Source organism: Mya arenaria, chromosome 15 (assembly GCF_026914265.1).
Source record: "Mya arenaria isolate MELC-2E11 chromosome 15, ASM2691426v1".
In the NCBI taxonomy this organism is placed as follows: domain Eukaryota; kingdom Metazoa; phylum Mollusca; class Bivalvia; order Myida; family Myidae; genus Mya; species Mya arenaria.
In genome coordinates this window covers 35,272,550-35,400,631 of record NC_069136.1, presented here as the reverse complement: position 1 = coordinate 35,400,631, position 128,082 = coordinate 35,272,550, and the positions used below count along the sequence as shown (strand labels likewise).

General features: G+C 33.2%; 2 protein-coding genes across 6 annotated transcripts; both read left to right on the top strand.

Moving 5' to 3' along the window:
* Positions 1-6,399: 6,399 nt before the first annotated feature.
* LOC128219829 (titin-like) lies at positions 6,400-32,887 on the top strand. Of its 4 annotated transcripts, none has more exons than XM_052927896.1 (17): positions 6,400-6,495; positions 10,236-10,692; positions 11,406-11,513; positions 12,477-12,503; positions 12,933-13,100; positions 13,877-14,017; positions 15,404-15,457; positions 16,228-16,281; positions 18,240-18,494; positions 20,613-20,891; positions 23,615-23,869; positions 25,716-25,877; positions 27,698-27,778; positions 28,316-28,396; positions 28,811-28,873; positions 29,358-29,417; positions 29,929-32,887. In XM_052927896.1, exons 2-17 carry the CDS (start codon positions 10,263-10,265, stop codon positions 30,273-30,275), a joined length of 2,565 nt encoding a protein of 854 aa, XP_052783856.1. In that variant the 5' UTR covers positions 6,400-6,495; positions 10,236-10,262; the 3' UTR covers positions 30,276-32,887. The 4 variants fall into 4 exon arrangements, with proteins under 4 accessions (XP_052783856.1, XP_052783855.1, XP_052783859.1 ...); XM_052927895.1 differs by having other exon boundaries at positions 29,355-29,417; XM_052927899.1 differs by lacking the exon at positions 29,929-32,887 and adding an exon at positions 29,659-29,886 and having other exon boundaries at positions 29,355-29,417.
* A 3,985-nt stretch (positions 32,888-36,872) lies between these two features.
* Positions 36,873-59,644, top strand: LOC128219830 (uncharacterized). 2 transcript variants are annotated; one of them, XM_052927900.1, is made up of 13 exons: positions 36,873-37,036; positions 44,831-45,289; positions 45,559-45,666; positions 47,253-47,279; positions 48,149-48,316; positions 49,126-49,269; positions 51,361-51,414; positions 52,221-52,274; positions 53,155-53,409; positions 56,836-57,091; positions 57,717-57,879; positions 58,559-58,642; positions 59,600-59,644. In XM_052927900.1, exons 2-10 carry the CDS (start codon positions 44,857-44,859, stop codon positions 56,937-56,939), a joined length of 1,347 nt encoding a protein of 448 aa, XP_052783860.1. In that variant the 5' UTR covers positions 36,873-37,036; positions 44,831-44,856; the 3' UTR covers positions 56,940-57,091; positions 57,717-57,879; positions 58,559-58,642; positions 59,600-59,644. The 2 variants fall into 2 exon arrangements, with proteins under 2 accessions (XP_052783860.1, XP_052783861.1); XM_052927901.1 differs by lacking the exons at positions 57,717-57,879; positions 59,600-59,644 and having other exon boundaries at positions 58,559-58,604.
* Positions 59,645-128,082: the final 68,438 nt, after the last annotated feature.

Here is a 128,082-nt window from a genome sequence, read left to right as displayed (position 1 = left end):
TGTGTGCCCGAGCCTTACTATGGGTACTTTGTTATGGTCACTCAAAATAGGCACACGTTCTGGTTTCTACCTACCAAAAAAACCAGGACTCGAGCGTGGTTTTATAAGCTATCAGCGTTCGTAGAAAATGAGCTTAAATGGATTAGACACCAGATGGTCCCAAAATCGACAGAAACGGTATTTCCTTAAACCAAGTCCACAATTGTGAATATGAGGTAGCATGAGGCTGGTAATAATCACTTTACATGATAAAACATGTTCTGTCGCTTTCTCAGGTGTGTTTATTAGTTTAAAAATAGCGCAAAATGGTTTCCCAGTTTTTATTTAGTATGCGAAGGTAACGTGATCAGTACAGAAAATAAACCGAAGCTAGTTTTAATTTTACTGATATCTACGTGGTAAAAAACCGCAGTAAATTACGAATTGGAAAAATATACGCAAAAAAACTGCGATAAGTGTACGTGGCGTTGCGCCTCGTGAAATCCGAATCTGCAAAATTCCACTCAAGTCGAATACAACCTCCCGAATCAAAACGCACTACTAATAACCATATTTTATTAACAATCACCATGTGAATTCAGCAGTCTAAATTCATATTCGCCCGAATATAAAACAACATCAACACATTGACCATTATTGTAGTGTCCGATAACCTCACATTGAACTTGGTTGAAATGCCGATAATCAATCACAAGTCGACCGGGTTTTTTCTTTATGAAAATTGATTACTTTTGTCGCTGATTATGAACGATCAGGCCGATGTTTTTGACTGTCACCAGAATACAGATTAATGCCAGGGTGAGTTATAGTTCTAACAACTTAATATCTGTTTAACTAGCAATAAATTCACCAAATAGTCAGTTTTGAAATATGACTTTCATATTTCAAAACTGACTATTCGGTGAATTTATTGCTAGTAATCAGACTATGACACTTTCGTCAGTCCCTGCTATCGATAATAAAATATTAGACAAGTGCATCAGGTTTAGACGTTATAATGCCTCTCAGTATAAGATACTCAGTTGCTGCCTCAAGATACTAAGTTGTTGCCTCAAGATATTAAGTCGTGGCCACAATTTACTAAGTTGCTGCCTCAAGATACTAAGTTGTTGCCTCAAGATATTAAGTCGTGGCCACAATTTACTAAGTTGTTGCCTCAAGATACTAAGTTGTTGCCTCAAGATATTAAGTCGTGGCCACAATTTACTAAGTTGTTGCCTCAATATACGAAGTTGTTGCCTCAAGATACTGAAAAGATTTGAAAGCCAGTGATCGACTCAAACCACCAACACTCACACATCTTTTACTTTGCCTCTCCTTCAGTTCTTCTTCGTTCTTTCTCATACTATATTTTTTTCTACCTCAATACAGTTGATTAATTTAGAATAAACTTGTTTTTTTTCTACAATTAATGTTTTTGCATTTAACGTCTATCATTCAATTGCCTAAATTTTAAACATTATTTAAAATGAGCTTGTATATTTATATGATTATAACTCAATCACTAGTATCCGCCTCAAATGCTAATTGTAATTTATCATAACAGGGAAAGGAACTCTATTAGTTTATTTCTACCGTTCCAATCCTGAAATTTGATTATGTATTTGTATTGAAATGATGATAAATTTTGCTATAAGTTGTTGCCTCATGATACTAAGTCGTGGCCACAATTTACTAAGTTGTTGCCTCATGATACTAAGTCGTGGCCACAATTTACTAAGTTGTTGCCTCATGATACTAAGTTGTTGCCTCATGATACTAAGTTGTGGCCACAATTTACTAAGTTGTTGCCTCATGATACTAAGTTGTTGCCTCATGATACTAAGTTGTGGCCACAATTTACTAAGTTGTTGCCTCATGATACTAAGTCGTGGCCACAATTTACTAAGTTGTTGCCTCATGATACTAAGTTGTGGCCACAATTTACTAAGCTGTTGCCTCATGATACTAAGTTGTTGCTTCATGATACTAAGTTGTGGCCACAATTTACTATGTTGTTGCCTAATGATACTAAGTTGTGGCCACAATTTACTAAGTTGTTGCCTCATGATACTAAGTTGTTGCCTCATGATACTAAGTTGTGGCCACAATTTACTAAGTTGTTGCCTCATGATACTAAGTTGTGGCCACAATTTACTAAGTTGTTGCCTCATGATACTAAGTCGTGGCCACAATTTACTAAGTTGTTGCCTCATGATACTAAGTTGTTGCCTCATGATACTAAGTTGTGGCCACAATTTACTAAGCTGTTGCCTCATGATACTAAGTTGTTGCCTCATGATACTAAGTTGTGGCCACAATTTACTAAGTTGTTGCCTCATGATACTAAGTTGTTGCCTCATGATACTAAGTTGTGGCCACAATTTACTAAGTTGTTGCCTCATGATACTAAGTTGTGGCCACAATTTACTAAGTTGTTGCCTCATGATACTAAGTTGTGGCCACAATTTACTAAGTTGTTGCCTCATGATACTAAGTTGTGGCCACAATTTACTAAGTTGTTGCCTCATGATACTAAGTTGTTGCCTCATGATACTAAGTTGTTGCCTCATGATACTAAATTGTTGCCTCAAGATACTGAGTCGTTGCCACAATTTACTAAGTTGTTACCTCAAGTTATTAAGTTGTGGCCATAATATAAATTAAGTGTTGTGGATGTCACCTCTGTGCCACCGTAACATTGTATAGGAAAACCATAGTGTTTTTATTTGAAATTCGATAAAAAAAGATACAAGATTTCACATTTACTTCAGTATATCTTTCTCAATAAGTCTTTCTAGAGAGAAAGTTCTAGGGAGAAAGTAAAAACGATATTTATTGTTGTATCGGCGCAAAACTTTTTAGGTTTTACTTTTAAAAGTACAGTACAAAATGAAAAAAATCCCAGATTTGCCATTTTCTTTTGTGCATCTCTTTGAATAAGTCCGTCTGGAGAGAAAAAATCCACAGACGAAGTGGTTGTTACATCGGCGTTTCTTTTTTACAATTAAAAAGAGGTTCCACCTGTTTAGATAATGTACAAATTAAAAACACACACGACATTTTAGCAAAGAAATAATGCGTTTTTCTTTTGACATTTTCTAATAAATATTTCATTCTTAATTGATTTCTAAGGTTACGTCACTAACAAAACCACTTTGCACTGCGTGAACCAAAAACAGGAAGCTGGCTATCAAAAAAGGGGGACAACTTCAGTCACTGTGACATTCCATGCTTCAAATCATAAAAAAAGAAATAGCCTAGGTAAAATCTTAAGCAGGAACGGATCCACTATTCCACGTTAGAGGGGGCGTAACAATTTCTAATCCGAAATGGGCATTGTTGGCGTATTTTATTACTTTTCTTCTACTATATTGAAAAATAAAGTAAACTTGGGCGAGTTTAGTGAGGGGGGGGGGGGGGTTGACGGGTGCGCCCACCCCCGAATCCGCTAGTGTTAAGTACTTAAATGATAAGGAATCCCCATTCTATATGCAGATAGAAAAATCAAAGATATGATGTACGTATTGTTTGAAACAATAAAAAAAACACGACCTAAGTAAATAAAAGGTTTAAAATTTTGCAATCATGGAGTTCGATAGAAAACATTGCACTAACACTGGAATTAAACGATGAAAATATTATTAAAAATAAAATTACAGTATATATTTGCTTATTTCTTCTTCAAATGCCAAACCCATAGTAAAATATTGGAATGATGTGACGTCATACGCTAAAACATTCCTTATCCTTATAAAGTTATCTGTTTACTGTCAGCCGTTAAAACCCGCTATACTTTTTAGAGCTTCTTTTGCCATTTGTTTACAAAATTCGTTTTTACCAAAAGTCGGTTTTCCAAAAAAACAACAACACGGTTTCTTAAATATGTAATAAAAACTATTCTATGGTGCTCACGAGTATAGATCTCCCATTTTTTTACATCCATGGACTTGTTTTTCCCATTTAATCAAAGGGAGATCACTTAAGGTAATTTAATCTACTTTCCTTTGAGAGTTACTTGACAAAAATCAGCTTGCTATTTAACGCAAAGCTACACTAATAAGCAAAGGGACATAATTAAGGATAATTGTTTTATTTTCTTTGAGAGTTACTAATCTATTTTGTTTCTTTTTTTCAAATAGTTATACGACATAATCACAAACACGGAAATGTTTAACCTTTAGAAGTTTTTGAAATGATATTCAATAGATTTAATTTCGATTCAAACATCAACTAAAATCGAGTTGAACAGATTGGTGGGATACCTGCAATGCTTCGGGAATATTACACCAATATCAATTGTCAATTGGTTTGATAACAGTGTTGCTTTTTATAGCTGCACTCTCACAGATTGAACGTTTTGACAACTTTTTTTTATTTTATTTTGTCTTGGAACGAGCCATTTTATTCGAAAATGCATGTAAACTATTCAGATGAGACAGCTGACACAATATTAGTCACATATATTTCTATTTTAGTTTTTTGCAAACCAGTTATCTAAGACTGCTGAACAAAATTAGATCGCAGATTTTTATATTTAAGTTCAAAATTGTAGTTTTATGCATTTTTGTCAGTAATCTTATACCATTGGCTTGCAGATATTTACGCAAAGATTGCTCTTTCCAAGACAAAACATAAAAAAGTTGTAAATATGGTATTTGTGTGAGAGTGCAGCTTTAAGCGGCATATAGAGACATATTAAAATTAAATGCACTATAATGAAACACAAGAATGTATTTAGTTATATATTTTAATATCCATGAGTGGACAACACATTTATGTATGCTTATTTGTATTATGTGTACATGTTATACCCTTCGCTGAATAAGTTATGACATTGTGGACTGTTTTTCATTGTATCATTCAAATTCAACTGGCATAATCTGTCATTAACCGGCACTATAATGACCATGTCTTTCCCAGTTTTAAAACAGGCTCTGCATATGAAAAAATAAATGCAGTTGACTTCTAAATCATAAAACATCGAAACCTTGTTTATACATTTAATACCTGGGTAAAATCATCTATTCACGAATACACAGAGGACACACAGATAAGATAAGCTGTATGATAAAAACTCTGAGAAAATGTACCTGTTCCTGACCGACTGACATATTTCCATTTCATATGCATGTTTACCTAAACTCTGGGTTACAAACAAGATAACGTGATATTGATATAATTTCAATGCAACTCTAGGACTACATACTTTATTTTTAACCTACAACGGACCATATTACTTTTTATACGTTTACTTAAATGAATACATATATGCATGGCTTGCATAAATTGCTTACCTGATATTAGTTCTGGACCTTTTCCAGATGAAGTTAAACCTCGGCGTTGTGTCCTCCACTTTAATTTAGTGATGTTCCGATGATCGATTATAATCGAAAATCGATTGGTTGGGTATAGTGTAACGCTCAAGTGGATGTTTAGTGCAGTATTTAGTCTTGTGAGTCGAAGTATTGAAACCATTTTAAATACAGTATTGACTTTTAGTAAGGTCCGCACGTCAATAACTATAAAAATTAACCTCTATTTAGTTTAGTTTAAACATATTTATTTTACAACGATTGTGAAACAAGTTATTACAACATTATATTAATCACTCTCGTTGGCACGATTTTACGCGAGAGTGTGGTCTTGTGTTGTGGGGGAAACCGGAGAACCCGGAGAAAACCCACTTGCCCGGCTTGGTTACCACAAACAAAACTCACAAAGTTGTTGTTAACGCTTATGAAAATTGTGGTCTTATGAAGACAGGCAAATGTTGATATTCGCCCATTGAGGTATTCTTTTGACGCGTTTATTTGGTAAGTGAGAACATTAGATATTTTAAATAACGTTGAAAAGAACATTAGACATTCGATAAGGCAGTACGATATCAATTTCTGGTTTTCCTTATTCAGTTACCTGTATTATGTTCAGGATAATAAGGAAAACAATGTATGTCTTTCAAAATAAATTATTATACTGTCAGAAATCATTCAAACTGCACTTATTGAAGTTTTCCTTCTTTCTTAAAGCTGCACTCACAAATATTGAACGTTTTAACAAATTATTTTATTTTTTTGTCTTGCGAAAACTTGTGGAAACCAGTTAAAGAATTAGATCGCAGATTTTTATATTTAAGAACAAAAAATGATGTTAAATGTATTTTTCTTAGACCGTTAGTAACGGTTTAAGCCATAAAACATTAATTTTCGAACAGAAATATGAAAATCTGCGATCTGATCTTTTGTCAGCAATCTTTTATCATTGCTTTGCAGATATTTACGCAAAAATTTGCTCTTTCCAAGACAAAAAATAAAAAAAAACTTGCAAAAACGGTATATGTGTGAGAGTGCAGCTTTAAAAGATGTATCTTAACTTCATAACTTCCTTATTCAAATTCTGAAATAGGAGTGCGGGAGCTTTTGAAAGTGTATCATTTCAGTTTGCTAGCGTTTATAAAGCCGCGTATTACTAAATTATCCTTATTTATAAATGTTGCGGTGCTTTCATGTTCTGGATGTAGGTGTTTCCTTTGATTATTTCTGTGTTAATTGTTTTATTATTATGTATATATCAATAGTGCTTGTGTTGTATTTGTGTTCTGAGTTTAAGGTAAGCCATCAATCATTATTACGAAAAAGTGCTACTACCAGAACAGGTAAAGTTTCATATTGGAATTACAAAATGTAAAGTTTGAATACTTTAAAGATGCACTCTTACTCCCAAACAAGATTTACCGCAATTAATACAGTTGTTTAAATATACCAAAAAGGATGAAAAATGTTTCTCATGAAGGATACCGAGTATAACTTGAAAGAATTGTGCAGAAAACATGGTATTTCTACCTTATGAAATGATAGTAGATCGCAGAAAATCTTCTAACATTCACCAATAATTTAATATATTTGCGTTTTCAGCTCTAAAATACACGGTTAAAATCTTGTTATCAGTAATTAATATTTTCCATAAATGCATTATTTAGTAAGTTGTTTAAGGTTTATCAGTCAAAATTGATGTTTGTTCTACATGTGTATGTATTGATTTTGAATAAGAGTGTCGCTTTAATGTTTTCACCCAGAGCTTTTGTGATATCTATAGGCGTTATGTATTGAAGTCAACTGACTCTGTTTTCCTGGAGAAACATTCAAAATTAAACAGGACAATTAAACATTTGAAGAAATATAGATAAATAAATATATATAAACGACGTAAGCGGCTCATACTAGGGTTGTGTTTTTTATGTCTCGATAGAAATAACCAGTTTAATTTAAACGAAGACAGTTGCAAAACAGCTTGGTATATAGTCATTTAAAAGGGTTTATCCTATTGGTATTAACATTTTGCAGCAAGCAAAAAATAGCGAATATAATTGAAAATGTCTGAAACAAGCAATGAATGGGAAAGCGGCCCTGATCAAAATGGCGTCCCGTTAGTATTTATATTTGGAAATTTGAACTGTTTGGTCACTGGTTATTTCTATCGAGACATAAAAAAAACACAGTTAATTTTAGGTCTAATTCAGAAAGTCACGTGATATGCAAATATCCGAAATGACGCTTATTTTAGATCATTCTTTCGGTTTTGTTGCATTTTGTAATTGCAGTTAATGCATTTTTTTTATTATTCTGGGGGTCAAAAATGTAAAAAACGGTTAAGAGAAGTCATCTGGATAGAAAAAAAATCAGTTAACTTTCCGTAAAAAAACTGACAACAAACTAATTATGAAATTGTTATAGGCTTGTGTTCATTAAGTCATCTTCTCTTGAAGAGCTTCTTCCCTCAACACCGCCAATTTACCACCAATGTCAAACAAAGAATGGTACTCAGAAAGATATGAAATGTAGCAAATGCTTTTGAACGGGACACAAACATTTTCAATGTCCCAGTGATTAGGGATGCAAACAAATCAGGACACAAACAGGCAGATTGTCATTTCTCCGATATGGACCCGGAGTCTGACGTCGGTGATACTGATTCGTCGGGAAATTAGACGTATATAATGAAGCCGCACAGGCTACTACAGAGACACCCGTACAACCTACAAGCGATGCATACAGGAGACCAGCCTTTCTCGTGATACCTCAAGAACAAGACCAACAAACAATGACAATATTCGAAGCAATTGTTTCCGCGGGAAACACTTCTTTTGAGACCCCAAATTAAGGAAGAGAAGGCTGTTCACCAGAGTGATCTCCACGAACTAAAGTGGATGTGATCAATGACAAGGCCACAACCAAAGAAAAAAAATAACGGAAAGACAAAAAGTAGAATACAATATACTGTGCTTCTTGGATGTTTTCTGGACATGATATATTTTGATAGTGATATGGACTACGTCTATTAATAATGCTTTGATTCAAATGCTTTGATTCAATAGCGCATATAGCTATTTATGTAACTAGAAACATATCAAATTGTCAATTTATTTGCATCTATATACTTCTAAAGAAGTTGAAGTACATATGCATATAATAGCTTCGTAAACTAAATATGACAACTTTTTCACAGTGTTTCATATTACACTGTATGATAAGTTTAACTACGGGATACTATGTTTGGCATACATAATTTATTTTGTTTGCGCAAGCACGTAGGTGCTCAAACAAACGTCAATATTAAGATGTCAATTTATTGACATTCATATCTAAAAACATTATAAATGAGTATGTAAACATGTGTGTAAACAAAGTTTTTTCATTGCACTTGATTTAATATATAGATAAATGTTGTGACCTTAAGCTAATTAAACGTTTCAAAGTGCATTTTAAAACTGTTTTTTTAATATTGCACGGTGTAACAATGTATTTCTATATATTTCTAAATCTTGAAAATTCACGCCAAAGTAAGGAAGTCATTAAGTCTATATCGAAAAACGGATCTAGAAGTATTCAAACTCAAGATATAATTAATGATAAAGATATGTACGCATCGAATTTTTACGTGATGGGCTAAATAAATGACCAATATGTATCTAATGTTGACTTAGAATTTACTTTAGATTCAAAATAAGCTCACAATTGCAAGGGTGAAATTATGTATTAATAAGCTATACAAGCACTTTATGAGATGAAACCAAGTAAAAGTCTTGGATGAGACGGTCTTACACTAGAGTTTTACCAAATTGTTCGGCATACAAATGGAAAGCTTGTTGGCTAAGGATTAAATCACGGCTATGTAAAAGGTGAACTTTCTTTACACCAAAACAAAGCGTCTTGTTCTTATTAGTTAAAAGGGGATTGAGAAAATCTAGAAAACTTGCGACCAATATCTCTGTTAAATATTGATTATAAACTAGCGGCAAATATGTTAGCAAAGTGTCTACAAGTTTTTTTCCATGCATTATAAATCAAGATCAACAAGAATACATTAAAAATAGAAATATATACAGTATTAACATCAGACAATTAGACGATTTAATTGATTTCACTGATTAATACGATGTGGAAGGTGTAATATTCTATTTTTAGATTTTAAAAAAGCCTTTGGTACTGTTAAGTGGCCTTTCCTGTTCGATTTGTTTAATAAACATGTATTCAAACCTTCATTTCTTAATGAATCAAGACTATTTACTGTAACATTTCGTCAAACATTGCAAAGAATGGACGGATTTCCTCATTGTGGTATATATCAGGCTGTCCTCTTTATACATTGCTTTTTATCAAATTTGCCAAAGTATTGTGAAATCATCTAAGAAAAATAAGGAAATGTTGATGGTATAAACATCCAAGGGAACATCTTTATGTTACTCTGCTCGCGGATGACACAACTGTTTTTTTAAAACTATAAGTAAAATCCCCAATTGTTCTTGGTATTATTGAAGAATTGGGAAAATATTCAGGACTGATATTTAATTAGGCAAACACTAAAGGTCGCTGGATTGGCAAATCCAAAAGAAATGAAAAATATTTTAAATGGTCTTAAAGTTCTCATTAAAATAAATCAGATTTTTTTTCAACGTTTTCTGAGTGATTTGTTAAACATGATAAAGTATAGGGTAATACTAAACCTTACAAAGTATCTCTACTTACTATATGACACATGCTTTTGTTGAAGCCATTAATATGCTTGATGTTTTATGAGATTGTAAACGGATTGTCATAGAATGGTAATTCCAAAAAGAAAAATAGACAAATATATGATTGAGGCAACAATGTTAATTAAATAACATTCCGGTATATTTTTTAATCCAGTATTAATGTATCTAGTAACAAAGCATGAAGAAAAAATAACATTAATGAATACTTTTTTCCTGGTTTTAGGTTAACCATTAACAAGTAGTTTTGAAGATGAATTACGATCTTAGTTCCGGCAAAGGCTATGCTGTGCTGCTGGTGTATGAGAAGTTTAAACATGCCAACAACAGGAAAGGAGCTGATATAGATTTAAAAAACATGCAAGATATAACAAAAGCTCTGGGGCTGGAGCAGATCAACCAAGATAATGACAAAAACCTTACAAGAGTCGACACCCTGAAAGTACTGAAAGATGCTTACAGTTTAATAACAGAAAATGACTGCCAGATGTTCGTTTTCATGATCAGCACTCATGGCAAAGAATTACCAAACCCGGCTGCTAGTGGTCAGAAGGACCATGCTTTGTCCTGTTCTGATGATGAAATGATTTTTCTGAGCACAGATGTTGTAAAGATGTTTAGTGAGCACAATTGTCCAATATTGAAGGGCAAACCAAAACTGTTCTTCATTCAGGCATGTAGATGTAAGTAACGATGTCGTGAAATACAACTGGCGTGAGACCACAGTTAATTTTACAATATGTTTCATATAGACACTTACCTGTTTTTTCACTTTAAAACAGTCCCAATTGAAAAACAAGTAACTGGCTGCTGTAGAACAATCCAACGCACAAAATTTAATCACAAGAAAACATACGGTTGACCAATGCGTTGTCTCACAAAATTGAGTAGTAATACATGACCCTGAGGTCAAGACGGAATAAGGCTACACACAACCAATTTACATAGTTCCACAGGCAATAATTTTTCCAATTTGTACACTGAAAACTATCAGTTTTTGCAATACAGTGTCAAATTATGTTAAGCTCTATGCAAAAATATCCACCTGTTTCTTCTTTTTCATTCAACTTTAATAAAATATTGATACTTGAACACAAGCACTCTTTTTTCTGTATTCATATCCGGATCTTGGTCAACGGGTGGCTGATAACTGTGGTCTTGAGCCAACTGGTAACCAACATGACACTTAACGTTATCAGCAACAGTTGATTGTATGACAGGTTATATCGTACAATACATTCTGGTTAAATTCCATACTTTTTAAGTATTGAGAATCATGCCTTTTCCTCATTTTAGACTAAGTGTTGCTATATGCATACAAAATTCAGACCATGATATTTTACACAATACAGGGATGACCATTGACATTGTAATATTGTAAATGTTTACTCTACAGCTATTGACCCCACATGGTATATGGTGAAGGGAACAGAAATGATGTATCCTGATTGTCGAATGCACATTACCGAAGATAAAACAAAGGTTTCTGTTGTGAGAAAGAAAGGTATGGAAATTCTGTATTACCTGTGTACTGTATGTGATTGCCAATGTCATATAGGGTGTTTGAGTGCATTGTTTAAAACTTAATTAGTTTTCAAAAGGCCGGTTTAAATTATTTGATCGTCACTTGCACTTATAGATTATAACCAACCATTTTTGATCAAGTTTTAAACTAAAGAATGAGTCAGTTTTATGTTAAACTTACATACATATTAAACTTTGTATTTAGCTGAAGCAGGTGATAATCCAAGACTGCCATTTGGTCTAAAGTAATTACCGGAATTGTTATATATGATTAGTGGTAATATTTAAGTTTATTATTGGGTGTGTAGGCTTGGCGGGTGTGTGTCAACAATTTGCGCCCGGTATGTAAAGGTGTTGCTCATTGTTGGATTTTAGAATAATAATGCCGGCAGTAGTGTTAATAAAAGTTCTGGGTTTTTATTTTGCTTGTCTTGACTTTAATACGGGGATTAACAAATTACTTGTGACAAATGTTCACCATGATATGTTTACCAATTACGTTTGAATTCAAAGAAGAAAGCAATTTAAAAATATATATCTATTCATGAAAACACATTAATCTTTAATGTAACAACCTTTCAAAGACATTTTTCACAAGTTCTATTTACTAGTGTGATAGACAGGATTGATTGTTTTTTGCCGATTAATCTCTGATCTTAAAAAAAGGCAAATAGAGCATTACAGAGTTAACCATGTAAAATTGTAAATCTCTATGCGCATCCATCAGTCACTCAATTTGCCCGAACTAAGTGCGCATATTAAAAACCTGGTTCACATCCCACTGCGGTGTCTAGAACGATTTAATTCGCCTTTGAACCTTTTCTTGTCAGAATTGTGGCACTTTAGTTGGTCTTGCTACTATACAACAGATATGTTACATAATGATATTACCTTGTATTACACAATTTGATTTTTGTTTTCATAAATGATATATACATTTCAGATACCACCTCCAAGACAGAGCAGTTCAGTAAGATTTTCATTCTTCCAAATTTTTGTTTTGCATGCGTTCACTGTCTAATCTTGTTAGAGATATAAAGTAAACATGGTTAGAGAAGAAAAAATGCTAGATAAAAGGATCCAGATTTACACAAATGATTTGTCATTTAGGAGCTTTTTTGTTGCATAAGGATAGCATTCTGAATGAAAAAATAAACACTTATTTTTCGAATTAAATATATTTACATTTTGTTATTTGTTTCCAAATTCAGCTTCTGGCTGGGAATGTACTCGGTTTGTCATTGTCAAATCGAGTGCAAGTGGTAGTTTAAACCCTTTATCGTATCCAGTATGTCGAGGAGTGAATGTGAAAAGGTTCTAAATAACATTAAATAAAGAAGAAGATTTTCGCTTTCACCCCTCAATGTGTTTTACTTGATTCTCTAAATATAATTTACAGTTGATGTACAGGACATAGCCCAAATCAACACTTCAAAAAATTCGGACAACATAAAAGAACCAAGGGAATTCCATTTGGTTTTAAAGGGTGGGAAAGGGAAAGAAGAATTCATTGCAAGTACTCAGGACCATGCAGACGCCTGGGTTATTGGTCTTTGTGATCTTATGAGTAAGTGAGGCTGTTATATTTCGTCTAAGTTAATATAATGTGCAACATGCAAGCAAACATTCTAAAATCATTGGCGTATGGTGATGTGTCCCGGTGTTTTAGCTTTGAAAATATGTCGACTATTGAAAGTAAATGACAGAGAGTTGTAACGTTAGTCCTATTGTTTGTCCGCGATGGGGTAACTCAATTAAAATGAAAGTACGATTTAACTTTGTAGAATTACCCCAGCCGGAATAAATTCAACGTTAAGTTCGATTGAATCTTATTATTAGTTTTAATATATTGTATAACAGAACGATTTCATTTTGTTTCATCATGTTTTAACCTTTAAATACGAGGATATGGTTTTAGTTCTGTCTGTTTTTTTCATAATGTTTCACTCTGACAGCCGTTTTGGTCCATTTGTTTTTTTCAATTACCGCACATCGTTTATACCAAGGCTGCTACGTACGCGAAGTACGTTTACGTTAATAGCAAATTCACGGAAGGATATTTTGTATGTTCAATTATGATACTTTCAGACGTTCAACTTATTCAACTTGATCGTGAGTTACGTCAATTTTGATGATAAACACTAGCAATGGACTCAAGAGCTATACCCCCCTTTTCTAAACCATTTTATATGAGTGCAAATCTGAATACTCTATTTTCTTTCCAAATCGTTGTTACGCATGTTCATACGTCAATATTTCTAGCCATGTCCGTTGTAGTGATCACTTCAATGTAGCATGATTTAAGCAGTCAAAACGTAACACATATCACTCTGTCTTTTTTAGTACCTGACGATAGTATTTCAAGAGTTTCTGCACGGCGGATAAAGAAGGATGGCAACGAAGAAGATGGACTGTTGATGCTTAAGAAGCGCTGGGAACACATTTTGTGGAAATGCTCGAGTCACGTGACTGGGGTTGATGGTGGTATGATTTAGCAATGTGTATTTGATAAGTTTAAAGTTAAAACTTTTACAATTTCAACACTTGTAAATATGTGATGATAAAGAAATAGGACGAATCACTGGTCCAATATATTAAAAACATTCATTAACATAAACGTGAATCCAAAAGTGAACAGAGTTGTATTTCATAGAGGAAAAGCATCAAATAAAAAGAAGAAAAAATTGTTACAGTGTTAGATATGCAAAATAGGTTTACCGAGTAAGTAATTTAAACTCTTGTGTGGTTTAGGCTGGCCAGCTTTTGAAATCAAAATAGTCGAAGTATTGTCATAGATTTGAGGTTTTGAATAATTTGTCCAAAAACCTGATTTTTGGCCATATAACCTGAAGAACAGTAACATAGTCACTAAAAATGTGCATCATTAGCAGGTCTAGTTACTCTAGCTAAATGATTATCCCGTTTTATCAACTTAGGAAAACTGACGTCTGAACATCTATTTTACGGGTCATATTTTCGCCAAAGACTGAAACGATAACTTTCAATATTGAATTTGCAGTAATTTTTCGTCGAAAGATACTCCTTACACCTTCCAAAAACGTAATTCCGGCCCGAAATAGTATATGCTTTGTTATCAACAATCGGATCACGCTTGGCTATTCTGCGCAACTACACATTTGTCTTCAAAGCTTGCCGAAAGCATAGCAACTCGGCCATCTCCGGCAAGCTTCGGAATATAGCTCATAATAGGCTTGAAGCTATATGAAATCTGTTAAGGCCACCGGCGATTAGCTCAATTATCGTAAAAGCTATCTTAACTCATTTGATAACGTAAACAATGTACTGAAAGGAATGTGTACAATCCTTCAGGACTTACATAATATCTCTACTTCTTCCTAAACCAAAAGGGAAACATTTCCCATGACGACTAAATTATAACACGTTGAATTATTGCCGCCGCTAAAATCGACAATATAAGACCTGTAGTATTTCTGAGGTCATCTCTGTTGGATAATGGCCGAGGTGTTCCGATTTTGCCATTTTATTAGTTTCATTCATTTATTTCGCGATATAGATATTCTAGGTCAGATTGTTATATATATATATATACCACCATTTTATACCACCAAATTGGAGAGTAAATACGTATATACACGTACAAAAGAGGAATAAGAGTGATCGTTTGGATAATTGCAATAAATAAGTATATAAATTTGAAGTATGGTTGTTTGTTCTTGGGCACTTGTTTGGACAGGTATAGAGTTGAAGGCTTTCAAAAAATTCATTTCAATTCAATTTTGCCATCATTTGTATGGCCATGAAAGCAATGAAATATTAAGGGATATGTATTAGCTTTGTCGACTGCTTAGGTTTATATATTGTAATGAACTGGAAGCGTTTAAACTGCAGGAACAGGAAACCAGACAATTGCAGATTCACTGGCCATTGCAACAGCTAATAAAGGTGAGGATTATCAGAGTTGCTACTATTTCTCTACACAGTAGTTTGTATATGAGTGTCAATCGCTTCCCCCTTCTCTTAAACATTAGCATATTAACCACTGTTATTTCGTCCCTTGCCAAGATTTTTTTCTTTTATCCTTTTTGGTGAAATACCATGTAAGTTTGACCATGTTATTTTTCCTGCTCGTATAAGTTACGTAACAACTTAACCAAGTTGATAAGTTTTGAAATGTCGTCACCAAAATGACATAAAAATTAAATTTATATTATCTAGCATTAGTAAATCAAATATTCAACTTATTTTCTGTATATTTACTCTGTCTGCTCTTGTCTGTAAACTCCTTCGCCAATATCTCAGTTTGACAAACATGAATTTGGCGGATAAATGTTGAAATTTGAATGTATCACAAGTTGTTATTTTCATTCAAGAAATTGAATCGGCCGTCTCATTCCAAATCTAAAATTATTTTTTCTCCAGCTTTGTCAATGTTAATTATCATATTAGCGTGTTATCATGTAAACTAATTACAGGAAAGATAGCTGTTGAAAGAGCTCACAGGTAGATAAACGATCTCATCACGCAATTACATTTGTGTTCTATCAGTAAAATGTTATGATGTCTATAAATGCCAGGAAAGATTGATGCCGAAGGAGCTCTTACTCACATATAGCAATGATAACAAGGTAAAAATAAAAACATAATACAATAATTGTATATTGTGTAACATTTGATACTAAAAATCACAATATGCATGTATTCTTCATATCCAGATGAGACCGAGGTAGATGCTAAGGGCAGGAACGAAAGTGCAAGCAAAGTTTTAGGTAATATAACCTTTGCTTTTTTGGTCAAAGCATATCTCGTTTCAAACAGCAAATCAATTTTTGGTTTAGCTGAAAGGTTTTGAAAAACTCATGGAGGTCTAAAAAATCATTCATTTCCCTCCGTACATCCAGACAGTGTTTTGATCCATATAGGCTGATAGGCCAAATATCTAAAAAAAATCAGGATATTAAGGTTAAAAGTAGAACGAATTTAGAAAACCAGTGTTCTACAGTTTGTGAACACACGATTCAAGTCTGTAATCAAATCTGAATGGACTTGAATAAGGGTACATTATGTAATCTCAATGATGAATAACAGTTAACCTTAGCTCCACTCGAGAGCACAAACAAGAAGGTAAATCAAATATATATTAAGACAATCGATAGAAAGCCACAAGAATATTTCTCTACGTTTTCTGAGTGATTTTGTAAAATATATTAAACTAAATGGTCACACTTAACAGTTCAAAGTAAATCTTCTTACTATTTAGCACATTTGTTTTAACTTTTTCTTCAAACTGTTTGTGTATTTTGATGTTTTTTTATGAACAAAATAAACGGTAGTCGTAAAATATAAATTTCAAATAGAAAAGAAAAATCCCCAGCTCTCTTAATATAAGGTGAGTTTAGCCAAATATGATAGTTAATGGTCTATCAATACGCAATTGATTTCATTGGAGTGTGACTTGCTTCCCGCTACTTCAGAAAAATGTCCTATTGACCTTTATGTTATTGTTGATTTTAGGCAAAAAAACAACAACAAAACGATTTGATATTACGGAACTGCAATCTGTGAATTTGTGTCTTGTAAGTCCAGAGAAATTGATCCTTTAATCCTTTCAGTAAAATATTATAACATGGTCATAGAAAAACAATATTTCTACTCGTGGCTTAGCCAATAGTGAAAATATATTTTCTATGACCGCTCGTGAAATAAAAAACGATTTTACCCTGTAATCAACACATATCCTATATTTTTGTAATGCTTTTCGGTGAAATAATGTTAGTTTCACTATGTTATTTTCCAAGCTATTAGAAGTTACGAAGCGACTAAATCCATGATGATAGTTTTTGAAATGACGTCACTTAAGACATTAATATATTATTATTACTGTGTGGTTCACACCGAAATTTAACTAATATTCTCTATCACTTCTCCGCCTGTACATGTCTATAAACTCCCAACCAATATTTTTCTTTGACGATACATGACTTTGGCGAAATTTGCATATGTCACATGCTATTTTTAAACAATAAATTAAATCCGCCCGCTAACTCCATTTTTTGTCTACATTTTTATTCCTAACATTGTCAAGTTCAATCATATTAAAATAATGGCTGCTGAAAAATCCAAACTCACAGATATATTAGCAAAATTAAAATGAAAGCCTAAAACAATGTTTTATAGATTGTGTGACAAATAAAGAAAACATGACTTTTGTTTGAATCTTATATATCCATATGAGACCGAGGCAGATTCAAAAAGCCGCTATAAAAAATAAAACCAAGGTTTTGGATGATACAATTATTTTTATTTACGTGTTATGAATTATGACTGAAATATGTCAAACCTGATCAGTTTAGGTTTAATTTAAATCAAAGGATTTGAATATTTTCATAAGAGTCTGTTTTTAAAGAGTTCTTACGGTACCTCCAGACTGCATATTGAATTGAAGAAATAAAAATTGAAAACAAATATCCATATAAATGTTTTAAACACAGAATGGTATGGTGATAGGACATGTACATGATTTTTTTAAAGAAATCCAAAATATCAAATATCTTATTGAAAGTATTAATTCAAGACAAAAAGAAAACAGTTTTACAAATGGTCATCATGTATTTGAGCACACATTTATATTTGTTTTTTTCTGAGAAGTCAAATTTGGTCCCTTTATTGTCGGAATCAAAACTGATTATTAATTTGAAGTTGTTCTTATGATGTTGTTTATGTTTAGGATTTACAAGCCCCTTATCGGACAATTACAAACACACAGGAACCAAGAACGTCGTATTGTCTTGTGAGACATTTAGTCAGGAAGTGAAATGGGAAAAAGATGGTAAACTCATACATTCAACAACTAGAGTCAAGATTGAGGATAAAGAAAAGGTACATCAGCTGACATTCGCCGAGCTGGAGTATGGTGATTCTGGGATCTATATTTGCAGCAACACAGATGAGAAGTTAACAAGGATATCACTCATCGTAGGAGGTAATTAACAAGGATATCACTCATCATAGGAGGTAATTAACAAGGATATCACTCATCGTAGGAGGAAATTTAACAAGTACATTTTATCTTAGTACCTGGATTTTCGGAATGAAAACCTAGGTCATTAGATTTGGGGATGTTGCTTTTGGTGGTTGTTTGACATGTTGGTTTGGCGTCTACTATTTGTGTGGAATTGTAACATGGCCATGCATGAGGGATATTGAATAACCTGGCAAAAACACGTGCAAGACGCATTTCTGGAAACCAAACGTCAAGGTCACACCTCAGGTCATTAAATGTATTTGTAGAAATTACTTGTAATTTATCTTGTCTGAGTTATAGATTTACCATGTATTTGTGGATTTTAATAAAAAAAAAAATTAAACCGATAATAATTTGGCGTGTCTAGACTAATACCCGAAATCATTAGATGAAAGACCAAAGAACCACTAAAGGGTGATTGGTCAAAATCTTCATGTCAAGGCTTGTTCTGCCGTTACTTGGCAATGGATTGTATGATTTTCCAATAACTTGACACAATTGTTCAACAAGAGAGGCTAGCGTCTCACAAACAAAGCTCATATTAGTAGTTCAGAGGTCAAAGTTACCCGAAAACCGCAGCCCTTTTTCTGTTAAAAACATAAATTGGACGAATGCGTTAACTGGTCAATTACCACATCACAACTTGATATTCCTTTTCATCTGACGTACCTTCTATGTTGCAATGTACTAAGCTTTCGAAGAAAGTGGAAAAAGACTGTTTTGTTTTTTGATCAAATTATATTTACAAACACTCGTTTAATTTTGTCCATGCGAAAATCGTGACTGTTTCAGATGTATTCCACAACTTTTAGTATAATCATATTGCAGTTCCTTGTTATGCAATCTAGTTCCCCAGCCCACATAGCCCAGACAAAACAGACTTTTAATGAACAGTAGAACATATTAATTATTATTCGAAATAGTTGCATTTTACATCTTATGCTTAGTCCAACTCGTAAACCGGTGTGAATCCAATCTACATCCTAATTAAAGGTCCTCTTTACTCACTCAGTTTATAAAAACTATAAACGTCAGCCGACATCACAGCTAGGACAGAGTAATAATTATTATGATACAGCTTCTTACTTTTTTGTACAAAGTGACAGTCATAATACATTTAATAAATTATTGGTTATTGCCATTTAAGAACGGAACGTTAATTAAGACTTTTACATGTCGAGTAAATCTAAGTTAATCTAACTGTATACAATTATTTTATATATGTCAAGAGTATATACATGGTTAGTGTGAAAATAAGCTAACATATTATATTTCACCATCAATGTATAATATATGGTATGTTTATAATACAATGATTTTGCAGTATGGGTAACAGTTTGGTTATATTATCTTATATATGTCAAGTGAATGTACATGGTTATTGTGAAAATACGCATACACAAGGTTAATAATACGGTATGTTTATAATACGATAATGTGGCGGTATTTGAAACAGCATGAAAACGATGAGGAACATAACTAAAATTATTATAAATGATAACATTACGAATTTATAATCATTCTTAAATTAATTGCAAAGTCATTTACGCATATTTGATAATAAGATGGTATAATGTACACAGATTGACAGCTTTTACTAGAAAACTCCAAAGTTGAAAACTAATCTGTCAACTTACAATTACATTCATCATAACATTGTGAAAATCTACATTTGTCTATTTCAATCTGATTTGAATATTAGGCCACATATACACATTTACGTACAATGTCAAGAAAAACTCATTTTAAGCACATTACAAATGATATAAAAGCGAAACAGGCGACTATGTTATAGTAATCTGTAAACTTGTCCATAGATTGACAATAATACAAGATATTCACCTGATACATGGTACACGTGTTATCAGTGACAGCACATACATTTGCCATTTAAGCAATGTCCATAATTATTTGTGATATTGTTGAGTATTTTCCATGGTTGCTTGAAAAGAATCGTGAGTGATGCCATCCCTAAATGTGCTCTAAAGTTTTGTTCTAAGATAAATCATACCTTTTGTTCCCTCTCATTTTCAGAAGAAAAGATGAAGTTTTTCTTATGATGTATTTTATGTTTAGGTTTCAAAAAACCCTTACAGGACATATACACCAATACAGGAACGAATGATGTCATCTTGTCTTGTGAGAATAATATTCAAAACGTGAAATGGGAAAAAGATGGGAAGCCTATTGTGTCCAAAGATGGGAAGCCTATTGAGTCCACTACTAGAGTCAAGATCGAGCCGAATGAGTTCGTACATCAGCTGACGTTCACAGAGGTGGAGTATGGTGATACTGGGACCTATACGTGCAGCTCCTCTGAAAGGTGGTCAACAAGTGCATCACTTATCGTAGGAGGTAATATACATGATTGCTATCTTATTTACCAAGTTTTCTGAATTAAGATAAGGGTAATCAATGTGGCTTTGGGTTGGCGTCAATAATTGGTGTAGGACTGTAACTTTGCCCTGCATTATTGGATGTTTAAATAAGTAACACGTAAGACACACATGTTCACCGTGACACTACTGATGGCTGTAGGTCAAAAGTCAAGGCCATACCTCAGGGTCATATAATATATTGGTCAAAATTAGTTGTTATATGGTTTGTCTTTGCTGAATCTTGGCCATGCATTTGGGTATTTTAAAATAATTTGATGTTCACCAAAATAAACGGGCGTGTCAAGTAGAAGTCCCATATCAGTAGATCAGTATTTTGGCAATGTATTGTAGGATAATACAATTACTTGACACAAATGTTCTGGTCAGCTTAAAGAACCACTAAAGGGTCATTGGTTAAAAGTCCTTATGTTAAGGCTTGTCCTGCCGTTACTTGGCAATGGATTGTATGGTTTTCCAATAACTTGACATTATTGTTCAAAGTCACCCGGACACCTCAACCCTTTTTCTGTTAGAAACATATCAATTGGATGAATGCGTTAACTTGACTGTTACCACATCACAACTTAATGTTCCTTTTCATCTGATGTACCTTCTATGTTGCAATGTACTTAGTTATTGAAGAAAGTGAAAAAAGCTGTTTTGATTTTCGATCAAATCATATTAATAAAGACTTGTTTAATTTTCTCCATGCAAAAATCTTGACTGTTTCAAATGTATTCCACAACTTTAAGTATAATCATAATGCAATTCCTTGTTAAGCAATCCAATTCCCCAGCCCACGTAGCCAAGACGGAGCATGACATTAAATTAAAAGTAGATCATATTAATTATTATTCAAAATAGTTGTATACTTACGTCCTATGTATAGTCCAACTCGTAAATCGGTCTGAATCCAATCTAAATTCCAATTTAAAGTACTCTTTTATCACTCACTTTATAAAGAAACTATAAAAGTCAGCCGACATCAAAGCTGGGACTGAGTAATACTTATTATGTTACAGCTTCCTACTTTTATGTGCAAAGTGACAGTCTTAATACCTTTGATGAATAATTGTTTATTGTCATGTAAGAACAGAACGTTAATTGAGACTCTTACATGTCGAGTAAATCTTCTTACTGTATAAAATTATTTTATATATGTCAATAGTATATACATGGTTAGTGTGAAAATAAGCTAACATATTGTATTTCCCCATCAATGTATAATAACAACAACAACAACAACAACAACTTTTAATGCATTCAGGCAATAATGCCTATAGCATACAAACAGTTTATGAGCAAACAGGTAGAACCTAGCGAGAAGCATAAAAATAAAATGTGAACATAAAGATAAATGATTGTTAGTCAGTAGTTGTAAATTATTTTGCAATTAAAGGTAAATCTAGAATGCTTAAATAAAACATTTTTTTATTAACAATTTGATAGAACAAAAATTAATTCACCAAAGTCGGAGTGTTTGTTTAACAGAAGTTAGATGTAGTAGTATTTATCCAGTCGTGAATATCTTGAGCTAACTCGTGTTTTTGTATGTACTCAATGACTTGACACCCACGTGCTATGTGGTACTACAACCAACTTTCTATGAATGAAAAGTATTACACATTTGTGAATGACATTCCAACCGTGAATATATAGTGAATTAGTTGCAGCAATGTATGGTAAGTTGCAATATTTTGTATGGTATTATTCATATGTAGACTGTCCAACTGGTGTGATTGAATAATGATGTTATTTATTTTAAGTTCTTAGGTTATTTGCATGGTATATATATTTTGCCATATTGATGGTTGTGTTAATGGTTTCTTCGCATAATAATTTTGTAAACTTGTGTATATTAGGCCAGTGGCAATAGTATGGTTTAAAGAATTGTTAATATATAATATATGGTATGTTTATAATACAATGATTTTGCAGTATGGGTAACAGTTTGGTTATATTATCTTATATATGTCAAATGAATGTATATATGGTTATTGTGAAAATACGCATACATAAGGTTAATAATAGGGTATGTTTATAATACGATACTTTGGCGGTATTGGAAACAGCATGAAAACGATGAGGAACATAATTAAAATTATTATAAATGATAACATTACGAATTTATAATCATTCTTAAACTTAATTGCAAAGTCATTTACGCATATTTGACAATTACGTGTTAAATGTACACAGATTGACAGCTTTTACTAGAAAACTCCAAAGTTGAAAACTAATCTGTCAACTTACAATTATATTCATCATAACATTGTGAAAATCTACATTTGTCTATTTCAATCTGATTTGAATATTAGGCCACATATACACATTTACGAACAATGTCAAGACAATCTCATTTTAAGCACATTTCAAAATTTACAAATGATATAAAAGCGAAACAGGCCACTATGTTATAGTAATTTGTAAACTTGTCCATAGATTGACAATAATACAAGATATTCAACGATATAATGTACACGTGTAATCAGTGACAGCACATACGTTTTGCGATCAAAGCATTGCCCATAATTATTTGTGATATTGTTGAGTATTTTCCTTGGTTGCTTGTAAAGAATGTTGAGTGATACCATCATTTAGTGTGCTCTAAAGTATTGTCCTAATATAAAGCATACCTATTGTTCCCTTTCATTTTCAGAAAAAAACAACAACTTTTCTTATAATATATGTTATGTTTAGGCTTCAAAAAACCCTTACGGGACGAGTACGCCAAAACAGGAGCCAAAAATGTCATATTTTCTTGTGAGACTTATAGTCCAAACGTGAACTGGGAAAAAGATGGGAAACCTATTGGGTCCACTACTAGAGTCAAGATTGAGCAGAAAGGCTTCGTACATCAGCTGATATTCACAGAGGTGGAGTATGGTGATACTGGGAACTATACGTGCAGCACACCTGAAGGTCGGACAACAAGTTCAACACTTATCGTAGGAGGTAATATACATGAGTGTTATCGTATTTACCAAGTTTTCTGAATTAATATTAGGGCTATCAATGTGGTTTTGGGTGGGCGCTTTGCATGTTGGGTTGGCGTCAACAATTGGTGTAGGATTGTAACATTGCCCTGCATTATTGGATGTTTAAATAAGTAACACGTATGGCACACATGTTCACCATGACACGTGCAATACCGATGGCTGTAGGTCGAAAGTCAAGGTCTTACCACAGGAACATATGATATATTGGTCAAAATCGCTTGTAATATGGTTTGTCTTGGCTGAATCTTGGCCATGCATTTGGGTATTTTAAAATAATTTGATGTTCACCGAAATAAACGGGAGTGTCAAGTAGAAGGCCCGTAGCATTTGGCAATGTATTGTAGGATATTACAATAACTTGACACAAATGTTCAGGTCAGGTCAAAGAACCACTAAAGGGTCATTGGTCAAAAGTCCCATATCAGTAGATCAGTTATTTGGCAATGTATTAGGATAGATAGGATAGGATATTACAATAACTTGACACAAATGTTCAGCATGAGACGCCAGCGTTTCATTAACATAACTTATGTCAATGGATCATAGGTCAAGGTCACAATAAAGGGTCATTGATCAATGTTCCTGAAGAGTTTGGCTTGTACTGCCGTAACTTGGCAATGCATGGTAGTAATTTATAATTACTTGACGCAAATGTCAATCATGAGGTCTCAGTTTTGCACATTCAAAACCAATGTTAGTTTATCATAGGTCAGGTCACACTAAATTGTCATTGCGCAAAAACTCGCTCTGTAACTTGTCTATGCTTTGGGTTTTTTTACACAAATATGGCACAAATGTCAACCATGCAAGACCAATGTCAATATATCAAAGGTCAAAGGGCCTTTTGTAGTTGTGTTTGCTTGGCAATGCATTAGGGGTTTTAATAGCAACTTCGGCGCAAATGTTCTCCATGAGAAACAGGTGTACCATACACAAGGCCCATGCCAAAAGATCATCGCAGCACTAAAGGGTCGTTGGTCAAACTGGGGTCATGCCTTTTTGATGTTTTATTAACTATGAACAGTGACCTGAGCAGTATTTTCCCTTAAGAAGCTAGCTTGTCACCTTAACAAAGCCAACTAAATAATATACGTTTCATATTTATAAATGCACGTTAATATATAAGCAAGTTTTTATAGGACCGAAACAGCATTCTGTTCAGCGGTAGGCTTGACATAAAGGTTTTTTCCCCTACCAACATAGGTGTATGGATAAAACATTTTTAATATTATTTTTCTTTTGAATTGTTAGTGTGTTTGTAATTATTCGTAATAAAATTAAATATTAAACATTATTTGATCTTTTTTTTCAGAAAAAAACTCAGTTTTGTTTACGGATTTGACGTTATTAGCTATGTACCCTAGTTGAGCGAAAATAATCATACTTTCGCTAACAGTTTAGTTATTCGTATTTGCTTTCCACTGAAATGCTCCTTAGACAGTGCAGCATCAGTTCAGTTAAAACTTAAACGCCTTGGATGCCTTTTTACACGCGCGATCACATAAAGCGCAAAAAGATTTTCCTTTACGCAAATCAAAAACCAGATATTTGCCGCCCTTCGATATGACTAATTATTTTTATTGTTTGTATACAGAAACAGATATTGTTTTATAAATGTGTTGAACTGCTAATTTCCGTTTGTTCAGCAGTTTCAAATTTATTCAGATGGTGTTTTGTTTGTAAAACTCCCTTTTTTGAATTTATTTCAATTATTATACTCATTTATGAGATACCGTAAATTACTTATCTATCAATTAAAATGAATATTGTAAAATCTTTACATTTTAATTTAACGTTTTCAGACTCTTTAACTCCGAAAAAATGGTCATGGTCAGCGAGCAAAAGAGTGTTTACAACAAGCTGTTTGGATGGAAGTGATTTAGTTATTGAATCAAACAACTTGGAGGAAACTGAGCAGGGAGACAACTGGTTTAATAAACTGACTTATGCCATGTACAATCAAAGTAAGTTAGATTTAGTATCAAGATATAGAGGATATTTGTTTATTTCAGTGTAAGATCGTATTTTATTTCACGAGTGTCATAGAAAAACATGTTTTCACGAGTGGCGAAGCCACGAGTGAAAATGTAGTTTTTTATGATCACGAGTGAAATTAAATACGATCTTACACTGAAATAAACAAATTTTCTGTTTCTTTTATGCTTATTTTCGAAGTTTTATTTGTTTTTTTATTTATTTCTGAAAAACCCCCTTTTTGAAAAGGGTGGGCTTTACGCCGCTACCCGTGGAGCGCCCCTCATGCATAATTATAGCTGTCAACTGTTTTACTTTCGGTTTGCTGAGAAATAGTTCTCTACTATTCATTCTTATAGCTTAATATTCGCTCGTTTTTTCTTGCAAAGCTTTATGAACAGTAAAAAATGAAGTATTATTAGTGCACAAATGTTCCAAAAAATAATGAAAACACTTTATTTTAACCAAATTACTACGCCGCTATTTATAGAATGAAAATTTGGAAGGTCAAATGTGTTAGCAAAACAAATGTGGATACTTATTGGATTTTAACCATTCTTCTTAGTTTAAGACTGCATATACGCGTGTTTTTATAGTAAGTTAATATTCTGTTATCTTACTGTCAGAGACCAGTCTGTTTCGCTTTAAAATGTTTGTTTTCCAGACGAGTAAATGCCACGCTAGTTTGTTGACACATTTTGAGATGTGGGTGGGGTAAAAAATATCGGATCTATCTGTAAATTGTTGTGTGAATTCTCCAGGAAGCTCATTTTACGTACTACAACGGTTAACAGTTCAAAATACATTTGAACGATGCTATAAAATTTTATTTATGTTCGAACAGTTGTTTTTGTCTGTAATTTGTTTGGAATGAAAGCAAATGTTCGAACATTCAGCTTCAAAGATCAGTAAAATGTTTGATAAACGGGATAACCGGTAATAAACGGTAAGTTGTTAATTTCCAATTATATATTTATTTAAATTTATAAAATATTTCTTTATTTTTTTTTAACATTTTTTGACATAATTTACTGAAGTCCAGTGTTCTGTTTCGACCAAGGCAAGTACTGTACATGTAACAACAAAGGATTTTAAAAGTAGTTCTGAAAATTGATATTTTCACTCCTTATTTTGCAGTGAAAATATCAAATTGATATTTTCACTGTTGTTATTTCACTGTTAAAATCCCATATTTCATCATAAAGCATGAAAGAAATTAAAGTTATTAAATAGCTTATAACACCTTTTTCATTATGTATTTATTATATGACATACAATAATATTAAACATATGTTCGCAGTATAGTATATGATGGCTTGTTAAGTTACTGATTAAACAGCGTGCTCGAGGGTGAGCTCCATACTGCAAACATAGAAGTCATGATTGCTTCATTTATTGAATCGGTTGCAATATTGTACCTTTATGGGTCACTTGACCAACATGGAGCAGCCAACAATATAAATGTAAAATAAAACTATAAAACATGTTTGATAAAAACAAACAATTGTATAAACTAATTAAAAAAAGAGAAACATGGTTGGTTTACGAACCTAAGGATTCGATTCATCAAAGCTCAAGAAACTAAATCGGATGAGGTCAAACAAAGCAGGGTGGTATAAACAATTCAGACAGTTAAACCTACAGTGTCTAAGACACAATCTTTTTCAGATTTGGTTACTTTCAAAATTAAAAAGGTAGAACATATTATAATTGGTATAATATCAGCGCGTTATCATTTTTTTTCATATTGCTCTGAAGTATGAAGACCTAATGCAATTAGTGACTGACTTCTTTATTATAATTTGCAAAGGCTATGGAAAAGATGAGGGGATCACGCTCCAGACCATAACATCTACAAAAATCCAATCTGGTGGCGAAACAAAGCAAGATGGTATAAACAATTCAGACTTTTACATCTACAGTGTCCTAGACACAAATGTATTTTAAAAAATACTGGCTACGCAGCGCCGAATTTATACTGTCCCGCTACAGAGCTAGGTTTGATAGCGACACGGGAGAGTGTGCGCTTACTGACCGAATTGCAACTTGTGCAGTCCGTTTCAACTGTATAAGAGGTTTTCTGTATCAACTTCCCTTTGAAAGTTAAAATGTTATCGATGAAACATGGATATTGAACATATTTTAGCCAGCGTTCATAGCGACGCGGAAGAGTGTCCGCTTGCTGGCCGAATTGCAATTTGTGCAGTCCGGTACAACTGTACAATGTTTTTGAGTCGAAAATGCAGAACATGTTTTCATTTGTTGAATTTCAAAGCGTAATCATATTTTTAAGATCTGGTTACTTTCAATATTGAAAATTTTGAACATCTTATAATTCGTATAATATCAGCGCGTTATCATTTTTTCATATTTCTCTAAAGTGTGAAGACCTAATGCAATTAGTGGCTGACTTCTTTTGTTTGCAAAGGCTATGGGAAAGATGAGGGGATCAAGCTCCAGACAATAAAATCTACAGAAATCCAATCTGGTGGCCAAAAAAAGCAAGATGGTATAAATAATTCAGTCTTTTATAACTTCAGTGTCATAGACACAAATGTATGGTAAAAAATACTGGCTACGCAGCGCCACATTTATACTGTCCCGCTACAGAGCTTGGTTTGGTAGCAACACGGGGGAGTGTCCGCTTGCTGACCGAATTTTAACTTGTGCTGTCCGTTACAACTGTCCAAGACGATTTCTGTAACCGTTTCCCTTTGAAAGTTAAAAAGTTATCGATGATACATGGATATTAAACATATTTAAATAGTCACTACTGCAAAACAATTTAATACATTTCAAAATATATATTTTCTAACTCAACAAGCTGTGAGTATTTTCCCAGTTAGAAAATTGTCGAAAATAATTAACAATGAAACTGTTCCTTTCAAGGTAGTGTAATTTATTGTGGAATTTATGTCTTTAGGAGATATGGAAAGTGATTCAAAGCCAGGCAATGACACGGGGCCAATGACTCCTCAAACTACACGTACGTGTTTTCGAACTTTTTTATTCTAGTTTTAAATTTCATAAAGGATTCGTCAATCAAGGGCAAGGGAAATGTTGCCAAAATAAAGGTTAAAAACCCAGCTTCTAAATAAAATAGTATGCTTTTGTGCACCTCACTCGCATCCTTGTCTGTGACACATGCCAAAAGTCAGTTCACTTATTCATACTAGTTATTTAACTTACTCATTAAAATAATACAATGAAAACTGCAGGGCCAAACCCAGTAGTCGGAAATTCAAATATAAACCCTGTTTAGGGACACAAGGTAAGTGCCAAACCAAAAATGAACCAGAAGCAAAATCATATTAACACCGCAAACACAAATCCAAACACTGGTTAAGAAATAACATAATAACGTATTGTACTGATTATAATACATACCTATATGAATATGGTCTTATGGTCTCAATAAATTTGTTCATTTCAAGGCAAAGTAATCTATTGTGGAAATTATGTTTCAGAAGGTACGGAAAGTGATACAAAGCCAGGCGCTGACGCGAAGTCTTTGTCTCCTCAAACTACACGTACGTGTTTTCGATTATTTCGATTCATTCAAGTTCATTTAAAATTCGCCTGACAAGATTAAGGCCATTGTTGCCAAAAATTAAGATAAAAAATCCAGTTTCTAAATCAAACAGTTTGCTTTTGTTCAGCTCACTTAAGGTCATGGCTACTACAAATAACCATCCAATTTAGATCCAACTCCAATACACCATGCAAGTTTCATTATGTGTTTCGCATCAAATGATCACCACTTTCATTTAGATCACCGCTATTAAAAAAAACTCAGCACCATCAAAATATTGCGAGGCGGTGCCATTCCTGCCTGTGACACATTGTAAAAGTCAGTTCAATAATTCATACTACAGTGCTCCTTTAAATGTAATGTATTTTGCTACGTAAAATGCAGTGTATTTCTGTGTTTTGAATGTAGTGTTATTTGTTGTTAGTCTGTCTGTATATTTGAACAGCCATTCAATTCACTAATTATCTTTCAAAAAAGTAAATAATTATTATTGCTATTTCGCTACAAAGAGGGTGTTACCGACAGCCGGCAGAATATAATCGCCCCGATACCGCGCCTGGTGGAGTGCAACAGAGATATGCTGATGATGTTCGCGGCTCTTTCTGGCAAGATCGCCTGGCGGAGCAAGGCAGAAGGCTCCTGGCTCTTTGCATGTGTAATTAAAGCACTTAATGAGCAAAAGCAGAACGACGCACCAGTGGATCTAATGTCAGTGTTGACCACTGCAACAGGCACAATGGCTGAGAAAGAAGCACAATTCAAAGGGAGTTGGAAAGCTGTTCCGGTCATTGAGCACCGGCTGCTAAAAGCACTTATTTGTAAAGTTCAACATTTAGAAAGTGTCAACAATGATTAAGGGTAAATGGTCAACATTTCCTAACGGTCAACATTATATAAGGGTCTTTATGTAAGGGTTAACATTTTTTAAGGGTCAACAGCGAACATTGTTTAGGGTTCAATGTTCAACATTGTTTAGGGTTAACAGCTATCATTGTTTAAGGTTTAATGGTCAACATTGTTTAGGGTTAACAGCCAAAAATGTTTAAGGTTAATGGTCAAAATTGTTTAGGGTTAAAAGCCAACATTGTTTAAGGTTAAATGGTCAACATTGTTTAGGGTTAACAGCCAACATTGTTTGGGTTTAATGGTCAACATTGTTAAGGGTTAACAGCCATCATCGTTTAATGTTTAATGGTCAACATTGTTTAGGGTTAACAGCCAACATTGTTTAAGGTTAATGGTCAACATTGTTAGGGTTAACAGCCAACATAGTTTAAGGTTTAATGGTCAACATTGTTCAGGGTTAAAAGCCAACATTGTTTAAGGTTAACATTTTGTGAGTGGCAACGTTGTTTAAGGGACAACATCTTTATTACAATCCTCAGTTAATAAATCCAATGTAAATGATAATAAGTATCTTTTCTGAAGGTTTTCTGAAGATGTTAAGAAGACTAGTGTAGTTTGGCACTGGCAGCAGCATGTTGATAAAAATAAAGGTGGATTGTTTTTTGCTTGAACAGAACTAGATATGATTGCAAAATATAATGCACATTCAAATGGTTGAAACAAAAACAGTGTACGAGTAGCGTTTTCAGTTGATATTTAAAATGCGATAATTTATTTATTATATTGTTCTCTAGCTGGTAACTAAAATGGAAATTATATATTATTATGGAATTAATTGTTCAGTATATAGAATGATGCAGATCTGAAAATATTAATGTAAATAGAAACCTAGAGGCGTATGAGTTTAAGCCTTTTGATTTTGAAAATATTTGAACTATAACGATGAATATATCTATTATTAGCTTATAAATTGCTATTTTTTATGACAAACGACTGTAAAATTGCAGATGTATGTTTCACTGCTTGTGTAAGCATATCGTCAGCATATTGTATAAATATTATTAACAGATTATACGCATATTGCCTAATGTATTTAAAATAAACTAAAACTCCAGAAATGAAATAATAATAATGTTTAGACTGAAAATAACTCTAATAATTTTGTTAATGGAAGAAACATACTTTATGGTAATGATGTACCAAGAGTTTAATTACCAAAAAAGGTCGGGAAAAATAGCTTTTTATGTCGTGACTTGTCAACCTTTATAACAGTGAATTATATTCAATGTGAGATGTGCTGTATATCACACGTCCAGCGAGTCCAAAATTCGGTTTTGAATGTTTTAGGGTTCAAAAGGCACCAGTCTTATCATTGACTTGCGTACAATAAGGAAACAGGTCTTTAACAGAATACGCACAGAAGTGTAAAAAGAATGAACTCATATTATTATTTTAACACATATCTATAACTGAATAGTTGTATTTTAAGGACGTCAGAAAATTATGTAAGGCCTATTATAAAGGAAAAAAATATCCCTAAAATAGCAGGGTTCATTCCCTTCATACCATTGTAAAAAAAAACCCATCAAGAATGTCATTTGTATGTTTATGACTTTAAAAATGTAACTGTGTTATTGAATATTGCTTTGTAACAAATTTGTAGACTGTGATCGCTGAAGTTATCTTTTTTATCTAATGTAAGAGAGGACATCGTTTGCTTGGCCCACTTTAGTTAATTTTACATAAGCATGGGATGTTTTTTTACAATTATGAATAGAACCATTTTTGTTCAAGAAATACACAGAGTTTTATGGCGACTGGAGTTATAATTGTTATACTTTTTATAATGTTTAGTATATTATACATAATGGGCCGATCGTTCGCAACTTTGTCAAAAGTCACAGCTTGAGTATCGAGATTGCTGTTAACTTTAAAACTGGAAATATTAGACCATGCGCTCACAAATGTAAATATAAACGAGTATAGCTGAAGCATTTGTCTTAAATCTTGTTAGAAATACTGCATATCACTAGTTTATCACTTCTAGAGCAGGAAAGATTTTAAGATAACAACGATGACAACGAGTAACAACTTTGTTCCCTTTAACAAAGCTCTGAACAATCGGCCCATAGATTGTTAACTTTGTGCCCATGCATATCGGATCATATTGTTAAAACATGTTTAATGTCTTTGGAACTGACCTTGAATTATAAAACTGAATGTATAATGCTTCCATTATGATAATTTACGCTTAAATATGTTGATATTTTGTATAAAAGTATTACACTCTAGATAATGTTAAATTGTATAAGTAATTGTTTATCTTATAGTAGTCTAGGCTGCTCAGTTATCATATCATATTACTATTCTATGCAATATGTGTGTTTCTTAATTTTGTGATGTGTTAATTTATGGTGATTGGCCTTGATTCAGCTACATTTAAGTTATTATATAATAAATAAAACTGTATTAAACACCCAATATATATGCTTTAAATGTTAATAATAGGTATTGATGAAGGCTTTAAAATAATGGTTTTCTTTGGAGAAGTTGTTATTCATATAACGTATATTCATATTTTTGTTAATTGTACGCTTGTTAATCAAATAATAAACTATTTACTTATAACTTGTTCCTATACTAAATATCACATCTAATTTGGAAAAATCACTTTGGGCGTCATAGGCATAATTCGGCGATTGATGTTTATCAAGGTCAGAATCATGATTACGCCGTCGAACATGTGCCCACGATTTTCTGCTTTAGAGTAAGATTATGTTAGTTAATAACAGTAGTGGATCTATCATTGCCCTACTCGTGAAACAATAACATGGCCAACCAGCGATATCTGTACGACTATAAGCCTGTCAAGACAATGGCCCCGATCTATTTTACGACGAGAGTACAAGATCCAGTAATACACAATAAACACCAGCTTCTGGACGTCCGTGGACTTATCTCAACGCTGCCGTAATACACCCATAATCGGTAGGCCGTAAGACGGATGTAATAGATCGTTACCTTCATCGGCGTTGTGGTTGTTAACGTTTGTTGGCATTCGTACTATCATCGTAGAGTAACCGAGGCATTGTTTTGAACATTGCTATTCTCACTATCTGAATTAGGGCCATGATCAGTCTTCGATTCACAAAATCTTGGTAGCACATCCCTGACAGTATCTAAATTCGTCTTGACATTTGAGTCATTATATATCAGTAAGGGCACACACGCACTACTACTTGTATTTGTTGCGTCTACGATATTATCGAAATCATAAATATGTCACAGGATCAAGAAAGCGTATGGAATCGTACACATTGTAAACTTACGCTACTGCCATGCCAATGGCTTGATTAACCACACAGGCACCGTCGTCGATCTTCGATGTAGTCGAACGTGTAGTGTGTTATTGATCCTTCATAGATCGCACAGTAGAGGAAGCGTTGAACAACTTTTGAAACAGTGATTACTGCGAAGCAAGATGTGAATGGTTCATTTTCAAAATTATTTTCTATTATATTGCGACAATCCTTTTGGATAATTGGATTTATTTAGAGTTGTTTGTGAGAAGATATGAATATATTATATAAATTAGTAAATATTGATAAATACATATTTTGGAAACATCGACATGACATTCAAAAATCATAAAATTTGCTTTCTAATTTGTTGTATCATTAAAAACGCACATATTGGAAATGTACACATTGCATTTAATATCACATAATTTTATTATAATTATATAAGTTTTAAATAGTTTCTTGTATCATTGAAAATACGCAAATGATAACACGTACACATTGGAGGGCAATCTCAGTCGACGCAGTATTAACTTCATATGATCAAAACTCTGAAGTAATATAAAAATATTTAATTTATATCAATTAATTGTTTTCTGAATTCACAGCAAGGTCAATGCATCCATTTTGAAGATTCATAATTATGTGATACTTTGTCAGCCATCTTGAACGACTTCTTGGACGTGATTTGTCCGAAATGCAGTTTGAATAAAATGTAAGGTAAGTCTGTTATATACGAGATCTTTCGACTGTGAAATATGCGACTAACACCAATATTCCCTCATTTTACTGTTTACTCTAGTTTTTGGTTTTGATGTTTTTCTATATTTCTACTTTTCCTTTAACTTACTCCTTTCCTGTCCAGTTCTGTTTTTTTCTTCCTACTTTTTCTCTAATTGTGTCACCTCCTCCCTTCTAACTTTCTCCCGCCTTCTTCCCATTCCCTATTTCTTATCTCATTTTCCCAGCTTCTTTCCCCTATACACATTCTTTCCTATCCTACCTCCTCTGCTCTACCTACCCATCCTTTTTGTCCTACCTCCCTTCTCTGTTCTTTTCGACCCATTCTCTGTCCCTTCTTATCTCTTATGTCGTCCTCTCTCTCGTCCAGCCTCCCTTCATCCTTTTTCAATCTACTTTCTCTTCGATTTTTTCTCGTTCTGTCACATCCACTCTTCCTAATTTCTCCCACCCACCTCCTCAATTCCTTTTCTTCCAGCTCCTTCTTTTTGTACCCCTCATACCGTCTTACCTCTCTCTCTCTCTCTCTCTCTCTCTCTCTCTCTCTCTCTCTCTCGCTCGCTTCCTTTTCTACCCCTTTGCTACTCAAACAAAATACAAATTGGGAAGCAAAACTTTCAAAAACGAAAAGAAGAAATTTAAAAAAGTTTTATTTGGTTTGTGTCGCTAACTACCTATTACTGTTGTATAAAATAAGTGTCGAGCTTTTTAACACCAAGACATTCCCGAACGGTTTATAGTATGTGATACTGACTTCAAATACTCCTTCGTGCGACCTTACATCTATCATCGTCTCATTTTGTCAACAATATATTATATAAATTACAAACATCCCTTTTCGTAGCACACAGTGTGTAAACAATACTACACAACAGTATCTGACACTTAAAGGAAGTTTGAATGAATTCCTTTAAATGTACTTTTTAATTAAAAACGACTGGGTTAAAAATTATTTGAATCACGTTACAAGTATAAAAAATGTCTGCGCTACAACGACTTAATAGGGGCAAAGTATAGGTTGATGTTAAACCCTGTAGTGAGCCCCTCTCACGCCAAATGGAATGGGTGACATAGCTCTTCTTATACATGTTCCTACTTTTTTCCATTTATTATTTTTATTTTTTATTTTGATTTGAAAATAAGGCACATATATCGAATGGCCATGAAATCAGAAATTCTGGTATGGACAATATGATGAGGGTAATACTAATATTCTGACTAAACTATAACTTAGACTCTTTAGTTAATTACTTTACCAACTACATCAAGATTAGTTCGTCTGTGCACCTTTCAGAGGAATGTAGAGAGAATCTATGAGACATGTGATGGAAACATGCTGCATGATAGAGACACTCTCAAAGTATGAAGTTTGTGAAATTACACCAAGTCTATGGAATGCTGTATTCTGGTATACCTTCACGACCCTGAAACTATAACAGAGGAATATGTTGATTTCAAAGCACATGCACCCATCAATCATATGCTTTTTAAAAATATATGACAACATACATACATATACAAATGTATACGTACAGTGTAAAAAGGATTGAACAAAATTATTCTAAAGAGGAAACATAATTATTAATTTTATTGACTGAAGCGGGCGTCCTCTATGAAAACGACCTTTTTTGTAAATGGGAGGCCTGGTTATTGAAAATAATTCGTATAAAATTCGTTAAATTTATCTAACATCGTTTTAGTTAAAGTTTAACGTGAACTGATTTGAAACACGCCAAAACATTGTAAAGAAAGAAAAGATTTTGTTGGTGTTCCTCAGCACGCTTAAAGATAACACACACGCAGTTATATAATACATTTTCAAAGGTGTATTAATCGAGCTTGACCCGTTTCCTTAAAATATTTGTTCAAACACTGTCGGATTGCACTTAAGGACCTTTTTAGTCATAAAATTAGTTGTAAATGAATAAATAAAGGTTGCTATTGAAGCTAATTATTACCTTAAAATATGCATGAAATAGTCTGTGTTGGGGAAAAAACCATAAGACATAAGATGAAGCTCATTTTACTAACGTATGATATTCATATATGTATTTAACACCGCTCTTATTCATTTCGCGATATAATGTAAAGGTAACTTTGCGACAATTATAAAGTAATCTGCCTGTCCTCCAAAAGTTTTTTAGACTGATTTTGCGTTGATATGCCAAACATTTGCAACTTGAGTATTTTAGAACGCATTTATAGTGTAATATAGGACATTGAATACTTTAATAAAATACAAATTTAAACATCAGACACAATGATGCAGGTGATATAACTAACGTATGATATTAATGTCTGTATCTAATTCCATTCTTATTCATTTGGCCATATGAAGTTGCAGTAATTTCAGGATGTCATGCTATTAAAACATTGAAACTGTACGTATTCACGTTTATTTTATTCTAAAAAAACATATGAATAAAGAATGTGTCTTATGATTACTTTCAAAGTATCAACCGAAATAGGAGTGTAATAGCCTTGAATTAAATGCATTTAAAAGTTTAGTTTTCAATTTTGATAGCGTTTATAAAGCCGCATATTATTAAATTAGCTGTATACTTTGTGTGAATCTATAATTGTTGAGGTGCTTTTGTATTCTGGATTTTAGTGTGTACTTTTATAGTTGCAGTGTTTATCATGTTAATAGACTGTATAATATACCTATAGTGCAGGTGTTGTATTTGTGATCTGAATTTAACTGTTTTCTTGGAATATTTAAATGTTAACGGTGAGCATATTTAATTCTTTTTTCACCCAACTCATTTGGTTAAAGTACACAAAGGCCACCAGCCTTAAATACACAGTATTGACATAAATAATTTTAAGAAAAATTGTAGTTGCAATGTTTTCAATCTATAAGTCATATTATTTTCATAAATATGGATTATACTCACATGATTATCATTATCAACAGATGAAATAGAAAGATAGGTAACTCCAATATAATATCATCATTGTAAGAACCTATTGCAGAGTATAAATATTGTTTACAGATGCATACAACTTGTGTCTACGAATAAAATAGAGTTTAATACATTAAAAAAATGCCTGGGCTGGTATTAACTATTGTTTGTTTTTGGATTTAAGAAAAATAAAGCTAATTGGATACTTATTATTAATAACTGACAAATAGAGTGAATGATGTCAATACAGTAGGATTATAAGGTTAACTTATGTCAAATATTAAAAACACCCCTGATATTCTCAATCAATAAAAGTCATGTTGTTTTGATTCAGTCACATATTTCACAGTCTCTTATCTTGCAGAGAATTTCAATGTCTGTTAAGTTCAATTTATGGTTTGAGCAATCTAAATTAAGCAAATACAATATTATTTTTTTTCATGCTTTTCGATGATATATGGAGTTTTACCAGTGAAATAAAAGCAGTGAAAATATCAACATAAGGGACTACTTTTAAAATCCATAGTAGTAACTTTCCCTTGATCAAAACAAAAAGTTATTTTAAATTTAAAAAAGGTTACATTAGTTTATTTAAAGATGTATCTTGAAATTAACAACTAACCGTTTAATAGTAAAATGGTAATTCCGTTTTTCAATAGTTTTTTTTATTAAAGCTGTATGTTCGAACATTGACTTTCATACCAAACATATTACAAAATAAATAGAATGGTACATCAGTTCAAATGTATTTTCAACTGTTTGTCGTTGTAATACATAATACGAACTTCCCGGAAAGTCACACAAAAATATGCAGATTAATTGATATTTTTACCCCACCCACGCCTCAAAATTTGTCAACAACCTAGCGTGGTCTTCACTATTTACCAGGATAACGATCTGTTTTCAAGCAAAACAGACTGGGCTCTGAATGAGCGAATACACATGTACAATGAAACACATCCTAAAACTAATAACAATGTTTTATATCCAATAAGTATCATCAATTGTTTTGCTAACACGTTCGACCTTTCAAATTCATTCAATAAATGGGGGCGCAGTAATTTGGTTATGTATTCATGCGCGGTATAATTTCATGTGTTTTCGTTAATTTTTGGAACATAGATGCACTTATAAATCTTAATTGATAGGCGTTCATAAAATCTTTATACTAAATAACGAGCAAATAATAAACTACAAAAAATAATACCAGGGAACTTTTTCTCAACAAACTGGAAATAGAAAATTGATAGCTTCATCATCAGCTATAATTTTGCGGAGGGGCGTCCCACGGGTAGCGGTGTCAATAACACCCTTTTCAAAAAGGGGGTTATTAAAAAGATAAATTAAAATACTCATAACACTCCAAAAACAAGCATAAAAGAAACAGAATATGATCGCGTCGCCACTCTTAAAAGCATGTTTTTCTATAACACTGGTGAAATAGAATACGATCTTACATTAACCCCCCCCCCCAAATATCCGCTATATCTTTCAATGAAAGGTCCACATTCAGATATCTAATGTAAAATTGAGTATGGTGACAACTTGACGAACAATCAATCAATTATCCATTTTTTAAAAGTATATAGAAGTAAATATTTCAACATATTGTGCATTCCAAATTTATATATTTTTTACACCGAACGATTCCGTCCGGAGTCATCTAACGATTTTAAAATGATTCGCCCGTGCTTTGGCACCAAACATGAGTGTTCCCGGTAATGTATCTGAAAACACTTGCATTATTCTTATTTTACCATTTGATACCGAAATTGCAGAAAAAAAGTAAAACCAACCTGGTTTTAATGGGGAGCAAACCCACGTTGGGACAGTCAAGAGAAACTGATACCTTATCCACCGCCAACAAGCTCTCATACTAAGCTGACGGAGTTTAAACCTTATTGAAAACATTGGTAGCATCATGTGAGAACGCCAATCGACCGATCACGCACAGCTTTTGCTGAATCCCTTTACTCACGTTTCTTTAAAAATTCGTGGAAATCAAAGACAATATTTGAGCATATATCAACATTTGTTGAAGGTTCAATCCGTCAGTATGTCAATTGTACGCTCTTAATGATTTGCCACACTTTATTATTCGTAATTAAAACAAAAAATCCGTAAAAAATGCATTTTGTAAAACAATGAAATAGCCCCTAATAAATTATAATACATGTTTAATAACTAACACCGGTATTTAATACACTCATCAAAATACGTCGCTCATAATGGCAGACGCCCATCTTTGCGAAATGCAATTCTTTACTGTATGTGTTGTTCCTTTAACACAAATATGTTTTATGCACAATTTATTTAGAACTGCCTCTGTAGTATCTAAATACGTTTAGCCCGAAATCTTTAGAATGAAGAAGTTTCCCTCTGTGCGTCGGCAGATAATTCACATTTGCTGCACTTCATGATAATTAAGGTTAAGATGTAATCCCATACAATCATAAATTGACGGAAATTCTATTGTTCATAAGTTCTATCATAAGGTGTCAACTATTTCGTAAAACAATTATTTCAAAACTTCTGGCTGGTCACAAGGTCACAAAGATTTTTGTTTAGAATTACTTCGATATCAATATGTGTACAAAACTGCCAATTAACAATAAACCGTTGTCAATTAATCGTTGGCAAAGGTAAGACAAATAGTACCATAGATGTCGTTTGTAATAAATATCACAGGGACTATGATTACGAACAGCCTCAAGTAAAAGGCTGGTTTAAAATATAGCAAATTGTCATCATAAACACACAGCTAGAAAGAAAGTTGTATTGGAATGGAGATTCTCAGTTATGTCACATGATTCTGAACTCAGACTTGAGACTTCTCCTAAGCATAGATGCAGAGTTCTTTCGTAACATCGTTGATAGTCCGTCTATAAACGTGCAGAAATCGTCAATATTGAATTAGTTCATTGTCGGATCCCTTTATGAATTTATTGAACTAAGTGATCATTATTCGGGAATTATGGTCGTATTACGACAATGCCTTATGTGACTTTGCACAAGGAAATGACGCATTGTTCTACCCTCGACCGATAATACTTTATCCAAAGTATTGTTTATTTGTTAACTTAATAACTTGTCATTTCATATCTTAAGAAAATTTCAGTGTGCACTTTGCGTTTAAAGTACGAAACTTTGCCTGTTGACACATATGCATGTTAAAGTTAAATTTGTATTGATGTTGAAAAGAATAATAAAAATAGTTCAAGAGCAGCCAAAAGCTATTCATTTGAAATGACTGGAAATGATGGAGTGACAATCTGGTCAAAATTGGCTTATTCAGGGAGTAGGTGACAAGCAATGTTATATATCAAAGTTTTCGGTAAAGTCTGTAATAAATGGAAGTGATGGCCCATTTTTTTCTAACGCATTTCTAAGATAAACATAAATGTACACATGGATATAACTTCTCTCTTAAATTGTTCTTCAAATTTGCATACAACATCGACTACTTCAAGGTACATGTAATGTTCATTTCAAGATCAGAGTATGAAAAAATCCCTCTTTTTTCAATATATTTTTTTTTGTAAGTTTCTTTATCTTTTTAGTCTTTTTTGAGACTTATTCGCTATCAAATCGAATGTTAAAAAATCAAATACATTAATTATAAAATGCTATCACACTCTAATTTCAGTTGTTACTTTGGAAGTTTTTAACAAACGCATTCTTGATTCTTTTCTGACAGTAAGACATAAATCATTTTGTAAAAGATACCGATATCATAATTTTCCTTATATAACTGCAAAATAATATCGCGAAGTGAACAAGAGTTGTATAGTTTACAGATTTTGATATCTTACGTTAGTAATTTTAGCATAATCATTGTCTAATGTTCTTTTCAACACAAACTGATTGCATTTTTTGTTAAATAAATTCAATGTTCTCAATTATCATATAAACGCATCCGAAAAATACCTTAGGTGCAAATTTGCCCAAGAAGCATTACAACGCAACATATGTTAATGAATAGATGATATTACTGTTTTATAATGTAATTCATACTGACAAACACAAGAATACGTTTCAAAATCAGTTGACTGCAAAAAGAAAATATGACTATTATCGACATCTTCGTTTTTTTGGAAAAGTCATAAAATTAATAAAAACAAAAAAAAAACAGTATAAATAACATTTAATCTTTTTTTCCCATATTAAAAGTCAAGTTAACCATTCAATGCCCCTTCTTTAGCACATCCAGTGATTAACAAGCTACATATAACTATTTTGTGAGTTTCATGTCAGTCCACCCTGCCGAAAGTATCAGTGTTTCCAACTTAATATTGTAGTACTAAACAACCCAATTAACATTTTCTCTGGGTCGAATCAGTATTTTAAAAGCCAAAACTATAAGTCCACTGAGTGCATGAGTGCCCCAAACCCCATAAGGGCGCACTTTTAAAGTGTGTCTTGTAGACACAATAAGTCTCAAGCAGCCCTCTCTATCCTTATTGTGGTTACAGCCAAGCCAAAAAATTATCACACAAGCCCCAGACGGACTCTACAAAAAAGTCAAGCCGGACCTCATTAAACCTCAGCATGGCTACCATAAAATCATATCATACCACAGTCACCTCAGGTCCACTGTGTGTCGAAAACATTGCAATTCAGTGCATTGTTTATCCAAACTATGCTTAAATGAAGTTTGTCTGGTATCAATATACAACAGAAGGGTTTCTTTTACATCCAACTCGGTTAAAAATCATCACAGCTACAATTAATGCATCATGTGTCAAGCAACCAAAGCAGTATTAAAATCGGCAATTTTACGCACAAAAGTCTTTTACACAGGCTTTTCAAGGGTCTGGCAATAGCTTTTGTGGCTACAGTCAATCATATTTATAGATTAACAGCCCTTATTTAGCCTTCTCAGTGCCAAATTGACCACATTTTGGAACATTCAGAGATCAACAAAATGTGTTTTTCTAGTTAAGCCATTTTAGTGCCAAAACAAGAAAACATGTGGTAGCCATAATCCCGAATCGGAGCCAAATAGGCCCATTTGCTCCTCTAATTCAGCATACTAAGAATCAAATAGATCACATCGTGCAAACCATACAGGTCATACAGAGACAAAAACACAATTATGCTGCTCAAATCATCCATACTAAGTCCCATATAAACCACATTTTGGCAACCATCAAGTCCATGTAGGGTCAAACAAGTTCATGTATAGCTCTTATTAAGCCTAATATGTTTATCAACAATACGGTTTGGAAACCGTAAATCTATTCAAAGCCAAATGATAATAAGTGCATTTCTTATAATGCCTACTCAGTGCTTAATGCACTACAGTATGGCAACCATAAAACCCATTCAGAACCAAAATCACACGGGTAGCTTTTATTGAGCCCACTCAGTGCCATTTATCACAATGTGGTAATCATAAATCTCATTCAGAGCCAAGCAACCCAACACCAAATGCTGCTCTTATAAAGTCGTATAAGTGCCAAATACACCATATCTATGCAACCATAAAATAATATTCAGAGCATGACAAACACATTCAAAGCTCATATTCAGTGTGAATTGCACGAACTTTAGAAGCTATATACCTTATTCAGACCCAAACAAACCTATATGCAGCTTTAATTAAGACTTACAGACCACATCATTTTGGCAATCATAAACCGTATTCAGTGCCAAACAAACCGATATCCAGCTTTAATTAGGACTTATTGACCACATCATTTTGACAACCATAAACCGTATTCAGTGCCAAAATATAAGATATGCAGCTTTAAATAAAACTTACAGACCAGATATTTTTTTGCAACCATAAACTGTTTTCAGTGCAAAGCACACCTATACGCAGCTCTCATTAAGTCTACTCAGCGCTAAATTGACCACACGTTGGCAACAATAAGGCCCATTTAAAGTCAAACAAGCTCATGTGCAGCTGTCATAAAGCATTTTCAGTGCCTAATACACCACAAGTTGGCTACCATTAAGCCCATTCACAGCAAAATAAACCCAAGTGATTCTAACATAAGGCCTTGTCACTGCCAAATACTACCCAATTTGGCAACTATAAAGCCCATTCAATGTAAACCAAGCCCATGTGCAGCCTTATCATTAAGATTTGATATCAATGCCTCTTGGTGGCCAATTTACATTAGACTGGATATATCCTGAGAGGTATTAAACAATGCAACACAATAAACAAGCCAAACAAGTAAACAAGGCGAAATAATAAAAATAGCAAAGAAGGCAATCTAGTAAACGAGACAAAATAGTTAACAAGCAAACTAGTTAACAGGGCAAAATATGAAAAAAGGCAAAATCGTGAGTTAAGCAAAATAGTCAACAATGCAAACAAGTAAACTAGGCAATTATTTTTTACTTGTTTGCCTAGTTTACTAGTTTGCATATTGACTAGAAAGAGTAAAACATTAATATTTTTATTATATATATTTTTCTTGACAAATTTCTTTACTGTTGCTGATTTGTTCGTCAATTACAATTTTACATCGTTTCATACAATTTTGTATGAAACCCATCCAATTAATCACGCATGCAACATTTTCGTCGATCGTCCAGATCACACTGACTTCCGGTTCACTCTGCGCAATCAATGGTTTCCGTCTACGCTGTCCCTTAAATCTCTTCCACTTATGGGGGGAGAGGGGGGGGGGGAGCGTAGTGACCTCTTGGCCAAAGTCATACAAATATACACATACAAGTACATATTTGTTTTTTATTTAGACATGTATCAATCTTCATAAGCTATTAGTGTCAAAAATATTTCTGCACGTTTGTTTTTAAATATATCCTGTCATATATAAATTTCTTCCAATGATATAAATGTGAATCTTTTCATTGAAAACAAATCAAAGGTAAACAGGATAATAAAACTTTTAAAAAATATAAAGAAAAAAGGATAAAATAAATTAACGACGGAACACTGTAAATTAAAACAAATACAGTACTCAGAGGCGGATCCAGGACTTTCTAAATGGGGGGGGGATTCGTGTCGTAAACTATACAGTATTATGCACCAGTCAATTGTAACCATGCCCCCCCCCCCAAGGTCCGGGAGTAAACCGGGGATAGCCGGGGAAATGGGCCGTGTTTTTACCTTTCAGGTGGCCCCGCAGTGCCGGGTGATGTCGGTGGTTTTGTCTTTGCTTTAAAAATAGCGAGGAATGGGCCTTACCTAGGGTCCCTGGGGTGCGGGGGCATTTGGCGGGGTTTTAACCATCTGTTCGTCCCCTCAGGGCGGGGATTTAAGCCGGGGTTGGCTGGACCGAAAGTCAAAGTCCCCTATCCCCCGGACCGGGGGGGGGGGCGTGGTTACAACTGACTGGTGCATTATATTTTGAAATTGGCATACCATTAACACTTGAACACGAAAATCAGATTCAATTGTTTTCCTGCTCAAAACATGCTATAAACTTTGAATTGTGAAAAAACTTATTTGTACAGTTAAATCAATAAAGATGTGCCCCAAAACATATCTTGCCGGCCAGCTGGGGGGGGGGGCACGGGCCCTCCGTGATCCCCCGGTAGAACTGCCACTGGTACTAATATTTTTTTCAGTACGATGTATCTAATAAGACAGTATGCAGCACCGATCATATTAATAAATCTTATTTTATATGTGATTTTAGATTGACCATAAAGAGAAAGTTTGAGGATGACGTACGAACTCGATTCCGGCAAGGGCTATGCTGTGCTGCTGGTGTATGAGAAGTTTAAACATGTCAACAACAGAAAAGGATCTGAGAAAGATTTTGAAAACATGAAATATTTAACAAAATCCCTGGGGCTGGAGCAGAACAACCTAGGACATGAAAAAAACCTTACAAGAGATGAAACTCTGAAAGTACTGGAAGATGCTCGAAACAGTTTAATAACAAAAGATGACTGCCAGATGTTCGTTTTCATGATCAGCACTCACGGCGAAGAATCTGCAAACAATGCTGCTGCTGGTCAGAAGGACCATGCTTTGGTCTGTTCTGATGATAAAAAGATTTTTCTGAGCACAGATGTAGTCAAGAGGTTTAGTGACCACAATTGTCCAGTATTGAAGGGCAAACCAAAGCTGTTCTTCATTCAGGCATGTAGATGTAAGTAAACACGTCATAAAACACAACTGGTAATCAACATGACATTAAATCTTATCAGCAACAGTTGATTGTATGACAGGTTATAACTTACAATAGGTTCTGGTTTAATAGCCTCTTTGTGAATTTAAAAGTATCTTCCTTCTAATCTCAATATAGAGAATAATGCATTTTCAACATTTGAGATTAAGTTTTGCTATTCAAGTACAAATACAACACATTATATTTTACCGAGATGAACAGTGTTATGCTGGAAATATTTCTTTATACAGCTGTGCACCACACATGGTATATGGAAAAGGGTACAAAGTTGATCAATACTGATGCCAAAATAAGCACCAACCGTGATAAAACGACGATAACTGTTGCAAGAGACAAAGGTATAAAGTCACAACATGTTTTATTTGTATACTGTATGTATCTGTCAATGTGTTTTAGGGTCTTTGTATCCATTGTTTAAAACTTGTTAAGTTTTCCGCAGGCCGGTATACATAATGTTATCGGTCACTGGCAATTGACCGCTAAATATTGACCAATCAATACACTTTTCTGATCAAATTTTAAACCAAAGAATGAACCAGTTTTATGTTTGTATTAAGCTGTAGCATGTTAAAATCCAAGGGTGTCATTAAGTCTGAAAAAATTATATGTTGTTATAAATAATTAGTGGTTATATTTAAGTTTATTATTGGGTGTGTATGCTGGGCGGGTGGGTGTCAACAATTCGAGTCCGGTATGTAAATGTGTTGTTCATTGTTGGATTTGAAAATGATCTGGCAGAAGTGTTAATCATATCTGACGATGTGATGCGTGTGAAAACAATGTCTGCAGGTGAAAGGTCAAGGGCACACTAGAGACATTGGTCAAAATATTCTCCGGGCTGTAACTTGGTAATATATTCAAGACTTTGAAATAACTTTCAAATTGCATAAATGTTAATTTTGTCACGTGCAAGACCAATGTCAGTTGGGCATTGGCCGAAGTCACACTAAATGGTTATATGTCATATTCCTTGTTATTTTGCTTGTGTTTGCTAAAACGTGTCCATGCATTTGGTAATTTAAAAATTACTTGTCCCTAAATTTCACTATGGCATTTCACCAAATACATTCCAAGTAAAAAAAAACACAACAGCAATGTAAGAATACGATATCTATTTTATAAAATGTTCAATGTTAAATTGAACAACCTTTCACTGACCTGTTTCATTTCTATTCACCAGGGGGGCGTTTCAATAAATATCTTAGTCGATTTTAATCGTAAATTGAAATTATCTTAGAGTAATAGTTACATTACTCTGCTTCAAATTTGAGTAAAATCAGCTTTAACCATCATTAGAATGAACACAACGATAAGGAAATAAGACCAATATGATTTATTAACTTTGGTGCTCTTTATACAGATTTAAGATAATTGCAGTTAAGACTAAAATCCTTTTTTTGAAACGGCCCCCTGGCCCCAATTTCTCAAAATCTTAAGTTCCTTATAACATGATTAAGCTAAGGTCACTAATTTTGTTTTGGTAATATTTGTGTAATATTTACATTTTTAAGACTTGTATGGACTGTAAAAGGAAGTTAACTTTATCATTATCACAATTAACTGCTTTTGATCTAATAAAATCAAGATTGACTAAGAAAATTGGCTTATTGAAATAAGCTACTTAAGCTTGTTCCGTATAAATATTTTCGATTAAGTTGGGACCAGCGTGATAGAGTGCATTGATTTATATCTAATATTAAAAAAGGATATGATACAGTAGTATAACACTTAAAATCTGTATGCGTATCCATCACTCATTCAATTTGCCCAAACCGTCTAATTGTGCATATTGAATAAACATGGGTAAGATTACTTTGAGCATTTACTAGGCCTCGCGTACATACAATGTATAAGTGCCATGATAGTATAATACTTTAGTAAAATTCCTGATTTCTTTTTCAATAAAATGACATATTTATTTCAGATAACAACTACGAAACAAAGCAGTCAAGTACGAATTTTATTTTGCCAATTATTCAATTTGAATTCGTTCACTATCTTATCTGTTTAGAGATATAGAGTATACATGGTTGGTGCCGAAATTACGGATGTTAATCATGTGAGCCAGAAAGGGTATTTTGGCGATTGTTTTAGCGATTGCTTTTTTCGTAGCAAGCACTATGATATTCCCAAATCTCGGCACCAACTGTGCATTCAATTTATCGTGCTTATTATCGTGATTGTTATTCTTGTTGTTTAGTTGAAAATGTTCATTACATGTTCAGAGACCCAATGATCTTGAGCTATGGTGTGACGCCAGACGAAAGTTCTACTTTTTAAAATACGTGTAACATCAATGTATCAAAATTAACACATACATAGGATATCTCTATAATTATAACATAACTCATTCTTATTAATTCTTCGACAAGAAGATCACAACCGCTCCAAGTCAAAACAATCTTCAATCGATTAATCTTTCTCGACCTAGCATAATCACAAGCAGATCAAAATTCTTTTAATGTTGCTTCTTATTTTATGTTTTTGTGAAGCTCATATAACATAACAAATAACTTGTCAACAGAAAAGTATTTTATAAATTCATAAACTCACCTGCCTTCCATAAAGAAGACACTTGCTAGAAAAAAGCTCTTTATTTGCATAGATTTCATTTAGGCAGCCATTTTTGTTGTATAAGGATAGCAGTCTGAATGAAAAGTTAAAAGTTCCTTTTCGCATTCATCTATTGCCATATTGGTATTGTTTTAGCCTCTGACATAGAATGCTATTTGTTTGTTCCTGTCAAATTGAGTGCAAATGTATTTTTAACTCTTCATGTTATACATTTTTTTAACTTGATTCTCTAACAATAATTTACAGTTGATGTAGAGGACATCGCCCAAATCCACACTTCAAAAAGTTCGGACAACATAAAAGATTCAAAAGAATTCCATTTGGTTTTAAAGGGTGGGAAGGGGAAAGAAGAATTCATTGCAAGTACTCAGGACCATGCAGACGCCTGGGTTATTGGTCTTTGTGATCTAATGTGTAAGTCATGCTGTTTTGATTGATCTAAATCTTGTCCAACACGCATGCAAACATTGTAAAACTTTGGCTTATGCTGATGCACTCCGTTGGTTTAACTTAGACAGTCTTTCGACTATTGAACGTAAATGTGTTTAACAAGCAATACTCATAGTTATTACGTTCGGCCTTTGTTTGTCTGCGATGGGGAAATCTAATTTAAACCCGCATTTCTTTGAAAGTAAGTATGTTCTATGTAGATTTACCCTCCGCCGGAATGGCATTTATTAGTTTTGCTATTACAATGTTACGTTCGATTAAAACTTACAAATACCTTTGCTACATTGTCAAACAGACTGATATATTTTTGTTTCATAATGTTCTTGCCTTTTCATATGAGGAATTACTTGTAGTCTTGTCTGTCCTTTTACCGATTATTATGATTGTTTCAAGTCGTCAGCCATCTTGTTTTCATTGTTTTGACATGAACGTCACATTTCTTTTTATCAGAGCTGCTTAACCGCAAAGTTCGTTACCGTTGATTACAAATTCATGTATATGTATTATATTTAACGTTGATACTTTCAGATAGGCAACTTGGTTTCTAATAAGGTCAATTTCAATGTCAAACACAGGAATAAAGTCATGAGTTTTACAACCCTTTTTGCTATTTTTATCTGATTGCAAGTTTGACTACTCATTTTGTTTAATAACGAAATGCGTGCGTCCATATTGCTAGCTACACCTTAAGCAGTTATCACTGTATTGAAAACATGATTTAAAGCTTTTGTTAAATTGGTCGAATCCATACAGATATCACTCTGTCTTTTAAGTGCCTAAAAATAGCGTTTCATCAATTCTTGCAAAGCGTATTTGGATGGATGGCAAAGAAGAAAATGGACATGTAAGGTTCCAGAAGCGTTTAAATGGCATTTTGTGGGATTATTGCTCGAGTGACGTGACAGGTGTTGCTGGTGGTATGTTTGTTCATGCAATTTATATTTTATAAGTTGCTTAATTGTTATAATTCTATACCCTGTAAAATTGGTATGTAATTGAAATAGTTCAGAAATATAAGATGTATCCATTGTTAGATAAATTAAAAACACTCATTTGCATAAACACGAATGCAAAAGTGAGCTCAATTTTGTTTCAAACACTTACTTTCTATTTATTTCCTTAGGATGGAGATTAACTTTCAAAAATTATTCAGTGGTTTTAGCTTGCCTGCTTTTAAAATAATTATAGTCAATGCATTGCCATAGCCTTGTTGTTTTGATTCCATCGTCTAAAAACGTTTTTTGCCATATATGAAACCCCCAGTATAATAGTCATTTCGACTACATGTTCATTATAAGCAGGTCTGGAAACTCTAGCTAAATGTTTCAGTTATACCCAATTTCAACTGAGAAAAATTGACAAGTATGAACAACCATTTTAGGGATTATATTGTAGACAAATTAAAAGTTATATATAAATCATGGTGTTGAAATACACCATAAAACATGTTTCGGTTAGTTTATTGTGAAATAAATGAGACACCAAATGAAGGGTGTATTACTTAGTACAAATATTCATGTCAATTCGTGCCCATTTCTTATAAGCGCTTGATGCTCTGGGCATTTATGATATCCACTCAATGGAAACACTTTAAGTAGATACTGTTTGTAAGGATTTATATTAAAGATTAAATTACTTTCACAATTGTAGTTTTCAGTAATTTATCATCGAAAGATACTCCTTACCTCTAGCAAAAGTGGAATATTGTCCCGAAGTAGTATGAGCATTGGTATCAACAATCGGATCACGTTTGGTTTTTCTTCGAAACTAGACATTTCTATTATAAGCTTGCCACAGTCGAATTCGGCCGTCTCCGGCAAGCTTCGGGATGGATCTCGGAAATAGGCTTCAAGATGAACGAAAATGTGATGAGGCCTCCGGTGATTAACACAAATATCGTTACGCTAATTAAATTGAAATTAATGATTTGGGTACACTCGTTCAATATGTAAAAACAAAATTTGAATATGAACTTTTAGGACCGATAAAATGTCACTAGTTCTCATCCCGAAAACAATTTACAAGTCCTTGACGCTTGAAACACATACAACATGTTTTCAAAATGGGCACCGCTATGATGGACTCTTTGATTAGACCCGTATTATTTCCAAGGACATTTCTGTTGATATATTGACAGAGGTATTCCGAGTGAGCTTGCCGGAGATGGATGGATTGTAATGATTACATATCATTGGTTTCATTCAATGTTTTTGGGCTAAAGGTCAGTTGGATATATATATATATTTATATTATTCATCCTAATAGAAGAGCAAAAAACGTATATACCTGAACAAAGGAATAATAATAAAAGGATAATATATTGTATATATTTATATAAAGGAGTATTGCAATATTCATGTATAATAACAAATAATATCTAAATAGTTCTGTCAACAAAGAATGGTATTAACAAGTTGTATCAGTGTTAACGAGGTTAATCAATATATATTTAAACTAAAATATGAAGTATTATATTTCAATAATGTAATCTGTTGTGTTAGTAGCAGTAGCTGTATATTACAGCCGAAGACCAGTTTGTCAGTTTGTCGTAAAAAAAACAAAAAAGGACTATTAAGCCGTAGATAATACAGTGCAATGTTCGGACATCGTTAACGCAGTGATTTACAGAACGACATTACCAGGGTGAAATGGCGATGACTTTTACCGTTGTGTTCAGTAGAGTTTCTTAAAGGAAATGTGAATATTGATGGTGGTAAAAGGATGTACTTGGTCTAACACGACATCTAGATTTCCGATAGCATTGACACCCAATCTACACCGTTTTTCGTTTTGTTTCCAAACATAATTATTGTTGTTTTGTTTGTTTCTGAAGTAAGGTTATGTGTTAATGGACAGTATTTGGACAGTTATTATGTTGAGGGGGAAACAGTTTCATTTTCATCTTTTGCATGATCATAAGGACTAAGAAATATTGAGGGGTATGTATTAGTTTATTTGACTGGCTCGGGTAATATATTTTTATGAACTTAAAGCCTTTAAAACCTCAGGAGCTGGAAGTCAGACAAGTGCAGATTTATTGACCATGGAAAGAGAAAATAAAGGTAAGGACTATCAGTGTTTTGCAAGATAGTGAATAGGTGTCTTCATACTAAATGGCTTTGATTAAATTTAATTTGCTTCCATAAACCTTAAGTAATGTCATATTAACCTTAATTATGTTGTTAATCGTATGCACAAGAAAATTTGACATAACAGAACTCCGATCTGTAACTGTATGTCTTGTTAGTCCAGATAAAATGTTTTCCTTTATGTTTTTCGATGAAATATCAGTATACAAAATTCATCTAATAAACTTTATCTCCACCCTACCTTCCCCTCCCACCCCAATATTTTTATTTGACAAAAATGGCCTTGGCGAATGTTTAAATTAAAATATGTAACATGCATGTATACGCAAGAAATGAAATCCACGCCAGAAATGAACTTTGTCCGGAAGGTAATTTAAAAATTATATTTCTCTAGATAAACACACCTAGTGTTTGATATGTAGTATATATGCACTGTTTTGTTTGTGGAGAATTGTGCTGTTGTTTCATGTTTCTTGTATATTTGTTTTTGCTTTTGTGTTCTTTGGCGTTTAGTCTGTGCCATTAAACGGGATTTATGTTAACACTACTGAGCTTGTTTGCGTAGATTTTCAAATTAGTATTGTCATGGTTAATCATCATATTACTATGTACTCAGGTAAATTAATGCTACGAAAGGTAGCTACTGAGGGAGCTCTAACTCACAGATATATTAGCAATGATAAAAAGATTAAAGTGAAAAGAAAGTTTAATGTATTTTCTTCCAATGTGTGACTTGTATTGCAAATAAAGAACAACGTGTTTATAATTTACATATACAGATGAGATTGAGGCAGATACAACGGGCCGCTACGACAATGAAACCAAGGTTTTGGGTAATACAACGTTTTTGCTCTGCATTCGGATGAAATTAATGATTTTCTCGAAAGTCCATTTTTAAAGAGTTATCACTGTACATCCAGTCTGCATTTTGAATAAAATGAAAATGAAATAAAGACTACCTTTATTAATGCGTTACAAGCTTTCAGGAAAGTTAGATGATAGGGAAACATGTATATATCTATAAAGAAATCTTTGATATCAATAAATTAAAGTTCTTATCTGAAAATAATATCAATTTAGAATAAAAAGAACACATTTGGAAACTGTTATACAATATGTGAGCACACATTCTTTTTAATATATATAATTAACATACAGCGTATTATTAGCACATACACCAAAACTGTAAATTGTGTATTCTCAATTATGAATAACAGTCATCTTTAGCTTTTTTCTATGTTACAAACATATCAATTGTATGAATGCGTTCAATTGTCACTATAATTATATTGCATAGCGTATGACTCGCCTATAGCCACATCCCAATATGATATTTCTTTACATCTGACGTACCATCTATATAGCGATGTACACAGTTACCAAAGTAAAAGAAAATTATTTGTTTTGTTTTTGACATTCAGACAAATGTAAACATTTAATATGTTATATGGCAAGATAATGTTATCTTGACAATTGTGTATTTGAACATTGCAATATGTACATAAAGCTTACTCATTGTCTATATATTGACAGCCATTCACGATATTCACCCGATACATAGTACACATGTAGCTAGTGACAACACATTACTATTCGAGTGTAGCAATGCTTGAACAAGTGAGAGTTGACATCTTCTTACAGTGCTCTTTCGTTTCCTCCCCTCAGTTGCAAGAAAGAAGATTAAGTTTTTCTAATGATGTATTTTATGTTTAGGTTTCACACAACCCTTACAGGACATGAACATCAATACAGGAACCGATGATGTCATCTTGTCTTGTAAGACTAATTGTCCAAACGTGAAATGGGGAAAAGATGGGAAGCCTATTGAGTCCACTACTAGAGTCAAGATTGAGCAGAAAGGCTTCGTACATCAGCTGAAATTCACAAAGGTTGAAAATGGTGATTCAGGGCTCTATACGTGCAGCATTTCTAAAGATTGTTCAACAAGTTCATCACTCAACGTAGGAGGTAATTTACATGGATAGTATCTTATCATCCAGGTTTTCTTAATGAAAACATAGATGTTTAGATTTGGAAATGCGGCTTTGGGTATGCGTTTGACTTGTTGGTTGGGCATCAACAATTGGTGTCGGACTTTAACAAGGACATTCATAGGGGATGTTTAAATGTTTTTGCACAAAAGTTCATCATGAACAAGGCAAAACCCATGTTCGTTGATTAAATTCAAAGTAAAACTTCAGGGTAATTTACTATATTTGTCAATATGACCTTGTTATTTTTCTTGTCTGGGATGCATTTTTGGATTTTAAAATTACTTGAAACAATAATCGGGGGTGTCTAGTTGATGACCCATACCAATAGATCAAATGTAAAGGTCACATTTAGGGATCATTGGTCGAGATTCCTTCTGTTTTGGATTGTAAAGTTCGATCTTTGCAATGCATTGTAGGATTTCCCAACTACACAAAAGTTCACCATAAGAGAGCAGTGTGTCAAATACAAAACCCTTGTCAGTAGCTGATAGGTCAAGATCACACTTAAACATTAGCTCTTTTTAAGAAACATTAGACTTGCATGAATGCGTTCAATTGCCATTTCGATAATAACCGTTGCGCATGACTCGTCGTTAACCACACTACAACTTAATGTTCCGTTACAACTGACGTACCGTCTGTGTTGAAAACAACAGTTATCGAAGAAAATGAAAATAAACGTGTGTTTTTTTCGAACACATTATACAAACAAACACTTGTTCATTGTTGTTCTGAATTCGAAAATCGCGACTGTTTTAGATTCATTCCTCAACTGTGAGTGTGTATGTATTGTAATGCGTTGCAGTGTAATCTAGTGTCCCATCCAACGTAGCCAAGAAGAAACAAGATATTAAAAGACTATATAACATTTTAAGTATTATTCCAAGAGTATACATTTTCACATATTATTATAAGTTCAGCACGTACTCCGGTGTCGATCCAACCTCAATCCTAACTGCATGCGCAGTTCTGCTTTAAACACTCAAACTACACATGTCAGCCGACATCTCAGATTGGATTAAGTTATACTTACTATGTAGTAGATTCTTGGTTTTGTTGGGCAAAGAGTCAACCATGTTAGCTTTAACAACTTACTGTGTATGACTTGTTGAGAAGAAATCAGAACAGACATTTATCAAAACTATACATAAGTACATCGGTCCAAACATATAAAATCATCTTATAGATATTGATTGTATGTACATGGTAAGTGAAATAAGCATACATATTGTATTATATCAACAAGGTTTATAATATGGTATGGTTATAATACAACACTTTTGCATTTTTGGAAACTGTATGGTAACGACGAGGATCATTAATAAGATCAATTATTAAGAATATCAATACAAATGTATAGTAATGTTGTAACGTTATTACAAAGCCTTTCTCGGATACTTAATAACTACGTGGTACAATGCACACACAAATTGAAAGATTGACAATTAATTCCAAAATAATATGTCAACCTATTAATACTATCATAACATTGTGAAAATCTACAATGTTTTTTCATGATTTTCATGACAATATTGATTTAATTTCTATAAGAGAAACATGCGTATTGTGATTTTGGTCAACAAAAATAATAATTAAACAAATAAAAACCTACATTTGTACCTTTTTTAGTATGATTCGAATATTAAGCTAAATAAAACATTCATGTATTATGTCAGGAAAATGTCCTCTTAAGACACATTGCAAAAAAGTACAAACGATATAAAGCAAAATGAGCCACTATGTTACAGTAAGCTTTAACCTTATCCATATAGTGTCAGCCATTCAAGATTTTCACATATAACATAGTACACGCGTTATAAGTGCCAGCACATACATTTGCGATTCAAACGATGTCCATAATTCTATGTGATAATTGTCAATTAGCGCCAAAATCTGCCCGTAAAATGAGAGCTTCGAATTTTGTCACACTTTCCACGAAATGGTTACACGGGTTTCAGACATATATTCCTAGCAAACCCCCCCCCCCCCCCCCCCCAATGGTAATTAAAATGAACATCCTTTTCTTAACACGATTTTTTCGGAATGAAAACCTACGTTATGAGACTGGGTTATGTCGCTTTGGGTGGGCGTTTGTCTTGTATGGTGGGCGTCAACAATTAATGTCGGTCTGTAACTTCACCACGCATTGGGGATGTTTTAATAATTTGGCACGCATTTTAACTTTGACACGCATACGACCCTTGTCTGAAGATCTAATATTAAGGTCAAACTTCACGGACATTTAATATATTGGTCAGGGTTGCTGGTAATGTGGCTACGCTAGGATGTAGTTTGGCCATGCCTTCGTGATTTTTGAAATAGCTGGCATGAGCAGTAGGATTCCCATATCTGTAGATCACGGGTCAAATACCAGTGTCACTGGTAAAAAATCTTTCATTTAGCTTGTACGGCCGTATCTTGGCAAGGCATCGTAGGTTTTTAAAATAACTGGACACAACTGTTAAACATTAGAGGCCAGCAAGTGACATGCAAAACCGATCTCAGTAGGTCATAGGTCAATGTCACACTAAAACCGCAGCTTGTTCTCTGATAAAAACATATACATTTGATAAATATCTTCAATTGCCATTATAATAATATTGCATAGCTAAAACTCATCTTTACCCATCACAACTTGTTCCTTAACATCTGACTTTCCTTTTTTATTGAAATGGGCACACTTATAGACGAAAATGAAAATAAAGCGGGTGTTTTGGTAATATGAAGCATACATCCACCATTTTAATTATCATTCAAATAATTATATACATTTCCAAATATTATTCTTGAGTTGGTATAAATGAAAATCATATTACCTTTAAGAACTGATTATGTTTAGACATTTAAGAAACAAACAACAGAACATAGGTTTATTATTTATACAATGAAAACTACATAGACAAACCAAGTAGTCAAAAGATAATATACTCAAGTGTGGTTGTCTGTTTGGAGGTACAGACCAAGGGCCAAAACAGCAACTAAATAAAGACACAAGCACCACAGACACAAATAGGAAAATTAGGACTTTTCATAAGTAAATAGTCCAAACATATAACAGCTTATATTGAATATCATTGACAAGCTATATAAAATGGTGCTTGATAATTGCATATACAATGCATATAGATATAGCTATTACAAAATCTTAAAAGTTCCAACAAAATCTGTCAACTGAATACCAGTGACAACACATAAATTTGCGATTGTAGCCAATTTTCCATAATTCTGTGTGGTATTGTTCATTTATTCCACTTGGTTGCTTCAATAATGGTGAGAATTGGCATCCTCTTGAAGTGCTCTCAAGTTATGTTCGAAAATTGTTCTACCATTTTTTTCACAATTTTAAGACAATTATTGATGATAAAGTTGAAGTTTTTCTAAAGATGTATTTTCTGTTTAGGTTTAACAAAACGCTTACAGAATAAGTACTTAGACGCGGGCACAGAAAATGTCACATTATCTTGCACGACAAATAGTGACAAAGTAAAATGGAAAAAAAGATGACAAACCTATTGAATCAACGTCTAGAATCAGGATTGAGCCAATATGCTTCCTACATCGACTGATATTCACAAAGGTGGAGTATGGTGATTCTGGGAAGTATGTGTGCAGCACCACAGAAGGGTGGTCAACAGAGTCAACACTCATCGTTGGAGGTAATTATCATGGATATTATCTTATAAGACAAGTTTTGTAATGAAAACCTAGGTTATAAGGTTTGAATATGTGACTTTGTGTGGTCAAACAAACGGTCATTGGTAAAAATTCATATCTTTTGGCTTGCACTGCCGTAACTTGCAAATGCATTGTAGGAATTAACAATGACTTGGTACATATATTCACAATGAGAAGCCAGCGTGTCACATAACAAACTAAGTCAGTAGCTCATCAGTCAAGGTCACTTTAAAGGGTCTTTGGTCAAAACTCCTTGTATTCAGGATTGTTGGGATAAGATTGAGCTTTGTGCACGTAAACTGGTTTAAGCCCCTAGTAAATTTACATTTTACTGACCGTCCCAAGGCGATACCTAACAGTCCATGACAAACATACCTAGTTTTTTATATATAGTATGTATGCATTGTGCTGTTTGTGGAGTTTTGTGCTGTTCTTCCATGTTTCTTGTTTGAGAATTTTGTTTTTGTGTTCTATGTCTTTGGCGTAAGCCAGTGCCATTTAACCGGGTTTATGTTTAAACATGTTGCGACTGAGCTTGTTTCTGTAGTTTTTCACATAAGTTCGTATATTGAAATGTTATAATATCCTTAAAAAATACGTTTTTAGAATTTTTAGCTCCAAAGAAATTGTCATGGTCTGAGAGCAAAAAAAGTGTTTACAATTAGGTGTTCGGATGAGAGTGATATAAAGTTTCAAACAAACATCCTTGAGGAATATGCGAAGGGAGACGACTGGTTAAATACTCTGACTTATGTCATGCATTTTCCAAGTAAGTTAGATTTGGTATTAATATATTTAAGCTAATAGCAAACAGCTAATAAATTGTTTGTAAGGCATGCTAATAAAAGACAAGATGTGCTCGCAAAAAGGATCGAAAGACATTACTTGCGGGTATAAAAAAGCTTGTTAGTTTTCTGGCTGAGAAGCATGCCTTAGGGTCGGCTTTTCCGATCTATACTGCAAACACAGAAATCATGATTGCTTAATTCATTTAAAATTGCAAAACAGTTATGATTTGGGTATTCGATCTCTTTATACCAACACTTACACTGTGTTGCTTAAGAGCTAACTGTTATAGTGACGTGGTAAAGTGCCGAAATAGCGAGGCTTGTTCGTTTCGATCCCCGACTGATGCATGTAGCAGTTAAATCTGGCGCCTTACGTAAATAACTCATGTTGCATGATAAGCCTCAAGACCATTGCAAATTGACTTTGTTCTTTGAAATTGAATGGGGCAATGGCGATCAGGTATTCTATAAAGATAAAACGGCACTAATGCCGTCTCGCTACAGGACTATTTTTATAGCGTCGCAGTTGAGTGTCTGCTGGGTAATGTAAAACATAAAATTTTGACCTGTATAAAACTAGCGCGTTATATGTTATTATATTTTTTGAATTATGAAAACCTTATACAATGAGTGACTATTATCATTTGTTACATTTCCAAGGCTATGGAAAAGATGAGGGGGTCTCAGTCAAGCAGACCATGAATCCCACAGATACCAACTCCGGGGAACAAACAAAGCGAAATGGTATAATAAATTAATATTTTAATAACTACAGTGTAGGGGCACACGTGTACTTCAAACAACAATAGCGATCACAGGAAGTGTGCCCTTTGAGATACGAGCACAAATTTTAGGAACGACACAACTATGATGCACTAAAATAATGTGATATTTGATTAATTCTCATTGATAGCTAAAAACTTATCAATGCTGAATGTATCAAATATATTTAAACCATTACTTTGCAAACACAACCTAATTTATTTTTAATCAGGTACTTATAACTTATTAGCCTTTTAGTATTTTCAAAGTCAAACTTGTGGTTTCCGCTCAAATACTTAAGTTAGGATCCATGTTAAGTGATGCAACTTGGTTTTTAGCAAGCTTAATGTGATACATAAAAGTTTAAATATTAAGTTCATGATTCTTGACAAGTAAAAACTAAATTGACTAATATTATCTGTCATGTGTTTCCGTTCCGGGTAGAAAAATCCGACCCGAGGGCACCTGCGTTCCCACTTAACGAGGCTTGCAGCGTGCCCGAGGGTCGGATTTTTTTATCAGGAACGGACACACATGATAGATATTTTTTCTAGCAAACCTTAAATTACATTTTTTTGTGAAGAAAATGCATAAAAAGCGCATTTTTATTCATTTCACCAAAAAGCGCGTCCGATGATGATTACTGACGTCATGACGCGCATTAATTTGTATTCACTGCATACGTCATACATTTATAACTTTGTAAAGTTAATGTTTATGTAACTCATCTATTGAAATCTCATAATTATGATTACATCAAGTGTATAATAAAATAAATATAAAGTATTACGTCACAGCGCGTGACTTATCTGGCATGGGGGTGAGGTGCCAGAAGGAGTTTTCCAGCACGGCTGAATTCACCGGAAATGCCTATCCGGTGTGCTAGAATAATATTACCTGTATGATAATAACTATATGAGTTTGCTCGTTTGAATGCAGAAACGGACACCCTACGTCTCCTCATCCAGGAACGCAGGGATGGAAGCATTGTTTATCCCAAACAGGCAGGCAGTCTGGACACCGTCCAGGAATACAATCCTAAAGACCCAATCCCGCGAATGATGAAGTGCAACAGAGATACGCTGATGATGTTCGCGGTTCCTACTGGCAGGCCCGCCTACCGGAACATAAAAACAGGCTCCTGGCTCTTTGCATGCATAAAAGAAGCACTGGAAAAGCAGAAACAGAACGATGAACCAGTGAATTTGCTGTCAGTTTTGACCGATGCAGCAGGCCTAATGGCTGAGATGGAATCAAAAGACACATTCAACACGTACAAAGCTGTTCCGGTCATTGATCACCAGTTGCTAAGAAATCTAACTGTAAAGGTCAACATTTTATAAGTTTTATCATTGTGCAAGTGTCAGCATTGTTTAAGGGTCAAAAATCAATATGATAGGGTCACGCTCATTGTTTAAAAAGCAGCATTTTTAAATTGTCAACATCTTTGTCATCCTTATTAAATAAGTTCAAATAATAATTAGTATCTTTTTCCGAAGATTTAATGAAGATTTTTTTTTTCAAAACTGACAGCAGTATGTTGACAGGTTATTAAGGGTGATTTGTGTTTTCTTTGAACAGAATCAGATATGATTGAAAATATTATTGGATGGGTAAAGAACACAAAACATTGAACCAGTGTTATCAATAAATGTTCACATTAATAATGTGAAAAATTGAATATTTTGTTTATAGCAATGATATAGAAAACTTGCGATGTATGTGTTTTAGGCTATATTTTTTAGAAAAAAATATTAAAACTATTACGGTTGAATATTTATGATCACGTTATACTCTCCTCACGCTTTATTTGGTGTACAAATTGTATTATTAATTTATGATTGTTAAAATGTGAACTCATAATTTGACAATTGACTATGAAATAACACACATGTTTTACTGCTGGTGTACGTATATTGTCTAATGCGTTTGAAATAAACTTTTACTCTATAAAGGAACAAAAATATTATTATTTATAAATATTTCCTATCCTATGTAATGTCAGATTCACTGGTGCCGTTTGAGCAGAAAAGTATACATACCAATATTCAGAGTGGTTTGAAGGGAATGTACTATTTCCTTTAATATCTTATGACGTATAACAATTAGCAACATCTGTACTCAAAGTGTGAAATTTTCTTCAGGATGACATAACATGTTTCTCTTTACCACCATTTTCCATGAACTAACTCAATTATAGCCTTTTAAGAATGCCAATTATTTTGTTACGCCTTATAAAAAAAGATTTATGTATCCCGAAAATAGCAGAGGCTCTTTCCTTTCATACCACTGCGACAACAATGTTTAAAAGATGTGCCAATATATATTTTTTATTTGTTTCTGATGATGTCAAGTAAACCAATTTGACCTTAATCACTGTTTGAAAGTTTTAGCCCGCTCTTACTTCCAAATCAAATGTAAGGATTCAAGAGCTGGAACACAATTTCAACGTCGTCATTTCCGAAATGTACGTACAATTTGGCGTGCTTTTAGTAAACTTCAGTTAACTGTCAATGTTAATCCGTTTAAGCATATACTAATCAGACAAGCTGTATCAGTGTAAGATTGCTAAATATATCCCCAGTAAAAAGTTTAATCGTGATTATGCCACTATAGAAATATTGATGTTGGTGCTCTCACACTGTAACCAACAATTATACTCTAGGTCGGTAAATATACACATACACGATACTAGAAGGTCATTTGTATATTTTGGTTGGTACGATTGTGACTTTAAAGAGAACGTGTAACTTATTATTGATATATAACACATATGTAAACTGTGTTCTTTGACGTGTTTTTGTGTTATCAAATGCAACAGAAGACTTTGTTTTCTTGTCCACTATTGTATATATTGTACAGCTGAGACAGGTTTCTCAAATCGTGTTAATATTCTGCAGATCATCAGTGTATTAAACTTTCAGATAAGTAAAGATTTGAAGGTAATAACGATGATGTTTTATTAACATTTGTGTTACCTTTAACAAAGCTCTGAGTAATCAGAACATAGTTTGTTAACTTGTGTTTTGTCTTAGGAATTGACCGTTAATTATTTTTAAAACTGGATATATAGTGATTCCATGTTAATAATTAACAATTAAACGATATGTTGTTGTGTATACCAGTATCTTACCCTAGATAATGTTAAAAAGTGTAAGCATTTGTAAATGTTATGGTATTCTAGTTTTCTCAGTTAACATATAATATTACTATGCAATATTTATGTATGTTAATGTTCGACGTTGTTTGTTAATGGTGGTTGGCCTTGATTCAGATACATTGATGTTAAATAAAATTGTAATAAGCATTACAAGTATATTCTTTACATGTCACTCGTATTTTTGTTAATTTTACGCTTGTTTATCAAATAATAAACTATTCATTACAATGCGTTCCTATTCTTTAATAACACCTTCAATTTTGGAATATAACTTTCGGCAACATATTACTAATTGAGAGTACTAAAGGTCAAGGTTACGATTGCTTTAGGTCACAAAAAGGGGTCACTAAAATAACTCTTTCATAATGACTTGTTGAAAAATACGTAGACAGTTTCCATCCATAAACATGCCCCAAATGTTTCTATTATGATTAGAGGTCCAGTAGTAAGCTGAGAAGAGTTCACAATGCTATTTGTCTATGTTAATACTGTATTTTGACAAACGGCTAGGGTACTACTCCTTATAACGTATGAACTAGTATATACACTGAACCAAACTCCTAACGCACCAGCTTGGGTTTAATTTTTTATTTTTCAAAAGGGTAACAACTCTTGTTCGATATTTAATATGTAAAACGGGGCTAAGAAGCTAAATATTTCGGTGTTATCAACTGTCAATTGGAATTTGTAAACACGTATCCGCGTCCTCAAACATTTTACAAAGTCGTAGTGAAGGTATTTGAAAAGTATTCCTGGTATTTTTTAAACAACGCAAGATTCATGATTATGCCGTCACATATGTGCCAACGATTTTCTACCTTAATCTAAGATGGTGTTAGTTGATAGTAGATCAATCATTGCCCTACTTGTGAAACGATTTATTGAGGCCTTATCGAGTAGTATAGAAATAACTTGGCCAACCAGCGATATCTGTACGACATTAAGTCTGTCAGGACAATGGTCCCGATCTATTTTACGGCAAGAGTACAAGTCCCAGCAATACACAATAAACAACAGCTTCTCGACGTCGGTGGACTTATCGAAACGCTGCCGTAGTACAGTCGAAGTAAACTGTAAAATAGGCGCAAAAGATCGTACCGTTGTGGTTGTAAACATTGGTTGACACTCGTGCTAACGTCGAAGAGTAACCGGGGCATGGTCGTGGCCATAGCTATTCTCAGGATTTGGGCCACGATCGGTCCCCGATTCACAAAATCGTGCAAGCACATCCCTGAGTTTTTGATGTCCTCTATATAAATGTGTGTGTGGAAACGAGCTTGTTGAATCGTGAGTTTTTTTGGCCGTTACGATGACGTCACCTAGGTTTGGTTTCAGGTGCCATGCCCGTGCATTGTATGGAATAACTTCAGGGGCACGGTGAATAATGACATTTTCTAAAGAGGGGCATTATAGTTCAAATTATTAAACATGTGGTCAATTTTCATTTCAAATAAAACCAAACCTGAAATGGTTGGAAATATACTGAGGCCGAATTAAGGAAATACTTATGAAATGATTGAACCGAATGTCAAACATGTAATTGAATAAATGTAAAAAATATAGAAAAATGACAGAATCGGAAGTTTATTTCATTGGTATTAAGTTAAACTGGTTCAAATGCCTAATTGATATCCATGAAACAAGTTGAACAATCGTACTAAATTACTTCCAAAATGAATTAGGCTAATACTTCTTAGTATTCTATAAGGATCTAGATAGCCTCAAAAGTATTAAATAAGTAATACTATTCTAGGGATTCTATAAGAACTTAGTTAAAGTTTGGGTCCAAGCTAGGAAATGCATACAATGTTAATGGAAAAAAAAACAACAACAACAAATATGTTCGTAATGCTTTTAGTTCTAGTTTGACAATTTTTTATTATTTTTTTTAATTTACCAAATATCAAAGGCAAATAATTCGAATGGCGAAATTGTTAATGGTTTATTGATAAAATCAATTGAAACTAAAACATTTATTGGCAGTATCGGCAATACATAAACATCTTGCAGTGAAAACCTATTTTTAAGTTAAACCAAAGGAAACCATAACGGGTGAAAGCGAAGTTCGAACCCGAATATGGTTTCCTGCGCACCGTATATCCCATATCGGGTCACCTACTGACCCCGTAACGTATATATCACGTCGACAACCTGTTAACAAGTTTAACTGTTTCATTTATTAATCGGAATATTCATCATAATCGGAAAATAGACGCCATTTTGGCACGATATCAGTTTGATGTCCTAAAATGGAAACCTATGGGGTCACCGGTAGACCAGGCCTGGATCAATGGTGTTGCGTCATTTATGTTGGAGGCGTCATATATAATGAGATGTATTCACCTTCTGAATAAACGACCCATTGTCTTAACATAGCATAACACATATGTTTAGACATATACCTCATAGTAGTTTTTATTTCTGAAGACATTGGTCCCATTGATCAGAACTTTGTTAAAATTAACAACGTGAATAACGTTCATCATTTATCATTTTATAATCTGAATTGCTGTGAATTTTTCATGGTATGATATGCAGTTTTTCGGACAAGATTTCAGACTTATAAGAGTGAGAGTGAGGTTGTGCACACAGACTGGTTAAAACCCCCAGTAAATTTACATTTTACTGACCGTTCCAAGGCGGTACCTAACAATCCTTGATAAACATACCTAAGTTTTTTTATATAGTATGTATGCACTGTGCTTCTTGTGGAGTTTTGTGCTGTTCTTCCATGTTTCTTGTTTGTGATTTGATGTTCTATAGCTTTGGTGTTTACCCAGTGCCATTAAACCGGGTTTATATTTAAAAACTTTTTGCTACTGAGCTTGTTTCTGTAGCTTTTTGCATAAATATTACTATTTCTTAGCTCTACTTGTATTTGTAGGAGCATATCATATAGAGTTGTTCGCTTTCCATAGTTAACGCCGATGTCGTTTATCACTTTGTGTACGCTAAACAAGTTATGGACAATTGGTCCATTATAAACAAACATCAGTTTTATGATCTGAATTCATATTAAACAACAAGATGATGTACTTTAATCGTCTTATCGTCTTTTAGTATCGTGACAGTTTGAACTTTATTTGTACCTGCAAAGAAACACATTTTTTTGTTAGAAATATTGGTGGTGAATTACAAATTACTTTAGCGCGAAACCCATACCACAAACTCTATTGATACTCAACAATTCTTCCAACAGTATGGCAAACTTATGTGAAATTCTTTTATCGATGCTCTTTGAATGATAAAAAGGCGAAAAAAATAGAAGTTAGAAACTCGATTACAAAAGGGTTCACAAACAAGCTAAACAGTCAGGCTATACACATTTTGGCCAATTGCTGAGCTGTTTCTTTTTCAATTTAGGTTTATACTTCAATGGCAACGGTAAAATTACAATGGGTATAATCCATTTGATTTGTAAGCCTATAAACTCGACCAACCGGCCTAATGAGTAATATTTCAAAGTAAACACTTATTCAATAATCTCCCGACCAATTTTCGAAATTGTTAGCCGGAATATGGGGAATTTTGGCTTTCTTGAAAATAGTTATTCATGGTGGTTTAATATGGTATCACATGTGTTATTATTGGATAGTTCTAAATAATTTTCGTCTGTGTATAGTTGTATAGTACATTGGATGAGTTCGCAAAATTGCGCTGGCATGATGTGGTATTCATCATTCATTATGCTGGTCGTTGATTATTCTGATAAATATATACTTTATTGTCTTCAATGAAACGCTGCATCCAATTACAGCCATAAAAACTGATAAAAGCCAACGCCAAATTTACTTTTAGCCATTCTTATAAACATTTTTTTATATCTGCTTAACTTATATTAGTCCGGCTTGCGACGGGGCTACGCCCGGCTCTTGTCGACATTATTTGGCAAAGCAAAAGTAAACAATTATATATATTAGATAACCAAAAAATAATTACTTTAAGGTTGTAGAATACCGTCGAATAGATATGACATAATTGAAATAATACACGTAGACACATGCGTACCGGTGCTTAAAATAAATGGAGTTGTGCATCTTCCGGTGATCAAAGTGGGAGTGAATAGACGAACTTAAAGGTATATGCGCGTTTAGCAGGCGTGGCTAGGTAACATATTAATCAAACATAAATTTCACGTTCACACAATCAGATCGGAAAGTTCTAGGGTTACATGTACGGTGTTCATCATGTGACACTCAAGGGAACCTGTTATATATGTATGTATAAAGAAGAAGATCATTGCGTCTATTCTTCTCATGCAAGTTGAAATTGAAACATGATGGATAATTCAGTTTATCGTTACAAAAGTTGAATACAAGTATTTCCAGGTAAGTGATAATTTTTATCGTACGAATATTGTTCAAGCAGTAGGGTACATATTTGTTTTACCTTTAATCGAAACAACGGCACTACTACCATATATAAAATATTGTTGAAAAATGGTTGAATTTTTTGTCTGAAATTTTGTTCAAAGTTCGGGAATTTCTTGATAATATTTGTTATTCGTTTTTGTACGAGTATATTTCATAGCAGAACATTTCAAACATTTTTCATTGTTTATATTCTGCTACGGAAAATCTTGACAGGCGGTTACTCATAACTGATGTTTTTATACCGCGTAAATATTTTGATCTCTCTGCAGAAATAACAATGTGGCTAAATTAGGCTCATACATAACTGGCGTGTTGAATACCTTAACACAAGCACTGTGCCGTCACACTAGCCACTACCAATCACCCGCACTTTTATCGCCCTCCACTAAATAACACGTGTTGATGGTATCTTTATATACATTATGTCGATTAAACTCAAATACTGTTCTAATGTTTTACATTCAGACAAAATTATTGTGTATTGTCAATTCAAAGTAACTTATTGTTGTGAAAATAAACCTTCTTGGACATTTGAGGACCATATGTTGATTTATTGATGGGCAACCACTCTACTAGTCAACGACGTTGTCAGCTTTACATTTGACTCTGTCCTAAAATAAGAAAGTTCATTTACTTTATCACGAACAACAGTTTTGTTAAAAGGGCGTAATCGTTTTGTTTATTTGGAAATGACAAGGATAACCTTGTTAAAACTGCACTTTCGCAGATTGAACGTTTTGCAACCTTTTTTGGTCTTGGAACGAGCCAATCTTTGCAAAAATCCGGGAAAAGAAGTGCAGCTGACAAAAAATCAGATAGGACAACAACAACAACAACAACAACAACAACAACAACAACAACAACAACAACAACAACTTTTAATGCATTCAGGCAATAATGCCTATAGCATACAAACAGTTTATGAGCAAACAGGTAGAACTTAGCGAGAAGCATAAAAATAAAATGTGAACATAAAGATAAATGATTGTTAGTCAGTAGTAGTTAATTATTTTGCAATTAAAGGTAAATCTAGAATGCTTAAATAGAACATTTTGTTATTAACAATTTGATAGAACAAAAATTAATTCACCAAAGTCCGAGTGTTTGTTTAACAGAAGTTAGATGTAGTAGTATTTATCCAGTCGTGAATATCTTGAGCTAACTCGTGTTTTTGTATGTACTCAATGACTTGACACCCACGTGCTATGTGGTACTACACCCAACTTTCTATGAATGAAAAGTATTATACATTTGTGAATGACATTCCAACCATGAATATAGAGTGAATTAGTTGCAGCAATGTATGGTAAGTTGCAATATTTTGTATGGTATTATTCAAATGTAGACTGTCCAACTGGTGAGATTGAATAATGATGTTATTTATTTTAAGTTCTTAGGTTATTTGCATGGTATATATATTTTGCTATATTGATGGTTGTGTTAATGGTTTCTTCGCATAATTATTTTGTAAACTTGTGTATATTAGGCCAGTGGCAATAGTTGGTTTAAAGAATTGTTTACGTACATCCCTAAATTTTGGACATACTAAAAGAAAATGGTATTCTGATTCTACTTGGTTTTGACTGCAGTTTGTACAAATTCTCTGTGTTCTTGGAATATTGTTATATCTCCCCGTTTCTATTTGTAGTGTGTGAGAACTGGTTCTAATTTGGTTAATGCTATTCGGTACTTTTTACATTTAATTCGGTCTAGATAATTTTCAAGTACAAATTCGTGTTTAAATAGACAGTATGTTTCAAGTTTACTGGAGTTGTTTATTCTTGAGTACCATGACTGTTTATAGATATCTGTTATTCTTTGAATAATTAATGTGGTGTTAATTTGAGTTCTTGCTTGGTTCACCCATATGTCATTCATTCCGCATTCTTGTAGAATGCTTTTTATATGAAATGCCCAGTTGGCTTTATTAATTGATCCATCGTCCACTGTATTTTTAAGCATACTATACGATTTGAATAATAAAGAGTTTGGGTTACTGTTTAGTAATTTCGACCAGTATTTAATTAGAATGATTTTCCTTTGTATTTCCATTGGGAGAATCCCAAGTTCTCCATTTAGTGCGTCTATATGTGTTGATTTTTTTACACATAAAAGTTTTCTGCAGTATTTGTTATGGATTAGTTTGATGTCTTTACATTCGTGATATCCAATTATCTCTGCGCCATAGTTTAGTATTGGTGCAACTAATGTGTTGAACAATTTTATTTTTTCTGAAATTGGTAAATCAGTTTGATTATAAATTATAAATAGATTGTGCAAAGAGTGTGATGAGTGCTGTGTTATTCTTTTCTGTGTTCTGTACCAATTATTGACTATACGATTTCTATGGGTTGGTTGTTTATGACAAAATCATGTGTTGTTTGTCGTCCTTTTTCGAAAATCATTATTTTAGTTTTGCTTGTATTCAGTTTTAATCCCCACATATCACAGTAATCCTGTATTTGTGTAAGTATGTTCTGTAACGATTGATGAGAGTAGGCGAATACCACTGCATCATCGGCAAAGAGTAACATAAATAATTTTGTTTGGTCTAATGTTATGATGTTTTCATTTTCTACATTAATGCTATCTATTATATCATTGAGGAAAAATAAACACAAAATGCTACTTGCAGGATCCCCTTGTTTAACCCCTATATTTGAAGTTATATACGTTGTATGTTCATTTTGGTTTATTTTGACGCACGATTTTATGGATGAATACATTGATTTTAGTGCCTTAATTAACTTTGAACTAACATTATCTTTCAGTAGTTTTTGCCATAAGAAGGTTCTATCAATTTTGTCAAACATTTTCTCCCAGTCCGAAAAGGCCACATACAATTTTTTCTTTTTTTCAAGCGTTTGAGTAATTAATGCGTGTAGAATAAAGATACAGTCGATTGTTGACTTGCCTTTTTGAAATCCAAATTGATTGTCGATAAACTTGTGTGTTTCCTTTGCCCATTTGGATAATCTATCAGATAATAGAGTTTAGTAATTTTTGCAATTATGTTTATAAGCGTGATGCCACGATAATTTTTGGTTTCGTCTGGATTCCCCCCTTTAAAAATTGGAACAATAATGCCAACCCCCCAAGATTTAGGATATTCTCCTTCGCGCAATAGTTTATTATATAAATCTAACAGAAATGGTGATAGTATTTCAAACGTATCTTTAAACATTTCTGCAGTAATTTTATCAGGCCCTGGGCTTTTTGAATTATTTTGTGAAAATACTGCGTTTTTTAGTTCTGTGATTGAAAAAGGACTATCGAGTGTTTCATTTTGTATATTTCCTTCTGTTGTATTTTCATTTTGTTGGTTGTTTCTGTTTGGTTCGTCTCCGTAGAGCGAATTAAAATGATCGAATAATTCATTTGTTGGCGGTGGCTTTTCTGTTGCTTTTTTAGTCTTATATTGTTTTATAATGTATTTCCAAAACTGTTTTGGGTCTTATTTTGCTAGTTTAGTTATTTTAATTCCCTCGTCCCTTCTATATTTTAATTTATGCTTAGTTTTAATTTTATTATAAATATTTTTGTACCGTATATAAGCTATTCTGTTTTCATGGGATTTGTTTCTAATAAATTTATTTCTATGGGTATTATATTCTTTCCTTGCATTGTTACATTCCTCAGTGAACCATGGATTTCTGGCTCGATTGGTTGTTTTACTTTCTTTACTTTTTGGTGTTTTTATTTTACCAAAAGATTTAGCTGCACATGATTTTATTATCTCAGCAAAGCTATTCACTGATTCATCTATTTGCCTATCATCTAAGTTTAATCTTAATTGTGTAATTACGTTAATTTTGGAGTTGATTTCGTTTTTAAAATGTTCTGTTTGATTTACATCGTATTTTATGTATGTTTCTGGCACGGAATCATCATTAATATTTTCGTTTGAATTGATGTTGCTCTTCAATGTAAAAATGAGTGCACAGTGATCTGAAAATTCATTTGGAGCTGAAATTTCGAAGTCATGTATGAAGACAAAGTTGGTCCTGTTTAGCAACAAATAATCTACAGTGCTTGATCCGATTAGACCGTTGAAAGTGTAATTCCCAACGTTTGCGTCGTTGTCAAGGCGACCGTTGCCAATCAATAAGTTTGTTGACTTACATAATGCTATTAACTTTTTGCCATAGTCATCAATAATGACGTCTTTATTACTTCGTTTTGGGATTTCTGTTGTATCCAAGAAAGTATTATAATCGACATCAAGGTATCTATCAAATGCAATAAAATCCTTACAGTTCGATGTTCTACTGTTCATGTCTCCTGTTAAGAGCAATATACCTTTAATATGATATTTTTCTATATCTGTTTTTAGCAATTCAAACAAATCAATCTCATTTTGATCAATAATACGAGAGTTTTTGGGTGGAATATATACAGCACAAATATATACATCTTTTTCTATTTCAAGCAAAGTTTTACAAATTTTAAACCAAATAATACCACTTTGATTCAGTTCTTCAATCGATATTTTTGTTTTGAGTTCTTGTTTATGATAAATTGTCAATCCACCACTCGCACGTCCTTTACGTGTATTTCTGGATTTGTTTCCAAATAAATGTTTACAATCATAACCTTCAATATCTGATAACCAGGTTTCACTCAAAACAATAATATCATAGATTTTAAGGTAACAGAGAAAATCAGGATCTGCTAATTTGCGCACTAAACCGTTCACATTCCAGCTAACTATCTTCAGTTGCTTCTCTTGACGTCCCTAGTTCCCGGAAGTGGCTTCCGCAGTCTCTCCTTCAATTGGTGGTGGGCAATACAGCTTGTTGTTAATGCATAGTTTGTCGCCATACATTCGTACGTGCTGTCCACGGGCGCGAGCGTTATCCATGACGTCACGAAGTGCTCTCCGTGCATCACGTATTTCCTTCGGACGCTGTGGCCCGACACCATAACCTTTTCCTCGCAGGACTTGTGAACGTTTTGCCGATTCTACCATGACCTTTTCTATTTCCTGGAAATAGTGGAAGTTCACAACCATTGGCCTGGGCGTTTTTGTGTTTGGACCTAGTGTCGCCGGGATTCTATGGGCTCGTTCAAATGTCATTGCTGTTGCATCGACTTCAAGCTCATCGGATATGAACTTTTTACCAAATTGTTACGATTCTCCGGGCTTCCATGGTTTGTTTGCTCAGAGATTCCCCAAAACATCAAGTTGTTTCTGTTGTTGTGCAGTACTGGTGCTATTTCACTGTTGTTATGCAGTAATTGTGCTAGTTCACTGTTGTGATGCAGTATTATTGCTATTTCACTGTAATTATGCAGTACTGGTGCTATTTCACTGTTGTGATGCAGTATTTGTGCTATTTCATTGTTGTGACGCAGTACTGGGGCTATTTCACTGTTGTGATGCAGTACTGGTGCTTAAACAATTAATATTTAGAACAGGACCTTAATTTAGGCTTGGAGCTAAACAAAATAGACTCTGTTTTCCCATGTGTTAAGACAATTTATTTTTTTATAATTAAATAATCATTGAATAACTCCAGGTCATCTAAGAACTCCTTTTCAATGAACGACTTATTTCTACCTGCAACAAATATACCAGAATCATCTGCATAAAGTAGATATATCTTTTTGACCACATCTGACATATCATTTACATGAATTAAAAAAAACAGCTGGGTTAGAAAAGATCCCTTCGGAACAATACATGACTTTTGTATTATTACAAAATGATGAAAATATTCCATCAACATTCACGAGCTGGTGTCTATCAGATAATTATATTTTTAAACAATCTTATAATAATGTGGTAGATACCTAACGCTTCCATTCTCATAAGAAGAATGGGTTTGGCTACAGTATCAAAATGCAGAACCTTAGGCCAGCCATAGAAATATTTCTAACAGGTGTAGTTTACATTATTTCCAATAGGTGTGATTGACGAAGGTGAAGTTGACACTTTTACCAACATGTGTGGTTGAAACACTATCAACATGTGGCAAACATGTTTGGTTGATACAAGTATCGTTAACACTACAAGCAACAGGTTTGGTTGACACTCTTACAAATATGTGTCGATGAAACTATTACCAGTAACAAACCGCAAAATGAAAAGGGAAAACGCAACTTTCCCTTTTCATCATGGTAACATTTTTATTCAACAGAAACCCTTTGTAATGTCCTCAAAGCATTTCTGTAGGATTAGAAATATCTTTGGGAATATTACCAAACACTTCATAGTATAGTATTGAAGAGTTGTAGTGTGGTTTTCAACATTCTGGTAATATTCCCAAAAGTATCCATAGTATGCCAGGTTTTCTGGGAATATTACCAATTTGATCTTGAAAATTTGGTATCATTACCAAAACATTTTGAAAATATTTCCAAACACTTTGTAGTATAGTATTGAAAGTTGTGGTGGGGGTTTCAACATTTGTGGGAACATTCCCAAAATAATCGATACTATGCCGAGAGATTTTCTAAAATATTCTTCAACTATGAAAAGTCACAAATATTTGGTAATATTCCCCAAAAAATGATGAACATTTTCTGCTAGGATTCTGAATTTAATGTCCAGGTTTTCTGGGAATATTACCAATTTGATCTTGAAAATTTGGTAACATTACCAAAACATTTTGAAAATAATTCCAAACACTTTGTAATATAGTATTGAAAGTTGTGGTGGGGGGTTCAACATTTGTGGGAACATTCCCAAAATAATCGATACTATGTCGAGAGATTTTCTAAAATATTCTTCAACTATGAAAAGTCACAAATATTTGGTAATATTCCCAACATAAGTGATGAACATGTTGTGCTAGGATTCTGAATATAATGTCCAGGTTTTCTGGGAATATTACCAATTTGATCTTGAAAATTTGGTAACATTACCAAAACATTTTGAAAATATTTCCAAACACTTGTAATATAGTATTGAAGAGTTATGGTGTATTTTTAACATTTCTGGTAATATTTCCAAAAGTATCCATAGTATGTTGAGAGGTTTTCTAAAAATTAATAAAAACTAGGGGTTGTCACAAATATTTGGTAATTTTTCTGAATTATGAACATTTTCGGCTAACATTCTAAAAATCATCTTGGAAATAACGTCCAGGTTTTCTGGGAATATTACCAAAGTTAATCTTGAAATTTCTGGTAACATTACCAAAACCTTTCGGGAATATTACCAAACATTTTATAGTATAGTATTAACAGTTATAGTGGGGGTTTTAACATTTTTGGGAACATTCCCAAAACTATCGATATTATGCCCAGAGATTTTAAAAATATTCTTCAACTAGGAAAAGTCACAAATATTTGGTAATATTCCCAAAATAAATGATGAACATTTTCTTCTAGGATTCTGAATAAAATGTCCAGGTTTTCTGGGAATATTACCAATTTGATCGTTATATTTGGTAACATTACCAAAATTATTTGAGAATATTACCAGATGAACTGAAACAAACTAATTCAACAAAAAGCCTTTGAAAACTCTACAAATAGTTTCTGTAGGACCAAACAGTTCATAGTATAGTATTGAGAACTTTCCCAAAATAATCCAGATTATGCCGAGAGATTTTCTATATCATTCTTAAACTAGGAATAGTCACAAATATTTGGTAATATTCCCAAAATGAATTACGAACATTTTCCGTTATCGTTCTCAAATTCATTCTGAATACAATTATATTATCTTGAAATATTTGGTAACATTACCAAAACATTTTTGGGCATATCAAAAGATGAATTGAAATAAAATAATCCAAAAGAAAAAGCTCCACGTGGGCTGCTGTAGGACATGAAACATTCTGGGAATTTTACCAAAATCTTCATTGCATAGTATTGAAATTAACAGCAGGTTTTTCAGCATGTTTGTAATATTCCCAGAATAATCTATAGTATGACTAAACTTGTTCTAAACATTTCTAAAACATGCAATATTCGCAAATGTTTGGTAATATTTCCAATAAAAATATAAAAATATAAACATTTTATAATAAGAGATGTTTGTCAAACATTAATCCCCACCACCCCCTGAGCGCCATGTTGTCAGGATTATTTGAACAATCGAAATATGCATGGACGTAAATGACAGCTGATTGGTCATTGCCATTGGATGACTTTAAGGCAATTTAAAGATTATGACCATTCAAAGTGTGAGGATAGTAGACATAGTGTTCAATCGTGTTCAGATGATAACAGATATTTGCAGATAAAATGTGTCCTCTTAGAAGGGAATAAGTAAATACGACAACATTTTAATGGCGAATATGAGTTATGACCATGACGTTTGACTCTAATAAGTGTTGATTGATAGAACGACACAGATTACATATTCCTGGTTGTTTAAACCTACTAGAATGTTATTTCAGTATTACAGGTATGTCTCTTGCAATTTTACAATTTGACAATAATTATTTTAAATACAAGTGTGGACTTTCGCATATTATGATTTAAAAAAACACAGAAAAGAACAGAACAGACGTTTATAAGTCATATACATCAGAACGTCTAAACACATACACTTAGGTTTTTGATATCAAATGCTTGTACATGGTTAGTGCTGTGGTTAAAGACACAAATATGTTGACGTAAAGGCAGCAATATCAGAGGATGAACTAAATTAATTATAATAATAATAATTATTAGGAATAACATTACGAATACATTCTGAATCTTTAACATAATCGCAGAGCTTAACCAGCTCACATTTATTGACAGAGTTAAATATATTTCTGGGAATATTACCAACTAAATCTTGAAAGGTTTGGTAACATAACCAAAACAATCCGGGGATTCTTCAAACTTTTCCAACATCCAGTCAACTCTACAGTTGAAATCCTTCGTCTATACTTTTTCTCTAGCCCTGATGATCTGGCTCTGGGATACATTGCTATGAAAACATCATCTCCTACATGGCTGTAGACATTGCACTTCCCCTGTTTTCTTAAGCTTTAATAACCTCCGAACTGGTCTGCCTTTTCCTGTTTTACTTGTCTGAAAAATAATTATAATTGATAAAACATTATCTATGAACTTTTTCTACAAGCAATTAAAATTTAACACGGTGCATAAATATGAACTGGTATGCCTTTTCCTGTTTTACTTGTCTGAACAATAATTATAATTGCTAACATGTCTATGAACTGTTTTTTTAAGCAATTAAAATTTAACACGGTGCATAAATATGATCTATTTGTTTATTGTTCTTTATTATTTAAAATATAATACATGACTTTATGGGGTAACTTAATTGTAAAAAGTACAGTCTTCTGCAGCAAATTTTCCCATTTTTGTAGGCAGTTGAATACATACATGTATGGGTTTCTTTTGTGTTGATGTATGAAGTGGCTGTGTGGGTTCCTCTGGACTAACAACAGCCAATGGTTCATCGGACTCCTGAATTAAACCGTCATTTTAGTATTGTATCATGACTTTTTTCAGTTTTACTTCTTTATGTGCAAAATTAAATATAATGTCAAGAGTTTGTGCCTTCCAAACTTATCATTCTAATAAAGGTTACACAGGGTCACTGCTTATCAACATTTCTGTGATAATGATCTGAAGCAACATATAAGCCACAGTCTTATAAATACTCCTGACTGCCCAGCTGGTATTCAATGCCAATGCACATGTTTCAAACGAGCTGTACATCTTATTTTTAACTTGTTTGTCGTTCATTAAATTTCTTTTGATTCAGTTAACTTGAACTTTTAAGTTGAAGAATTAATTTTGTTGTATACTATTATACTTACATACAGTTTAGAATGATCTCTATTTGTGGGATATTATACATTTTTAATAATAAGAGCTATCACTAAATGTCATGAATATCCCCAAACGCCCAAGTCAACTCATTTTAAATACGACCTCGTATGACAAAATTGAAGACCGAACACAAGCTATCGCCAGTTAGGCTGATAAAGAAATCATACGAAAAAAATGACTTAGATGTCCCTTTATCAATTTCAAGAACTGTAAAGAAAACATTGTGATTTCAGTTTAACCTTTAAATTTATCAATTAGTGTAGGCCAATTCTCTATGTATGCAAATATTTACCACATTCTCAAGATCATTTTGATACATGCAATAACTCACCACAAGCTTAACACTGCAGTATCAGTCAAAACAAAGATCATCTGGAAATACACACATTCAACAGCCCAGCAGGATGGCCCACTAAGTGGTAATTAATTGACTGGTACAATTTCATGGTGATTTCATGGACTGATTAGCCTTTTTCTCAAAATGAGGAGTAAATGGGAGGCAATTTCTCTGAATTGTAGAGCGCAATGGACTTAGTTTAATGGCACAAGCTAATTTTTATTTTTCGCCAACTACCTTAGGATAACGGCAATCTACATGCCAATGGTACTTACTAAAATATTAAAATTCTAACCCTTGTAGAAAATTAGTTTTCAGTTTAACCGCACAAAGGCATATATTTATAAACCTATTTACCACTAAACACGAGGTTATGAACACTTGCAGTCCTACAGTTAATGCAGCTACTGAGCATCAAGCTGATGCTCGGCTTATCAGTGGAACTAATCTAACATAACTGTAAACTGACCACTTGACCCTTTCCCTGCTGGGAGCTGTTTGCCTGACTAATTTGAGAGTAATAGCTGTTCTTGTCTTGAGATTTGGGCCATTTTATGTTAGGAGGTTTTTCTTGGTATTTCAACTTTCGCTATCTTGATTATTAAAAAAATATTATTATCGAATGCTTTTGTATAAATTTATTATATCATAGTTATTATTATTATTATTATTATTATTATTATTATTATTATTATTATTATTATTATTATTATATACGGTAGTCCAAAATCCACTATACTGACGTCCATCAAGTATCATTGTGCAATGTTTAAATGACGTCATAAAACAAGTTTGTTATGAATGTAACATTTATTACGAAATCATGTATCTTTTAAGTGATTTAAACCATTGATATATATCTTAATAACATGTTGATCCGGAATGTCTTATTCAACTGTTGTTGATGTTTTAAGATATTGATTTCAGTCAGTAAGCGCCTCGTGCGACTTTAGTCGAATTCCATCTCCCTAATCAAAACGCACTACTGATAAGTTATTACCCTATTATAAGATGCTTTAATATACATATATTTTCTTTTTCGCAAAGAGAAAATAATATGGAGAAAATATATATTTCTGGAAAAATGCTCTACATACATTGTATTACAAAAACATGTAATAAAAGTTCAGTGACTGCTGTGATTAAAAATTTACATCAACTGTGCATGTAGGAGTGCAAACGATCAGAAAAAGTTGGATAATTTTAAATATTATATTAAAATAAAATGAGTCATATAACGTTCAACTATACTGGTATGATATCAAAAGTCTGGACATAGTGGTTTAAGATACAGTATTGCTTTGTTGTGATCATTTCTCATATGATGATATTAAACTGCTTTGAAACAAGTATTATATATATATTGAAATAAGGTAGCAATGTTTTATGATAATTCCGAAAGCAAATACAAAATAGTTAATGAGATATATATATATATATATATAATATGGAAAGCTTCCATGCAGTGTGTTTAATCACTCTTCTAATGAAGAATGTTCTCACACAACAATGCAAATTAAAAAGAGAAATCTTACAAAGAAAACTAACAAGTTCTCTCAACGTAAAAAATAAACAGAGCGTGATTTTGAATCCCTTGGACAAAATGAAAATTAATCGTCGATATTTAATTGCAAAATTCGAAGAATGTAAGAAAGACAACGTAATACAATTATCGGAAATTCAGATTCAACTTATAAATCAGTCCGTAGCTTCGTATTGTTCCAAACAAGCTTCAGACTTCTGAAACCTCATATATTTGGTATGATCATAAATATCAGATAACAGTTTGCCTGTACATATCTTTTAAACCTTGTTTTTGTATTTCAGTAAGCTTACATTGTGTTTACATTTTGTAAATATTTGTACATTTTATGATTGAGTTATTTTTTATTTACTTTTGCTTTGCCTTAAAGCCTATTTTATTTTAGTAAGTTACTAATTTAAGTTTCATTTTGTGAACACAGAGAATCGGTCAATAGCGAAGTCGGGAATCTAGTCTTGGTCTCTCGAGAGCCATTCCAGTATGCTAAGCTGTTACCCTACATAACTCATTATTAAAGTTCTTCCTGTGATTTCTGTGATGGAGTTTTTTTTATTTATCCACTCCTCTGTGCATAAAGCCTGACATATTTGAGAAAGTGCCGTCTTTGGTATTCATGAAATATTACATTTATACCCTTTATTGTCACTTGATAACAGTTCGAAGGCCATCATGCTTTGGCTCATATACTCTGTGTTTATTATATTTTTTTTTTCAATTTTGTTTTCATAATTTGTTTGTATGCAATACCCCTTCTTACAACAACATTTGTGTCCAGCATAAGCTGACTCAGAGTCTGATATAGTGACATCCTTGTAGGAAATATAAATCCACTTTTAAATGTTTGCTATAGGTTGTTTAGCATATATTATAAAGTATTCCGATCAAGAAAATGTCTTGTAAATGACGAAAACGAATGATAGAAGTATTATTATTTTCTTGAATAGATAACTTTTAGCAGATACTTTAGGTTTATTTTAATGATATGGAAAGAAACATAGAACAATAAAAAAGTATTGAACCTGCTCCATGTTTACTGATGGAACATTTTCCAATTATGTTAATCATGTTCTCGATGACTTTTTTTATTTAAGCATACTTTAAATGTACAGTTCATAATATACACTTAGTTGTTTGTCATTCACGTTGTGAATAAATTGTTTAAAACTGTATATGTGTTATAACCGAAAAATATTCAATACTGATATTCATTTAAATGCCCCAGTCTGAGAGGCAAATAGATTTCACTTGTCTGTCTGTTCGTCGGTTCATCCAGCTGTCACAAAACATTTTGTCACACGTATCTCCGGCAGTAAATTAGCAAGAGTCGTAAAACCAGCATGTCTAGTTTTGCATCTTAAGTTCTATTTGTCTGTTGGCTGTTTGTATGTTTGTCAAATAATCATATTTGTATTTCACTTCATCTGGTAACATCGCCGAATTGTTTTGGTTATGTTACCAAACCGTTCAATATTTAGTTGGTAATATTCCCAGAAATATATTTAACTCTGTCAATAAATGTGAGCTGGTTAAGCTCTGCGATTATGTTAAAGAATCAGTATGTATTCGTAATGCTATTCCTAATAATTATTGTTATTATTAATTTAGTTTATCCTCTGACACTGCTGCCTTTACGTCAACATATTTGTGTCTTTAACCATAGCACTAACCATGTACAAGCATTTGATATCAAAAACCTAAGTGTATGTGTATAGACGATGTTTTGATGTATATGACTTATAAACGTCTGTTCTGTTCTTTTCTGTGTTTTTTTTTTATGCCCCCGAAGGTGGGCATATTAAAATTGCACCGTCCGTCCGTCCGTCCGGCTCTGTAACTTTCCCTTGTATGGACTGATTTTAAAATAATTTGCCACATGTGTTCCACATACCAAGACGACGTGTGGCATGCAACACTAGTGTCCCTATCTCAAAGGTCAAGGTCACACTTAGTGTTTATTCACAATGGAGTGCTGCATATAAGGACATAGAGTATAGGTTGTCGTGTCCGGGCTGTAACTTTTCCTTGTATGGACAGATTTTAAAATAACTTGCCACATGTGTACCACATACCAAGACGACGTGTCGCGTGCAAGACCCGTGTCCCTACCTCAAAGGTCAAGGTCACACATAGTGTTTATTCACCATAGAGTGCTGCATATCAGGACATAGAGTATAGGTCGTCGTGTCCGGGCTGTAACTTTCCCTTGTATGGACAGATTTTAAAAGAACTTGCCACATGTGTACCACATACCAAGACGACGTGTCGCGTGCAAGACCCGTGTCCCTACCTCAAAGGTCAAGGTCACACTTAGTGTTTATTCACAATGGAGTGCTGCATATAAGGACATAGACTATATGTTGTCGTGTCCGGGCTGTAACTTTCCCTTGTATGGACAGATTTTAAAATAACTTGCCAAATGTGTTCCACATACCAAGACGATGTGTCGCGTGCAAAACCTGTGTCCCTACCTCAAAGGTCAAGGTCACACATAGTGTTTATTCACAATGGAGTGCTGCATATAAGGACATAGAGTATAGGTTGTCGTGTCCGGGCTGGTACTTTCTCTTGTATGGACAGATTTTAAAATAACTTGCCACATGTGTTCCACATACCAAGACGATGTGTCGCGTGCAAGACCCGTGTCCCTACCTCAAAGGTCAAGGTCACACTTAGTGTTTATTTACAATGGAGTGCTGCATATCAGGACATAGAGTATAGGTTGTCGTGTCCGGACTGTAACTTTCCCTTGTATGGACAGATTTTAAAAGAACTTGCCACATGTGTTCCATATACCAAGATGACGTGTCGCATGCAAAACCCGCGTCCCTACCTCAAAGGTCAAGGTCACACTTAGTGTTTATTCACAATGGAGTGCTGCATATCAGGACATAGAGTATAGGTTGTCGTGTCCGAGCTGTTACTTTCTCTTGTATGGACAGATTTTAAAATAACTTGCCACATGTGTTCCACATACCAAGGCGACGTGTCGCGTGCAAGACCCGTGTCCCTACCTCAAAGGTCAAGGTCACACATAGTGTTTATTCACCATGGAATGCTGCATATAAGGACATAGAGTATAGGTTGTCGTGTCCGGGCTGTAACTTTCCCTTGTATGGACAGATTTTAAAATAACTTGCCACATGTATTCCACATACCAAGACGATGTGTCGCGTGCAAGACCCGTGTCCCTACCTCAAAGGTCAAGGTCACAGTGTTTATTCACAATGGAGTGCTGCATACAAGGACGTAGGGTATAGGTTGTCGTGTCCGAGCTGTAACTTTCCCTTGTATGGACAGATTTTAAAATAACTTGCTACATGTGTTCCACATACGAAGATGACGTGTCCTGTGCAAGACCCATGTCCCTACCTCTAAAGTGAAAGTGTTTATTCACAAGGGAATTCTGAATATAAGGACATAACAGTGTGTGTTGTCAAGTATGGGTGGTATTTTTTTATGTTCAGAGGAAATTTAAAATAACTTGCTATATGTATTTGACACATAAAGGCAAGATCAGCTTTTCATGTACTGACCTTGTTCGTAGGTCAATGTCACATTCGGGGGCATTCGTCACATACTGTGACAGCTCTTGTTTAATCATAATATGCGAAAGTCCACACTTGTATTTAAAAAAATTATTGTCAAATTGTAAAATTGCAAGAGACATACCTGTAATACTGAAATAACATTCTAGTAGGTTTAAACAACCAGGAATATGTAATCTATATCGTTCTATCAATCAACACTTATTAGAGTCAAACGTCACGGTCATAACTCATATTCGCCATTAAAATGTTGTCGTATTTACTTATTCCCTTCTAAGAGGACACATTTTATCTGCAAATATCTGTTATCATCTGAACACGATTGAACACTATGTCTACTATCCTCACACTTTGAATGGTCATAATCTTTAAATTGCCTTAAAGTCATCCAATGGCAATGACCAATCAGCTGTCATTTCAGTCCATGCGTATTTCGATTGTTCAAATAATCCTGACAACATGGCGCTCAGGGGGTGGTGGGGATTAATGTTTGACAAACATCTCTTGTTATAAAATGTTTATATTTTAATTGGAAATATTACCAAACATTTGCGAATATTGCATGTTTAAGAAATGTTTAGAACAATTTTAGTCATACTATAGATTATTCTGGGAATATTACAAACCTGCTGAAAAACCTGCTGTTAATTTCAATACTATGCAATGAAGATTTTGGTAATATTCCCAGAATACTTCATGTCCTACAGCAGCCCACGTGGAGCTTTTTCTTTTGGATTATTTTATTTCAATTCATCTTTTGATATGCCCAAAACAGTTTTGGGTAATCAAATATTTCAAGATAATATAATTGTATTCAGGATGAATTTGAGAACGATAACGGAAAATGTTCGTTATTCATTTTGGGAATATTACCAAATATATGTGACTATTCCTAGTTTAAGAATGATATAGAAAATATCTCGGCATAATATGGATTATTTTGGGAATGTTCTCAAAAATGTTGAAAAGCCCAAGTTTTCAATACTATACTATGAACTGTTTGGTTTGTGGAGTTTTCAAAGGCTTTTTGTTGAATTAGTCTGTTTCAGTTCATCTGGTAATATTCTCAAATAATTTTGGTAATGTTACCAAATATCACGATCAAATTGGTAATATTCCCAGAAAACCTGGACATTTTATTCAGAATCTAGTAGAAAATTTATTTTGGGAATTTTACCAAATATTTGTGACTTTTCATAGTTGAAGAATATTTTTGAAAATCTCTCGGCATAATATCGATAGTTTTGGGAATGTTCCCAAAAATGTTAAAACCCCCACTATAACTTAAAATACTATACTTTGAAATGTTTGGTAATATTCCCTAAAGGTTTTGGTAATGTTACCAGAAATTTTAAGATTAACTTTGGTAATATTCCCAGAAAACCTGGACATTATTTCCAAGACGAATTTTAAAATGTTAGCCGAAAATGTTCATAATTCTGAAAAATTACCAAATATTTGTGACAACCCCTAGTTTTTATTAATTTTTAGAAAACCTCTCAACATACTATGGATACTTTTGGGAATATTACCAGAAATGTTGAAAACCACACCATAACTCTTCAATACTATATTACAAAGTGTTTGGAAATATTTTCAAAATGTTTTGGTAATGTTACCAACTTTTCAAGATCAAATTGGTAATATTCCCAGAAAACCTGAACATTATACTCAGAATCCTAGCAGAAAATGTTCATCACTTATTTTGAGAAAATTACCAAATATTTGTGACTTTTCATAGTTGAAGAATATTTTAGAAAATCTCTCGGCATAGTATTGATTATTTTGGGAATGTTCCCACAAATGTTGAAACCCCCACCACAACTTTCAATACTATACTACAAAGTGTTTGGAAATATTTTCAAAATGTTTTGGTAATGTTACCAAATTTTCAAGATCAAATTGGTAATATTCCCAGAAAACCTGGACATTATATTCAGATTCCTAGCAGAAAATGTTCATCATTTTTTGGGGAATATTACCAAATATTTGTGACTTTTCATAGTTGAAGAATATTTTAGAAAATCTCTCGGCATAGTATGGATTATTTTGGGAATGTTCCCATAAATGTTAAAACCCCCACCACAACTTTCAATACCATTCTACAAAGTGTTTGGAAATATTTTCAAAATGTTTTGTTAATGTTACCAAATTTTCAAGATCAAATTGGTAATGTTCCCATTAAACCTGGACATTATATTCAGAATCCTAGCAGAAAATGCTCATCATTTTTTTTGGGAATATTACCAAATATTTGTGACTTTTCACAGTTGAAGAATATTTTAGAAAATCTCTCGGCATTATATTGATTATTTTGGGAATGTTCCCACAAATGTTGAAACCCCCACCACAACTTTCAATACTATACTACAAAGTGTTTGGAAATATTTTCAAAATGTTTTGGTAATGTTACCAAATTTTCAAGATCAAATTGGTAATATTCCCAGAAAACCTGGACATTATATTCAGATTCCTAGCAGAAAATGTTCATCATTTTTTGGGGAATATTACCAAATATTTGTGACTTTTCATAGTTGAAGAATATTTTAGAAAATCTCTCGGCATAGTATGGATTATTTTGGGAATGTTCCCATAAATGTTAAAACCCCCACCACAACTTTCAATACCATTCTACAAAGTGTTTGGAAATATTTTCAAAATGTTTTGTTAATGTTACCAAATTTTCAAGATCAAATTGGTAATGTTCCCATTAAACCTGGACATTATATTCAGAATCCTAGCAGAAAATGCTCATCATTTTTTTTGGGAATATTACCAAATATTTGTGACTTTTCACAGTTGAAGAATATTTTAGAAAATCTCTCGGCATTATATTGATTATTTTGGGAATGTTCCCACAAATGTTGAAACCCCCACCACAACTTTCAATACTATACTACAAAGTGTTTGGAAATATTTTCAAAATGTTTTGGTAATGTTACCAAATTTTCAAGATCAAATTGGTAATATTCCCAGAAAACCTGGCATACTATGGATACTTTTGGGAATATTACCAGAAATGTTGAAAACCACACTATAACTCTTCAATACTATACTATGAAGTGTTTGGTAATATTCCCAAAGATATTTCTAATCCTACAGAAATGCTTTGAGGACATTACAAAGGGTTTCTGTTGAATAAAAATGTTACCATGCTGAAAAGGGAAAGTTGCGCTTTCCCTTTTCATTTTGCGGTTTGTTCAGTATGTTTTGGTTGACATTATATAAGGTCACCAGTCATCCCCAAATTCCATAAAGGTACATCGGTTGCCCAATATTAACATTGGTTTAGAAACATTAGCAAAAGCATTGCTGTTTCACGTTGATTTAATTGTAAATAAATATGTGTAAATTTTTTGAGACATTTTTGTACAAGTTTAAAGTTACGTGTACGATAACTCGATAGAAGTGATTTATGCGGACACAGTGAGGTTAAAAGTACACGTTTTAAGGGAAATGTCGCAAACGACTTTCAATCTTATTAATTTTGCAGAATTCGCAGAGCATCGTGTTTCGCAATCTTGTAATCGTAGTATATCAATCATATATATTAAAATGCATAATGTTAGTATAATATATTTGGAAGCTGTTAGATGCTTTTCGTTTCTTTCAGTGTAAGATTGCAATATATTTCACCGAGTGAGCTGCAAACCTTAATTTTCACGAGCGGCGTAGTCAATTATAAAATATTACTTTTTTGGTGTTCACGACGACATAAAATGAAGGTTAAATGTAGTTTTTTCTGGAAAAGCATGCCAAATGGTATGCGGACGTAACGTCTGTTTGGAAATGACGTCGCTGAGTTTTTGTTCCATCCCTGCGCGATTACGTTTTAGCGGTATAAGTTGTAAATTAGTGAACAATTTCAACTTGTAAAAGACATTATCATATTCATGTTTAAAACCAAAATAAATGAATCTCGACATTGTTAACAACGATACTGTACTATTTCTTTTCTTTCATTTTAGTTATTACTGCGCCAGATGTCAGAATGGAAAACTGCAGAAACGGGTCCGATTTTTGCAACTCGTCCGATCCCCAACAAAACGTGTCCTTTCAAAGTTCGGTGATGGGAATTGGGGACATATTTCACGCATATAACGCATTCCTGTACTCAATAATTTTCTTTGGTGTTAGTGGGAACTTCATTGTTTTGTTCATGCTCATGATTAGTCGCCCGAAAACTTCGACCGACTGGTTCATCCTTTTCATAACGACGTGTGACTTTTGTTCGTCAGCGTTCAGTGTACCAGTCTACGTAACATTTACGAATGGGCTTTGGTACAGTTACGGAACAAACTTCAGCTGTAAACTTCATATGTTCTTGAGTCAGTCAATTATCCTTTCTTCTTCTTTTGCTATATGTGTTCTGGCTCTGGACAGGTATATCAAAATCTGTACACAAAATTCCAATGTTTTGACAACTGTCAGAGCAAGGAACTTATGTATCATTATAAGCTTCGGCACTATAATACTATCAAGTCCCTGTTTTGTAATGTATGAAAATAGGAACTTCCAATGCATCTCTATTAGTATGGGATTGACATTGTTTGCTTATTATCTGATGGTATTTCTGATATTTTGTACTGCAACTGGTGCATGCATCTTATCGTATATCAAAGTTACCAGGACTATTCGCGAAAGTGCTGAAAATGTTCTCCGGCACAGCAACCACAATGGTTATAATAACTACAACGACAACGCTAATGTACAATGCTGCTGGATATTCAAACGTTCACACAAGATTTTACCGTCTGTTGTAAGCACACAAGGTTCTAGCAACTCGGTCCCCATGCATTTTAATGAGGGAAATGCAATCGGCTCTAACAGGAGATGTGATTCGCAACAATTGTCAAATGACCAACATTTGGCAGTTCCCGAAGCACACAACACGAACACAAACACGGATAATTCCGGCGAACGTAGCAACAATGTTAATCTGTTTGCAATATCGTTTTCACGCAATGGTCTGCAACATAGAGCAAGAATCGACACTAGCGTGACTCGTTTTACTCACACAAGAGTAAATCGAACAAGTATTCGGACAACTAAAATCGCGTTCTTTGTTTGTTCAGTATTCATAATTAGTTGGTTACCACCTTGGTTCTCGTTCTTTAATGCATTTGCAGTGCCGTCAGTGCGTATTATGCCTCAGGCGGTAAAAGTAATGATGTTTGCTAGACAAACTCATCTCCTTAATACAGTTGTCAATCCAATTTTATACACTGGCTTGAACAAAAACTTCCGAAAAAAATTACTAAGCATATTTTGCTGCAAGAAAAATACTGGATAGCGCGTCAAATATTTTAGATTGTTTTAGTTGGGCCTAAAATATATTTGGTTTGGGTTACCCGACCCTACCGTTTTTATTGTCAAACATATGATTTTTTATAAGTCTGTGTTTTAATATGTAGTTTTAAATCGTTAACACTTTATTCAAAATATTACTTTAACACCATACTAATGAATTGACAATTACGTTCTTATATAAAGCCTAATAAAAAATAAAGTAAAAAGCCTACCTACCCTACCTGCTTTCGAAAACAATGTAATCCTAACCAAACCATTTTTTTGGCCGAGATAAACATCGATAATTGTTCATGTATACTGAAATTATAAGCGCATTTGAGTTGGGGTGTGGGTCACCAAGGCGGAAAAGTGGTATTTCTCCAAATACTGTTGTTCCCCTACATCATAAGACCACACACTTTCGTAAGGTCTTGGAAACGAGAGTGATTAATTGTTAAATCTTGTCTGACAATCGTTGTTAAAAAAATAAGTTAAAAGTAAACTGATGATTTTTGTGTACCACTTATTAAACTTCAATATAATGATTCTCTATGAGTTTAGTTAACTCTTATCTTAGCTGTCGTTCACATACTGTTTAGTTTTGTATCACTGTTGCATCGTAGTCCGTACATTGCAAGTGGGGAACCAAATCGCAGATGTTTATAGCCATAACTCGCATTTAAAGCTTTGATTCTACTCAGGCTCCAATTTCTCGAAATTTCTTAAGTCTCTTATAAAAGGAATGAGCTCAGCACACTATTTTTGTTTTTCTATAATTTGTGTTATATTTACTTCATTAAGAGATTTTGAGACTTTGAATAGAAATCATCTTTATGATAATTACAATAGCTCATTTTTCAGTTATAAAACTCGAATTAAAGTACGTATTCTGGCTTATTGAAATAAACTACTTAGGCCTGTTTACCTCGAGAAGTTTCGATAATTGGGGCTGGTGTGTGATATATTGCCTTTGTTTTTTTAAGCCAGACAATATTGAGACCTTATTTCGGTTGACGAAATCACTTAAGTCAAATCTCAATCTCAATCTTAACTCCGTTTAGTACAAATCACCAAGCTACTCAAATAGTATATTTGTCACTCTTTAAAATCGCATAAGCTGATATAATAAACTGATTTTTGCTCTAGACTTTATTTTTTGGAAGATTGATAACAGTTTTTTATAGACTCACATTTATGAGAAAAAGCTTACTTAAAAAGAGAAAGAACATATATTATTTTGAATAATACCATGCTCTTTTGTGATAAAATAAGTTGAAATTGAGATTTTACTTGAATGTTTTTTTGTGATAAAATGAGTTGAAATTGAGAATTATCTTGAATATTTTTTGTGAAAAAATGAGTTGAAATTGAGATCTGACTTGAATGTTTTTTTGTGATAAACTGAGTTGAGTGACTTGAATGTTGTTTTTTTGTGACAAAATGAGTTGAAATTGATATTTGACTTTAATGTATTTTTTTTGTGTGATAAAATGAGTTGAAATTGAGATATGACTTGAATGTTTTTGTAATAAAATGAGTTGAATTTGAGATTTGACTAGAACGTTTCGGTGTAAAATGAGTTGAAATTGAGATTTAACTTAAATGTATTTTGTGTGATAAAATGAGTTGAAATTGAGATTTGATTTAAATGTTTTTGTAATAAAATGAGTTGAAATTGAGATTTTACATGAATGTTTTGTGATAATATGAGTTGAATTTGAGATTTGACATGAAAGTTTATTGTGTGATAAAATGAGTTGAAATTGAGATTTGACTTGAAAGTTTTGGTGTAAAATGAGTTGAAACTAAGATTTGAATTAAATGTTTTTGTAATAAAATGAGTTGAACTTGAGATTTGACTTGAAAGTTTTGGTGTAAAATGAGTTGAAATTGAGATTTGACTAGCACGTTTTGGTGTAAAATGAGTTGAAATTGAGATTTGACTAGCAGGTTTTGGTGTAAAATGAGTTGAAATTGAGATTTGACTTGAATTTTTTTGTGTGATAAAATGAGTTGAAATTGAGATTTGACTTGAATGCTTTTTTGTGTGTGATAAAATGAGTTGAAATTGAGATTTGACTTGAATGCTTTTTTGTGTGTGATAAAATGAGTTGAAATTGAGATTTGACTTGAATGCTTTTTGTGTGTGATAAATTGAGTTGAAATTAAGATTTGACATGAATGTTTTTGTAATAAAATAGCTGAAATTGATATTTGACTTGAACGTTTTTTTGTGTTGTGGTGCCACGTATCTTCACTATAATCTTTTCTTTCATTATTTTAAAAGCAGTGTTTGCCAAACAATATTTTATGCCTGTTCATCATGGCCCCATTGTAATAGCCAACCAAACAAACTCCGCAAAATCGACAAATTTGTGATTTTACTAATAAAATTTTAAAACATTGTGCTCGAAAATTTATAACTTGATTGCTATATTTGTACAAACAAGCACGCCGATTTTGCGCCGTCGTCCAAGTGGTCTCATTGTTCTAGTATTGCATGGCAAAACGAACTGTGTTTCTAACTCAATAGCAAAGTATACAAAATGCACTGATCATTCTATTTTTAAGTCTCTTTTTATCACACAAGATCGCGAAAAATGGAAAATTCTCACTATCAAGCGCATTTCAACTTTTATCCATTTTTCATATCATTTAATGTGTAATAAATTTGATAAATCGATTTATATTTTAATTCATTCTTAGGTATTCTAGAATCACTGTCATTCAAGATTCAAGCACCTCTGGGGAAACACATTCAAACAATGCGACTCAGAGTGTGCTGTTTTGGCAGTACACTCTCTCGATACAACTTTGCAAAGAAACTTTGTCAAAGTGAAATTCATACTTCTCCATAACCTCATGGAGATACCTTTGGCAAAATGCCACAGTATAAAAATCTGCATTTGAAATTAACCGCTGAAATCAGGTGGACTTTCTAAGGGCTGCTGGGCTTAGCCTCTCCCGCTCGGTTTTATTTTTAGACTGTAGGCCGCAGGCCTGAAGACTTTAGTTCCACAAATCAAAATGAGGTATCGTCAGATTTACTCTTTTACATGACATGTTTAAAGAATCGATTCGCCGAGGAACGGTGTTATGCGCTTAAAGCGCGTTTAGATCTTAAGCGGGTCGTTGCTTAAGTGAATTGAGTGATTCTTTGGTTTCATCGAATAGGCTGTTCAACTCATCTTACCCATTGTCTTGTCTTCAATGAAAGGGAAAGCAACAAAAACAACAGCATCAGCATCAACAACACCAACAACAACAGCAACAACAACAACAACAACAACAGCAGAAGCAGCAGCAACAACAACAACAACAGCAGCAACAACAACAATAACAACAGCAACAACAACAACAACAGCAGCGATACAGGTGTAAACTACAAAGAAAATATGCACCACAATACTCGTTTTTTGATAATAGGCGATACATCGTTTTAGTGAAAATGCAGTTTATTATTATTTATTGGGCCTATTAAAGCCAAACAATTTGCCACAAAGCGTCTGTAGCAATTTTAATGTTTTTTCTCGAATCTTTGAGTTATTTCCCCTTCTGTATAAAATGGGATTAACGTTCATTTAATCACATTTTTATCTCAAATGATGCATACATTTTTTTGTAATCACAAACATGAAGTATCTGAAGGATCTGTTTTGATACAAATAGTTCGTCATTCTGTTAAAGCTACATTTCACTTAACATGTGGCTAACCAATTTGAGTAATGACCGATAGTACTGTTTTTCAATTTAATATAAAAAATGCATTTATACCCTTGTGTTTAATATTGCGTTGACGTGTTCCACGAATCAGGTTAACTTTAAAAAATATCGAATATCTTCCGACTACATTTGATTTTGACCTTCTGTAGAATTCAAGTAACACAATCATACAATATATCCACTTGAAACTCTTCAGTTTTAATGCTTTGGCCTGTACCCCAGAACTACAAAACGTTTATGATTTTTTCAAGTACACCTACGATTTCACCCAAAAGCACTCATATTTCTATTTGTTTTCATCTCACAACATTATGAAAAGAAGATTGTAATGTATTGCAATTGAAAAGTAGTTACATACATTTATACACATAATTAAAATATTCTTTGAAGATTGCATTTGCAGAGAATTTCTAATTATATATAAAAAGAGGGTTTTACAATGAGTTTTTGGCATGTTCCATAACGTTAAAGTGCATTATTTATAATGATCTGATCATGAATATTTCTAGAACTTGCTAATTTTGCCTTAAATCGTTCATGTTCTATTTTAAAATTGTTACAACTTATGGATATATCAGTACAGTTTATTAATATTTGTTGATGAAATGTTCAATAATGTATTATTTCTGATTTAGCAAATATATTTCTTGAATCTCTAATATGAAAGTATTATATTTTATTAAGAATATTTCTTGACTCTCGAGTGATGTCGTAATTATTAATAATTCTGAAACTGGAGAAGGTAATTCAAGTTTAAAAGGATATTTTACGGTAAATTTCTATTAAACTTTGTTTTTAAATCCCTGAAATAATACACATTTAGTAATTATCGAACTGATATAGTTTGAAATACTGCCCATTAGAATTCTTACCTATTTTAGTCATCTGTTAAAATTGCTATTTCTGGAAATATTTTTCCACTTGTACATAATATGATGGACTTACATAAGAAAAGAGTTGACTAACATGTAGGCGCCTTACGTACAAAACGTCATATTAATAACAATGTTAAACATCAACAGGAGATGTTTACGCTATAAAGAGAATTTGTGCGAATATATATTATGTTTAAATCAAGTTCAGAGGCAAAAACAGCAAGAAAATATTTTTAAGCGTTGTATAAACAAAGAAAAATACTATATCTCGTTTAATTATGATGTATATATCAACTGATGTCAGGTAAAGAAAGGTTTAATATCATTAAATAATCTTAAGTATTGAGCATTTGTATTAAACCATAAAATTCTCAAAGTAAATTACAAATGAATTTATTACTGAAAAAGTTACCATTTAATGTCAAAAGGTAGATCGCACTGCATTAATAACAAGTGCTGTCATTAGACAGCGCGCTCGACTACGCCGCTTTAATTTAGAAGAGAATTCAATAACGATGTAATATGTGCCTGTCAAAAGCAATAAAACAATCAAATTAAAAAATGAACAAGAATCGCGATGTGACAAAACCAGGTTTTTAATGATTGGCAGAAGAGATTCAGTTTCAACTGCTTTCTTCTATTTTTTGTAACAGTGACCTTGATCATAAGGGCCCCAAACACAATCCCATGAAAATCCTCCATACACTCTACCTACATATTAAGTTTGGTCACAGTATGTCAACCATAACTGAAACAGTAATCTAGTTTTAGTAACAGTGACCTTGACCCTAGGGGGCCAAAAGGCAATCCATGAAAGCTCTGCATAAACTTGTCCTTTATACCAAGTTTGATCACACTATGTCAACCCTTACTTGAGTTATTCAGTACTAACCATTTCTTTTTAGCAACAGTGACCTTGACCTAGACCAAAGCTCTCGGGGCCCAAAACACAATCTGGGAAAAGGCCTCTGTGTACCTTTGAATAGAAATAAAAATTAAATAACAAATAAATATATATTCAAGGGCCATAATTTGTATTTAGGGTTAAAATGGAGTTATGTTTCTTGTTGTAGGATGGTCGTCAACATTTTTGCATTTTATTAAGTGCATTAAAAGAAAGGTATAGAATTTTTTTTAAATAAAATCCCAAATTGCCCTTTACTTTAACTTGCCCTAAAATTTTAACCTAAGTCAATCAGGGGCCATAATTTGTATTAAAGATAATATGGAGTTATGTTACCTCATTGTGTGATGGTCCTGAACAATTGTGTGAAGTATTAAGTCAATTGTATGAAAGGCATAGACGCTGCGGCGAGTAGTATAGCCCTTTTTATTCTTCGAATAGTCGAGCTTAAATGAGTTCACAACTTCACACGTCTGCGGCAACATGACTTAACATATCTTGTGGATTTTTGAATGTCAAAGCGCCATTTATAAGAATATGTTGGAGGCCCAGTATTTCTTAATTCTAAAATTCAGACATTGAGTTAGAACGACAAATTCAATTAATTAACAACAACACCATATATTGCAGACCCTGTACGAAATTAATATTGGGGTCTAGTTTTTAAATAGTCTATATAAAACATGTTTATTAATAGGTGTAAAACCGTCATATCTAATTCAATATATATTTTTTGCGCGTAATGATATAAAATAGTTTGTAATATTTGATATATAAACAGTTATTCTCGTATATTTGTGTAAATTAAAAAGTATTTTTGTCCAGTCTTTACTTCGATCGCCTGAAACGTGACACGGAAAAAGAGATATTTTCAGTTTTCTCTCCCTATTGAATAGGGTTTACATGGTAAAAAGTAATTCCCGTCTTGGCGTTATTTTAGAAAATAACCGTCACATTTCACATCGGCTGAAACAGTCGTCTCAAATATTGTTGAAAAACAGCAGATCACAGGTGATACATTGCAACGCAAACAAAACAAAACCTTTTGTACTTAAAAGCTAATTGCAAAATAATAGCATATCTATAGATAAGTATGTTTTAAAATTCTGACCTGTCAAAACTTCAATCATGTTTATAAATAAGACCGGAGAACCAGGAGAAAACACACTTGTCCGACTTGGTGATCTTCAAGGCTTTGAATCGAATCCGGGTCGCCTTTGTAAAAATCCAGTGCACAAACCTCTGCGTTAAATAAAGTTAAATAAACAGCCGATAATAAACACATGTTGATCACCCCCCCCCCCTAAAAAAACAAAACAAAACAACAACAACAATAAAAAAAAAACAAAAAAAAAAAAAAAAAAAAAAAAAACAACAATAAATCATAAACAAACCAAAACAACAACAACAAACAAACAAACAAAACAAAATAATAAATAGCCCCTACCTACTGGAGACCGTTCAGATAAGTGAACTAATGAACAAACGAAGAAAAAACTTTGCAAATGATTAAACATAATATCAGATGTTATAACAGATCAAAGGAAATGTTGTAACAATGAATAGCTATTTGTATTACAACAATAAGACAGGGAATGTTTCACTTAGATATAAAGCTAAAATTTCGCATTGCGGTGGCACTTTTAATATTCAGGCCGATATACATTACACATATGCTACACGCTTTACTGCTATATAAACTTGCTTAACGCAAATACGACTTAATAATTGATAATTAAATGTCAAGGAAAATTTCGTTAATTTAATTAAAATGACTACATTCCCAACGGAATTGTAAAAAACGATGTTACTGTATATAAGCAATTTAATAGTGACAGCTGCTACCGAATCCAATATGAATAACCGTTTTAGAGCACTATGTTTTTTCTTAGAAAAGCTGATCTCACATTAAGTATAAAAGTCGAGATAGAGGCGCGAATTCTGGTGACAGTTAATGAGGAATCATCTCCGAGAACTACCTGTTGAATGAACTAATAAAAACGGAGGTTTGGTTTCAGGTAGGTGGTGAATTTATCTTTGCTGTTTGCGATGGTTTTGTTTTCACACCGAAAATATCGGGGAATATGCCGCGGAAATGCCCGTTCTCTTAACGGGATTTGTCCGCGTTATAGAAAAGCTTTTCTCGGAGTTTAAGATCAAAACGTATGCTTTAAATACTTTGTAATAGGCCTTACATAGGATGTCCACGGTGTGCGGGGGCATTTGGCGGTGATTGTATCAGCAGTTTGTTTCCGCAGGGTTGGGATTTTACCATGTATTGGCTGGACCGATAGTCAAAGTCCCCGCTATTCCCCGGAACTGGGGTGTTGGGGGGGGGGGGGTTACAATTGACTGGTGCATTATCAGTATTATTTATAAATGCATTGTTTAGCTTGAAGTAAAAGGTTTATAACTCATTGTTTTTAATACATGAGTTTTTTTTGAATTTGCACCTTAGCAAATGGAAGGTTTGTGAAATATAAATAATTTAAATATTGTTAACAATTATAGTGAATTTTTGGAGAAGGAACCAGTTAGGAATTTTAGTAATTTACTCATTTATTGTCCAAACACTACAGTGTTAGATAACTTAAACAATACATTATTTGTTTTGATCTACATTTCAGATATTTGAGTACGTATATAATAAACATTAATAATCTAAAACGAGAAACATCCATTGAATACAGCATAACTAATTAAATAGAATAAAAAAAATATATTAATAATCCCTATAGCGGTATCTTTATTCTTTCTCTTGGTACGACAAATCAAAAACTTATTGTATCAATTCAATAACCATCCGCTGCTTTTGGGAACTTCGTTGTCTACAGAGGTTCTTAAAGTTTGAATAAAATTCATATACACTAATGTGCACAGCGCTCAGAAATTGGCTTAGGTAGAGCATAATTGACAAGCATACAGCGAGCTGATTTTTCTACCTTCTGTTTCCTCGCGTATGATTGAGTGTATACAAACGTATTCATACTTGAGTAAAATAAATAAAGTTGCGAAATACAACAGGCACATATATGTTAAGCTTCACGAACGATTATAAAAAATGACTACCTAGTATTCATTTAACAAGATCTTGTTAATTGAAAAAAAGCGAAACACATCACGTACTTACAATTCTGTATAGCTACTTGTGCTCAAGTAAGCAATAGTAGGACTAAATAATCGTATACAAACCTCTCTGTGTACGTGTTTCTTCTCAACAGTACATAAGATACGCTCCTCGTCCTATTTTAACGAGTCGCTAACGTACACAATAGACGCTTTCCTCGCGTTTTTAAACGAATCGCTAACGTATTCAAAAGTCGCTATCAACGTGTCTTTGAACAAATAACTAACGTATACAAAATAGACGCTTTCCTCTTATCGTTGAACAGCTCGACTACTTAAACAAAATAGACTCGTGTTTTTGCACAATTCGCTAACATATATTATTGACGCTTTTCTCTCTTTTCTGAACCAATTGCTAACCAATACAAAGGACTCTTTCTTTCCTCGTGTTTTAACAATCGCTTACGTATACACAAAAAAAACACGTGCTTGATCACGCTGTTACATTATTAAGACTTAACAATGTCAACGTTTTCAGGCTGAAATATGAAAAACCCCGTTTTGATGAATGTATTAACATTATCTTGAAAGAAAGACTATTGAATATTTTTACAATTTTAAGTAAAGTACCTACTGACACCTTATTGTGACTCAACTGTTCCAAGATGCTGGATTAAGAAAAAATAGTTTCACCCAAACCTGTATTTCTTGTCAAAAGGGATAGTCAAAAGTTTGCCAGATACGTGTTGATGACATAAAGTGACACCCCGCTGAACGAACTAAATTATGAGCTCCCCTTGGTGCTTTCCTTACACTGACACAATTTACAATATCTGAATCGTGCTGATGAAGCTAGATAGAAGGTCACACAATAGTGTTATTGTACGTGTCAGACAAGAAATTGCTAACATGCTGTCACATCATTCATACAAAACTGTTTTATTAGTCATGCCCCTTGAAAGCATAACTATTTATTCGTAACAAATACAATTAAACCATGATAGAATTTTACGTTAAGGAACAGGTCAGACACTATGCTGGTAATTCAATTTTGATGGAGTAACGCGGCATTCTAACTTTTAAAATAAAACGTTTATAACCTTATATTAAAAAGAGATTGATGAACATTTATGATTCAAACCTCCAGGCATCGTCTTGGGCCAATAGTCACTTCTTTGATAATTCTTGTTGCACGTTAAGCTTAACAATGTATAATTGTCCACATTATTGGCACTTAAAAAACTGAACAAATGTTATCTAACAAATGCTATCATCTTTCAGAATTGTTCGATACTCTGAAAATGAATAACAAAAATACTCCGTTCATCATAAATGCACACACATTTTCATTGAAACATAATAGATACCATTGTTTTTCAATTTGACCTTGTTCAACTACAATAACTTGAATCCATCGCTTTCACATGGCTCTTTATGGCGTTTAAATAAATAAATAAATAAATAAATGGTGCGTAAAGATAGACAACGTGATTTACTCTAGTTTGTCCTTTTCAAACGCTGCCAGGATTTCGCATTTGAAGTCCCAAAAGTATGTTAGTTCTGTACACAACTGGTTTTATCCTTTTCTTCTAAATTGGTTAATAATTAAAAATAATCCAATGTTTTTCGACCTCATATAAGATGATTGCGTAGAAATTTGGGCCAACAACAAGGGGGGATTTTTCGAATTTTCTTTTCATTTATACGACGTAGATCGATTCTGACGCATGCACCAACAAACAAAAAATAAGTGTAGTAGCCGAGGAACAACCGCTTTCTTTTCTGTATAACGTCAAAATTTCATACGAGCAAAGATCATACTCTTGATTATCAGTCACAGTTTCATTTCCTTGCCAATTTATCACGGTAGATTCAATCTTAAGCATCCACATTACTCTCGAATTGCATAACGAATACACGAGTAAGAAACAGTGCTGTTTAAGTTTAAACATATATAATGGCAGAAATACACTAAAACTATGCCAAGTTTGCGTTTTATGTCGAAAATAGTGTACCGTTACGAAAATTATGTATACCACATAATAATCAAATGAACAGGAAAAATAGTTGTAGTTGCAATTTTTTGATATTTAATTCAACGGTATTCAGCTCATGGTCGACCAGTTTCTTTATTTCTTTCTACTCCATGCATTGTCTTGTACAAAATATGCGTAGAACGTGCGACGATTAAACATATTCACATGGCATTGCATTTCCCACATTTCTACAAAAAACAAACATAATCGCGATATTATATAAAATTACTAGTCACTACTAAATCTAACATGAGAGCACAAATGCCAGATTCTAAATGACGGAAAAAGTATGTCTTTAAAGTCTGGCCCCTCAAACCTTTGAGCATTTTATAGCATCCAATCAAATTCAAGTTTCAGTTTAAAGTGTTTCGATGAAACAAGGATTGTGAAGAATATGATATTAACTTCTGCTTAGTCACTTTCGTAAGGCCAATGTTGCGTGACGGTTTGGTGTCGTATTGTGGAGGAAACCACAAAATCCGGACAAAACATACCTCTCCGGCTTGGTGACCTACAGGCCTTCGCATACGCTGGGAATTAATCTTGGTTTGCTTTTTGTGAAAAGCGAGTGCGCTAACTGCGTTAACCAATCAATAAAAACCAGATGTGTGTTCACCAAAACAATAAATTACCTGTAGCTGCTGGAGACCGTTTAGATGCGACAATTAATGAACGAACGAAGAAAAAAAAACTTTGCGGTATGGTTAAAAACAGTATAAGAAAGAAGATTTATAGATCAAAGAATTGTTGTAGAAATAAATAGTTATTTGTATAATATCAATGTGAATGGGGATGTTCTACTTATATATAAAGCTAACTTTTCGCATTGCTGTGGCACTTATAACGTTCAGGCCCATTTACATTACACAGATGCTACCAGCTAAACTTCCAAATAAACTTTATATTAAAACACAAATACGACTTAATAATTGATACATTTTATTTAAAATTTATATTTTCCCAAACGAAGCTTATAATAAGTATGTTACTGTTAATAAGCCATTTGGCAGCTGCCAGAGAATTAAAAAAAAACAATATCAGTAAGAAAGCATTTAATTATTGATCTCTCAATAAATATAACAGTCGAGATGTAAACGCTGACTTCAGTGAACTTGTGATAGTTAATGAGGATTCACGAAAACAACCTGTTGAATGAACTGTTCTCAATATACGGAGGCTTGGTTTGAGGTTAGTGATCATTTTATATATATTTGCCGTTTTTAATTTATTTATGAAACTACTCTTACATGTAAAAAAGCTTGATGAATGAACGCAATCACTTGTTTTTATACTTTTAACCGGAAAGATATTGGCGGCGAATCTGACCGCGCTTCAAATTTTATGTCTTGATCATTATGCCAGGTAAGTGAAATAAAAATGCATCGCTTCTTATTACTGTAATAATGTTTTGACCATTAAATAGCGATCAAATGATAACACACTTCTTGCAAATAATGTTATCAAAATCCAAAGAAATCATCTTCAAAAGGTACAATTTGACGTCTATATTGAACTAAACATTATTACGCTTTATGATTCAGTATAAGTTGTCGCACGCGTTACCTAGTGAAATGAACTAAAATGCCTTTTCTCCGTCTGTATCTTCGCATAACTATCAATAAAGTGTTGCAAGCCTTGGACTGAAAATTCGACTCTCGGTACGCTACAATGCCGGTAACTCGGCAAGCCTCATTCTAACTTATGCACGCACCCTCGTGTCGGAGTTTTCAAAGACCAGAAACACTTCATAAATGTTAGTGATCACGCCAAAGCAAACTTTGCAATGTTTATAAACTTTTTTTTAATTTTTCATGTCTTCTTTTATTTTCAATTCCTTCATTGATGGCGACCAACTGGATGGAATTTATAGTTTCAATTTAAAATATTATATTAAAAAATGAGAAAAATGCGATGAACGCATCATGTTTATGACAGCTTGCAAAAGCAATTAGACAAATGTGTTGATGTTTTATTTAGAAAAAGGACGTTGTTTTTCAATTTATAGTGTCCCTAAATAGACAATAATAGGCTAGTCCTGTGGATGAGGAAATTTATTTTTCTTGACATATTTCAGCAGGTCCAAAAATACATGATGAACTGATCTTATTAAACAAAATTAATCAGGCATTCTTTTATCGGGTCATTGTTTATGCAAGCGACAGTATAAAATGCGTCTTGGATTTTTGCAACCTGTCTTTTAACAAATGCGATGGGTTTCTTTTTTGGCAAATTAACCTGCTTTTTTATCAATGGCAACACACTTGGAAAACCGAGCCCAAATCACAGCGTAAATTCCTTATAATATATGAACACATTGTTTTCCTATAAAATTATGGATGTGAGTTAGGCTTAGAGCTTCGTATTTTACTGATGATGTGTTAGTGCGCACATGTTTTGTTCTTGTCGCCAGCTTTTGTGATATTCGGTCACATGGGTCTATGCTTTTCTGGAAAATAAATGTTCAGTTCTATTCTGTACTATCGTAATAAAGCTCTTAATGGATATATTAATTGCATGCTTCTTTCCGTAATAAACAAAGTACTAATTGTAAAAATTCAATAACCATCACCTGCTAACGGGAACGGGTTTGTATGAGTGTATAGAAGATCTATGTCGTGGTTTTCAGAATTATATAGAACACGGCTTTAACATCCAATTCGGAAGAAAACTTTGACAAATATTTTGATAAATAAATTTAACTTGACAAAATATAAGATGAATTTCTAGCAAAATGAGTCAACCTCGACAGTTGTGTTTGCTTATCTGCATTATATCTGTATAAAATAAGACTTCAATGTCTACAGAGGTTTTAAAAATGCGAATAAAATGTCTAGGCAAACTTTCTTACAATTGAGCAAACCAAATTCGATATAATCTAGATAGTATTTCACAGAAAGAAACACATCATACACTATGCTGGTAGCTTACATACTCTTACAATACTCTTACAGGAGTAAGACAAGGCATTCCTACCTAAATTAGTGTTTTTTTTATCATATATTAAAAATAGATTGATGAATGTTTATGATTCAGTCTCCAAGCGTCGTCTTGGGCTAACCAATCACTTCTTTGATAACTATTGTTTCACGCTGAGATTTACAATGTATTACTGTCAACAGTATTGCCACCAATAAAACTGAACAAATGCTATCCAACATATCATATCACCTTTCAGAATTGTTCGATACACTGCATATGAACAAAAGAAAATATACGCTTCTGATGCTGCATTCATCTTAAATGCAAAACAAAATTATGAAATAAAATTTATTTTCAATTTGCTTCTGTACAAAGGCAACAACTTGAATCCATAACTTTCGTATGACTCTATACGGAGTTTAAATACTGAATGCATAAAGAAAAACAACGTTATTTATTGCATTTTATCCTTTTTTAACCGCGGTCTGGCTGTCGAATATTTTATCTCATTTTTCTTTAAATATTTTAGAGTATGTTGCATTAAAGAAAACTGTTTTCCCAGAATATTTTAATAGAATCAGTTTGAATACTAAAAGTTTATTTTTTCGTTACAGCCAGATTCAACCAAAGCTGTAGCTTACGCATTGTTATAATAACCGATAACACTGCATCTCAGTGCATATATACTATATAAAAAACTAGGTATGTTTATCAAGGATTGTTAGGTACCGATTTGGAACGGTCAGTAAAATGTAAATTTACTGGTGGTTTAGTATGTCGCGTTCATTTCCTGTATGGCCGGTACGTTCTTGCAGAATCATCCATGCTGATTGCTTCATAGTGAAATTCAGCTGAAAATTTATCAAAATGTTTTACTGTCGTTTGTAACGTGCATTATTTCATGGTATTATCGTTCTTACTTCTCTATAATTGAAAGTTTACAAAATAATTAAAGACGTGTGAAGATTAAACATATTTACATGTCACTGCATTCCCCAATTATTTAAATATGACATTATAATCATGATGTTGTATAGAATAACTTGCCACACTTAGTTCTAATCATTATCATATCTCTTTGCTTGTAAAAAAGCAAGGCACTGATTGTTGTTTTGTTGGCTTTGCATCAACAATGAAATGAAATAATTCGTGTTTATGATGATCAAGATTGTTGATTTATGAGATATATAACAGTTAATGCCAGGAATGGAACCGTTGAGTATCATTAAACAAGTATGTTTTGTTTGGACTGTTCGTCGTATTTCACAGAACTCTAACATTAATTAACAATTTTGCTTTGATAATCAGTTTGATAAACAGTCGTAAAACAAATTTATAAAGGCTGATAATATTACAATAAGGATAATGAATACACGACTACACACCGAACGTCTGCGACAAGGTGACTTCACACATTGTGTATTCTTGATTTCCCTAGTGTCATTTATAAGAGTCTCATTATTTCTACATTCTGAAGTTCACATATTGAGTTTTAATACCTATTTCAATTAATTAACCACACTACAAAATTGTCGAGCCTGTGTCCGTACGGAACCATTTTTTGTTTAGTTTTCAAATAGACTATATGAAAATTAGTGGGTGTTAAAACCATCATTGCTAATTAAAATATATATATTTGTGGCTTATTATGATGTATACCAGGTTGTTATATTTGATGTATGAATGTTTTTTCTCAATTATATTCGTGATTAATGAAGTTTTTTTTCAGTCTTTACTTCGATCGCCTGAAACTTGACACCGAAAAAAAATATATTTTCAGTTGACACTTCCTATTGAATCTCCCTGTGAATTAGTTCACATATTCGCGTATTTTAGGTAGTAACCGTCAAATTTCTCATAAACGAACTATTGCATTATGAATTCTGAGTTCCCTTGAAAGCATTAGGAACACTGTTTGAAAAGCAAAGTCTGGTGGAACCTAATCCCAAATTGACAGCAATAGTAGGTTCAACATAATTTCAACTTTGGTGCTGAAGCACCTAAATAAACAACTAGCTTTGTATAAAACAAACACGTCTGTCGCAATGATTGTGTTCGAAAAGTTGTGTTAACTGGATTTGCTTAGAGTTTAAATGAGACAACGAAAACTACAAGGACGAATGCCTCAGCCGACAATTTACAATGTGTTGATAGGATTCAAGCAAAAATTGGCCGAACTTATTAACGACATAATGGTTAACATACATTTAAACTTGAAATATTTTATGATATACTCACATAGGTAAATTTGCATGAGTTCAGCTGAAACAGTTGTCACAAATATTGTTGTTAATACAGCAGATCACAGGTGCATCCATTGCAACTTTCAGAGCAGTAACGAATTAATTGTTTACAACAATGACAATAGACAAAAATCGTTTTTGTACTTATAATCTTGTTTCAAATGATAAGTAGACATGGAAAATAACTCGTGCATCAATACTTATAAACAATAATTTTTTCACTAAAAAATAATCTGTGAGAGCTTTCCCGTCTGATCTTTGAACACATAATTATAGGATCCAATCAAATTTCAAGTTTCAGTTTAAACTTTATAGATGAAACAACGATTGTGAAGAACATAATATTAACTTCTGCTTAGTCAGTGTCGTTACGCCGATGTTGGGGAAAAGTTTGATATTGTATTGTGAAAGAAACCAGAGTACCCAGAGAAAACACACTTGTTGGGCTTGGTGACTCACAGGAATTCCCTCAGGCTGAGGGTCGAACCCTTGGTAGCCTTGGTGAAGAAAAGGAGTGCGTTAACCACTGCGTCAACCGACAATACACACATGTTTTCCCCCACCCACCCCAAACAATAAATTACCTCTACCTGATGGAGACCTTTCAGTTACGAGAATTAATAAACGTACGAAGAGAATACTACGCAATATGGTTAGTTTAGTTTAAACATATTTATTTTACAACGATTGTGAAACAAGTTATCACAACATTATATTAATCACTTTCGTTGGCTCGATTTTACGCGATAGTGTGGTCTTGTGTTGTGGGGGAAACCGGAGAACCCGGAGAAAACCCACTTGTCCGGCTTGGTGACCACAAACCAAACTCACATGCGCCCAAGCCGGGAATCGAACCCGGGTCGCCTAGGTGAGAAGCCAGTGCGCTAACCACTGCGCTAACCGGACAACCAAATATGGTTAAAATAATGAAAACAGATTCAATTGCTCTATAGATAGCTCAAAATCTATCGTAAAATTTGTATGATAACAGTGAGGAAGGGGATGTTTTACTTACATGTAAAGGTAACATTTCGCATTTCAGTGGCACTTCTACAGTTCAGACCCATAAACATTACGCATGTGCTACAAGTTTTACATCTACATAAGTAAATGTCAAGAAAAAGTTCGTTATTTTGATACGAAGCGTAAAATAACGATATTACTGTATAAAAGCAATTTTATAGTGACAGCTGCTACCGAATCCAATATGAATAGCAGTTATAAAACAGTATGTTGTCTCTTAGAAAATATAATCTCATATTAAATATAACAGTCGAGATGGGAGCACTGATTTCATTTTTCTATTGATAGTTTATAAGGAATAATCTCCGAGATCAACCTGTCGAATGAACTGCTCTGAATATACAGAGAACTGGTTTCAGGTAGGTTGTGAATTTATATATTTGCCGTGTTTTACTTAACGTGAAAAACTACAGTTACATGTTAGAATATGCGGATTACCGCACGCAATCATTCGTTATCTTGCTTGTAAACCGGAAAGGTATTTGTGGCGAATTTGGCTGCGCATGACATTTCGACCACCATGCCAGATGGATCGGATTATCAAAAGGGACCAGGAACACATAATTGCTGTCAGTAATCAAGCCACACATAGGCATTGTATGTTGTTGTTTTTTAAATTTCATGACTTTTAATTTTCTTTTCTTTAATTAATGGCGAACAAGTGGATGCAAATTATAGTATCATATGAACTTGAATTTACAAACGAGGGGTTGGTCTGATTCACGTAAATGAAAAAATAATGTATGTTTTAATGGTCTGACCCGTCAAATCTTTAAACATACTGTTAAAGGATGCAATCAAGTTCCAAGTTTCAGTAAAATTTCTTTAACAAATCAACGATTGTGAATAATATGATATTTGGTCACTTTCGTTAGGCCGATGTTGCGGGAAAGTTTGGTATTGTATTTGGGGAAAACTAGAGCACCCGAAACACACCTGTCCGGCTTGGCCCAGGCTGGGAACAGAGCGCGGGTCACATTGGTGAAAAGCGAGTGCGCTAACCTCTGCGTTGAACAGACAACCGATAGTAACCACATACTATTTAACCAACCAACCCCCCACCCATTCAAAAATATAAATAAAATAAATTACCTTTACCTGCTGGAGACCCAAAGAAAACACACATGTCCGGCTTGGCCCAGGCTGGGAATAGAACGCGGGTCGCCGTGGTGAAAAGCGAGTGCGCTAACCACTGCGTTGACCAGACTTCCGATAACAACCATACGTTTCCACCCCCACTCCACCCCCAAAAAAAATAAAAAATAAATAAATAAAAATAAATAAAATATTAATTTTACCTGCTTCAGACCGTATAGGTACAAAAATTAATGAACGAACGAAGAACATACTTTGCAATATGGTCAAAAATAATTTTAGAAAAAAGTTATAATAGATCAAAAGAAAGGTTAAAACAATAATAGTTATCTGTATCATAGCAATGAGGGTATGTTTTTCTTATATTTAAAGCTAAAATTCCGGATTTGGAAACTTATTTCGGATGCTGTATTATATATTTGACTTACATTTCTCAATGCAGTGGCACTACAAGCTAAACTTATACATACACTTTTTGAATGCAAAAAAACGACTCAATAATATTTAAATGTCAAGGAAAAGTTTGTTATTTTAATTTAAATTCCTATATTTCCAAACAAAGCTTACGATGTTGCTATATATAAGCAATTTGATAGTGGCAGCTGCTACATAATATAGTATGAATAGCAGTAAGAAAACATTATTATTTTTTTTTAGAAAAGATGATCTCTCATTAAATATAACAGTCGAGATGGAAGCGCTGATTTCAGTTTAGTGGTGATAGTTTATAAGGAACCATCTCCGAGAACAACCTGTTGAATGAGCTGTTTTCAATATCTCGAGAATTAGTTTCAGGTAGGTGGTGAATTTATCTATTTGCTGTTTTTAATTTATTTATAAAACTACTGTTACATTTAAAACTTCTTGATGACCGAACGCAATCACATGTTTATATTTGTTAAAACCAGAAAGGTGTTTTCGGCGAATTTGACCGCGCTTGAATTGGTCCAATTCGCCGAAAACACCTTTCTGGTTTTAAGGTGCGCTTAAATGCTGGTAACTCAGCAAGCCTCGATTCAAGCTAATACACGTGCCCACGGGTTGGAGTTTTCAAGGACCAGAAACACCTCATAAATGTAAGTTATCACGCCAAAGCTAACATTGCAATGATCTGGGGGGGTTTGTGTTTTTTTTCTATTCCTTCACAGATGGCGAACAACTGGATGAAAATAATAGTTTCAAATTACAATATATTTAAAAATGTGGGTAAATGCGATGAATTTAAAGAAAGCTTGCAAAAACAATCGGACAGATTTGTTGCTTTTTCTTTTGAAAAAAAGATGTTGTTTTTGCAATTAATAAAGAATAATAGGCTTGTCCCTTTGATGAGGGATGTAACCTTACAAACGCTTGCATCCTCTGAAAATTATTTTTTATTGACATTGTTCAACAGATAATTGTCCATTTTACAGTTACATGCCGCCATTTAAGGACTGGACCAACTAACCGCATTCCGAAATTACGCGAACAACTGATCTTATTAAGCAAACTTAATAAGGCGTCCGTTTATCGGGTCAATGCTTATGCAAGTGACAAAATACAATGCGTCTTTTACCCAATGCGTTTTTTTTTTGTTTTGCAAAAAAACCGGCTTCTATGACCATTGTCCGAAAACTTCGAAAACAGAGCCGAAATCACAGTGAACAATGCTTATATGAAAAGGTAACATAAGCCTACCAAAACCCATTCTTTTCCTTTAAAAATATGCCTGTCAATTGGGCTTAAAGCTTCGTGTTTTACTGATCAATATTTTTCAAGGATAAAGGGTTATTGTTGAGTATAATTATGTCTCGAGCTTATCTTCTAAAATTCACGAAAATTGACCTAACATTCCTTTTCGTCCCTGATTTCTGGACCCTTTAATTATTAATTATAATTGAACATTTTACAACATTAAGGAAAAAGTTTATTTATTTCCATGGCATCTTTGTAGGCGCAGCCTCTGCAGCCTCCGCGACGGCACCTTTCGATCCCAACATCTTAGGTCAGAATCTTGACCATTTTTGCCGAAAAACGTGAAGCTAAACGTATCCTAATAACGTTAAAGCGTCACTTATACGTATGTTACTATATATAGTAACAAAAATGGCACGTTTTTAGGTCAATATGCGGCTTTTTGCCGCATTATGCGATATCGGCCGGCGCGTGCTAGGCATCATTTTTCCATAATTGGCTAGTGAATAAATGCTCGTGCAAAAGCAATCATCAGCTGTTAGAATCATCAAACATTGCGTCGGAGCGGCTGCTCGAGTCCTTTAAACATTTAGACCTTGATGGAAAGATTGAAACGAACAATATAACATTTGAAGATACCTTGAAGTTCGTTAACTCTAAGAAAAATACGGCGACGGTTTTGAAAACAAAAAGCGACGTAAAAAGGGACTAAAAATGGCTGCGAACGGATGGGGAAGCGAGGGATTTGGGGAACATCCCGGCAATTGAACTTGATATTTCATTGTCCCGTTTCCTTTTGGGTTTTAAAAATACAAAAACTGGCGAGGAACTGGAGCCTTCAACCATACAAGGAGTAATTTCATCGATCCGACGACATGTAGTGGAAAGGAATATTCTGAAGATCTGACAACCTCATCAATGTTCCGCCACACGCGGAATACGCTGAAGGCCAAGGCCAAAGATTTGAAATAGAGGGGATTTGGAAATAAGACCAACAGGGTTGACAGATTCACGGACGAGGAAATACAGAAACCCTATTCTCAGCAACTTCTTAGACCCGGTAAGTCAAATAATGCATTGTGTTTCCTCCTACGGCCTAAGGTTAATAATAAATGTGAGAATCATCCAAATATGCAGTAAATAACAACAACAAAACTATATCATCATATTTATTTATTAAAATAATGACAATATTCTGTTGGAAAGTTTGTTTTCACAATTTTAAATAAGTAAACGGTTTGACAGCGATTTGTTTACATTGACACAGTTAGGTTTCTAAGTGACAATGCCAAGGGAGATAAGTGTAAAAGTTTTTTATTTTTCTATAACGTCCATAAAGCAACCAGTATTGCAATATATTTTTACTAGTCTAGATTTTCCGCCCAAGACAATATTTTTTTACAAATTGTCTTTTTGTTTTTGAATTGTTCTTATCGATTTTATTATTCATTTTCAGAAAGTCCAAAGGCTCTCATTAGCACAACATGGTTGAATAACACAAGAGATTGAAAACACTCTGTAGAACATAGAAAGTTATGAAAAAGTTCCATGGAGAGAAAATGTTGTTGATATTCCAAAGCCAATGAGGAACTTTAAGTGTCTCTAATGTACTGTCAAAACCTCAAACACTTTTCAGTGGATGTACATTCAATCATTATGTGAACATTGTGATCAGACATTGAGAAGAGAAGGAACTGCTAACGAAATGTTGACATGGTTTGAAAACAAGATGTGTATATATTGAATTTAGTAATACAAGGTTAAGTATTATAAATGAACAATAAACGGACTTAATGGCATATCCCATAAAATTACAATTTTAAGTCATAAACAATGTTTTTGTTTGTGTACCGTACTGGTATATGTGATTTATGCATTAAAACTTTCTGTGTGAAAATGAATAAAGTGATATTTTGTTCAAATGGTAATAATATATTTCTTCCCTGGCCACCGCAGTTTTTAAGAACAACTGAACAAGTTACTGATTAGCCGCACTTAAACCCCCTAAAAACTCGGCAATATCGATCCTTTTAAAAAATTAACCAGTTAACTTGTTTACTTAAATTTTGTTGAATTAAGAGAAATTATTTATAACAATTTTAAATGTTCTGAATTGTAAAAAAGTGATGTAAAGTATTGTATGAAACTTACCTCATTTATACGTATTAAAGACGTTAATGATTGCTTGCTGCTCCCCATTATGCGATTATCGCCCTCGAGCCCATAACTTACTTAATAATGCATATATGGAAAATATTTATTACTGATAACAAGATTTTAACCGTGTATTTAATAGCAGAAATCGCAATAATATTAAAATAGTAATGATTGTTGAATGCTAAAATATTTACTATAGCCTCATAAGGTAGAAATACCGTGTTTTATGCTCATTTCTTTCAAATAAAACTCAGTATCCTTCATAAGAACCATTGTTTTCGACATTTATTCACCTTTTTGGAATATAAAAACAATTTTATTAATCGTTGTAAATCTATGTTGGGCGTAAAAGTGCATCTTTAATTATTTTAAACAATTATAATAACTGTTCTGGGAATAAACAAGTGAGCTTTATCAGTATTTGACTCGGTTTAAGATGCTCTGCCTTTTGTGATCGACCGTACATTACTGTTGACTAGATAACGTATACAATATAATAGTTTTATGATCCACAGTTCAAACATTTGAATACGTATGTGAACTCCCCACTTATACTCTGAAACGGGATTTATTCATTGAATACTACATATCTTTGTATGTTATATGTTGTCTGTATTGTATACAATTCCACAAATATATTAGAATACGTACAAATATTTTGTTCTTTTTGCCATTTTGTATGATATTCGGCCACATGGGTCTAAGATATGTAGGTATTAAATAAATGCTCAGTTCTGTTCTGTTATATCTAAATAAATGGAATATAAAAGTATATTAATTATCTCTCTAAAGAAATCCTAACTGTATGCTTCTTGTCTGGATGAATGAAATACTAATTGTATCAATTCAATTATTATCAGCTGCTATGGGGAACGGGTTTGTATGAGAGTAAAGCATACCTATAACGAGGTTTCCAAATTTATATACAACAGAGTTTTAACAAAAGATCAAAGAAAGCAATGCCATATCACAAATAAATCCTCAGTTCTGTTCTGTTATATCTAAACAAATGGAATATAAAAGTATATTAATTATCTCTCTAAAGATATCTTCATTGTATGCTTCTCGTCAGGAAATACAAACTGTATAAATTCAATTATTATCAGCTGCTATGGGAACGGAATTGTATGAGTGTATATACCTGATATGACGAGGTTTCCAATTTATATACAACATAGTTTTAACAACAACTAAAAGAAAACAATGCCGTATGATAAATCTTATGAATACTCAATTCAACTTGGCAAATAATGAGATGAATTTCTAGCAAAATGAGTCAACCAGTTATGTTTCGTTATCTGTATCCTGTCAGTATAGCATCATACTTCATTGTCTAAAGAGGCTTTAAATATGTGAATAAAATGTCTATGCAAACTTTGCTTATAATTGAGCAAAATAAAATAATTGCAAAATACACCATGTACTTGTATCTGAAGCTACTCGTACGATTCTAAAAACATAATACATTTAAGAAAAACGTGATAATTGAGAATTTGTGTTCTTTTATGCTATTAAACATCATACTCTTTTCTCTTGATTTTGAACGAATCTCTAACGAATACAAAATACTCATTTCCTCGTGTTTTTAACAAATCTTATACGTATACAAACTACATACTCTTTCCTCTTGTTTTGAACGTTTCTCTGAGGTACACAAAATACACTTTCCTTGTGTGTTAGAACACATCTCTAATTTCTACAAAAGTTGCTTTCCTAGTATTTTTAAAAACTCTCTAACATAGTAAATGTTACAAACATGTACAAAAACAACTTATGTTTTACTCACCGTTCATAGGCAGTAAACTTTTCCCCTTTTGAAGAGGGTGTGGTATGTCTGTGTTGTTTGTACATATTACCTTAGTGTTTATGCGTTAGTGTCCCAATAAAAATGTCGTTTGTACCCTTGCCTTGTACCTCTTTAAAAAGTCTTTTTAACTGTCGCTAAATGGGGTTTTATACCGAAATTGTCATTGTATTAAATTTGATAACGACTTAATGCTTTAACTTTGTTTTTCTATTCATACATTTACCTTGATTTAGTTAAATAATATTCAGGCGTGGATGTACACGAAGCTTTTTTTAACCTTTTCTTATAACAATTTCTATTTGAGAAAATAATTACATCGGTTTGTCAATATCTTGCTAAGCGCCTTAGTATTTCCTCTTTATAATAATAACAATAACATCAACATGAGATTTAAGCAACTTACTCGTTTGAACGCAACTACTTAAAATCGCTTTTAATTGACTTTATAATCCGGTTTAAAAGATATTGATTTATGTGTATCTCATCAAAATGATATAACTACTAAGTACCCCATTTAAACGGACGACCGTGCGTCTAAACAATATAAAATATTATTTAACGATTTAGTGACCGCGACATTAATCACATACCTGGACTTGTTCTATGTTCTTTCGTTATATGTCTTCGGCGTTTACCCTGTGCCATTAAACGGGGTTTATGTTTAAACTTTTGGCTATTGAGCTGGTTTCTGTAGTTTTTCACATAAGTATTGTCACGGAACTTTTTATGTACATGTATTATAATCAAGGCATTATTGGCTTCTTCGCTTGTCGCTGCTGTTTAAATTGTAGGCTTGGTTTCTCGTTCACTACCCATTTCAATCCGTAAAGTAAACCAATTTCAAGGCGAGGGATGATCATATCAGCTTTCCTGTATTTCCTTAATCCGTTTGATAATAAATGTATAATATTTGTTGTTTCAAAGAATGTTAATGCTTTGATGTTTCTTAAAGTTGAGTCATTGGGATATGTTTTTACGCATAATTTACATTCCAGATATCGCTGAGAAACTTGGATCCAAACATAATGGAAGCTAGTTATATAAATTGCACGATCACCTCCGAAGGTTGCAACTCGTCCATCTTTCAAGAAACTATTTCATCGAAACCGATCAGTTTGGAGTTAGAAATGGCTGAACCCTTGCTAGCATATAATATGTTTTTGTACATCGTTATTGCCCTTGGTGTCACGGGGAGCTTCGCTGTGTTACTAGTTTTTGCAATTTATCGCCCATCCACCACGACCGACTGGTTCATCCTGTTCATAACAACGTGTGATTTTTTTTCGTCAGCGCTCAATGTACCTGTCTACGTAACGTTTACAAATGGACTTTGGAACTCGTACGGAACGAATTTTATCTGTAAATTCCATATGTTCTTCAGTCAGTCAATAGTCCTCTCGTCATCATTCCTAATATGCGGACTTGCCCTAGACAGGTATATCAAGGTCTGTAAACACAGCTCAAGTGTTCTGACAACTGTCAGAGCGAGAAATGCATGCATCATTATAAGCGTTGGCACTATTATATTATCTAGTCCCTGTTTTGTGATTTATGAAAATAGAAACTTCCAATGCATCCCAATTAGTATGAGAGCAACATTATTTGCTTATTATCTGATGGTATTTTTTATTTTTTGTACAGCAACAAGTGCTTGTATCATTTCGTATATCAAAGTTACCAAGACTATTCGTGAAAGTGCCAATAATGTTCTCCGGCATAGCAATCCACAAGGAAATGCTTTGAACAACGAAGACGCGGGTGTGACGTGCTTTTGGATATTCAAACGTTCTAACAAGATTTATCCGTCATCACACAGCACACAGGGAACTCAAACTGATAGCGAAAGTTTATCTAAAGTTATAGTTCTTAACTCTCACAGAACAAATGATTTGGCACAGTGCTCCAACCATCAACATTTAGGACTCTCTGAGGGACACACGGTGGTCACTAGCACTGATAATTCGTCAACTGGCAATCGTACCAACGATGCTATCCCGTTCACATTATCGCATCCAAGCAACTTCCAGCATGAATCAAATGCTGCAGTTAACATGAGACGGGTTGTCGATACAAGAGTGAACCGAGCAAGTATACGGACGACAAAAATCGCGTTCTTTATCTGTATAGTGTTCGTTTTAAGTTGGATTCCGCCATGGGTCATTTTTTTCATTGCTGCTGAACCATCTGTGCGGTCGATGCCTGAAGTGATGAAGTTTGCGTTGTTCGCTAAACAGACGTATCTTCTTAACACAGTGATTAATCCAATTTTGTACACCGGCTTAAACAGCAAGTTTCGATTGAAATTGCGACACATATTTTGCTGCAAGAAGTAATAACGAAGAACGTGGGTGGAATCCAAAAGTGTAAATATGCTTAAGATCGTATATCGGGATGTACTGGAGAAAAGTATCTAAAAGTTGGCTAACAAATCTTAGTTTCTCTTATAACATATTAGACATATGCATAAGTCTCTACATGTCTCAACGGTTGGAATCATAGGTTAATAATAGACTTATCCTACATGTGGAGATCCCTCCGTCTCCTTTCGATGGTCGTGCAAACATGGACCCAATACGTGTGCAATCTGGGTGAATCAACCTCGATTACTTAAATGGGCAATAAAGAGATATCGGATGCTATGACAATAGAAACCGAAATAAAATACCGAACCAACTAGGTTTGGGTAGAACTCAAAAAGTATGAAATTTAAAACGACGTTCTTCAAACTTCGAAGATAAAGCGTGCTAAGAAGATTATGGGCGTCTTTTGATTTCCTTTGTCAGAAAAAACAAATTGCGGTCATGGCAACGAACTTAATGGAAAAAGTCATAAATAGATATAAAACAGGTTCATGAAACCAAGTATGTGGACAAAGAATTTTAGGAGAGTAATTATTGGACTTTTTTTCTATTTACAAAAAAACGTTTTATATGGTTATGAAAGTTTAAGCACCAAATTGTAAAGATTATTCTACAGAGCTCATTATATATCCTGTCAAAACGAATCGTATAATTTACAAAAGAGTCGAAGGACTTTTTAAAGGATTTTATGAACAATACCATAGGGTTGGTTGTTTGGCTGCTGAGAAAACAGTAGTAGTTGGTCTAGTAGCCCCACAGAAACACATATAATAGTCAATTATTCATTTTAACAGGCACTAGATAGACAATGTCGCGACAAGGCTTATAATCGGTCGAGGACTTTTGCATTTCTTTAAATACTTACTGGTTTGTTTGCATTAGGCATTTTACTTTTTAATATTTAGGAACAATTTTGTTTCTGTTGATATTCTAACGAATACTAGCTTACCGTACGATCACCCCGTTCTGACACCAATACTTACACATTCATCATCATTTATCTATGAATAGCATAAATTTGCAAAATTATCTAAATTGCACATTCTGAAATCCGATTTGATATCAAATTACGATATAAAACGTCGTGCTCTTCTAGAAATACCACAACTCTAAATGTGTCTAACCTATTTTTTAAGTCATAGAATGTGTAGTATTTAAGTAAGATTAGTCTTAAAATCAGCGAGTGCTTTGAAATTCCATCTTGGTTACAGGTATAGGTCTAAGTTTTTCTAAGAACATAGGCCCTGGGGTAAAATTGGAGGAGTACACTACAACCTCTGCATGTACAGCTTGGCCCTATAAGCTAGTTCAACAGTTATTCAAATCAAAATCCAAAGAATGTTGAAGGCTCAACCAAGTCCCATTTGGAATCATTATTAGCGCTTAGATTTGAACTGTTGGCTAGAAAAAAAGTTTAAAAAAGTGAAATATTATTTTAATTTCACTGATAAATATTAATAAACCACCGCATTAAAAAGATATATGCTTCTGAAGCCAGTACGCGCCAAAAGCAGTCATAACAAACGATGATGTTATGCGTTGAAAGGGAATTCGCGTAGAAAGACGTACATAAAAACAATGGCCATACACGTAGGAAGACGTACAGATAAAAAGAGGGTGATACGCGTAGTAAGACGTACATAAAAACGATGGCTATACACGTAGAAAGACGTAGAAATATAAAGAGGGTGATACGCGTTGACAGACGTACATGAAAACGATGGTTATACACGTAGAAAGACGTAGAAATATAAAGAGGGTGATACGCGTTGAAAGACGTACACTCACACACTATTATAGATATGCGTAGAAAACGTACATAAATAAAATGATGATATGAGTAGGAAGTCATACATTAATAACTATGGTGATACACGTAGAAAGACGTACAAAAATATCGACGGTGATACGCGTTGAAAGACGTACATAAATATCAACAGTGATACGCGTAAATCAGTGGTAAATCTATACACGAGAATTCGTCATTAGCGCTTATTATAATTACAAATATAAACATATTTCCTGGGAGTATATGCCTACATTGATCTACACTTCAGTTCTAGCAAGAACTAAAAATTATTCCTTTTGCAAAATTGTAAAAATGACGAGCAAACAAACTGAGAGACAAAACTTTTGTGACCGGACGTTCGTGCCTATCATACCCTCCACATGATAAATGCTTTGCACTGTTCCCTGTCGGTTTTAAGAATTGCGCGGATTTAAATACAAAAACCTTGCTGAATAAATTTTTATTTATATACCAAAGGGAGCAGGAGCTAGAAGCAAAGTGAGTTATAGGACGCGTAGAATTACTTCGTATTTTTTCTTCCTTTTTATAGATGCATGGACGCTATCAATCTCCCCAAATGAGAATTGTTAAACAAAACATATTATATTAGGTGTAAATTTCGCGTCTTCAAACATCACTGTAATATCATATATACGTGTTTAGGGCCTTTGCTAGATCCGAAGGGTCGGATTACTGGACTCGTTTGGGCCCTTGCCTTGCGCCCCTAAACAAGGTTTATTTTCGAATTGTCGGCTACTGGGCTAGTCCCTGTGTTTTAACTTCTATTATAAAGATATGTTTTAATACAAGTTTTATTGTGTAAACATCAGAGTAGTTTTGGGGTTTATGCACACGAGTGCTTTCGTGGATATCAAATACTAAAAAGTCATAATTTGATGTTTAATGTTTGCAGTTAATGTTTTATTCTTATGTTTGCCTGTGACAGCGTTAGTGTCAGATACAGTTTCATGTTAACAAACAAACAGGACACTTGACGTTCAAACCTTTGTAATTAAATGTTGTAATTGTACATCGGAAAGTTTAACGAACTTTTTACAATAAATGTTGTTTTTAAAAAAAAGGTTGACGATTTTTAAATATTAAAAAAGGAGGTTCTATGGACCTCTACTATAATATGTTATCAATAAGTTTTATTATTGATGACTTAATTTTACATCATAATTATATTTTAGTTGTGTGGAGCATGATCTATTTTTGAAGAGTAATACATTTAAATATCGCAGTTATGTTCTTTGTATAAATGTGGTTAATTATCAAATGTGTTGTTTTAAACTGTTTGGTGCAATAATATTTTCACATATTTATTATGGCGCATAAATATGGGGTCTAGTAAGATATGATGATATCGAAAGGGTCAATATTCATGTGAATCTTATAAACGTTGAATCAAATATTGGCCTAAGTTTTTATGAATGTATGATTATGGATTTCTAAACCAACTCGGTAATACGATGTATACTAAGGTCTAGAAGAAATTATTTACTAGCAAAATAAACAATACGTATATATCATGTTAAAGGTATTTAAAAAAAACCCACTTAAGATATATATGATTAGGAGTGGCAAAACCACGTCACGAAAAGTAGCACACGATGCAGATATTTCTTTGTTAAATCATATTGAAGCCAGTATGGAAATTGACTAGATGTTTTAAGTATCAGTATATTAAGTTTTATTTATGAGTATTCATCTTTCAGATATAGTTCTCCGATATATGTCGTGATATTGAATTTAAGAACGATAAGTATATCAATTGTTTTTGATGAATATGAACACCTCTTTTACTTTGTTTTATACAATGTGCTAACATCCCGATAAATAACACAAAACTATTATTTAATTCTATCTATATTTGAATAGGACCCATAAAGTCATCATCCAGCGTTGCTATTATCTAAAGTATCATATAACATATTAAAAATATTTTTTATTAAAACTGCGCCAAGAGGACTGACATTGTGAAACATTATCTATCACTACCATTTAAATGGATATTTGTTGTACACTCACATTTATTGTTCAGTTGGAGATCCAAAGTTGTAATATTGTGTATGTATGTATGTATGTTTGTATATTTGTGATGGGTCGGTGGTATTATAAGGAATAAATGTTTATCAGTGTCATTGGCATTTACTGGTAATGTAAAAATGCTTTACCGTTACAGGATGGGATTACCGCTTTGGGAAGGTCAGTGAAACAAGAGTTCACTGGAACTCGAGTCTACTGGGGTCTTAATCTAGAAAGCATGGCCATTTTCCAGTGGCTGAAAGTTTGTTGCACCATGTACTTTGATTCAGGCCATCTATGCTTTGTGTAGAAAATCTGCATTTAAAACTGCACTCAAACAAAATGACAGTTTTGACATTTTTTTGTTTCAGAATCAGCTCATTTTCGCACCACTACCATCAATTCATTCAATTAAAATATTTCATAACAGAACAGATATCAACTGTTTGGTTTACTGCCAAAATTTTCTTTTTTTCTTAAAGCGTAAGTAACGTTTTCAATAATTAAACATCAATTTGCATAGGTATATATGAAAACTGCGATCGGCCCTTTTGTCTGCAGTCTTATATCACTGGTTTCAAGACATTAACGCACAAATCGAGTCATCCCAAGACAAAAAAGTTATCAAAACAATCAATATGTGAGAGTGCAGCTTAAATGAACCGTAAAATACAAGTATACTTTCAACAGGTGGAAATTAATTGTAATTGCGAAAGTTCCACACGTTATGACCGAAAACAAATTAGACTTCAAGAGTTAAAGTAGAAGGTATTTTCAATACTTTTACACAAACGAAGGTAAGGTACTGAAATTACAATAATTTAAAAGAGAATATTATATTGACGTGGACATGATATTAAAAACAGATGTCGATGTTACAAAAGCAAAGTAAAATTAAACAGTCAAAGAAACCCAATCACTCTTTGATTAGATCATGATCTAGTTCTATCCCTCATATGTTAACAGATAAAATCAATCAATTGCTGATATGATCTACAACAAGTGAAGGCGTCAGCGTAGTTAACAATGAAAGAAAATATGGCGGAGTAAGGGTCAAAGATGGAGGTAACGTTTATTTTGCGACGCAAAAAGAAAATGAATCCATCGACATGGGACGGCAGGAAACAAAATCTTAGTTTTCGACTACGTATGGGCCCATTGTGTCCGCCTTAATAAACCATTATGCAGACAGCCAAAAAATTGACTAAGGCTGAGAAAACATTGCGACCATTCAACTCTTCAAAAGTAAACAATCATTTTGCAAACAGTCTTTTAAATGAAAAGTTATATTGCAGTATTTTCATCTTCCTCGCATTTTTTTCTCAAACATCAGTGCGTAACAGTTTTAAAATATACTCTAAAAAATGTGGTCATATAACGATACAGTACGAAACAAATCTGAAATATTTCTGTGAAAAGTTATCATATAACGATACAGAAAGTACCAGTTCTCAAATGTATTTTGAAACATGTGGTCATATGAAGATAAGTACCTAGCAGTTCTAAAATATTTTCTAAAAATATGGCCATATAACGATACATTACATATCTATAAAGCAAATAACATAAATAATAGAACGATTAATATATTGCATCCACCTAATGAAGAGCATAACATATATTTAAACATTTGAAAACACATGAAACACAATGGATTCACTTGACATGAAATATCGTAAAACGTACACCTTTATTTTGACAAGTATGAAAAATAAAACATGGAAATTACCATGTCTTGTTTTAAACATAACATTATTGGATGTTATAACACTCTCAGAATAATAGTTTCTTTACAAAATAAGTTAAAAATTCGAAGTCATGATTATTTAGTATCCCATTTAGGAAGAAGTAACACTAATTGTTACTGACGTCATGTTCACCGTAATTAATGAGTGAAATGTAAATTTCAAACAGCAAACACAAGCAACACAGGAACAATTCAATGAAATAAAATAACTGAACCGTTGACCTTTTTATTTCTAACATTAAGGGCATTAATTGCAATATCAAGATTTACGCCTACGGAATACAGTATATATTGGTGGAGGAAAGAAACTGTCCCTAAATGTTAAATTTGTCTGAAATTACATGTGTTTACTTAAACTATTTTAAGGGACTAGTCAAAACAATCCTAAATTTGTCAATGCAGGCTAGTATGAGGCCAATTATGCATCATTTGACATGATAAACTAGTAAACGCAACAATTATGTCGATGTCTTGTCTACGTTTTCCCGTTACAAATGGGATTTTTCATAACCAATGTTAATCTTTCGGACTCTGTGTCCGCGTTGTTTCGCAGTAGTATTCCGCTTCGTTGCAATACCCGTTCTTCCAGGAAGCTATGGAGTCTGAATATTTATCATGTGAACCTCACTTGATGTGTACAGAGGAATTTATCGAACCTATTAACATTAACTGGGGTTAAATGGTAGATAACCACAGAAAAAATCGAATTGCAAAATGCGCAAAAACTGCAACAGATGCATGTGTGGTAAGCGATGTTAATCGCAGGACTACAAAACGTTTGAGACTTTTCGGTTCATGTACGAATCTATCCAAAAGCACACGTATTGTTTTCTTCTAACTTCTTTGTTTTCACTAGCCTTTTTAAAGAGGTTTATATTGTATTTATTTTAAAATGTAATTTAGTACATTTCTACACATAAATATTACCTTCTTTGAAGATTTCATTTCTTGCAGGCCCTGTTGGGAAGTTATCACTCAAATCATTTTATAAAAAGACGATTAAACAACGGGAATTACTTGGTATAATGTTCCCGAAAGGTCAAAGCAAAGTAATAATGGACAGGTCATGAATATTTCTAGAACTTAATGATTTTGACTTTATACATTGATAATCCAGTTGAACGCGGTCAAAATAGTATGTTAAAAATGTAAAACCATATGGCTATTTCAGTACAGATTTATCATATTTGATGATGATGTAATTAATAAAGAAATATCAATTATTTCTGAAAGCGAAAAACAATACATTTCTTGTTACTCTTACACAAAAATACTATATTTTATGACCTAAAGATATTTTCTTGTGACTCGTGTGATGTCGTTTTTATAATTAATTCTGAGATGGGAGCAGGTTGATTCAAGTTTAAAGAAGATAATATTTGACTGTAATTTAGCATTAAATTTTGTTTTTAAATCCAGAAATGATACACATTATGTAATTTTCGAGCTGATATAGTTATGATAACCATTAAAGTCATAGTTCCTTAAGTCATCTTTTAAAATTTTCTTTTTCTTGCATTTGCACTTTTTGATGTTATGAATATTATTGTATAAAACATGACTAGGTCGTCGACAGGTTATCTTTCGCCTTGTTTTTGCACACTGTGAGTGCGTGATTTGATTGGTTAATAATATTAACTTAATAGTAATTTTTGATTTAATATTTCAGCCAATCAGCAAACATTTTGGCTAACTCAAACCAAACAAAATTTTTAAATAGTTTCACACAAGTGGCTCAAGATCTGTATATAATGCATATATGAAAAAACTGTGCTTATACATACAGTTCACAAACGCAAATACGACATAGGAATTAACATTTAAATGTCAAGAAAATAATCGTTAATTTGATTCAAATTTCATTTATTTCAGACGAAACATAATATTACGATGTTATCATATGCAAAGATCCAATATTAATATCAGTAATAGAACATTACTTATTTCTCTGGAAAGATGATATCACATGAAATATAACGGTAGTGGCGACAGGGTTATATTCAGTAGTCTTCAGATAGTAAATCATCTCCAAGAACAACATGTTGAATGAACTGTTTAATAAACGGAAAATTATTTTCAGGTAAGTGGTGAATTTAGCTAGTTCATGTCGTTGTTTTTTTCAATTAATGTGATACCACTGCTAATACATATAAGAATATGTGAAATACAGCACGCATTTAGTTATTTGTGCAATCTGTGATGGCATTTGCGCCGAATTCGGCCGCGCTGGAATTTTTGGTATTTAACAATAATCAAGCGCAACATCGCACCAATTCTCATTTATTTTATAATATTTACATTCACACTTCATTCCTTAACGATGGTTGTTGTTTATCAATTGCACTTTATTTCTGTATAAAGTGCAATGGCATTTCCCATCGATATCACGTGCGTTTGTTCGATACTTCTGTCCTGTCATTGGGCGCAATAATACCAAGGGGCGGGGCATATTTACTACGGAACTATTTTTTTAATGAAATCGTAGTACAATTATTGGCAACATGCAAAACTGAAATCTGCAGTAAAGCAGTTAAAACAAAATAAGCAACGATTATTTGATTGATTTTAATGTAGATAATTTCATGATGGATGGAACAGTTGAAGAAACGTTTGTGTTTAAAAATGCTGTTAAATGTCACGAAAATGCAAAAACAGTTAGTTCAAAATAACCTCTATAACGGGTGCTTGTATGACGTCATGAGTGATGTCATTGAAAAAGTTTTACATTAAGCTCGATTCGGGCCGCAACATAACTCGGCAGCTGCATTTTGTTTCGACGCCATTTTTTGCAGTGTTCATTCGTTTTGAAAGTGTTGTTTTTCGAAAAGTGACTGGATTACTGGGATTATTTACACACAATACCTTTCGGTAATCAATTAATTACCTATTCAGTCCTACTTTAACCATTATTTGTTTTAATAACTAATTTAAGCCTGAAAATTTTGTAAACATGTTCTGATAAAATGTACAGCATCTTCAGCATCAGAGAAAAAATATTTGAAATCTTTGTTCATTGCATACGACATAGTGGAATCATGTCCATATAAGTCGTATGTTCTGAATAAAATCGACAGAAATAACTAAAAGTTCGGAGGAGTTAGTCGTTTTAGACATAATTTAGTATTTTTAATAGTCAAAACAACTGCAGAAAAAACTATTTGGTAAACACATCAGCTTTCCAGGAAAAGACAACTCAGCAGAAAATATGTAAGTTATATGACTTTTGTGGTTAATTTCCTGTTTTGGTATTTGTATGCAGCTACATTATATATTCTAAAATATGTTTTTGTGCAAAAGTTTGCATCGTTGACCAACTTTCGGTCAGAAACCAGGTCGCTCAGCCTTCATTGTTATGATGCGGGCCCTGAAAGCGCATATGTAAAACAAAAACCCGGGCATTAACGACACGTGAATTTACTGAATAATGACCGTTTTCTACCGATAACGCCGGGGTTTTTTTGCGTTTTAATACACCACGATAACGGAACGAAAACACACATTGTATGCAAAAATACGTATTCATAATATTCTTGACCTTGAAAAGATAGAAAATAAACATATAAATAAGGAACTATTTTATCTGTGCATTCATTGTCGTATAAAATTAGGTTACGATAGCTGTTCTAATTTACCCACCGTTGAGAACAACGAGAGAAAGAAAAGAGAAAATGTTCTTGAATAATCAATTTATTTTAGCAGAAATGTAGATTTAAATGAATGTAAATATAAGTATTAAAATTCGACATGTTGCATTTCATCGGGGTATGGTATGCAATGGCGCAGTTCAAAATGTTGGTGGAGTCCTTCGGACTCCACCCATTTTGAACAGCCCCATTGCATACCATACCCCGCAAAAATGCAACATGTCGAATTTTAATCCTTAAATGCAGTGACAAATAAAATATTGTTACGTAAAAAGTGTTTTTCTTCGTCTATTTTGACGCAAGAGTATAAACCATGGTATGTTAGATAAAATATCAATCAAGTGTTTCCGGTCCGGATCTGAAAATTAGACTTTGGGCACGTTGCTATGCCGGTTACTCAGCAAGCCTCGATTCGGATGTATATGAGCGGTTTATAATGTCATAATTATTTATTTTTAACTACGGTGCAAGAAGATCGCATAGTTATTTCGATTTATATATGCAGAAATATACTTCACTAGGAATTAATTTGAATTGAGTAAAACATATAACCCTTTTAAGCGCCACATTTAGTTAATATTATTATTATCATTTTTATTAAGATATACTTTTACTAATAAAACGCATTTCAACGAGGAAACAAATCACACTGCAAACATAGACTGCAATGCATTCATTTTTTTTTAAATTTCATTGACTTCTGTTTATTAAATTTTATTCTAAAAACGGCGAACAACTGTAGAAAATTATATAATCATGTCAATGTGTATTTGAAAATAAGCCTATGAAGCGATGCACGCAGCATTTAAATGACAGCTTGCAAAAGCAATTGGACAAATGTGTTGATATTTTCATTTGATAAAGAACATATCTGTTTGCAATTGATACTGTCCTGAGACTGAAAATAATTATACTCTGTATATTTCTAAAAACAAGTCTGCATAACTTTTCTCTTGAACAACTGACTGTACATCAATTTGCAGGGCAGCGATGCCGCAGCAGCGGTCGCTCCGGCCTCTATCGATCGCAAGAACACTAATTGTTGGACAACACCTCGACAATTTTGGCTGGAAAAAGTAATGCTATCAGTATTTTAATCACGTTTAAGCGTAAATATGCTTTGTTCATTATAGAGTTTCAAGTTTATTGGCAATATCGGCAATACATAAGCCTTTGGCCATGAACATACAAATAGGATGAGATGTACACAAATTGAAATGGTGACAAATACAAAATAAACTAAACAAAAAAACAACAACAACATTTTACACGTACATAGTATAGAGAACACAATAATAATTTACTTTATTGTACTATCTAGCTATGAAGCAACTGCATCAATGCTGGCAGAACGTCGTTGAAAAGCATTGTAAATGTATTTAGATACAAGTCTTATATTGTTTGTGTTTTTTGAAGACATTAAAATCCTAAATTTATTCAAGGTATTCCAGGAATTGGAAATATTGAATTGTTGACGTAAATCATAATAAAAAGGACAAGCAAGCAAATAAAAGACCAAACATAACTAAAACCGAGGGTGTCTAACACATTTACAGATTTAGACCAGTTATCCTTAGCATTGCAGTAAACAAAACTAACATCATTAACTTGTTCACAATATATATTATTTATAAGCGAGGTTGGGGAAGATTTGATCTTGCACCAAAATTTAAGTGCTCTGATTTTACATAACAATGTTAAAGGAAATCGTCCTAGCTCTCCAAGTACAGCAGCATTAGAAGTTTGAGAGCGAACTCCAAGAATGTGTTTACAATATTTATCCACCTCTTTCATGTCATATATACCCCAAACTTCACAACCATACATAAGAATAGGAGCAATCATAGAGTCGGACAATAAGAGTTTAGTCTTAACGTCGAGTTTAACTCTACCAAAAATTGATACAAGGTGTTTATATGCTTTCAAATATTGATCTTTCAGCGCTTTAACTGCATTTATAAAACTTCCATTGTAATTGAATTTTATACCCAAATAACAGAAGCTATCCACTGTTTCGACAACATTATTATTAATGGACCAAACAAAACGATTCAATGTCTTTCGTTTTTCAAAAATACATATTTTAGTTTTAACAACATTAATTTTAAGACCCCACTTGCATGAATATCTATGTATTGCATCAAGTTGAGTTTGAAGACTTTTAGGGTCAGCAATGTCGTCAGCAAACAGTAACATGTATAGAGACAGCTTAGTTATATCATTATGTGATAGATTTATACAGTACAGAGTTATAACTGTTATATCATTAACACTTATCATGCTGAACGCTTCTACTACTCGCGCTTGGTTATTATCAATTTTATCTTAAAATAACTTCTAATGAAATGAAAAAAAAACAACAACATTCCTATATCACGTGATGTTTACGTATTTTCATTTCAGCATTAGATATTGAAAGAGAACAACATAGAATGAATGTTCATCAAGTTAGTTTAAATGCAGACTTTGATAAGATTTACCTTTTTCGTTTTTTCTGTATTCATGTGTGTTGGGATAAGAGTGAGGTTTGTGCACGTAAACTGGTTTAACTCCCCAGTAAATTTACGTTTTACTAGCCGTTCTAAGGGGGTACCTAACAATCTTTGATAATCATACCTTGTTTTTTTAATATAGTATATATGCACTGTGCTGTTTGTGGAGTTTTGTGCTGTTGTTCCATGTTTCTTGTTTGTGATTTTTCATTTTTGTGTTCTATGTCTTTGGCGTTTACTCTGTGTCATTAAACGAAGTTTATGTTTAAACTTTCGGCTACTGAGCTTGTTTCAAAACAAGTTTTTCACATAAGTGATTTCAAATATATTAACAACTTCTTTGAAAATAAATATTCCATGTTTTTTTGTAAAAGATATAGACTTTAAATACAATCGTTATTATAATTTATCCTATTGACGTTGTTTATGCATTTACAGTGTACATTTGCTTAAAAAATAAAAAATGTGTTTAAAAATGACGTCTTTTTTGTTGTGTTTAATCTTTCGAAATAATTTAGTTAATATCAAGGCATCAGATGTTAATAAAACTATAAAAGCATCAAAGATGATTACTATTAAAAACCCACATAACCAGTAGAGTGTAAATGTATTCAGCACAGGTTTGGCTTATCAGCAAATAGGAATGCAGCATGATAAAAGAACATTTGTAGTTACATTAGTGACAACAAATTGAGTTTAATAATGCATATAAAATAGATTAGCATTGATAAGAAATGTTTGGATCATTATTTAGTTAGGCATATTCCTATTGGACACGGTCTAAGATGCTCTTTTAATAAGTTTTCCCATTTCGAAGTCATCCTAACACTACAGTGTCAGATGATACATATTAAATAATCTACAATATAGTTATTTGAGTACGTATATAAAAATACTTAAAATCTCTAACAAGATGTTTTCATTGTATTCTATATTAAAAAGTGTATCAATAATCTAAAACGGACTTCATTTTTCATGTCTAGACGAATGAAATATGAATTGTATCCATCCGATTACAATTCGCTGTTATGTTCGCTAGATTCAGGCGAATGAGTTTGTAATAAAAGTAACGCAGACCTATGACGTGGTTTGCAAAATAATATAGAACATGGTTTTGATATCTAATTCTGAAGAAAGGATTGCCATGTGGCAAACCTTATGGAAATCCGAGACAAAATGGAAAAAAATGAGATGGATTTCTAACAAAAGTAGTCCTTTTTTACAGTAATGCTTGCTTATATGTATCTTGTATCTTGTCTGGCGTTATTGCCTTCAGAGGTTCTAACCCATGTATGTAAATAAAAGAACAATACAAACTTCTTAATAATTGAGTAAAATAACAAAAGTTGCGAATTACAACATTTGCGTACATATGAGTATATAAAGCTACCTGTACGATTCTAAAAAATGAAAACATTGACTATCAATTTAAAAACTGAATTGAGAAGTCGCAAAACACACGCGTACTTTTATGTTTAGCTTCGGGTGATCGAGTAAGTTGTAGAAGACACCAACAATCGTATGAGAACCTCTCTTTGCACGTGTAACCTCTAAATAATACACAAAAAGCTTTCCTCGTGCGTTAAACTAAATCTTAAACGTAAAAAAACGATTTCCTCATATTGTTTTAAGAACCTCAAACGTATACAAAATACGATTTTCTCGTGTTTTTGAACAAATTGCTAATACATAAGCACAAGCCTCCTTCCTCTTGTTTTTAAACGAATCGCTAACGTATACAATATACGTTTTCCTTGTGTTTTTGAACAAATCCCTAACGTTTACAAAATACCTTTTTCTCGTGTTTTTGAACAAATTGCTTACATATAAAAATTTTTTCCAAAACAACGGAGAGGTTTGAATGAAAACAACGTCAAATTCCAATAAAATTACCTTATTTCTTTATTACCCCCTGAATCACTCTATGACCTATGCGCCTTGATGAGCTATTGAAATGAAGTAATGTATAATACCTGAATCGTGCTGATGAATTGAGATTTAGATTTCACACAATTTTCGTGTCAGATAAACAATTACTAATATGTTGTCGTATCATTCATACAAAACTGTATTATGGATTCTGCTCCTCGATAACATTTAACTATTTTATTCGAAATAAATACGACACAAGATTGATAGTATTTCACCCAAAGAAACAAGTCGGACACAGTGCTAGTAACTGAATTGCCCTTACATTACTGACTAGACACTTTAAAGAATAACGACACGTAATCCTAGTTATAAAAAAAACGTTGTTTTATCTTTAAAAAAATATTAAAAAAGATTGATGAAGTTTTATCATTCCAGTTTCTATGCGGCGTCATTTGCTAATAGTCACTTGTGTGACAACTCCAGTTCACGTTAAGCTCATCATTGTATCCTAGTCAACAGTATTGCTACCATCTAATCTTTCTTAAATTACAAACTTATTTGTGACCCACTGCAATTACTATATTTTGGAATTTGATTGGAGCTAATGTCTGGTCAAGAAACAGTATCCATGTAATTAAATCGATGTCAGAGAGGATTAGTCGGCTTTAAAATTCATGATACAATATACAATAACGAGTCATCCCTACATACATACATTCGTACTTCATCGTCATCTTTAGTCTTTGTCCCTAGCTCGGAAATATATTCGGCTCTTTTTTGATACAGCTCCAATAAAAGCAGGAAGCATTGTTTCGCATTTGTGGGAAGTACAGCAGGAAGTATTGTGACGGTAACTTAAAGCCATGGTTTCACATAATACCTAATTTGTTTTAGGTATGTTACATGAGAGAGAACCTGACGCAAGTAATTTGAAATACTAATCCAAGTTTTAATAACATTTCAGCCATATGTGTTCATTTTTTGTTTTAAAATATATAAAATATCAATTTTTATTGTCTATTATTTCGAAGATATGTTAAACAAGCGAACCGAAAAGTCAGCGCCAGGATTCAGTTTCATTTTATGTTTGCAATATCAGGAAATACAAACTTATGAGCAATAATAAATATATATATATATATATATATATATATATATATATATATATATATATATATATATAACTATGCTTAACATTCCATTTGTCTAAAATAACATGATGATATAAATGTAAAATTCTCTGGAAAGATGATACCACATTAAATATAACGGTAGGTGCGACAGGGTTATATTCAGTAGTCTTCAGATAATAAATCATCTCCAAAAACAACATGTTGAATGAACTGTTTAATAAACGGAAAATTATTTTCAGGTTAGTGGTGAATTTAGCTAGTTCATGTCGTTGTTTTTTTCAATTAATGTGATACCATTGCTAATACATATAAGAATATGTGAAATACAGCACGCATTTAGTTATTTGTGCAATCTGTGATCGCATTTGCGCCCAATTCGGCCGCGCTGGAATTTTTGGTATTCAACAATAATCAAGCGCAACATCGCACCAATTCTCCTTTATTTTATAATGCAGTGACAAATAAAAATTGTTACGTAAAAAGTGTTTTCCTTCGTCTATTTTGACGCAAGAGTATAAACCATGTTATGTTAGATAAAAGATCAATCAAGTGTTTCCGGTCCGGATCTGAAAATTAGACTTTGGGCACGTTACTATTCCGGTTACTCGGCAAGCCTCGATTCGATCAGAAAACCTCATTTCCAATCGTAAACAACCTCGGATGTATGTGAGCGGTTTATAATGTCATAATTATTTATATTTAACTACGGTGCAAGAAGATCGCATAGTTATTTCGATTAATATATGCAGAAATATACTTCACTAGGAATTAATTTGAATTGAGTAAAACATATAACCCTTTTAAGCGCCACATTTTGTTAATATTATTATTATTTTTATTA

Bases quoted from the DNA above. Each gene is read 5' to 3' on its own strand.
- LOC128219829 (XM_052927895.1), top strand. From the start codon at position 10,263: ATGAATTACGATCTTAGTTCCGGCAAAGGCTATGCTGTGCTGCTGGTG. The intron at 20,892-23,614 runs GTAATATACATG...TGTTATGTTTAG, and splicing joins TGCATCACTTATCGTAGGAG to GCTTCAAAAAACCCTTACGG. The intron at 23,870-25,715 runs GTAATATACATG...TAACGTTTTCAG, and splicing joins TTCAACACTTATCGTAGGAG to ACTCTTTAACTCCGAAAAAA.
- LOC128219830 (XM_052927900.1), top strand. From the start codon at position 44,857: ATGACGTACGAACTCGATTCCGGCAAGGGCTATGCTGTGCTGCTGGTG. The intron at 48,317-49,125 runs GTAAGTCATGCT...CTGTCTTTTAAG, and splicing joins TGGTCTTTGTGATCTAATGT to TGCCTAAAAATAGCGTTTCA. The intron at 53,410-56,835 runs GTAATTTACATG...TTTTCTGTTTAG, and splicing joins TTCATCACTCAACGTAGGAG to GTTTAACAAAACGCTTACAG.